We start from the raw sequence: 144,179 nt of genomic DNA, 5'->3' as shown, positions 1-144,179 counted from the left end.
CCTTGCCTGTGTTATAAATCCAAGAGACAAAGCAAATTAAAAATGCACGGTGGCTTGGCACCTAAGGTTCAGGAAATTGTGGCTCTACAAAGCAATAGATGACATTGTAGAAAGGTGGCTTGCTTTACACAAATTATTTGTACCCCTACAACTTTTCACATTTTCTAATGTTACAGCCATAACATAAAGTTGTTGTGAATTTAAATGCAGAGTTAGGTCAAAATGTAGGGGGACACAATGATGTGGAAGAGAGCGCTCTTGTCAGACAAAATCAAAGTTTAACTTTCTGGTCTACATGTTAAACAAAAGACACTGCACATCACCCTGAGCACACACCCCTCAATGAGCCATGGTGGTGGGAGCATCATGCTATGGGGAAATGTTTCTTCCACAGGGACAGTAACGCTGTTCAGAGTTGATGAGAAGATGGATAGAGCTAAATACAGGACAATCCTGGAAAAAAAAAAAACATGCTAGAGGCTGCAACAGAATTAAGACTAAGGTGAGAGTTCACCTTCCATCAGGAATAAAGAGATTAATTGTTAAATTAAAGCATATTAATATGTTCCAATAGTTCAGACAAAATCTGTGGCAAAACCTGAATATCAAATCTGACTACGTTTCAGCTTTTTTACAAACAAGTAATTGCAAAGATTTTAGTCTTTGAGTTTGCAAAGCCGAAAGAGACCCCAAAAGACTTGCAGCTATAACTGCAGTTAAAGTAGAAGCCTGAAAACAAATGCACACCACACTTTTAAGATTTTTTGTTGCAAAACAAAACAAAACCCATGTCTTCCTTTCCTTCCACTTAGACATGTGTACTCTATTGTGTTTGTCTATTACATAAAATTTCAATAAAATGTCTTTAGTTGTAACAAAATATGGAAAAGTTGAAGTAATGTGAATATTTTTGCAATGCAAACAATTCTTTGCAGTTGATTTAAGAAAAACTCTACATGAGGTGCAAATGCCAGATATGATGGTACATACATCCGGGTATGCTCCCAAGAAGTGAAGAAATGAAAAAAAAACAAATGTATGATCAAAAGCTGATTAAACATTCCATTAAATAAATGAATGTTGTTGCCTTTACTGTACAATGAGGTTCATGTATCACATCCAGCTGTCCAGCTGACCGTGGGCTCCTTCATTTGTCATCGCTGTGTGGTTTTTGTAGTGCCAGCAAGGCTGTGTTCATCCATGTCAGCGCACAATCGCTTTCATACCTGCTTTTTATGACCTAAAAATCAATTTCACTGGTTTTGCTGATTATTCTCAGTTGATGCATTTCCAGGCAATGTCCTTTAGATCTGCTTCCTTATAAAAGTTTAACTTAATCTATATCTCAGAAGAATCATGTTTGCCCTTGCTTTATTGCTTTATATAAGCTTGATATACTTTATGAATATCTAAGCATTTACTATAGGGGAAAAAGAAATGCCGGAGCACAACTTGTGGTCTGCGCATGACGTCTTTAGAAGTACAGAACACAGCATGCTGAGCTTAAAAAAATTAATGAGATAAAATTCAATATACTAAGTTTCACAATTCACCATGAGCTTGCATGATGTAACCTAAACCCCACTATCTTCACAATGCACAGCAGCTTTGATGCTGGACTAATTAGGTAAAGCTGTTCAATATCTAGAGCAGTAGAAATTAACGCAAGGTTCGCTTTAGTCTTTTGTTTTCATAAATTAAATATTTATCACAAATGTTTTCCTGGTTTTTATCTCGTTTTGGAAGAAAGCTTTGCTCCAGGCTTTTTCAGCATTGTTCCTTTAATTTTAATTGGGTTTTTGTTTCAGAAAGTTGCATAATATTCTGGATTTACAAATAAGGTGCCTAAAATAATGTTGGTTTAAAGTGTAAATACATAGTATTCAGCAAATACAAAAAATTAAGCATTTATTGCATTTCATAACCACAAATTTAGGTGATTTTAGTAAGAGGATGAGTTTATGAAGAACGCAATCTAACTTGAATCTGTAATTTCGGGAAGAAATTACTTTCTTTCTTTAAATAAAATTGCCTTTATTCAATTGACGGAGAACTAAAACCAAATTTTCCCAAATAAAGCGTTCTGCACAAACACAAAAAGATTTCAACAGCAGTAATGGAGAGGCACAGTGGGAGAGATTCACTCAAGTGGTTTATTTAATTGTATTCAAGTGTCAGTAATAATTTCTATTTCACCTGAATGTTTTAGGATTTTGCCTCATTGACAAATAAGTTAAACACCTTAAAATATTTATCTGGATTGGATGTAAAAATAATAATTTAGCAGAAACTGGTCAGTATAGCTACCTGAGGGCATATGTAGAGGCATCATGGGTAGACTTAGGTTTCAAGCATCAAATGGTCAGTCAAAGCAGTCAGATGCCTGGTAGACTCAAGAAGTAAGTACCTCGCTGACCTGGTGTTAATAATTAGTTGCGGAAGTGGGAAGTGAGTTTTGTTTTCTGTCAGTTTTCTGTGTGGACATTTTGGACTTTGTTTTTGGTTTTGTTTACTGTTAGCTAGAGGTTTCTTGTTTATTGTTTTGTATTCATGGTTCAATGTTTTCTGTTTCTCCTACAGTTCTGGTTTTCTTCTGCCTCCCAGTGTGTTCTCCTCTCGTCATTAGTTTTCCTCTTTTAGTTGATTATTACTTGGTTTTAGTTCCCTTTATTCTCCAGTCCTTAGTTTTGTTCCTCCAGTTCATCTTTATTCTCCAGTCCCTCCTTTTAGAGGTTAGCTTAGTTATTGTTTACTTTTATTCTAGTCCTCCTTTTCCTCCGCTTCATTGTCAGTTTGTTCTATCAGTGTTGGTTTAGGTTTGTTTACTTTTATAGTCAGGGTTTCTTTATGGTTTCTATTTTGCTAAGTTCTTAGGTTGTTGTGTTACCCCCCAGTTTCTCAGTTTACTTTAGTTCATGGTTATTCTAGTTTCTTATGCTTTATTTGATTATTTATCTTGTTTATTTGTTTGCTTGGTCTGTGTGTCCCTTTATTTGTTAGTTAGTTCCTTCACCATGTGTTAGTCTTGTTATTAGGTTCACTTGCTCCCTCTGCCTCCCTACCTCCTTGTCTCGCCTGTTCTCAGTTCCTTTGATTACCTGCCTTTGTTCTCCCTCAGTACATTAGTTGGTTTTGTTTCATTGTTCCTTGCTGGTTCCTTCATTCACATCCCTATGCACTACCCTCGTCTTTGTCTTGAGTACCTGCAGTGTTTTTGTTACGTTTTTGAAGTCTGAATATAGCGCTGGATCTATTCACTATGCTTCTGCCAAGCTCTTGTCTGCACTTCGGTCCACCCCGAAACCACACCGTGACATTTTCGAAATGTTGGCCAAGTCTCTTTCTTAATGATAAATCGTGAACATTGGCTTTATCTAAGGCAAGCAAGGCCTACCATGCTTTAGATGTTGTTCTGGGTTCCTTTATGCGTCTTCAGACACTCTTGAAGTAATTTTGGTAAGCCAAATACTCATAGGAAGGTTCACTACTGTTTGGATAGTTTAGTTTCCAGAAATCACATCTTGATTTGAAAAGGCTTTCATTTAATCTGGGTATCTTTATCTGACATTGAAATGTGTTTGACCTGAAACCTTTCAGTGTGACACAATTGAAGGAATAGTCAAGAGGACAAATACTCTTTCATGGCTTTGTACATAGTGTTGAGGTCTTCCTAGAGCATGATTGGTCTCTCAAGTCATTCATGTGTGAGACTGGTTGGGGTGGCATCTCCTGCCTAGTGTTAGTCTGCCAGATCATGACACCTTTGTACCTTCTTGCTACAAGAGAGTAGAACAGTATGACTGTGAATCTTCTCAGTGTGATATTTTATCGATATTGAGCAGTTGGTTTCATATTCAACACATTATTATAGTTTTATCTGAAAGTTTATTTCTGCATACATATATCATGGATAAGGAAAGGATTTATTACTAAAACTAATTTCAACCAGTGAAACAAAATCATGGCAGCACTTTTGCAGTCTACTTGTGTTAATTCATTCTGTGCAGCTCAAATTTAAACTTGTTCAACAGAAATCCAATGCATACTAATTATGTGCAATTAGAACAATCTTCTAAAGCCATGTTCTTGATCTATAGCCTCTTCCATTCATTTGAAAGGGTTCTAGCGCACCCCTTAACTCATTAGTGTGTGGGAACATCCTTTGGTATACGGTACATGATGTACTTAATTTGGTTGCACGGCCCTTCAGTTCTGGAAGTCTCAAAGGGAAAAGCAATCCACATATCATAATTTCAAAAGAAGAATGTTTATTCATACTACTGTTGAATTTGAAGGCGTGTCTTTGGAACACCCTCTTTTCTTTTGTTCTATTATGGAGGACATACATAATGTATAAGGCCAGCTACAGCTAATTAACTGTTATGATAGGCTTTTATAGAATGCATGAATAAAATCAATAATAATGCTCAATATTTACTCACATATTCTTCTCATGAATCCTATTAGGTGTTTTTCTTTTGAGTGTGTGTCTCAGTGGGAACTTTTAATTTGCGGTACCAGTGCTGGAAAAAACAAACAATCTCGCTCTCTGGTTGCATTTAGGTTATTCCCTGCCCAGTTTTACTTTCTACAAGTTGTGGAAGATGGAAGATAGCAGGAATTTTTGCAAAATTACAAGGGACTGTAAGTAATGTTGGTGTCAGCATAATGCCAAGACATTCTAAACCCATCCCTAAAGATATTAACCCAGACACACCCCTCTGTCAAACAAAATAAAAATACTGCTTCATCAGCTTGTTCTTTTTACTATCTGTTGCTGGTGTGATTACAAGACAGGTCCTTATTGTATTTCCTGATCTTATCCCCTGCCCTCTTTCATTTCCGTCTGGTGTCTTTCATTTAAACTCCACGATGCAGCACCTATGTTTGCCAAGCCTCATCAAAGCCCACTGCTAAATATGCCACAGCCTCCGAGGTCCTCACTCCCCGCCAGCCCCCAACTTTCCTTTCCTATCTCCTTTTTCTCACTTAAAGCTCAAGAGCAAGCTTGTTCTCTGTGGAAATACAGGCTCTGCCAAAGAATTCATTGAGCTTTCTGTACAATTGATCCCTCAGTGGCAAGCTGAGGTTTAGAATGGGGTGAAAGGGAAAGCAGTGGGAAGTATGGAAGGGTCAGAATAACAAGAAGGGAGGGGTATATAGGAACATTCAGGTGAACGTGAAGGCAACTGTGGAGACTTATTGAAAAATAAATTACATTAAAGTCTCAAATGAATAAGATCCTGTTTGAATTTACTTGTTCCTTCTTATATCTGCCAATTATGAAGTATTTAAAATGGACAACTGGAAAAATACAGGTCAGACAAAAATTCAGTGGGATGAAACAATGACTATTATTATTTTTTGAATATTTAAACAGCTATTATTCTTTAAAATTAACTCTTACATTTATGCAAAATTGCTCATTGCTTTACACACTGACATTTTACATTGCCACGAACAAGTACTTGCCCCCTTAGACCAACCTGACCCTGTGTCAACCAACAATTTTCCCACCCTTGCCTCAACAGCTGACATCAAGCCTTTATAAAAGCTGACAATCCATTTTTCCCTGTGGAAAAAATTTTGATTATTCTTCTTGGTAGAGTTGCCCTAATTCAGCCACATCAGAGAGTTCTCAAGCATGAATGGCCCACTTAATGTCATGCCACAACATTTGAAATAGATTTAAGTCCAGACTTTGACAAGGCCACACCTATAACCTTTATTTCAATTTGGTTTTTCCTTCTGAGTCATTCAGAGACAGAATGTCTGGTGTAGTTCAGATTATTGTCCTGTTACAATTCCCAAATGCTTTTGAGCCTAAGGCCATGAAATGATAGTCGGACATTCTCATCCTCAGGAATACATGTTTCCATCAATTAAAGTAAGCATTTCATTTCTATTTAAATGACCGCTTTGTTTTCACAGCAGGTCTGGTACTAACCGTCCTCGGTTTGGGTCATTAAATTAAAGCAAAAGAAATGTTACAGTTAATTTATGATCTAACAAGGAGGGCATTTATATCCTTACATAGGGCCAGGTTGGTTTGAACAGTGTTTTTCTCTCAATGAATTATTATTAGAAAATGCATTGTATCTATAGGTTAACTTGGCTTGAAATTAACATTTGTTTGATCTGAAACATTGAAATGTGACAAAAGAGCAAAAAAGACACAGCATTGTGTATTGTTCATGGTTTCCTAATGCGGTTTATATTTTTTTCAACTGTTGTATACCAGGAAAATGCATATATTTTTTTAATTATGTGACCAGTATCTCCAGTGAAGTAAAAAAAGTGAAAGAAGGAAGTGAACAGTAAAATGCAAACCCATGTGCAAAAGTTCAACAAAATACTTGTAATTTGCAAATAATATGAGCCTCTGGGTTGTGCCCTCTGATATTAGAATAGAATAGAATAGAATAGAATAGAAATATCATTTTGTCCCACAGTGGGGAAATTCATGTGTATCAGCAGCAAAGTAAAGGCAAATGGAAGCAAATAAGCAACCTAAGAAAAATACTGTACAGTTATTACAAATGGCATACTCAGATTACATGAACTGTGCAACTGAGTATGTCCTTCTGTCTCCCACCAACTGCACTGGTTCCAGGTTGTGTCCTAGGACAGAGATGGCCTTCATGATGAGCTTATCTAACTGCTTCCTCTCAGATGTAGATAAACTGCTGCTCCAACAAACCACACCATAGAAGATGGCTGATGCCACCACAAGTCAGAAAAAGTCTTCAGGAGTGCCCCTGCACTCCAAAAGATCTGTGTCACACTTAAGGCTGCCCCAGGACTACGCCCACCATTTGCCTTTTGACTGCATGAATAAGCTCCAGCTCCCCCACAACAGTTAATTAGGATTCATCAACTTTAAAGCTGATGCCCTAACATGCATTTTTGTAAAGAATGGCTCTACCTGGGACTTGAACAACTTCCAATCTTTTTATTTAGTTGTGAACCTTCCAAAACATAAAATTATTTATCTAACAGGCCATCTAGTAGATCAGTTATATAAACCAGCATTTGTTTCTGCTGCACCATTTCAAGTTTCAAGTTTTTGTCAGATGTTGTCTTGGATGGCATGAACCCTTAGCCATACAACTTCATTGTACAGGTCCTTCTCAAAATATTAGCATATTGTGTTAAAGTTCATTATTTTCCATAATGTCATGATGAAAATTTAACATTCATATATTTTAGATTCATTGCACACTAACTGAAATATTTCAGGTCTTTTATTGTCTTAATACGGATGATTTTGGCATACAGCTCATGAAAACCCAAAATTCCTATCTCACAAAATTAGCATATCATTAAAAGGGTCTCTAAACGAGCTATGAACCTAATCATCTGAATCAACGAGTTAACTCTAAACACCTGCAAAAGATTCCTGAGGCCTTTAAAACTCCCAGCCTGGTTCATCACTCAAAACCTCAATCATGGGTAAGACTGCCGACCTGACTGCTGTCCAGAAGGCCACTATTGACACCCTCAAGCAAGAGGGTAAGACATAGAAAGAAATTTCTGAACGAATAGGCTGTTCCCAGAGTGCTGTATCAAGGCACCTCAGTGGGAAGTCTGTGGGAAGGAAAAAGTGTGGCAGAAAACGCTGCACAACGAGAAGAGGTGACCGGACCCTGAGGAAGATTGTGGAGAAGGGCCGATTCCAGACCTTGGGGGACCTGCGGAAGCAGTGGACTGAGTCTGGAGTAGAAACATCCAGAGCCACCGTGCACAGGCGTGTGCAGGAAATGGGCTACAGGTGCCGCATTCCCCAGGTCAAGCCACTTTTGAACCAGAAACAGCGGCAGAAGCGCCTGACCTGGGCTACAGAGAAGCAGCACTGGACTGTTGCTCAGTGGTCCAAAGTACTTTTTTCGGATGAGAGCAAATTCTGCATGTCATTCGGAAATCAAGGTGCCAGAGTCTGGAGGAAGACTGGGGAGAAGGAAATGCCAAAATGCCAGAAGTCCAGTGTCAAGTACCCACAGTCAGTGATGGTCTGGGGTGCCGTGTCAGCTGCTGGTGTTGGTCCACTGTGTTTTATCAAGGGCAGGGTCAATGTAGCTAGCTATCAGGAGATTTTGGAGCACTTCATGCTTCCATCTGCTGAAAAGCTTTATGGAGATGAAGATTTCATTTTTCAGCACGACCTGGCACCTGCTCACAGTGCCAAAACCACTGGTAAATGGTTTACTGACCATGGTATCACTGTGCTCAATTGGCCTGCCAACTCTCCTGACCTGAACCCCATAGAGAATCTGTGGGATATTGTGAAGAGAACGTTGAGAGACTCAAGACCCAACACTCTGGATGAGCTAAATGCCGCTATCGAAGCATCCTGGGCCTCCATAAGACCTCAGCAGTGCCACAGGCTGATTGCCTCCATGCCACGCCGCATTGAAGCAGTCATTTCTGCCAAAGGATTCCCGACCAAGTATTGAGTGCATAACTGTACATGATTATTTGAAGGTTGACGTTTTTTGCATTAAAAACACTTTTTTTTTATTGGTCGGATGAAATATGCTAATTTTGTGAGATAGGAATTTTGGGTTTTCATGAGCTGTATGCCAAAATCATCCGTATTAAGACAATAAAAGACCTGAAATATTTCAGTTAGTGTGCAATGAATCTAAAATTTATTAATGTTAAATTTTCATCATGACATTATGGAAAATAATGAACTTTAACACAATATGCTAATATTTTGAGAAGGACCTGTAATTTAAAATCACCAAGTATTTCTATGCCTGGTTCACAACTTGTTTCTGTCTTGCATACACAATACGCACTTTGTGATCCATACATATCTAATACTTTGCTCTGCAGTGACACTCTGGATATTAAAGTGTTCACCACCTTGGTCAAGGAGATTTCAACTTGGAGAGGTAGGGGATTAACCTGCCGAGCTTGCTGTTGGAGGACGACTCCTCTTCCTGTTGAGCTATGGCCTCTCCAGTGATATTAATAAACACATTTTACTCCTTTTCCTGTTTTACTGACTTCTATGTTTCCTGCAGGATATGAACTATGACCTCCAGCTACACATACTGCATATATAACCCCAAGCACTTCTGCTTCAGTCTTAATTTTGGTTTGTACTTTGAACAGAAAGTAGAAATGTATGTTTGCTATGTGTGAAATAAAATCTGTGAAGTTTTTGTTTACAAGTTTTAGAAGAAATGTACAGGCAAGAACAATTTCTCCAATACTAGCAGCTGGAATGAGCTGAAGCTCACCTCATTCTTAGAGATAAAGTGAGGTCATTTTGGTGGAGCTTGGAGAAGAGCCACTGCTCCTCTGCATTAAAGGTAGTCAGTTAATGTGATTTAGGTATCTCATCAGGATACCTTCCTTTAGATATTTTCTGAGCAGATAACCTTAAAGCAGATTCAGAGCTTGCCAAAGCAATTTTGTTTTCTATTTGGGAATCCCTGAGGATGCCCTGGAATGAGCTTGAGAGTCACAAAAGAGGGCAATATGTTTCTCACCTGGACCTATAAACTAGGTGACCCAATCTCTGATGAGCAGAAGACAATTGATGAGTGGATTAAGCAGCACTTTACCAGGCCTTCCATAGTGGCTTGGTTAGTATCTATTGCTGCATGCTGTTTGCACATTTAGACTCTTCTCCCCTTGGGAAATGTGCATTAATGGGTGAGAGACATTGTTACAGCGCCTTTATGCATAAATGGAGCATGCTCTCTTTGCATCTTGATGATATTAAACCTTAAATTGTCCTAAAGCCATAAAATTAGTTACCAAGAATATTTATCATATTCACATGAATTCTGTATCCCTCTCTTTTGAAATAAGTATGACTAAAGACTGCAAGTATCTCATTCCTGATGGTGCACCCACAAAATGAATCCTGCAGTTTCCTAATCATGAGTATTTGATCGACAGTAACTGCTGAATTTGCATCCTACCTATCATCTGCACACCCACATACACATACACACCCAGCATTATTATAGTGTTCAACAGATCTAACCAGTAATTGAAATCATCGTATCAGGTGGCTCTGACAGGATATTTGATGGCGTTTCAATAGAATTGCAGCATAATGGCCTCCACAAAGATTTAATCATTAGAGACCTCGCTTTTTGTGGGGCACTGGTGATAATCCACCTGCTCTATTTTGGAGCAGAAGAAAAATTTAAAATTCAGTCTGAATCCACACACCCTGCTTTTATTGAAAAGGTCCGCAGCAACATCAAAGGGTGTGAAGAGGTGCTTGTACTTTAATGACACACAACAAAGTCAGTTCTATTAATGTGCATCAGTTAATGATGATAGTTGATGAGCAGGTTATGCAAATATGGAGCTTTCAATAAACCAAATGCCTTGAGGATAAAATGAAACCTGTGGTTTGTTTTATTTCTGTTTTATGAAATAAAAGACAGTTCTTGATCATTTACTGACATTAATGCCTGTGCGGGAGTACGTTTTTAAAGCAAAAACATAAAAATAGGTTGATTTATCTGCACTGACTAATACAAATTCAATTTTTCATTGACCATAACATATATTTACTTTAAAAGTACTGTGTCTTTGTTTCAAACTTCCACAGGGACTTTTCTGTCTTATGTTTACATGTTGTCTCTTGCTTTTCTGTGGGTACTCCTGTCTTTGACACAGAACAAACGTATGCAGTCAGTCAGTCATTTTCTACCGCTTATTCCATAGTGGGTCACGGGGAAGCTGGTGCCTATCTCCAGCAGTCTATGGGTGAGAGGCAGGGTACACCCTGGACAGGTCGCCAGTCCATCGCAGGGCAACACACAAACAACCATGCACCTAATGGCAATTTAGACCTAACAGGCATGTCTTTGGACTGTGGGAGGAAGCCAGAGTACCCAGTGAGAACCCACGCATGCACAGGGAGAACATACAAACTCCATGCAGAAAGACCCCAGGCTGGGAATTGAACCCAGGACCTTCTTGCTGCAAGGCAACAGTGCTACCAACTGCACCACTGTGCAGCCCCAAATGTATGCATGTTTGGCTAATTAGTGATTTTAAAAAAACAATCTAGTGAGTGCATTATTATTTGTCTTGTATCTTTGCATCTTGCATCCCTTTTTTTGAGATACAGTATGAGAAAAAGATAAACAGATTGACATATCTGCGAGCTGATTATGATGGCACTTGGTCTCATTAACATATATGAGCTATGTAAGAGAAAGAATGAGTGGTTCTTTTGATAAAACTTGTTTTTGGGAAATCTTACCCCCTTTTAGTGATATATCAATCAGATGTAACATTATAACCACCTGCTTATTAGTGTGCTGGTCCCCCTTTGTTTCCAAAACAACCCTGAGTGGGATTCATTGATTCCACTAGAAACCGGAAAGGTGAGCTGTGGTATCCAGCTTTGTTTGTCCAGCACACCCACAGATGCTCAACTGCATTGACATATGGAAAATCTAGAGGCCAAGTCAACACTTCCAGCTTGTAATTGTGTTCTTCAAACATTCCTGAGCCATTTGACCTGTGAGGGGGCATGTTATCCTGCTTATAGAGGCCTAAGCTATCAAGGAATACTGTTTTCATGAAAATGTGTTCATTGGTATGTTTCTAGTTGTGTTTACCTATGGATGACTTCCTGTTGTTAATACAAAGACGAGTGAGTGGTGGTGTTTAAAAGTATAAATAACAAGCGATAAGTGGTTTCATGCCTTTTGGGGGGATTTTCAGTGGTAATAAATATTCCCATAGTCAGAAGTTAAATATTGGTTATTTATAACAAATAGTTGGGTAGGTAAAGTCCAGGCCATGCTACTTGATCGTCATTTAATTTTTCTATTCTGACTTAAAATAAAATAAATAAATCTGTGTATTTATGTTCTCCTTTCCAACCAGAAATGTATTAACAGCAATATCTTAATTTGACATGAACAAGATTAAATCTCAAACAAAAGCCATCCTGAGCTCTGCTAAACCAGTGCGGAGTTAAAGGTATTTCCAAAGCAATAGTAGTGTGTATTTTCTTTTTATATTGTTTAGCTTTTAATTCCCAGATATCAACTTACTTATTCAGCCTACATTTGACGTTTCATTGAAAAGCTAAGAAAAAAATACTCAAAATCAATCTGAAGACCAATGCAGAGTTTTGTTGAGAAGCTTGGTTGATGCTGTATGTCACAGAAGGGTTAAATAAAAAATTTAAAAATTGACTGGTATTGGTGTAGCTTCACCACCCCATCTCCAGTCTCCTAACATAATCCTCTTTTGACTAGTGCAACTGAACTTTTTCATCTTTTCCGGCATTTTCACAAAAACCAAACATATTATTGAAGTTAGAGGTGGCAACATAAAAGATTTCTCCCAACAAGATGTGGATTTCGAAGCTTTGCTTACACAGCTTCAGGAAGAGCTAAGACTAGTGGCTAAATGCTCATTTTCAAAGGAACTGACGCAGGAGGGGAGACGGTGAATAAACCCAGAATAAGGCCATGTTTTTCAGCATGAAAACCTTTCCCTTTTTTTATTTTTTCCCTAAACTGTCATATTGTCAGCTCAGCATGCTTTCTGAGCATTTTAAGCATAGCAAACTCTGGTAGGTTTTACTAGCTGCAAGCAATCCATAAGGGGCTTAAACACTTTTTTTTAAAGAACGTTTTATCATTATAATGATCATTACTTTTGCCTGTGTGGTGCTCTCAAGCTGGGCCTTTTCACCCGCTGGGCTGATGAGTACAGAGGAGCCTGTTTCAGTCTCAGCCTACCTCATTCTCTCAGCTCTTTGAAGTGCTTCACCCAGAACTCTGGCAGGCTGCAGGAGACAGATCTCAGGCATGCTGAAAGGGGAAGAGCCATAGAAATGATGCTCTGTGTTCACTCACATAATTTTAGCTCTAGAAGGTGTGGACAGTGACATAAATATCCCTGCTTTTAACAGTTCGAACTTCCTGTACTGTTTTGGACAAAAACTTCTGTATTTTATAAGAAAGATAAACACAAAATGGTGCATAATTGTGGAGTGGAATAAAAATGTTTAATGGTTTTCAGTATGTTTGAGAAATAAAAATCTGAAAAGGGTGACATTCTTTCGTAATCTGTAGCTTTTACTTTGATACCTCCAATCAAGATCCAGTGCTACTAATTAAACATTTCACCAAAACATGGCCATGTACCTAAACTAACAGACTGGTCAAGATGAGCATTAATCAGAGTAGCATCCAAGAAGGCTGTGGTAACTCAGAAGGAGCAGCTGAGATCCACAGCTTCGATGGAATAATCTGACTGTTAGTTGTGCACTCCTCAAATCTAGTCTTCGTGTAAGAGTGGCAAGAAGTTCAGATTCCAATTTGCCATGAAGGGGATACAGCAAATATGTGGAAGAACCTGCTCTGGTCAGATAAAACCATAGAAGGTTTATGGACTACGTGCAAAAATCAATACCTCACACGACTCCCAACACATCAGTCCTACATTGGAACATGGTGGTGCGATGCTTGTCTTCAGCAGGGATAGGGACTATGGTCAGAGTTAATCAGAAGATGGATGGAGCAAAATGTATGGTAATCCTTCCTGGAAGAAGACCTGTTAGACACTGCAACTGACTTGAAAAAGGGGTGGAGGTTCACCTTCCAGCAGAATCAAAATCAAGACTGATTCACCATCTTTTTTTTTCCACTGTCTTCTACTTTGCAATTTAGCTTTGTTCACTGCAGTGATAGCTCTACAATCATTACACAGATCACCATTTCCTGCATTGCTCAGCCTCAAATGCTCCGGAAATTCTCAAATCATTTGAAAATGTACTTTCACGGCGCTGCAAACCATATGCCTCGAGCCACAATCTATCCGAGCGATGATTTCATTACATTACAGAGCGTTGCATATAGGGGCGTCACATCTGCTTCAACACACACACACACACTGAATCATTGCGCAGCGATACACCCTCAACCTCCATTCTTTCCACAGCTTTTGTCCCGATAGTAATATCTCCAAGGATGAGAGGAGATGCAGTTCGCATTGTGACGTAGACACCAAGGCGAACAGGCCGCTATTGGGGCAAAAACAATAACCAAGTGTAATAGAACTGCAGGTAGAAGTTTACAACGGCGTATACGTTACATGCATTAAGTGCACTTTCTCTCTGCAACTACAACCACAGGTGATGAATCTGCTGTTTCCTTACACTTTTAAATGGCTGACATCCTGCTGATGTAGGCAGCTATTTGCTCCGGTGCTTAAACTGCAGCAAATGGGATCACCTACAGTTAATTGTAATCTTTTGTTCTGTCAAAAGGGATCAATGTTGTCAGCAACATTTATAAGCCTCACTTAACAATTAATTATTTTACATCAGATCATAAAATAACCTGTTAATTTACCTAATCACAACTTTACCTGCTGGGGTGGGGGCAGTTTAATAGATCTTCTGACATGTAAAAGTAGCAAAGTCAAGGACAGAGCAAATAACACTTTGCTGCTGCAGACATTTTTGGACAAAGCACCTACGGGGCATTTTATTGAGATTAAAAGAAAAAGCTTAAAAGCATGAATTGGAGGGGGGGGGATGACCACTGTGTTGGCTGTTAACTGTGACTATTTAAAGCTGTCAGCTACCAGCTCTGCCTGTAGGCCACCAGCTCTGGTCGCTATGTTGCCGGAGAAGAACTTATCTAACAGGACTCTCTTTGTGATTAACTTATTTGTATGCATGGAGTCTCAGTGACTATGCTCTTGGCAATCTGGATTTTGTACACCCAAGGTTTGTAACTACAAATCCTGTAACATCTACACCCTACAGGGAACGTTCTCTCCTGGACTTATCTGTGAATATTGTTGTCTTTGTCTGTTTTGACTATTTTCAATGTTTATGGGTTTTGAATATTTGGTGTTTTGCTAAAAAATCTCCACATTCCCTATCCTAGGGGTTCCAAACCCATAATACAATATCTTGTTGCCATCCTTCTGTGACAAAGGTTACGCAGAAATGCAAAGTTGCTATGGTCTTACTGCTTTCCCGTATCCAGCCAAATCCTGGTCCTGTCACAGAATGTAATACACCTGCTGACTTGTGGTCTGCATATATTAAACATAAATGTCTGTAGCTTGCTCCCAATAATGGAGATTGTGCAGATCTGGGCTGATTCCAGGGGTACTGATATTATAGCTGTTTTTGAGACTCCGAGTCTGTGGCCCACTGACCTTTGCTCCATGTCCCCTGCATGCCCCTTCCTTCATAATTTTCAATTTTATTTTAGCTGGAAACTCATTTGTCTTTTTAATTATGTTAATTTTGCCTGGGACTAACGTTTTGATAGTTGTAAACAATTTATTGACAAACATGCGTTGTTTCATCAGCTGAAAGTTAAGGGTTGAGTTAGTTTCTGGTTTACCAATGTATTAGCATGTTGTTTAATTAGGAGAAACCAATTGTGGGCAATCGAAAGGAAACCTGCCTCTGAAGTTGATTGATCACATTTTTGTTATTTATGAAACAAGTGTAGTGCTGCCATAAAGAAAGCAAAACAGGATTGTTATTTGTCTTAAACTACAACATTTTTAAATAACCCAAATAAATTTGAGCAAACTGTTAAGATTCTCTCTCAGAGTCTCATTGTTCAGATTTTCCCTGCTTATTATCAATAACTCCACTGTGGCATCAGATAAGTCGGAGATGTGTAATTTTTTTAAACATATATTTCATCACCTCTGGGTTCTTATTTGATGTTGTCTCTGATGGTCAACCTCTCACTTCCTCTATGATTTACTCCCTCAACAGAAACATCATCTCATTTTTACATGAATCTGTCAGTGAAGTTTCTAAGACAGTGAAGGGTTTTATTCCTAATAAATCCATAGGACCAGATAACCGTTCTCTTTACTTTTTACAGTTAGCAGTAGATATTATAGCTGAATCAGTCTCATATATTGTAAATATCTCTTTGCAAACTAACATTCTAGTTATGCGGAATGCTGCTTTTGTTCTCCCACTAATAAAAGATGGTGATCCCAGTGTGTTAATAATGATTTTCCCATTTTTAAAAATAGTATTTTGGCCAAGGTTTTTGAAAATCTGGTCAATGATCAGTTTAAGGAATATTTGTGTGCAGCCAACATATTGTCATGTCATCAGTCTGGTTTCAGGAAATAGCACAGCACAGTTACAGCCACCATAAACGTTTTAAATGACATTGTTGAAGCCTTGGATGCTGATGACTACTGTGCTGCCCTTTTTATCAAGGAATTTGACACTGTTGATCATATTATCTTTGTCACAAGCTGCCAGATACTAATTTATCAGAAAACACTGTATGTTTCTTTTCTAATTATCTGTCAAATTATAGACAATGTGTGCAACAAAGTGGTCTGTCATCAGAACACTTAAATATCATAAAAGGTATTCCACAGGGTTCCATTTTAGGTCCAACTGTTTTTAGTTTCTGTAAATGTTGTTTGTTATGGCTGTTGACCTGCAATGCAGTGGTGCAGTCTTCCATCATGCAGATTCAAGTGTGGCGGCACATCAACGGGATTGGCTGTTCCGACCATTGGACTGGCCTTGAGATGCTGGACCAATCATGTCTGCTGATCGATCACCTAATCCTTCAAGAAGCTCCAAGGGCGACTCATTCAGTGGGGCAGTTTTAAATTATGCACATTGGGCCTCCTGGTTTCTTGTGCTGTGTGAACCTGGTCTTCAGTGATTTGGCTGTTAGCTGTCTGTAGCTTGTGGAGGGTTTATTGGAAGATAGTTTTCTTTTAAGCCTGGTGTTCACTTAAACTTCATAGTGCTTCTCCCTGAATGTCCATAGCAAGTTTAGACCAGCCCAGAGAAGGTCCTCCTCTGTTGAAACGTTCACTGTTTCTGTCTTGACTAACACTTGTGACGTTGCTTCTTTATGTTCCGAACCCTGTAAATAAATACTAATTATATGTTAACCGTTTCTTCCATGCCAACAGCGGGCACAGTGTCAGTGAAAATGTTACTGTTGCTGGTACACATTTTTATGATGATGACACTATGGTTACTGCCATGCAAAAACTGTTACTGTCACCAACTCTCCCTTTCGATAAATATAATGACATCTACACCAATAGAGTTTGTTAAAACCTACAAGTACCTTGGAGAAACATTTTCTTACTCTGCACAATTGACTTGGAACACTTAGGATCTGAAACTTTCCACATTGATTCCTCTTGGAAAATTTAAATAAAAAATAGTCTTCTTATGAAACTCATATTTTCTGGTCATGTTTTACTCTTTTGTTTATGTAATTTGAGTTTACTGTTTGAAATACTTGCAATGTTAGTGTGTTTGTACTTTTTTTGTTGTTTGTTTTTGTCTTTTGTAAATAAGATCTTGGATCTCAATGAGACAACATGTGTAAATAAATGGTAAATAAATAATAAAAAGATCTGTGAGCGTGATGTAGGCTGTCAAGCCAGCTATGACTTATGGTGATCTAGAAGTAATAATAATAAAAAAGTAATAATAACCCTGGAAGTTTCTCACATTTTTGTTACTTCAATGTTCTTTTAGTAATTACTTTCAGAAATACTTGTTCCTAATTGTGAAAAGGAAAGAAAATGTATTTATGATTTTCAAAATGTTTTGCAAATATCTCAAAACTGTAGCATTCATTTGTTTTCGTCCCCTTTACTCAAATACCCCTAAATACAATTCAGTATAACCAGGTGCCATCAGAACTCATCTAATGAGCAATTGTTAAAAGTAGGGAAAGGCAATTTAGACCTAAAAGCTATATATTACAATAATTTATGGAATTTATTGTGATAATAATCAGTGTGATATTTATTGTGCTTTTGCCAATACATGACCGATATGTCACTGCATACTGTCAGTAACAAGCTCAAATACTGCTGTAGGACAAAAATGCATCCTTTATCAAACAGTTGCATTAAGTAATGCTACTGCTCTGCTATACAGGAAACAATAATTGCATTAAATAATATTTTCAAATATTTTTATGTTAAAAGATTTTACCAACCATGATGTCAGTTTTGGGGATTTGTGGAAATCCTCAGGTTATTGTTGTCAAGGTAAATTAGAATTCTTATGACAATAACGTTTTTCATGCCTGGTTGAATGACAGAAATAAGAAGTCTATTTTGCAGTTAGCCACAAGCCATGCAGGGTTCAATGTATAACTTCAGGTCAGATGGGATCAAAATGTACGGTTTTGGCCTAGTATAAATTTGTGGCATGTGTGGCTCATCATCCCCATGGTGAAACATGGTGGTGGCAGCATCATGATGTTGAAGGCTGAAGAAAGCTCTAAACAGTTGTAGAGGTTTGCCGTCTAATAGTACAATTACCATAAACATACAGCTAGAGTTACAATGGAAGGTTTAGTTCAAAGCACATTCATGTGTTAAAATATCAAAATCCAGACCATCTGGATTATTGGGGATTAAAAGAAATTGAAAAATATAATTCATTGTCCTTTTACTTTACAGTTTTGAACTATAAAACCCAAATAACAACCATTAAAGTTTGTGGTTGTACCTTGGAACTGTGTGGGCCTGTGTTGAGTTTAAATACCTTTAGTGATCTTGTTTTCCAGAAATATTCTACATGAAAGACCCAGTGTGTGTATGTGTGTGCATTCAGTGACAGAGCAAATCTAATCATAGCTTCTGGCAATTATTAAAACTTACCAGTCAACTACTGAGCTGTCAGCGCTGATTTCCTCACAGCTTTGAGGAAATGAACTAGAAGACCTCGTGTCTACTACCCATGTCCATCTTGCTTTGAGCCGCGATTCGTCCTCAAAATTATACTCAGAGCAAATAACCATCCACTGTGCTCTTTTTTACTCCAAACACACTGTGACTCACACTGCTGAAGCTCTAGCTTTAATCCTTCCTGTCAGAAATTCCGAGGTGTTGTGGACACGTCATTAATAGGCAGACAAACACATGAGGATATAAATTTTGTTTTTGTGGGTTCATTACTATTCAGGGTGTTATCGGAGTATTTATGCCCAGCCCCTGGTGCACAGTTGACCCATAAAATTACTAAGCCAAATGGATGTTTGACTCAAACATTACCCTTCGGATGTTTATGCTGCAGTCCAAAATGCACTAAGCCTCAAATCAACCCCAGGTTATTGCCGGAGATTTCCAAAAAACCTTAACTGCTCTCACAGGCTGTTGCGTCAGCATGTCTGATTGGGGACTGAGATATAAAGGTTTAATGCAGAATGATCTGGTTAAAAGGCTGGCTGGTAAAAGGATCCGTGCATTTGGATAAATCCACACCTTGGGCAATGTCTTATGTCGGAGATGGAAAGAGGTAGGTGGGGGACACAAAAAGAAGCTCTACAAGCTGTTGCACATGGGGGACAAGGGGAAAATGAATCCCAGGCATCTTGTTTGTATTGTGTTGCATAGCCATTGTTTGTGAATGTCAGGCTGAGGCTTTCCAGCTCCCAGCATGCTGGAGGGGGCTGCAGCTCAGTAAAGCAACAGATACACTTGTGTACATTGTAGTGCCTGCACACACATGCAGCTTCAGCTCCATTAAAGTTTTCACGGGGAAGAGGAGATTTACCCTAAACTCTATTCCAGTGTCTACATCTCTCTCTGCTGGTTGTTTGCAGGAACTGCAACAAAAACCTGACAAAGTTTATCCTGTATTATGTTTACATGCAGTTGATGCCATCTTACAAATAGTATTCTAATTAATCATTTAACAATTTGACATTCAGTGCATTTGAAAGTATCTTAGCGTTGAGCCTGTGCTAATATAGAAGATATTAAATATTGTATTATAATTAACGACCTCTCATACGATAAACCATTTGTTTAACTCACATCCTATGTTTTATCACTAAAACACTCATACAATTCGTTATGTTATGTGCTTCTGTACAGTTCTGTTACTTATTCAAGCTTTTTGGGAATATTCTTTTTTTTCAGTGCATCTTGTAATCTAAATTGAATTACTTGAGAAAAATTGAACATGTTTTATTTAAACAATAGGCTCAGACATACTCTTGCTCATATCTCCGTCCAAGGCTTTAAAGGGAAAGTTCAGAGTTTTATGTGTGATGTTCTGTGAAGTTGCATAGATTCATCATACACAGAGTGATGTTCCAAGCATTTTGTTCTGTTAATTTTGAATAATATTGTTGATAGCTAATGAAAACCCTAAAGTAAATTCTCAGAAAATTAGAATATATAAAATCAACAAAAAAGATTTTTAAATGAGACATGGCATGTAATTTCCTAAGCAATCCATGACTGCTGACTTGACAGTAGTCCAGCAAACAGTCACTGACACCCTCCACAAGGATGTTGAGTATCAAAAGGTAATTACTGAAGACTTTGGGTGTTTGCAAAGTGCTATATGCAAGTATTTTAATGGAAAGTTGAGTGGAAGGAAAAAATGTTGATGGAAAAAGTGCATCATAAACAGGGATAATTCATGCTATCACTAAGTTGGACTGGGCAGCAAACTCTCCTGGCCTAAGCCCCATAGAGAATATATGGCAGAGGTCTCAAACTCCAGCGAGTGTCCTGCATCTTTTAGATGTGGCTCTGTTTTAGCACACCTAAATCAATAGCAGGACTTGTACGGAATTCCATGCTAAAAAAAAAATTAAGCCATTTAAAGGTTACAAGGCATCTGCACTAAAAGACTGGAGTTTTCAAATCTGAGAGGTTTGGTCTGAATGAAAATGAGAGACGCCAGAACAATGCAGAAGACCTAAGGCTGGTATTAAAGCAACATCCTTAACACCTTACCAGAGTTACAAGCTGTTCTCATGCATGCCACACTGCACTGAGGCAGTCACTCATGCAGAAGCACCTATAATCAAATATTGAGTAAACATACTGCACAGTACCTGATCATACTTTTAAATAGACCTACATTTCTGTGTTAAAAATATTGTCTTTGTTGTTGGTTTGATGCAACATTCAATTTCTTTTTAGATCAAAACAACTCTGTGAACATCCTGGAGCACCCAGGCCATAGTTCAAACCTTAATCTGACTTAACATCTCTGGAGAGATCTGAAAATGGCTGTGCACAGACGTCTCCCATTCAAGCTTGAGATGTACTGCAGAGAAGAATGGGTAAAACTGCCTAAAGATAGATGTGCAAAGCTTGCGGCATCATATTCTAAAAGACTTGAGTCTGTAAGTGCTGCCAAATTGTGGATCAACAACGTATTAAGCAAAGGCTGTGAATACCTATGTAAATGTGATTTCTTTGTTTTATATTTTTAATAAATTTGCAGCAATCTCAAACAAACTTCTTTCACATTGTCATAGTGGAGTATTGAGTGTAGGATTTTGAGAAAATAGATTAATTTGATACCATTTGTAATAAGGCTGTAACGTAACTAAATGTGGACAAAGTGCAGCTCTGTGAATACTTTTGGAATGTACTGTATAGGGAACAGTTTTGGACTGTTTTACTCAAAGAAGATTTCAAGACCAAAGAGTCTTTGTATTTTTGCAAAGAAATACATTAAAAGGCGTCATTGAAAACAAGATTATATAACTGCTCTAAGATGCATTTATCAATATTTTTGTCATCATTTTATTTATTACCAAAATCCACATGAAAGGAGATTTATTGAACAGAGCTTCAGACAAAGGCTGAGAAAGACAGCACAGAGTGAAGCATCAACAACTAAAAAACAAGCTTCTCAAAATACAGAGAGCACTGAATCTTCCACTTATCCCTGTCATCTTTCATCTACTTCACGCCCACCCTGGTTCAATACATGCTGGGCCTATAGAGGGATGTAATTGAATGGTACCTGTACCTTTTATCACTAACAGCATCCAAGGAAGACTGAGACTCTATCAAGTCCCATACCCATAAACACTCTCTTAAGGTCTAAAGAGATCAATCAAATGAGGGCATGACAGTTGAGGCTTCTAGCTATATCTTTCATATTCTCTGCAGTGGTAAATAAGCTTTTTTATGTAAAAAAGAATAAATTGCAAAACAAATGAAGGGTGTTTATTTTTTCCACCATTTTCTCTATCATTTTAAGACAAGTTTACAGAGAAATTTTAAAATAGATTTCTCTGTTGAATACTGATTACTCCCTAAATGCTTTGGCTTTCATGTCACAATGCAAACATTAGTTGCATAATTTAATGTTTGTGTACATTATAAAAGTCTTAAATCATTCAGGTAATGTTTTTTGTTATTAAATGGTGCAAACTAAGCGACCTCACTGCTATTCAGTTTACCATCTCAAATAGCAGTTAAGGACATTTTAGTTCAGTCAATTATAGAGAAGGTCTCTGCAAGGAGACACATCTCAATATCACATCAATAAATTCTTAAATAAGACACCTTTATTTTGCACAGGATTTAATAGCTGGATTTGTTTTTTTTCTCCTTGCTTAAAATTAATAAATCGCTCAGTAATTTATCTTGGCGGTGACCATCACTAATTTAACAGGAATTAGAAAAGCCAGATGAATATGTAAAAACATCTCTAAAATTTTGGATCTTTTTTTATTTAAACACCTTGAAAGCAGCCCTGCGATGGACTGGCGACCTGTCTAGGGTGTACCCCGCCTCCCGCCCATAGACTGCTGGAGATAGGCACCAGCTTCCCCGTGACCCACTATGGAATAAGCGGTATAGAAAATGACTGACAGACTGACTGACTGGCCTTGGAAGCAAAATGACATTGGTGTTCACAAAAAAAGAAGAGAATGGAAACAATCTCTGTGTGAACATCTACTATCAATTGGAAGCACAGTAGATTCTTCATATAATGGAAAACCTAAAATAAAGGCAGTGCTCATTTTCATTGCACATTTTATTTTATATTAAGCAATTAGTAGTGAATGCAGCTGTAGTAATGAAATCACCTTAGAGTTCAGAGGGTTTTCCAAGTTTTTATAAGAAAAAAAAAGTATAGCAGATGTTCACAAGTCGAATCAAACCTCAAGTCTTTATGGGGTAAGTCCAAGTCAAATATCAGAAATATATAACAAATAAATATAAATCAGGTCGGAGGGGCCACACCTTGTAAAAATAATCTTGGGGTAGAAAAAGACTCAATCTTATAACCACTGTTATTCAGCCTCTACATTCATGATCCTCCTTTCCCGTTTCTGTCATGCCATGCCTTTAATTTATTTGTTTTCATGTTTCCACATCATTCTTGTCTCTTTGCGCCAATCAGCCTTATTCAGCCCAACTGTGCCATGCCTCACCTGTGTGGTGCCCTCCATAAGCTCCTCCAAGCCTCTGCCTCTCTGCCAGATTGCCGACTGCCCTGTGCCAGGAGAAATCCAGTGGCCGTTCAGTGCTCTCGTCTCCCTTTTGATCGACCTAGTTTAATGCCCTCATATATGCCCATGGCCAATCTCTACCACCTCTCTGATATCTGGATACCATCCCAGCTTCGATTTCTGACAACCAACTCTTGCCTGAACACTTTCTTAGCATCTGCCTCCTTGTGCATGACCATTCATTGCTCATTTCCTCTGGAGTATTCAAGTCACCAACCTGTTTTTTTTTTCCCCCTTGGAGTTACTAGTGGTGATCTGTGTCCATAACCTAAAACCAGTTCAGAGATCAATGAACCTATTTTTTCATAGCTCCTGTGTTGTGGCTGAATTTCTGGGTCTTCAGTGTAAATCATTAAAGTACCAAGCAGTTTTTTTTTTTTTTTTTTTTTTTTACCAAAGGCAACATGTGAAAAGTATGCTGATGGTGCTGTTCTGTATGTGTATGCTAAAAAAATAAAAACCAAGCTGCACAACAACAGACAGGGCATAAGACTGTCTTACAACTTAATTCACTAAGATAAGATAGAAGGTTTAAATGTGAAAAAAAGGAAAAAAGGAAGCATACCATTACCATCATATCGTTATGAAATATGAAGTGTTAAACATATTTACTGTTAAACATATTGATTGTATTCTACTATATAACATTTTACATGCCATCTATACCTACATAGCTCACTTTCATGCCCTGATTACATGAGAAAAATGTCATGTCATGTCATGCCCAGACCTCATATTACATTTTTTGTGCAAGTGCTTTGCCCAGTTTTACCTTTTTCAAAATTCTTTTTCATGATGTTTAGAAAGCCTATAATGTCTTCAAACCTGTCCACAACCTCTTTTTGGAGATCATACAGTGCTTCAGTCACCCTGGGATTCTCAGCATTGTCCTTTACCAGTAACCTCTCTGCTAAATGTAAGGTTAACTCAAATTATATTTCATCTTTGCTTAATCCATCTAAGGCGCTTATCCTCCATTCTTCTCTTGTTCATAACATAACTCGAGGTGCTGCAGAAAATCTTTTTTTTTTTTTTACTGTGAAACCGGTTCACATGTGTTTTGTGGACCTGGAGAAGGCATTCGACTGTGTCCCTCGTGATGCCCTGTGGGGGGTGCTCCAGGAGTATGGAATCGGGGGCCCTTTATTAGGGGCCATCCGGTCCCTGTACGAGCGGAGCAGGAGTTTGGTCCGCATTGCTGGCACTAAGTCGGACCTGTTCCCAGTGCATGTTGGACTCCGACAGGGCTGCCCTTTGTCACCGGTCCTGTTCATAACTTTTATGGACAGGATTTCTAGACGCAGCCAAGGGCCGGAGGGGGTCTGGTTTGGGGACCAGTGGATTTCGTCTCTTCTTTTTGCAGATGACGTGGTCCTGCTGGCCCCCTCTAGCCAAGACCTACAGCATGCGCTGTGGCGGTTCGCAGCCGAGTGTGAAGCGGCTGGGATGAGGATCAGCTCCTCCAAGTCCGAGGCCATGGTACTCGACCGGAAAAGGGTGGCTTGTCCTCTTCAGGTTGGAGGGGAGTTCCTGCCTCAAGTGGAGGAGTTTAAGTATCTCGGGGTCTTGTTCACGAGTGAGGGAAGAATGGAGCGGGAGATCGACAGACGGATCGATGCGGCTGCCACAGTAATGGGGGCGGTGTGCCGGTCCATTGTGGTGAAGAGAGAGCTGAGCCGAAAAGCAAAGCTCTCAATTTACTGGTCGGTCTATGTTCCTACCCTCACCTATGGCCATAAACTTTGGGTCATGACCGAAAGAACGAGATCCCGGATACAAGCGGCTGAAATGAGCTTCCTCCGTAGGGTGGCCTGGCACTCCCTTAGAGATAGGGTGAGGAGCTCGGCCATCCGGGAGGGGCTCAGAGTAGAGCCGCTGCTCCTCCACATCGAGAGGAGCCAGTTGAGGTGGCTTGGGCATCTATACCGGATGCCTCCTGGACGCCTTCCTCGGAAGGTGTTCCAGGCACGTCCCACCGGGAGGAGGCCCAGGGGACGGCCCAGGACACGCTGGAGGGACTATGTCTCTCGGCTGGCCTGGGAACGCCTTGGGCTCCCCCTGGAGGAACTGGAGGAGGTGTCTGGAGAGAGGGACGTCTGGGCGTCTCTGCTGAGTCTGCTGCCCCCGTGACCCGGTCCCGGATAAGCGGAAGACGACGAGTACGAGTACTGTGAAACGTTTGCAATAATATCTTTCTAAACCTTACCTGTGGCCAAAGTCCTGCATCCAGGAATTTGGGTCACCAAAACACAACCTTCAACTTGACACATTAGCTATTTGAAGGAAAACTAAACCTTTTTATATTAAATTGTAAATGCTCAGAGAGTCGTTTACTGCAGGGAAGGCACCGACTCCCTAAGACCTCTCAAGGCAACCTGACTTCGAAAATTCTGAATTATCCCTTTAACTTGTCTCTCCTCCTGAGATGTCAAAAAGAAAAAGTAAAATACAATCTACATTTGTTTTGGGGGACTGCTTTGCCTGTTTTAGCCATGCTCAGGGTTGTATTTTCTTTGCTTTTAATGTATGATAATGTTATACCAGCTGCTGGCTTTGTATAGGTGTTGCATAGGCATGATTATTGATTGAAATACAATGGTTGTTTTTCCTAAAAAAGAAGAAAAAAAATTTCTATTTGCCAGAAATATCCTCAGTAGTGTAGCTTGCTCCTAAATGTCATCAGAATTTGCCCCAAATTGTTCCTGCTGTAGGCTTGTCAGCTGCTACCAAATGGAATTGAGCTATGTCACAGATGATGGATCTGAAGGGCATATTTGTTTGCTGGTAATGTGTGTACGCACAGCCTATGTGTTTGTGTAATAAACAGCTCTGACACAGTAGAATTACTTCTTTGTGAGTCAGGAAGATGAGAGAGACAACATATCCCCATGGATCTGCGAACGCCCGCACACAAACATAACCAGCATGCGCGAGAGGATGCAGACACACATCGGACAAAAAAATAAAAATAAAAAAAAACAAAATCCAACCCCCGATCAGACCGGATATTAACATGATTCAAGGAGTCACCTGGGTGTGTCATTTCTAAGTGTCTGCAGTGGGACTCGCCTCAGGTAATCCATAAGCAATTATTCTGTGGAGGCAACATACAGGCCTGTCATATCCGTTCCCTTGTCCACGAGCGCATTCAGGCAAGAGCAAACAATGCCCTGAGTATGCATACAGTCACACACACACAACCCTGCACACATTTATACATTAATATACAAATGTGCATGTTTCTCTCCCCCCCCCCCCCCCCCAACTATCTCCTTCACAAACACACTGAATATCACACATTATCTCTTCGCTGTTTGTCTTGATCGCACAAACTGCCCACCTTATCTCTCTTCTTACATGTTGGCAGTCTACTTTTTCTTGGAAGCCCTCCCACGGATATTAGTTTCAGTCTAAAAGGGATCTTTGCAACACCTTTGTAAAAACAAACAACAGCTCCCCCTGCAAATGACGCTTTTTACTTTGATACAGGAATATCAATGTGGTAGAATAAATATTTGTTTTTCAATAAGTAAAATGCTTTTAATTCAATTTTTTTTTTCCTTCTGCACATTCTAAAAAATGCTTTTGAAAAGTTCATACAATGTCCTCTTTCAATAATTGGCACCCCAAGTAAGGATGTGTAAAACCATGAAAATGATGGTAAGAGAAGAGTACATCTCTAAAGGTCACTGTTAGCATCTTGGTGTTATTCAGTCTTAATAACAATCGTTAAATGCTACATACATGCCCCAGGTTGTTTGAAAGCCACGCCAGGATGTACCTTTTTTCTGTCCTAGCATAACAATTGTAAACATGGATTTTTCTAAACAATATCGGCAACATTGTCAGATGAGAGTAAAATTGAGCATTTTAGCAATAAAACATCAGTTGACCCTGGATTTATGCAGAAGTAAATATTCTTGGGTGCAATGAGGACACAGGTTAGAATTCAGATACTTCAAACTTCTGAGGGAATTTCCTGAATTCTGATTGGTTTTCAGCAGACCTAGCTGTTTGCTGTCAGTCAGAGCCACCTGGTGTTAATCAGCCTGAGTCCAGCTGGGAAGAAGCTCTAGTTCACCTGTCTCTACTGTAAGTGAGAGTTTCTTGTTGCATTTAGCTACACTCAACTGGAAAATTTACATATTTTCAAACTGGGTCAGTTTCTATGAATGTTTGTATCAATGAAACTGTCATGCAGAACAGAAAGTAGTGTGCTAACAGACCTGTTGCTTATAGAGAACTGCTTGTTTATTGCAGCTTCTGGTACAGCTGGAAAGAGTTCCCCATCCAGAATGGCTCCAGAGGGAGGCTGCACACACCAACTCAAAAGGAAGAAGAGTATTCAAGGTAAGGTCACATTTGTTTGCTTTGTAGTTTGTGTTATTATGGACCTCCTGATTTTAAAGGCCAGCATTACATTGTTTAGGTGTTTTCTATGGAACAGAGATGGGTCTGCAGGATGATGATATGATTGAAAACTTTGTGATACACAAAGCTGAAGCCGATGTTGAATTATGTTTGCTGACTGGTTTTGAGTGGCATTAGCTCTGTTGCCTTGTATTCATTTGCATACAATTTCAGTAAAGTCCAGCAGTAATATTTAGGTTTATTTAGAGACAGAGTGAACGTAAATCTGTAAATGTTGATTCGGCTCAATAGATTGGTTTTGTTAGAACAATCTTCACATTTTTGCGTTATCTCATTGGTAAAATAGATTTCAAAATATATGAAAAAGGATTTTGATTATAAAATGTTCTAACTAAAACAAGGATATTACAGTACATTTGGGGCCTGATCTTCAAAGATCCCAAATAGCGGGTGCTAATTTGTGTGTACTATAAATAAATTGCACGTGCAATAAGTGTGCGATTTTCAAAGATTGTGCGTGCAATGGATAACAGGTGCAAAGCAGGTACAGACCGCCGTATTTTAATGAGTAAATTGCGTGTGCTACTGGCTGGAACAAGAGGAAAAGCAAACAGATCATCTGCTGTGTTGCTAGAAATATGCAGGATTTGTTACACTGCATTATTATAAATTATCCAGTTGCTGATTTTTTTCCTTCTGTTCCTTTCGGCCCTTGCTTTTCTGGACTGTTACAGTTAGTTAACTTTTGTTGTGCTACTCACAGCGGGTTTGTCATCTGCCCTAACGACATCATTTCTCTTATCTTGCTAGACATAACTCGCAACAAATTGGCCGATCAATATTAACAATATAAAAGATGAATATGTCAATTTGTCTCCCTTGATCTTTTAATTCTTTTCGGAGACTCACTGGGTACTGTTGTTTTTTTGAGAGTATATGTTTGAAGAGTTTGGAGTTTATCATAAACAGCCACAATATTTAAGCCTGAAGGTAATATTGGCAACATAAAAATAGATTGTTGTAGGAGTTGGCAATCTGTATGTTATAGCTTTGCTAATTTGAAAACATAGCGTCACATAACTGTCCTGCAAAGAAGTTAATTCAAACATTTATGTACATAAAAATAATTTCTAAAGATTTTACTAAATTTATTTTGTTTTGCCAATATTTTAACAATATACGTGTTTGATTGACATGTTTAAATTGTTTTTTGGTGACACAAAATATTTTTTTTAGTGCATAAACAAACCCTCCCCTGGCATATGTTCCCATTTAAACAACAAAATCAAACTGATCCAGGTCCAATTGTCCTGCAATGACATAATGTTACTCTTAATAATGCTGCCTTAAAATGGTGATTTTTTTTCACCTGCTAAGAAGTGATTTTAGCATCCAGTTTGCAATCTGCCTTATAATGTCTTTAGTTCTTTCCTATTAATTATATTTTCAACCTCAAAGCACAGTGGGTCTTTTGCATTATGTGCGATTACAGGTTGTGCGTGCTTCATCAGTTATGTTTTCCCGTGATCAAGTTTGTGCGTGTTCAGCAGATGATCACTGACAGCGATGTTATGCTGGAATGATGTTGAATGAAGTGTTGCAAGGAGTTTTACCATAGAAGTAACTTGGTTTTTCTTTTGGATTGGCTCCAAATCAGAGCTTAGATAATCCTACGTAGAATCCATTATTCTCATCTATTTTTAATATTTTTATTTTTGACAACCCAAATCTGTTTGCACATGTACAGAAGATTCTCTCTCTCTGTAATCTGTCATTCTATCTATGCCTCCGTCCGGCCAAAGTGACGGCAGACATTTTTGCATCCCAGTTAGCACCAGCATTTCAAACGTGCTAAATCTACACGCAAAAATTGTACCCGCAAACAGTTTCAGGCTTTGAAAGTCGCATTGCGAGTGGTAGGTGATGACATTTGCATATCCTCCTCCCATGAATTTGCACGTTTGAGTCATCATCATATGTTTTGCATATTCATAAAGGCAGACACTCTATAAAAGCTTGCGCCTGCAGTTCTGCTGATTTTGCACAAGCAATCCGATTACCACCTCGTTTGTAGATCAGCTTTGCTGACGCAAAGAGGTTTGTGTGCGGTTTTGTACACGCAAACATTTTGAAGATCAGGCCAATGGATTTAAAAGTTGGGGTTTTAATTAGTTTTATTAGGCAAAATCACGACACTTAGTATTTCTCTCCACATCATATTTTAATATATTAATTTATATGTGCTACCAAGCTGGTGTAAATCGAAAAATTATTGAGGGAGGTACATTTATTTTTCATGAGGGTTATACATTAGAATAGATCAAACTACAGGTCCTTCTCAAAATATTAGCATATTGTGATAAAGTTCATTATTTTCCATAATGTCATGATGAAAATTTAACATTCATATATTTTAGATTCATTGCACACTAACTGAAATATTTCAGGTCTTTTATTGTCTTAATATGGATGATTGTGGCATACAGCTCATGAAAACCCAAAATTCCTATCTCACAAAATTAGCATATCATTAAAAGGGTCTCTAAATGAGCGATGAACCTAATCATCTGAATCAACGAGTTGACTCTAAACACCTGCAAAAGATTCCTGAGGCCTTTAAAACTCCCAGCCTGGTTCATCACTCAAAACCCCAATCATGGGTAAGACTGCCGACCTGACTGCTGTCCAGAAGGCCACTATTGACACCCTCAAGCAAGAGGGTAAGACACAGAAATACATTTCTGAATGAATAGGCTGTTCCCAGAGTGCTGTATCAAGGCACCTCAGTGGGAAGGAAAACGTGTGGCAGAAAACGCTGCACAACGAGAAGAGGTGACCGGACCCTGAGGAAGATTGTGGAGAAGGGCCGATTCCAGACCTTGGGGGACCTGCGGAAGCAGTGGACTGAGTCTGGAGTAGAAACATCCAGAGCCACCGTGCACAGGCGTGTGCAGGAAATGGGCTACAGGTGCCGCATTGCCCAGGTCAAGCCACTTTTGAACCAGAAACAGCGGCAGAAGCGCCTGACCTGGGCTACAGAGAAGCAGCACTGGTCTGTTGCTCAGTGGTCCAAAGTACTTTTTTCGGATGAGAGCAAATTCTGCATGTCATTCGGAAATCAAGGTGCCAGAGTCTGGAGGAAGACTGGGGAGAAGGAAATGCCAAAATGCCAGAAGTCCAGTGTCAAGTACCCACAGTCAGTGATGGTCTGGGGTGCCGTGTCAGCTGCTGGTGTTGGTCCACTGTGTTTTATCAAGGGCAGGGTCAATGCAGCTAGCTATCAGGAGATTTTGGAGCACTTCATGCTTCCATCTGCTGAAAAGCTTTATGGAGATGAAGATTTCATTTTTCAGCACGACCTGGCACCTGCTCACAGTGCCAAAACCACTGGTAAATGGTTTATTGACCATGGTATCACTGTGCTCAATTGGCCTGCCAACTCTCCTGACCTGAACCCCGTAGAGAAGCTGTGGGATATTGTGAAGAAAACGATGAGAGACTCAAGACCCAACACTCTGGATGAGCTAAAGGCCGCTATCGAAGCATCCTGGGCCTCCATAAGACCTCAGCAGTGCCACAAGCTGATTGCCTCCATGCCACGCCGCATTGAAGTAGTCATTTCTGCCAAAGGATTCCCGACCAAGTATTGAGTGCATAACTGTACATGATTATTTGAAGGTTGACGTTTTTTGTATTAAAAACACTTTTCTTTTATTGGTCGGATGAAATATGCTAATTTTGTGAGATAGGAATTTTGGGTTTTCATGAGCTGTATGCCAAAATCATCTGTATTAAGGCAATAAAAGACCTGAAATATTTCAGTTAGTGTGCAATGAATCTAAAATATATGAATGTTAAATATTCATCATTACATTATGGAAAATAATGAACTTTATCACAATATGCTAATATTTTGAGAAGGACCTGTAGTCATTAAGGTTTTTGTTTTAGTTGTTGTAACAATGTATAGTATTTCTTCCCTTTTGTGCTTTCAGTGGAATTTTAAATGATGAAATGCCTTGATATGCATCAGACTACACATCCTAATAGTAATTAGGAAATGTGGTTAAAAATGCAGCTTGAGAAAATATTTTTTCTGTGCAAAAGGCAATTGTCAAAGATCAAATATTTATCATTCATATCCGTGCTAAATGATGTGCAGTGAGATTTATAAGTGAATCTTTGGTCAATTTTGGTCTATGGCTTCTTAACCTGTATAACCTAAAATGGCAGATTTAAATAAATAAAAAATAAAAAAAATAGTAAATACTTATAGAAAGCTGTGACTGAGCTCAAGATTTCTGAGGATTGCTGTTGTATGCCTGGACTGTGTGTGAACAATTACTGACTGTTTGCACAGAACATTTCATATGGGTACCACAGCTCATCTGCTGTTTATATTAGCACACAGAAGTGAGGGCTTCCTGGATAGAACAGATTTATGCAGAGTAATCAGTGGATATTAAGTCAGCTTCGTCGTCCAAGGCATGTCATTACAGTATTATGACAAAAATGTTGAACAGTGAGGTGCTGAGTGGCTCAGTTGGTGGTGTAGGTGCACCATGTACAAAGGCTATAGTCCTCAATGCAGTTGTCCAGGGTTCAATTCCAGGTCTTGGGCCATTTGCTGAATGTCTTCCCCTTCTCTCTACATCCTCTTTCCTGTCAAATTTCTATTCAATAAAGGCCACTAGAGCAAAAATGTCTTTATGCATTTTAACAGGGAAACACGCTGCTCCAAATCAAGTTGTCTCCAAACTGAGGTTTTTGAATAGCGGGACCTTTCAGCAGGAGAACTGGAAAGCCCACTATTGGACATGGACCACTGTGGAGCACTGCATCCAGTTATGAAAGTAGTGATTGGTCTGTCTTAGAAAAGCTGAGGAATATTAGAGAAAATGTGTGGAATTACTTTGGCTAAATACATTTTTTAGTTTCCAGTTGTGATCATGAATATATTATTTAATATTTTATCAAATAATATTTCGGTCTGTTAAGGGTTGTCCTGTGAATACCAGCCAATAAGGCAGTGGTATTAGGACAAAATCAAAAGGGATGAGCCAAGCTCTGACATTATTGAACAGCAAAACTGCAGACACATGGAATGAATTCACACAATTTCTTAAAATACAAGAATTTATTAACAAAAATAAGTCAACTCAAAGTCAAACATATTTCAATCAACAAACTCTTTACTATGCTAAAACAATCCAACTAAACTACCAAGCAGAATTAAAGAATAGGGAAGACTAATGTGATATGTACAATATAAACAAGTTGATTAAAAATGGTTGAAAACCATGACTGAAAGAGTGATGCAACATTACCATGCAATGTTTATGTTTGAGAACCAAGGATTATCTTGAAGAATCTGGAAATTAAATTAAGTTAGTCTTGGAACCAACTTGGGCAATAATCAACATACCTTTTAGACAACCATTCACAATGCAAGATCAGATAAAATATTATTTTAATAAAATAATGTTTTAAAGAATAGTGTGCTGAATAAAACCCACCTTCTGGATGACCAATTCTCAACGATGTCTCATTAGCTGCCTTTATTTATTAAAATAATATTTAAAGAAATATTATTTAGGAAATAGTAAAATATTTAATGAAATATTTTGAAAAAGAACCGAATCTCTCTGGAGAAATGGGGCTTAATGGTGTTTACTTAGTTATCAAGTTTATCAAAACAATGTTTAGGGAAATATTGTACTGGATTGAAAACTAGCAACCTTTTTGGGTAAATGATCTTAATAGGCAAGCACGTGTTCTTAGCTGTTAGCAGTTGAGCTAACAAAAGAAGCTGATAGCTTATCATCCGAATCAAACACATACCTTTAAAATACCGTTAATAAAAGGGTTAAAATGCATAGGCGCGGATGGCGTGTTATGATCAATCTTCAGTGTTTAAAATCACCCTTCAAGTAAAGCGTGTCTTAACTTTAAAAACACACAAACACATAACACAAAACTGAACACGTGCTGAGCACTAAGATAGCTGAGTTCAAGACAAACAAAACCAAACCTCATAAAATGAAAAATGTTTAGATTATTTGATTCTAAACTACTTCTACCACTCTGCCCAAACCTAACCTCATATGTGAACCGTGCTGAGGAAAAGTTGTCCGGGCGATGACGAAGTTTGAAGAGAGCTCTGTGAACAAAAGGCAAAGCTTAGTTTACTAGTTATTCTACTTTCCAACACTCGCTTATGGCCATGTACTGTTGGTAATGAAAAAAAGAATGATTAGCTTCAGCTAATCTCCGTAGCTGTTGGGTGGGGCGGCTCGCTCTGTCCGCTGACCAAACTGCACAGTTACTACCGTAACGACGGTGATGCATCCCGTTGTCCTTCCTTTGGGAAACTGCTTCACTCGGCTTGCTGGGAACTCTCTGGAAACAGTTTGCTTCTGTAGATCTCAGAGAGTAAGTCAAGCAACAATTGTACCTTAATTACCCCTTTTCATGAATGAATACCAGATACACAAACAGCAATTTATTCGTACTTGGTGCATATGACCGCGTGATCTTATGACACTCTTGGATCCAGATTGAAGAGTTATGTCTGTTTGCCTGCAAAGAGACATTAGCGTGCTGTGTCCCTCCTGTCCTGGTCATCACCGGTGTGGAAGAGATCGATTCATTGGAAAGGCGGGGGTTTTATACAAACAGTGACATCACTGGAAGTCCGCTGTAACCCCCCCTCCTAAGTTGTGCTGGAAGTCGGTTAATGCGATTTATTTTGAAAATTCCAGAAAAGTTCGTACCGGACTTTCATGTTGTAATCCATGGCTGTGGGTTCCAACACAGTAGCTGGGTAGACAAAGCATATAATCTAGGGTTTGTTCTGAAGCCCTAACAGAAAGACATGGTTCTGAAGGCTCTTTGAGACAAAACCTTATCAATGTCCAGAATGTCTGTTATTTATTTTTATTGTAAGTATGTAATTACTATAGACTATCTCACAACATTTAGGGACTGTATTTGTTGGAGGAGCTACCTTTTCGGGTTTGTTTGATTGCCTTTTAGCGTGCCAATAATCTTGTCACTTTAAAATCTCAAATTTCTCTTTTTACCGTCTTTCGTTATTTCATGTCAAAGTCTGTGGGCAAAACCACTGAAACTATTAATAGAGGCATGCTCTTAAATTTACCACAGTTTCCACTTGTCACATCTGATACGTCTAATACTCGAATGGACCAGTAATCATACATTTTTATAAATCCATTGAGGAACGTGTCCTATGATCGTTTTACGTCAAATGAGGGCTAATTAATTTCGCACTTTTGGTTTGTTTTATTGAAATTAAAACTTATTTTTGGAGGGCACTGCAAGTCACAAGAAGACTGCTTTTTTATTTTTTTCCAGCGTGGGTCCAAACTAAATCTTAGAAAATCTGGGATGCATTGTTGTCTTTGAAATCCACAAATTGGGTGTGGCCATGGCGCAGGGGTAAATTGTACGACCCATATTCTGAGGGGTATTTTCTCGATGCATCCCGCCGCAGTTTCGACTCCTGGCCCAGACAAACTTTGCTGAATGTCTTCTCCTTCTCTCCACTGTCAGCTTACGGTTGAAAAAAATAGAAAGATAAAGGCCACTATGGCTGCAAAAAGATTATACATTGAAGCAAAAACTGTTTAATATACAAATCATCCAATGAACAGGTGCTAACAATAACACAGAGCATTGATTTTTTTACCTTTTTTTTTTTGTTTCTATTCCTTGTTAAAAATGAAATGATGTGCTGTTATTTTGCTTGGAAGAAAAATATTTCACCACTGCCAATGGCATTATTAAGCTTTAAAATGACTGAAAATCAAGCAAGACAGCACTTGTCTTAAACCTCCATGTCAATAAACCTTACCTTTCTGAGCACTCAGGAGCTGGATTTCACACATTGCCAAGGCAACAACACCTACCACTGACCTTTCTGGTCGTCACACCTTCATATTCCAGCTGTATAAAGTGTGGAAGTAGATGTTTTCATCTATACATTTAATCACACACTTTATAACAGAGAAGAATAACCCGCGTGCATGCAAGAAATGCTTCCCATAAACAATTATCTAAAAAAAAAAAAAAATTTGAAATCCATGTTTTACAAGACAGATCTTAAGCATTTATATATTGGCGTATTGTAAAAACATTCATCTTATCTTCCCAAATTTTTTTTAAGTAGTTAACTCAGATAAGCAATATCAGTTTGCTAAAACTAAACTGCATCATTGAAAATTAATAGAACTTCATATTTACAGAGTTTATTGAAATGTATGATGACTGGGATTTATATATTGGTTACCAGGAGAATTATACCAGACGTATGCATTAATGCTTATTAGGTAATTTCGGGAAAGAAAACAATCCTGTGAGAAAAAAGATATCCTGCTAACCATAACCATGACAAAAACAAAGACAACAGTTTTAACAGTATGATCAAAGAAAAATAAGAAAGCAATGGCGAAAATGTAAACAACTACGTACTGCAGACCATGTCCATCCATTTTTTACTATTGTACCCATCTCCTGATGGCTCGTTCCAGTAGGATAATGCCATGTCATAAAGTTCAAATCCTCTCAAAGTGCTTTCTTGTACATGGTAATGAGTTCATTGTAGTCTAATAGCTAACAGAAAAATGTTGCTGTAGTGGAATAAAGAATGTCCATCATGAATGTGCAACTAACAAATCTGCAACAACTGTTGAGTACTATTAAAAACAATAAGAACCAATATCTGAGGTGTGTTTCTGACACTTTGTTGAATCAATTAAATCAATGCCACAAAGAATATGGGTAGTTCTGAAGGCAAAAGGAATACTAACTCACTACTAGCAAAGTGAACCTAAGAAAGCAGCCAATGAGTGTACTTTAATGTTTTAAAGTTTAGCCTTTTTATCTGTGAACATCAGCTTTTTTTAGATCATGTTAAAATTGGGTTCTTCCCTCACTCCTAAACCTCTTCTAATGCCTGGTTCACACAGCAGGATTTTTATGTCGGGTTTTGACTTCCCCTTCCAACATGCCCTGATCATCACAATGGCTCTTAAGATAATCTTATAAGATATTCCTGCTGTGTGTGGTGTGTTAAGAGTGATCTAGTCTGCTTGGTAGGACGTCAGGACCGCTCTGACCTCAAATTGGGGATATTCAACATGTTGTCTTGATTGTCCGATATCCTACCGTGTGGGATGTTCTCCAAGGAGAAATGAGCATGCAGCCTGTTGAATGTAAAGTGCAGCTAATCAGAAAGCGGGGTGATGGAAACACGGAAGGGAATTACTCTGAGCTCACATTTGATCTCAAGAGAGTTTGCGAGATTTCCTGTCTGACATCTGAATGTTTGTGAGTGAAATCTGTTTGTGTAAAGTGTGTTGTGCTTGCCGTGTGGCTGTACGCCACACATTGTAGGACCAAACCTGTTATACCTACGATTTTGTTATCGTCACCTGTGGAGTCTCTCACGTTTGGAAAATCAGCCGACAATTTTAAAATCCTGCTGTGTGAACTAGGCATAATTGGAATTAGGTTTAAGTTGGAGTCAGACACACTTCTGATGGTTTTACTTTGCTTAATGAGAAGCAGAAGTTCCAGACTTGTAAAATATTGCACCGATGACTGTAATTGCATCAGCTTCAACAGCCACGTTTTTGTTCAGTTGCTTGTAGTCGAATCAATGGAATAACAATTTAAGAAAGTACTACGATCTAATATTAAATATTTAAGCAACACAATAATTCCGGAATTGATTATATACAATTCATATGGTTTCAGGCCATGATCCTTATTTGGAAAAGAGTGGATAGCACTCTTGGCTTTGGAATAAGTCATTGCCCCATGGGTAGGTAATGATTTAAATATCTTAAACCTCATGACTGGGTCAGCATCTGTGTTGATTGAAGACATCCATTGTGTTGAAGCCAAAAGGCAAAGCTTAGTTTACTAGTTATTCTACTTTCCAACACTCGCTTATGGCCATGTACTGTTGGTAATGAAAAAAAGAATGATTGCTGAGTATGATTGGATGAAGCTTAAAGATTCTTACCATTGGATGGTAATGACTTGTGGCTGGAAGCCTGCTAAGGAATGTGTTCAAGACATCGTTCACTTGGACCATGCCTTTTGAGTCACATTCAGGACTTGCTTTAGGCAGACCCCACAACCCCCACCAGCACTGCCACACCCACCCCTGTCCCCAGCAGGTATACAAGAAGAGGTGGTCCTGGGATCGGAACTCTGCATATGCTGCTTGTCCCACAGAACATCAGACAACATATACTCAAGTGTGTTCAGGGAAAAGAACAAAAAAAAAAAAAAAATGTTATCCCCTGACAACCTCCAATCCAACTTGCCAGTACTTTGTGAACAAGTCTAACTTTTGTTTGTCAGAAAGGAAATTAACATTTCTCTCAGTATGGGCTCTAACACCTTCCTGACACCCAGCCAGTATAACTTTATTTCATACCTTTATCTTTTTTGTTGATTGGTTGATCTTGCTCTCTTCTCTCCCCTTATACATTCTCTTCTAATTAGCTAAGAGCACAAAAGCCCTTCCCAATTTGCAGTGCAATTAATTATTGTCTCTTAATTAGCAAGGCGGTAAAGGCCTGTCCATCTAACTTTGTTTCAGCCTGGCTGATGATGTTATGATTGAGAACTGCAAACTAATTGGTTTCTTGACTGTCTGGATAAAATTGCGAGCCTATAGAAGACGGATGGAGTGAGAGATAGGGAGGGAAGTAATGATAAAAAATATCCAGAAAAGAACAAATTCTGAAAAGAGAGATTGCTTGTGGCAACAGAGGATAGCTGTAAAAGATTAAAGCAGAGAAATAGAAAAAAACGAAATAATACAAAACATGGGCATTTAGTCTAAAATGGTTAGGTCTTATGTCAGTCAAAAAAAAAAAAAATCAGCAATTTTGCCCCTTGCCTTACTTGCCCCTTGATTAGTATTAAACACATCAGTATAAAAACCATGGAAACTATTCCAAAAAAAAAAAGCACAAGTGAAAAGTTTTGGCAAGAAAGATTGGAATTTCATTTGAAAAGCAGCGGCTGGCAAGGGGACTCTGGATAAGCTGCTGAGCTGGGTGTCATATTCATTAATGCCCCTCATATCTGCTGTCCTTTCAGTCGGAGATGGTTTTTGAAAAGAGACCAAAACTTCTAGGTGTGAGTTTCAGATATATTTTCAGAAAAAGAAAGTTGCAGTAGAATAATCCATCCATTTATTATCCCTGCCTAATCTCACATGACAACTCTGCAAGAAAATGGCTGCACCCTATATAGGTTGGGGTAAAGACATAACTGTCATAATAAAGTAAGAAGAAAAATGTCAGACAAAATTTTCTAATCAGAATAAAGGGAAGTGATGATGCGGTGAAGTTGCCTGTTTTTGTCAAGTTTAAAATGGGCTTTCTAAATAGATGTGGACCTTCTGAGGTTTTCTTGAGGTCATCTGTCCATCAGTTTATTATTCAAATCAATTAAAGAAATGGTCTAAGGAAACCAATCAGATTGCATTAAGCTACTGACTTGCAGCATTCACTGCTCCTGGATGAGCTTGAGCATTGTGTCGATGACTTTGCAGCAACCCCTCACACTGAGCATGCATGCAGCTAGAAGGACAACTCCTTAACAGGAAGAAACCTCCAGCAGAGCCTGGCTCGGTGTGAACAGCCATCTGCAACTATGTCCTGGGGGTTTTAGAAGAGAGAGCATATACACAAAACACTCAGAAGAACTCATACAGGAGTACTTTTTAAGTAAAAAAAAAAAGTACAGTTAATGGCTGTAGTAACTCCTTTAGTGGCCTCATCCAGGACAGAAACACAGCTGAAGAGATAAGCTTTGAGTCAGTTTTCAAGTCCACAGAATGAAAAGGAGCTATCTCTAGGAGAGAGATGGGGTTAAACACTGAAAGACAAGGCTAAGTGTATCATCAATAGGGGAAGAACAACAGTAACTCAGCATATGCTACCAACCCCATATTGACATATTGCAATTCACATCCCTGACTGCTTGGTGGCGAGTTAGCATATTAATTAGCTGTCCAAAGTTACTTCAAAAAGCGACGGTGGTGTTGATAAGAGGGACTGATTTAGTGAAAGAACAAACTGCAGGGGCTCAAAGCAGGTCCATACTGACCAGGAGGAAGTTTTGAGACTGTGTTCAGGCCACAGCAGGGGATCTGTTCATATTTTAAGTGTATATTTTAATTGTTTAATTTCATTGTTTATATATAGTTACTGGGACCACAGTCAGTGTTTTTTGTCACTGCGGAGAAAAAGTTGCATGCTTATATCTGGTTGATGGGGATCCTCTGTTTATGTTGTTTGGACAGAATATTGATTTTATATGAACAAAAATACATACTATTGAATGAATAAAAATGTAAAACAAAATAAATTGAAGGATAAAAATAAATTGACGGGGGTTTTGCGGCCCTGTTGGTCAAAAGTCTAGCACAACCTCTGCTAGATAATAGACTGCTATTATCCAAAAGGGAAATATACGTTGAGGAGCAAAATCACTTTTCCTTTGAAAATCCAGAATCTCTGCTGGAGCTAGGACTAACTCTTGAAGAAGAAACGGATGCTACAACTGGGCAGCAATTGAATGCTAACGAGAAGACATGAATTCATGCAGTTATCCTCATTTTGGATAAGCATTTCATCTGAATATCCTGTCTTAAGTAAGGCAAGCTTTCTGCTTCTCACAACTACATACAGATGTGAAGTAGTATTTTTGGTTATTGCAAAAACAAAGACAAAATACTGAAATATACAGAATGCTGACCTAAATACTGACCTAAGCCAGTCTAACTATAAGCTTTATCAAAAAGTCCTTATTATATCTGTATGAGGGTGTTAATCAAAGGGAACACTTCCTTAAGTAATTTGGTTGGGACTGAGTCAAACATACAAGTTAATGGATTAAAAGAAGCTTAGGAAGCTGAACTGAATCAAAACAGTCCAAAAAAAGAGGGAACTGAAGAACAGGTGCCCCCATTCCTGCCTTACTTACTGAGGACTGAGTAATCATGTTTGGGAGATGCCAAGGAATATTTTTTAATTGAATCAATTTAAGTTATAAAAAAATCCTTTGAATTCGTCACAAGTTGACAAAATTGACAGATTAAGAGCTATGACTGTGTATGTTTTCAGCTGCATTAAAAAGAAATCTCCAATTGTTGTTTCTCTCAATTTCCTAAAGCAGTATGGGACACTATACAGGGGTTAGACAATGTAACTGGAACACCTGTCATTTTAGTGTGGGAGGTTTCATGACTAAATTGGACCAGCCTGGTAGCCAGTCTTCATTGATTGCACATTGCACCAGTAAGAGCAGAGTGTGAAGGTTCAATTAGCAGGGTAAGAGCACAGTTTTGCTCAAAATATTGAAATGCACACAACATTATGGGTGACATACCAGAGTTCAAAAGAGGACAAATTGTTGGTGCACGTCTTGCTGGCGCATCTGTGACCAAGACAGCAAGTCTTTGTGATGTATCAAGAGCCACAGTATCAAGGGTAATGTCAGCATACCACCAAGAAGGACGAACCACATCCAACCGGATTAACTGTGGACGCAAGAGGAAGCTGTCTGAAAGGGATGTTCGGGTGCTAACCCGGATTTTATCCGAAAAACATAAAACCACGGCTGCCCAAATCACGGCAGAATTAAATGTGCACCTCATCTCTCCTGTTTCCACCAGAACTGTCCGTCGGGAGCTCCACAGGGTCAATATACACGGCCGGGCTGCTATAGCCAAACCTTTGGTCACTCATGCCAATGCCAAACATCAGTTTCAATGGTGCAAGGAGTGTTAATCTTGGGCTGTGGACAATGTGAAACATGTATTGTTCTCTGATGAGTCCACCTTTACTGTTTTCCCCACATCCGGGAGAGTTACGATGTGGAGAAACCCCAAAGAAGCGTACCACCCAGACTGTTGCATGCCCAGAGTGAAGCATGGAGGTGGATCAGTGATGGTTTGGGCTGCCATATCATGGCATTCCCTTGGCCCAATACTTGTGCTAGATGGGCGCGTCACTGCCAAGGACTACCGAACCATTCTTGAGGACCATGTGCATCCAATGGTTCAAACATTGTATCCTGAAGGAGGTGCCATGTATCAGGATGACAATGCACTAATACACACAGCAAGACTGGTGAAAGATTGGTTTGATGAACATGAAAGTGAAGTTGAACATCTCCCATGACCTGCACAGTCACCAGATCTAAATATTATTGAGCCACTTTGAGGTGTTTTGGAGGAGAAGTCAGGAAATGTTTTCCCCCACCAGTATCATGTAGTGACCTGACCACTATCCTGCAAGAAGAATGGCTTAAAATCCCTCTGACCACTGTGCAGGACTTATATATGTCATTCCCAAGACGAAGTGACGCTATATTGGCCGCAAAAGGAGGCCCTACACCATACTAATAAATCATTGTGGTCTAAAACCAGGTGTTTCAGTTTCATTGTCCAACCCCTGTAGATTACGAGCAAAGTTAAAAAATTAAAGCAAATTTTTTTAAAATTGCACTTTCTCAACTAATATGTTGTTCAACAAAACCCTTTGGCAGTAATGTTTAGGATTGCAAACACATTTTACTGCAATCATTAAATAATAATGATTGCAAAAAGAGGCACAGAGCGAGACCCAGGAAACCGAGCCCCCCCAACCCGACTTCACCATGTTGTCTTTAGAGTATTAAAATTTAACTGAGGGCCAGGGCCAAATATAGCAGAGGGGGTGCACTGCATGGTGCTCCCACAATGCCCATTGTCCCAAACCCCAGCACCCTACTGCTGCATGGTGTTGCATCTAAGGGAGTAGTAGGAGGGCACTAAGGCACCTTCATTAATCCCTCCTTGGTGGCCAGTTGGGGAGGTGGCATATGTCCTCTTGTCCTGCCAGCGTCCACACCAGCCCAGTGCTGACCGAGTCCATGGACCCCCCAGAGATCCCCAAAAACACTACGTGGAGCCCCCACAGAGCATCTCTGCTCAGCCAGGCCCCATTTTCCCTAAGGCCTTGTCAGTCCTAAAATTATTAGCCTTTAGCCCTAAATCCAGTGACTATTCTTCTGACATTATAGGTATTTAACCAATATTATGGTGTTTTTACTTCCTTTTTAAAGTTATATTAATTCGTACATATAATCAATCCCAGTACAAGAGGAGATTATTTCAAGTTTTTTACCTTTTATTTAATGAGGGAGGCCCCATTAAGAACAATTTCTAATTTACAATGGTGGCCTTGCCAAAGTCAGTGTCTTTTGAGGGAAAGGCAGGTAGGAGACACAATTTAAATAACGAGCTAAATTGTATCAATGCTACAGCAGCCAAGATATTAACATTTGTCCATAAAATTGTATTCGTTAAAGTTTAGCAATCCATTGTCAAACAAAGAACCATATGACAGATGACATTCTCATATAGGGGAATTTAAAATCAACACTTAACCTAACATGGATGTTCAAGGTGGGAAGAAAACCAATTCAATTCAAAAATATGTTGTTATTCCCAAAGGGAAATTAAATAAAATAAAACACCTCGAGGACACAAACTCGATTTAGAAAGGAACCAGATGCAAATCAAGAAAACAGTTTTCGTTGCAAAAATCACTCGCCAGTTAACATTAATTTTCTTGGTGTGGGGCTACACTGTAAGTTTTCATGAGCAGATTATTGTATTCCCATCTCAGTTTGTCTTTAATTTCATGTTCCTTAGACCTTTTTTAAGCAATTGTGAAATGTTTTGTACTCGTAAAATTTGCTATTTACACCGGACGTCCAGTACTAATGCAGACCTTCAGCCATAAAAACTAAAAACCTTAATTAACATATTTTAATGCATATTAGTGCTGAACAGGTGTCGCCCTATCTGCTGCAGTATGTTTTGATCTTGAGTGTCAGGCCAAACCATACATTTTCCTGCTGTTATTACACCCAGTTTTACCATTAAAAATGACCCCACAGCAATGTTAAGTGAGTGAGTTGAGGTAGCATTTGATGCATCAGTGTCTGTATCAATTTTCAGTTTAGAAAGTCAGAGAAATGTTGCAACATTTTCGTTTATTTGTATAAATGGGAATAATCTTGTTCAATTTTTTTATTGGATTTAAAACTATTACCTCTATCAAGGAACTTTTGTGACAGTTTTGTTCTTAATGGTAAGTATTTGGGGCTTCACGGTGGCATAGTTGGTACCCCTGTTGTCTTACAGCAAAAGGTCCTGGATTGGTATATCAGCCTGGGGTCTTTCTGCATGAAGGTTGCATGTCCTCCTCATGCATGCGTGTGTTCTCGTCAGGCAGTCCGGCTTCCTCCCACAGTCCAAAAATATGACTGGTAGGCTGTATAAAGGACTTGTGATCTGTCCAGGGTGTACCCTGCTCCTCACCCAATGACCTCTGGGGAAAGGCACTATAGGATAAAAAGTTGCATTTTTATGTATTATAACCAAAAATCATAAATGCTCATAAATGGAACTTGCCATTAAAAGCCTGACTGGTTAATTGCTAGGAGCAAAATATACAAATCAAACCTTACATTTTAACCATTGGTGAGTTTAACCACTGTTTATATCTCCACTGTGGGACTCTACAGTCAGTTGAAGCAGGCAGCAATTGACCTATTATTCTTAAAGTTGGTGTGTAAGAAATATGAAAAAATGGCTTGCAAAAGGATTCAAGTGAGTTTGACAAAGATCAAATGGTGATGGACTACTGGGTCAGAGCATCTTCAAATTTTCTGATATTGTGGGATTTGTTCTTTCTATACCATCTATAAAACATGGTTCAAGTGTTGGGATTATGATTATTGATTAATTAATATTTATCAATAATTATAATTAAAAATCATAATTTGAGAAACTTATTTTCTTAACCAAAAATCCTCATTTATGAATCGAAACCAGAGATGTCTTCTGGTGTTGTTAACTGTGGCTCAATGCCTTTGATAATTACAACCGTTAAATACTCAGTAATAATTGATAACTATTACCAGAGATGTCACTGTTTAATCCACCGTTTCTGCCGAAACGTGTGGAACTTTTAACCTTATTTGGACTGACAAATCACTCTTGCACAAAATAAACACAAAACGTCTTTTCTTTATCTACATGGAAATGTATTACCCCAATCAGCCTGATACAATTAACTCTTTGATCCAATAATCCTCACCTACTCAAACATGCAAAGTTCTACACAAAAGGGTAAAATATCTAACTAAACAAAATAAAGCAAAACAGCAGTGGGTGTGTATGGAATCAACCAGCAGTTATGGCAAAAGTGATAAAATGACAAGGGAATATGGTGTTGAACGAAGCTTTGGGAGCGCAGCCCGCCAGAAAGTTTTTGCTCAGTGAGATGCACAGTCATAAACCTTCCCCCCCAGCAAGGTTGTAAACCCAGAGGACAAAGGATAATAAAACTTTTGGCGGCAAGCCAGTAAGCAGTAAAGTTGAAGACAAAGAAAATGGTTGATTTTCACCATAAGGTTATTATAGCAGTCCAGTTTCACACCACACCTGCGCGCAGGTGTTCGTACAGTAAAAGCACAATCTTGCGAGACTCAGCGGCCTCAGAAAACAACAGTAATCACGCTTCAAAAGAACAATGGCATGCACATACAATTCAGAACACATTAGACTCTAGGGGCGATTCTACACCGCACTAAATCTCCTCTACCCTGCCCACGCTATTCCTAATAAAGAAATAAAAATAAAAGGTGGATTTTACTTGTTGAAGTCTTCCTTCTGGGGCAGCGAGTGAGAGGAAAAAAGGGGTAGAAGAGCACCTGCGCGTCTGCACTTAAACTCCAAGAAAGTGGTCAATCTCCATCCTTTGGCCTCCTTGGCAAAAAGGAAAAATTTGATCTGACCATCAGCAGTCGACTAGTACAAAACAAGGAGGGAAAGTTGCGTCTCCTTGAAACTCCATGGTTTTTGGTTACGTGTTAAACTCACGTCTTTGATCGGCAAAGTGAAATTTCTGGCCTTCTCATTCCAGAAACCTCTTACATAAATTTTTTGTTGGCCAACGAAGGAGAATAAATGAAGAATCCACGTGGGACCTCTTCTTCTCCAGAGAGAGATGCTTCAGATGTTGGTCCCGTATCCAACGTGAAAGCAAAGCTTTAAAGGAGGCCACCTTCATTTGTGCTTTCCCGTGACGTCAGACTTGGGACGCCCCGTCATGTCAGCCGCGGTGGCCGCGGGCTATCCTGGGATACAAAATGGCCGATGAAGCCAAACGGGCTGGTAAGGTCCAGCAACGTGCAAATGGTCCAATATTCAGCAAACAAGTGGTCCAACACAAGTAAGGAACAGTGGTAAACCTGTGACAGGGTCATGGGCCACCAACATTCACTGATGCTGGTCCTAATAAAAGGTACTCATATAAAAAAGTGCATCACAGTTTGTTGCATGTGGGTGCTGCAGACCAGTCAGGGTTTACATGCTGACCAACGGTCTACCACCGAAAGCTCAAGTATGCACAAGAGCATCAGAACTGGACCACAAATAGAAGTAAATGGTCGAGTTTGTGCGTATTGCTTACAAGGATAACATGACACCAGATGTATGTGATGCTTTTGGCAATGTTCTTTTGGGAAACATTGGGTTCTGCCATCTACTGTTTGTGCATGTTACCTTGACACATGGCTGTTGCCTTTTTTTTTAGCAGAAAAATGTATCCTGCCAAAAACCAAATGGTTCAGAAATGGTTTAATGAACACAAAGAGTTTAAAGTGTTAACTTAGTCTCATAATATTCAGGGCTTAAGGAAATCCAGTCTCTTTGGGATGTGCTGGAGAACCTAGTCCGATCCAGGAGGCCACTAGTTGTTAACGTCTTGGGTAGATGCCACAACACACCTTAAGGGGTCTAAACAAGTTTTGTCAGCATAAGGGAGGAATGACACACTATCAAGCAGGTGGTCACAATGATATGATTGATCAGTGTATAAGCACTGTTCATTGACCTATGGTCAGATTGACCTGTAAAGATTTATTTTAACATAAATAGCTTTTATCAGACTTAAGCTTTGTACTTCACCTGCCCCTTGTCAGATACCCTCCAAAATATTGGAAATAAACCCCTTAGTGGGATTTTATCCTTTCATCTGCTTGATGTGGTCAGCTGCTGCAAGTTCGGTGTGTTTTGCTTTGAGTTTCAAACCTCCCTGCTACATTGAGTGGGGTACATATTTGTAGCTTATGCCTTAGAATGTGCACATATGAGTTTTGTTAAGGCAGTCATGGAAAGTTTGGAAAATCTGTGATGGGAGGGGAAAAGAAGACAATTTGTTTTTGTTTTTTTTACCATAGGCATCTCTGCAAGTGACATATTTAAATGTAAATGAGTTATTATAATTGATGGACTGCAACACACGCATGGATCCATATTCAGGCACATCACATAATGTTAAAATGGTGTGCATTCAAAGCCTAACCACCTATCATATCCAGGCCATGGTAAAGAGAAAATAAACATTCTGATGTCATTTATTGTGAATGATTGAGAACCATTCCTCTCATGTGTATACTATGCTGAATCCTAATAGTGGCATCTGCTGGTCATTCAGAGGAGGGACTTGTCTTTTCTCAAATACTGCACAGCAACACACTCCCAGCAGTAAATAGGGATTACTTATTTATTTATTTTTTATTTATTTAAACAAGCAGCTTGATTTTCAATTAAAACATTTTTACAAATAACCTGAAAAGCTTGTCTTAGTAGGTCTCCAGTAGGGCATTACTCTTTATTTCCAGATGATTGATTGAAGATATCACTTTATAACCTAACCCTACATTAAACTTCTCTGATGCCAACACATAATAGCTTTACTTTTGCTTAGAATAAATCACACACAATTAGTGAGTATCAGAGTAAGGGGGACTGAATACAAATTCAAGCCACAGTAAATTATCATTTAAGTTCCACTTCACAATTACGTGATACTTTATCACATAAAATTATAATAAAAATACGTTTCATTGTGTGGTTGTAACATGACAAATGTGAAAAGGGGTAGGAATTGTTTTGTAGCACAAAGGAACACAGACTTAGAATTAGTGACACATATAAAAAACATGCAAAAGTCTCCAGAGTTTGTATTCTAGGGTCTCTGTTGTTAATGTGGCCTTTCTGCTTCAAAAAATAAGAGTCTCTAGGGACTGGACAGCTTCCAGACTGCCTGGACTAGTGTGATGATAGAGGCACAAAACAGCAACACAGTCAACCAGCTCTTGCTTAATTTTTGCACAAAAGTAGGACAGTGCTTGCCTAAAGGAGGGTGAAGTTGTCCTTCTGAAGGACAGTCAACGGTTTACATTCCCATGACAAGAAACTGAGTCACTTTATCTGTGTCTTGTTAAACTAAACCGAAGGTGCCCTTTGGGAGCCATGGCTGTTTAAGTAGCTGAACGCTTACACTTGCTGTGAATGAACACGAGCCAAGGTTGTGCAAAGGAACAACACAAGCTCAGCAAATCCTTCTCATTGAAAAAGGTTGATTAAACAGTATGTCCTCAACGTCTGTGGGACGTTTCAGTCAAGCAGCAAAATCCCACGATGCATTTAGTTGGTGTATGGATTGTTTTAAAACGTCATACCAAAGTATTCTAAGATACAAGCAGGTCAAGCAGAATAACACTGTTGAGTAGAAAGAAAAAGTTTGAATTTAGATATTAAACCTATTAATTTGCATCAAAGTCAAAGATGAAACATAATGCCCCGCAAGGGTGGCTTGCAGGGTAACAACAGTAATATATATACATTTCTCCTGTGTCATGTTTGGCATTGTTTCCCCCTAAAGCAGTTTGATTCTTGGTTTTGTTTTTTAGTTTTTTAAAGGTCAGAGTCACAAGACAATTCATCTTGCAAAGTCCAAGCTTTTTATTTGGAAAAGTATACAGAACTTGGTACCAGTTGGCATACAGTACTGGCAGGGGTCTAGTATACTAATAGTCATCATTGGTAACACCTGGTTGCTTGCTGGTCACATGAAATCCTTTGTTAAAAAAAAGCTTCAACCAATCACCTGCTAACTACTCATCTAAATTCTCTACAAACTTCCAAGTAATTTTAACAGAATGTTTACACCTGACAGGTCTTAATACACACTGAAAAGTGTTCAAAAGCAATTGCAAGAAGATGCTCATGCTTTGTTAAAATGATTTACATGTGAAGAATATTTACAGGTGTCACATTTTCTTCCTTGCAGTTGAATTTGTATTCTAAAATGTTCAAATATTTTAAAATTTTCTAATTTACAGGTGTACCTGCTGCTTATTCAGGGGCTGGTTGCTGCTATCATGTTGTATGATGGTTTTAAAAAATTGTTTCAAAATTGCTTTCTTTTGTGAAAATGCCAGAGTTTACTCAGGCTGTAAAAAACATAGAGTAACTGATCATTGCCCCATCCCCTTATTGTGCACTGACTGTCAGTGGACTGAAAGACTATTAATAATCTTTCATTTACTTGCAAATAAACATAATTTGGATATTTGGAAATAATTCCAGTCGCATAAAACCCAGAGAGTCCTAGCATAGAAGTTAAAGGAGCACCAGTCAAGGTAACGATGTTTTCAAACAGTGAGCAAACTACCAGAGGCATGCCTATGTACAACGGCCAACTGCAGACTCTACCTGAACAGATGGCCTCACTAACCAGGTAATATCGGCTTGTTTTACTTGTGTAACTATAGAAGGAGCAGGCCAAAAGGTATGACATTTTTTGCAGTCTGTGCTTGAATACTACTGTGAAATTTTGTGGGTGTTTATTTTATATTTTTTGCCCAAGTCTATTTACTGAAGGTCATCACATAATGGGAATCTTACGCCAGTCCATGCTTATAAGCAATATTTTATTTGAAAGTGTTTTCAAAAAGCATCAACTAAAGTCCAATCAGTCCTTGCTGAGACAATGCATTCTGCAAGATCACAGCTCTGAGCCGTGTGAATAACACACACAGCCTTAGTTAACACTAGGGCATATCTGTTAGGGGATGAACCCCTGGCGTCTGAAAACAAACACTCCTTAAAAACTAGGAAGAGATCTTGATTGTATGCAGGAAGTTCATATGATAAACTTCCTCTTGTGCAGGAAATTCCCAAACTAGGATGAACTCTGTATTTTAAAGGTCCACAAATGTAGACTAGAAGATTCTGAGATCACTAGATGAAATGTCCTGTGGATAAATGAGTACTTAATGCTTATTGGTGCAGCCGTTGTTTAAGTGTCCAGCAGCAGTTAAATGTATGTTGATGTAAAAATGTGAATTGGAAGATTTATTTTCATCAAATCAAACTGTCAAGACTCTAAACATCTAAAGTTTAGGACAGCCTATGTTCCCACAAAATGTGATTTTTATATATGCACATGAAGACTGAGTTTTCTCTTGAAAATAAGACCCCCCTGTCTCAATGGGTCTCACCTGTATAAATAAAGGTAACTAATCTAATCCAGAAATACTTTCCATTTCAGTGAAGTTTTACACTTCCATCAGCAGCTCACTGTTTTGATCAGGTGAGCTGCTGCAGGAAAGGGAGGGGCTTAGTGTCTGTGGTATTGCAACTTCAAGAGAAAAAAGTCATATTAAGTCTATTTAGATACAAATGAGCATCTTTGAACAATGACATTTTTTCTAATATCCATTATATCTAAATATTATTTTGACAATCGTAATAGATGAGCCGAGTGATAAAGGAATGGGTAGATGTGTAGATCGATGGGTAGATGGACATACTAATATATACGGATGAACAATTAGTGGATTGATGCACTGGATTAATGGATGGATGGAAAGACTAATGGATAAATGGTCCAGACTGATAAGTCATTCTTCCAGACCTAACCAGATTGTGCAGGAACCTTTCAACAAAATACTTTTTTTTCATGATTTTGTTAGTTCCAGACCTTCTCAAATACACAAAGGAAACAACAAAGCTTAAAGTGAGAACGTAAAATGTTTATTTCCTGTTCTTTGTTATCCCAGAAAACCATGTGACACTTACTCAAATATCGATTTCCACAAGTGTTCAAAGACTGAATATAGAACAGCGTTTTTAAAAAGGTCAACGGACACTTTAAATGAAGCACTATACTTGCAATAGATACTGGGAAACAATGTAGTCAATGTATTACCAAGGACATTTAACAAAAACCTCAGTTATTCTTAATTTAGTTAATGGTGAATTGTATTCATTAACAAACCTGATCTTATTGAGAAATGCAATACATTGTTTTACATTTTAAATTGTGTGGTGGACTCATTATATTTTAGGCATTATTAATTGAGTTCCTCTGATTAAACATTTGGCTGCTCTCTGGAAACCTTTCCAAACTGAATACAATCTGATTTTGTTTTATACAGGAATTATAATAAAGAAAAATAGACATAAGATTTTCATCCTCTGAATGAAATTGAAAAGAACAAGGACCCAAGTGCAACACCGACATGTCGAAAATGGCACAAATTTGTTACAAAACATTGACACCAAAATGTGCATCTTAATCTTCATATTTAAGATTATCCTGGGGATACAACATTAAGACAACTCGCTTATTATACATCACATAAACTCAGGATCACAAAACAAAATGAACACATTAGGTCAGGCAAAAGACATCTTCCCCGTATGAATGCATGTAAATTGCACAAACATTTCTTAGCATTTTAGGCTATAAAACCATGAATAAAGTGTAAACAATGTGCAAAAAAGGTCTATATTGGGAATCCAGTAATATTAATATTTCATCTCTTGTCACTTTTTAAAAATATTTCTGTATTTAGTATCATAGAATAAAGTTTATTTGAACAGACAGCCATGGCAACTTTGGTTCCTTGTTGTTAAACGAACAGGAGAAAGATAGATATATATATACATGTTCTGCATTTTACAGCAACAAAGATGGATTAAGATGTAAATATAATTGTATATGTTTGTGTACTTTCCGGAAGTTTCAAAGTGCTATTTTTGATGAGATGATGTACAGAAAAAAATAAACTTAAATTGTGGCTTATTTTCCTTTTTGCAATAATTTATAAATCTCTTTCAAAACACAGGTAATATCTAATCAAACCGCTGCGCATCGAATTCAATAAAACAGATGAATATTAGTAGTATATTGAATCTTGTTCTAGGGAAGCTTGAGACTATCACCCCCATATAGTGCCTTGCTAAAGTTTTTACATCCCTTGAACTTTTCCTTGTTTACAAGCACAATCTTCATTGTATTTCATTTGGATTTTACATGACAGACCTTCACGAAGTAGTGCATGATGGTGCTGTGAAATATAAAAGATACATGGTTTGCAAATGTTTTATACAAATGTGAATCTGAACAGTGCGGCATGCATCTGTATCTGAAGATATCAACAATGACAATGGTGAATTGCAGAGTACTGCTGACTCTTTTGAATCTAATGAGTTCTTAGTGCTCATTTTCTCCATCGTTTTATAAATTGGTAGTGTTTGCGCATGTTGGGTTGTTGAGTTTCAAAGAGCATATTGCCAACTAGTGGTGTGGCGGGGAAATTACACAATTTTCACATCTCTACTGTTGCTGTGTGAACAGAGACTATAATTAAAACATCATGTAGATATGTTAACAGAAATGAAAAAAAATCTGTTTTCATGTAAGCAAGGTCTAAATCCAATGTTTAAAAAATAGGTGTTTGTCAACAACCTCAGAGATTTGTTAGAAAACCTCGAACAACTTACTTTTGCACTCCACAAGAGCCATTGTGGGAAGATGGTTGGAGCTAAATTCAGGGCAATCCTTAAAGAGACCATTTGGGAACAACTTTATTTGATCTTTCATTTTTAGTTTATTTGCCAAATTAAATGTATTAAATGTGACAGAATGTAAAGAAGATCAAGGAGTGAAAATACCTTTGCAAGGCACTGCTGCTGCACTGGGTAACTGTGAACAATTGCTGGCTAGTTTAAGTGGCAAACTAAAATGCTAATATACCTATACTCTGTGATGGTCTGGATAAAAGAGAGCCAAACGGGCTGAGAAAAAAATGTCAAATGCAGACATGTCTAGCTGTTTTTTTCATTTTGTTGTTTTTGTTTTTTTTAAAGCACACGCAATAGCTGGGGTCAGAAGAGAGTTTATATGTTACTGTTTCGCCTCTGCCTCTGGGTGCATCATCGTAAATGAACAGAATTTTATGTAGCTTACTGTACCAGAAGAGGATGACTCACTCCTTGGCTCTCAGAATAGTTTCAATAAATGTTGCCCTGTGCAGCTTCAAGGTGGGGAATTTTTGCGAGTTTTATTTTTTTGTTTTGTAGGCTTCAGTTGTTTGATTCTAGTCCCTCTAAATGGTCAGGGATGGGGAGACCAGTGAGTATTGTCAGACACTTATTCCATACATTAAACACAGGACACACAGGCTGAACAAAAGAGACGTGAAAGGTGTGCAGGTGCTGGGAGCCAACGGCGTCATAGAATGCCACGTATCCGGCATCATAATCCAGCAGGACCCCTACCCGTCGCAGGTGGGGTGAGGGTTCGATGGCCAGCTCCTTGCTGTTGTGACGAACCACCCAAGAGTTGTTGCAACGGCAAAGTACCCAAGAGGCTGAGTTCTTGCCAATCCACTCATGCTTGGGGGCTGACTTGTAGGCAATGCCTATAGCGTACCTGTTTAGCAGAAAGAAGTTTAAATGTCACAAAAACCTTTTGTTTAAGCACTCTAGAAATGAATGGTTCTTACCATGTACTCCCTCCAATAAGAGCCTCCCAGTAGTGACGCCCACTGTCGATGTAGACATTTCCCACCACACCGTAGCTGCTCTGGCTTGAGAACCGATCCTGGCCGTGGCCTTTCTTGGACGTGGTTTCATCTCGCTCCACTGTGAGGTTATCGTGGGAAACCTTGAGCTTCTTGTGAGCAGATTTCGGATCCAGTTTGAATGGCTGGCCTGGTAATGAGAGATCATTTTACAATTTATTTTAAGAATCGAACTTTATTTTTACATACAGAAAATGTTTTATTTCAGTCCTTATTTTCTTACTGTTGGTTTTCAGAGTCCCTGGTTCACTGCTTCTGCTTCCCGCTTGATTAATGGCTTTCACAACAAAGATGTACTTGGTGCCGCTCTGCAAACCATGCACTGTGTAGTGGTTTTGCTTGATGTTGGGAACAATCATCCAACTTTCTAATGAGTTGCATAGACCTGGTGGAAGAGGGAAAGCAGTTATGTAAAAACAAGAAATCTTCTTAAAACTTACTAGTAAAAGCATACTTTTAGCCCACAAAACACTTTCTTTCAAAACATCAAGGAGAAGATCAATGTTCCGCTATGTAACAACACAGTACACTAAATTGAATAGGATGTGCAAGGCCTTGGATTTAGGAGCAGGTAAGAGGGTGAGAAAAGGCACTGGAGGAAACAATTCACACCTCGTTGGCTTCATACCAGTGCAATACTTCCTGCTGAGTGGATTTCACTGTGGGTTTATTTAATGGTACCTTTGCTTTACCGAAATGCCTCCAAGGCCAAAGTATGTTTGTGTGAATGTACATTTCCTCTCCATCATATTATTTTTGTTTACCTGTGTAAGTATTATGATTATTGTTTAATTAATATTTATCAAAAACTAAAAATCATATTTCAGAAAATAATTTCTTAACCAAAACTCATTACTTATGAATAGAAATCAGAGATGTCCTCTGGTGTGGTGATTATGGGCTCAACGCCATTAATAATTACAATTAGTAAATAATAATAATTGATAATTATAAACCAAAACCACACTAAATGTCACAGTTCAACTGCTTCACCAAAGGTGGGGGAACTTTGACCTTATTTTGAAAGATAAATTGCTCTTGCTCAAAATAAACACAAATGCTTTCTCTTTATCTACGTGAACATTTATTAAATAAACAGCCCTGATATTCTGATTCAATAATATTCACCTAATCAACCAAATTCTACACAAAAAGGGGTAAAATACCTAGCCAAACAAAGATAAAACAACATTGTCTATGAAAGTCAAAAGTTGGAGGTCAGTGAAACACAAAGGGTTGTAAAACATTTAGGCGCAACCAGTGGATCTAGCTGCCGTTTCAGGGCTTCTGAGAACCTCTAGCAGTCCAACTTTTAAGTTTACCTGAGTCTGCGCTCAGGTGTTCAAAATACAGTGAGACACACACAGCTTCAAAGCATGGCGGCTTTCAGAATCCAACAGCAATCAAAGCTTCAATAAGACACTGCATGAACATACAACTTAGAACACATTGAACTACAATAAGTTGCAATTCTAAATAACCCTTAAATTATACTCTATTCTGCACAAGCTATTTCTAATAGAAATAAAACAAGAATGGGATTACTTGGTGTCATCTTCTCTGGAGCAGGGGAGAGGGGGGGAGATTTGCTATGCGTCCCTAACAAACTCAAAAAATGGTCAGCTTCTCTTCCTTTGGCAAAAGGGGAAAAATATGATGGACCGTCAGCAGTCGACTGGAGCAAAAACAAAGAGGAAAACTTTGTCTCCTTTGAAAACCTCCGTGGGTTTTCTTGAGTTGTTTGTCAGATCCACGTCTTCAATCGATAAGGTAAAACTTGATGGTCATCTTATCCCAGTTAACTTTTAGCTCGCTGAGCTTCTCATGAGATTGGCCAGTGAGGAGAATGAAAGAAAACCCACGTGAGTTTCTTGTCCAGAATGATGCGCACCTCTGTTGCGTGGTAACAATGTCTCTGTTTCCAGCGGGGAAAAAAGCAATGGTGGAGCTTCTCGTGTTCTTATATATATTTTTTTAGGGGTTGCTCAATATTTGTGTTTAAGCACCATGTGAGCTGTCTTGTCATATGCTAGGCAGTTTATTAAATGTAGCATGCAAGTAATGGCTTTAAGATTAAACCTGAATTGTGTGCAAAACGACTTGTGTGTCAGCATTCCTGTGTTAAAAGGCCATAACTGATTTGGCCCTTAAGAAAAAGCTTAACTGGTTGACAAGCTTGGGTACAGGGTTTTCTTTCCATGATTTAAGGGAAAAAGCATTGCTATTCCCAGGCTAAACTGAACACTAAACTGAAAATAAACTAAGTTTTAGTGAACTCACATATGAACACTTAAACACAAACACGGCAAACTTAGAAGCTGTTGTCAGTGACAAGACGTTTATTTATATTTAGGTACATGTGCATGCAGTTCGAAGTGATAATCTTCAAGAAAAACCTAATTTGTTCATCAACTGCAGATTGCGGCTATCTCGAATGTGGGCAAATACAACAGTCATCCTAAAATTGTAAAATGGTAACCTAGTGGCAAATAGTTGATATTGAACCAGCCTAAAACAACAGCTTGTAAAAGTGTGAAAGCACAATGTTACTTTATAATGAACATGTTAATGACGAAATAATAAATCTGACTTGGCATGTTACTAAATGTATGTACTTCTAAGCATTTCAGAATAAAAGAAAAACAACAAAACACTACTTACTGATCTCCAAAATCAGATGTAGTTCTTAACCTTGTGCTGAACAATAATCTACAAGAATTAAATGTTCTTTTGTTGTATTATTGCAATAATGATACAAGACTTCAACTTCCGGCAGTGTGATTTATCTCAGTGGCTACACGGAGAATAATTTGCCACTTGACTCCAATTTTGACAGCAACACCTCTGTCATGAATGTGATAAGAGAGAGCATAAAACATCACAGCATCTTATTGAAGAAAAAGAGACAGGGATGTGACAGCTAGAGGGAAATTAAGTGTCACATTAGTGTCATAAGTGTCGCATCTTAATTCTTTAAGCGTTGAAATAATGAGTTGTAATGGACAAAGGGATAACCTTATGAAGGAATACTTTATTAGATAAATGTCAAGCATATAAAAAAGGAAATGAAATGGAAAATGCAGATGAAGAAAGGTAGACTTTTTCTGAGTAGTGTTTGAATCTTTGAAGAACACTTCAAAAATGGAGTTACTGAAAGAGAGTGAGCGGTTTGATTGAAAGGCAGCAGGGGAGCTTGTCTTTAGGTGTCATGACCCCATTTTCCTCCATGTAGTTGCTGCTTACTCAGCCGTGCTTAAGGTTTCCAAGGTCTAGTTTGTATCTGACTCGTGTTTGTAAGAATATATTACAGCTAATTGCTCCACAAGACATTCTATGTCTTAAGTGTGTGACTGATATTGGATTTCTTTTTTTTTTCTTAGGTGCCATCTTTCCAATAATGTCTGTCCTTATGGTTTCACATACGCTTGCACATATATTGTATAAAAAAAAACGTAACCTCTTCAGGAAATGGCATCCTTTTCTGACTGCTCGTTTGTTGTTTACCAATATTTTGAGAATATGCCAACATTTAATCAGTTTTAACAGTTTTAAAGAATCAATGTCACCAACATTAGTATTTCCCCCCAAGCTCTACTGTTCTGCTGCTTCCTAAACACAAATCAGAGATCTAAAAACAAATTTTTAGATTTCTAAACTAAAGTAATAGATTTTGTTAAAGCTCCAGTCCTGCCATGTCTATGAAATATATAAGCTAATAATGTCTCCATGTTGCTTATATAGATTGTGCATTAGGATGGGGGGTGCAAAAAGCTGCTTTTTATGGACTGGGTGTTACTTTTTGCTTTTATGTCAGCATCTTTTTTTTTTTTTTTTCCAATTCATGACCATCTGAACATCTGGGAATGAAAGATCTTACTCGAGGCATTTTGTTTCTATCTAGCAGTCACCTGTACCCACTTATACCTAAGTATGCGAATTTGCATATTAAATCCCTACATTTTTCATCTATTGCAATTGCTATATTCAAATTAACAATCTCTATTTAAGTTGAGAATCTGATTGACAGCAAAAAGGCAAATATTTTCTTCTTGTATAATTGTAAGTCCAGCAAAAAGGTGTTGATATATTTCAGATACAATATATAGATTATAGTATGATATAGCACCAACGCCCACATGCACTTACTGACAATGTTGGACTGTCCAGTGAAGATGGCATACTGGAGCTCATAAGACACAACCGTGAATTCATCATCAGACGTCCAGTGGACACTGATGGTGTCATAGGAAGCCGTGCACAACTCTTCCCTTATGCACGGAGCGTTTGGAGCTGTAGAGAACCAAAAACAGAAACATTATCTTTGACCCTCTGACGCTGTAAATTACATTAGGGAAATTCCAAGCTGGTGATTCACCAATTTATTAGTAGTTCCAATAAAATTCAACCTCATAAACCTTCCTTATGTGCACAGGAATCTAATTCAAGACTTCAATGTTTTTTTTTAAAGTCATTTAGATATGCAAGAGTTACAGGCTGAACAATAATGGCAATGGAAATACCCGACTCGCATTAACGCTGCAGGAAGAGAACATGGCACAACCTCATTTAAAACACAAAATCTGAGTCACAGCATAATCTGCTGAACTGCTAGCTCTGTTTCACTGATGTATTGATTCATGGGAAAACAAATGTGTTATGACTATTAAGCTGTAAATGGCTTCTTTTGTGTTAAGCTTCTTGCAGGAGAACAGATTGAAGTAGAAAAACAAAGATACAAAGGCCCAGCTTGAAATTATTGTAAAGCCACTTCTTATCTCTTTTTGTGCCTGTCACTTGCTCCCACTCCCAAGCTTTCTGTCATGAGTGGCTGCACATAGTGGAGTGATTCAGGCTGATTCACTGAGTGAAATACCCTCCAGCGAAGCCCTGATGCATTGCAAAGAATAAATATGAGCCAACCATTTTTACAGGCCTTCAAAACCACAACAAATGGCCATCATTATTATTTCTTCTTCCCTGGTGTGCTGATCATTTAACAGTGACATTTTGATAGGTTCAAGCAAATGGATGAGGGGAAGTTAATGTCCTGGGATCTAGCTTCTAATGCAATGCTTAAAGACAGACTTGAAATAAATTAAACGAAGAAAAAATAAATTGAATTACAACAGAAACCTAATTAGTTTTAAAGTTTAGGTTTCGCAAGAAGGGTTAATAAAATCAAAAAACTACTATTAAATTGCCCTTTAGTGTTTGAATACACTACTTGATGTAAAGAAAGAAAATGTCTCTAACCTGTGAGGTAATCCAGACTTTCCAGTAACTTCTTCTCTCTAGTGAAGTCCAGAGCAAACGTGTCAAAGGTGTCTGTCAGGTGGATCTCAGGAATCAGGACCTGGGTTGATGCTGTTGCCATGGAAACCCTGGATTATTATAAAGAGAAATAGGAAAGGTCTTCACAGCTTTATTTAATTTTTGTATCCGGCTATAAACACTCATTGGTCGCAATTTCAGGCATATAAACATGAACATCAGATGCTGAGTACTAAGTGAACTACAGTACCTAAATTTAACAGTAATGAATGAATCTTCCACACAAGTCCAGTTTGTTGAAATTGTATTTTTAGGATTGAATTCATAGCTGAATTCGTTGTAGCTGTGTTCAAACTCGTTGAGAGTAGATTTGAAATCACCAAGTCTGGGTCCTGTAAAGTAATCGGAACCCCGTCTGCCCTGGCAAGGTTGGCGGTAAGGCAAAATGTCCAGCCGACTGTTGAAAATGACTGAAAGATCGAAGAAACAGGATGTATTGACACTGCTTCTCAATAGACAAGGACTCTGCCTTGGAAATGGTGTGGGAATCCAAGCCAGTTTGAACATTCATCAAAGAGCATTTGAGGACAACTCTCAGCTGAGGATTATAGGTTTGTAAAACGGGACGGCGTGTCCTAATAAATAAATCTTTGGATCAGATTCTGACTGAAATGCAGCTTTGTGCAAAGAGCTAAAGGGTGGTTTCTTCTGATATCATTCACCTGTGTTTCTCCTGCCGGAAACCTACACTTCCCACACAGATGTGCTGTTCTGTGCCAAATCAGTTACCAGAGCGTAAAATACAACTATGCTCAATGCAAAAAAATATACTGCCTTTCAACATCTGTTTAGTAACTGAACTAGATACTTAGTGGGCTGCTCATGTAGGCTGCCTGACCTCTCATTGATACTCTTGGCCGTCTGCAGGAAGCGAGCGTGGTCGGTTTCCTTCAGTGTCTGATCGGCCTGTGTTATGAGGGCCGAGGACCTCTCGATGCACTGCTTGCAGTTGGAAATCTGCTGGGCCAGCTTCCGAATCCTTTGAGCCTGAAAACATTGAAAAGGATAATTTTCATTAAATAGACTTAAAATGGATGAAAAACATAAAGAGTGCTTGAAAAATGACTTTGGCAAGATGAAGAGTTTTCTGACTTAGTGGAGACAAGATCTTAATCAGACCAAATGATGGGAAATGATCCATAAATTTGGGCTTTGTATCATTACATGGAGATAAATATTGACATTTGCACAAAAGGTCAAAACTAGGAAGTCTGTTTCTTGATGTTTTCTTATTTAAATCAATATCAAGGAGGTAGAAGGTTTGAGAATCTAAAGCTCGGGTAAATTTATGTTGACTTACTAGACATGCTTTAACCTTCTTGCCTCTTGCTGGTTGGGAATATGTAATTAAAGCTGAAGTCATTTGCCCACTGTCAGTATTGTGGAGAAACAGTGACGCTGCAGTCTTGTTGATTCTCTAAAACGGGTCTGGAAAGGCTCGTGTAAACACACCAAATCTCAATTGTACACACATCTGTTAAATGTTGGGTTTTGTCATGTAAAAGAAAGTGAACATTATATGATTTCCATAGTTTTTTCCCATATACACTACCGGTCAACAATTTTTGAAACACTTTGTCATTTAATGGTTTTCTTTAGGTTTATGACAATTTATATTGCACGTTGATTCTCATTGAAGGCATCAAAACTGTCAATTTATGGAATTATGTAGCAAACAAAAAATTGTGAAAGAACTTTAAATACATTTCTTATTTTTGATTCTTTAAAGTAGCTGCCCTTTGCTGTAATGACTGAAATATTAACCTTCGGCCGTCTCTCAGTGAACCTCTGGGAAGTTCTTTCAAGAGATTTTGGAAAACCATTTCAGGTGACCTCCTCATGAAGCTCATGAAGAGAATGCCTGTGAGCAAAGCAGTAATCAAAGCCAAGGGTGGCTATTTTGAAGAATCTAAAATATAAAAATGTTTAGAGTTAATTTACACCTTTTGTTTACCGTATAGTCCCATGTGTGTTCATTTACAGGTTTGTTGGCTTTGGTGAGAATTTACAATGTAAATAGTCATGAAAATAAAGAGACTCATTAAGTGAGAAAGTGCATCTAAAACTTTTGACTGGTGGTGTATGTGACATTTATCATGCCAAATTCATCTGAAAAAACAAAGGCCATCACCATCTCGCATCTTGACTATGTTTGCCTACTCTGCTTTGCAAAAGTTCCCGTAATCTCTGATTGTGAAGATATCTGTTGTCCACGGCCTTTGTCAAGTAACCAAACATATTTTCTATCCTATTTACTTAATAGCTCTGGCAAGGCAATTCCCAGAATTGAAGCTTCCTCCCAGAAACCAATTCTTTTATCGGTTGGGATGTATAATTGGTTTCAAAGTGATGCTAAGATATAAAGTCTTCCTCTTCATCAGATTTCTACCAGAGAAATTGATCGGTACTAGGTAGTGCTATTTCATTCGTCACAACAAAGCCCCAACACCATCTGAAGAAAAGTAACCCCAGTGCATAATACTGCCACTATGTTTCACTGTAAATATTGCATTCTTTCAGTGATGGGTCATACGAAGAATTTGGTTTCATCCTTTATTGCACATCCATTGTTTGGAGTTTTTAGCTGGGGAAATGGCATTTTAGAAAATAGAACAGTAGTTTTATGTTTTAAGGCTAAATCCCTTAACTTGTTGTTTTTTAATCATGTTTTTAGGTATATTAGTGATTTTTGATGCATGCAAATCTGGGATTTCAACTCATCTTGTATGTCACTCAGTTTCATTCCCTCAGCTTTTTAAGAGGCCGATTTAGGTCACTGGTTAGATTGAGGTCAAATGGCATTTAATCAGCAGCCTGGCTTGTAACAAACTACACACATAACAGAAATCCTATCCCAGGAAAGATTGCATTGTAGTCATGACCTCTGGATCCAGTTTATGAACAAAATGCCTAGTTTTTATGGAGTGCTAATTGTCAAACAACCACGTAAGATGCACTCAAAGTCCAACAACATCTGGCTTGAAAATACAAGCAAGGATTTCTCCATATGCTGTGGCCAGTCTGCCATCTCATTTCTATTGAGAAGGGTTTGCATCCCAGGCATCTGCATGGTTGATAATCTGCTGGCAGTTCAAGGATCATATTAACATACTGCGATTTAAAAACGTGTTTTCCCTGTAATGATTTTATTTCTTTTTTTGTATTTTTGTCATACATAAATGTTTCAGATGATCAAATAATTTTTTTTTATGTTGGAAAAAGATAACCTGAGTTCATACAAAAAGCAGTTTTCAAATAATTATTTCATTCCTTATCCAAATCAAACTGGCCCTCTGGGGAGAAAGTTATTGCCTCCCTTGTTAAATTATGAATTAACTGTGATTAACCTAGTTTTTTTTTAGAAGACTGAACTCAACTTGACAGGTCGAACCCAGGTTTGATAATTACCTGCAGATATAAATAGAACTTCTCTGACATCTGAAAGCTCCGACAGAGCAACACATTGTCAAAGAATTTGAAAAAAAAATCAAAAGACAAAGTCACTGTCATTATCTATTAACCTGGGCAAAAGAAGGCATGTCTGAGACCTTGAGATGCCAGCAAACCAAAGTAAGAGCCATAACACCAAACTGGAGAAAACATGCAGCTTCTCAGGAGAAGCCAGTCAACAAAAATTACTCCAAGAGCACATCGACGATTCAACCAGGAGGTCACAGAAGAACCCAGAACAACATCTAAAGCTCTACAGGCCTCATTTACCTCAGTTAGGGTCAGTGTTCAGGACCGGTGAACATAAAGCCTCATCTCATATTTGTCAAAAAAAGAATCTTGATGATACAGAAGACTTTGGGTGAGATATTCTGTGGGCTCATCAGACAAAAGTAAAACTTTTTAGAAAGTGTGTCATGTTACATCTGACCTAAAACACAGCATTTCAGAAACAGGCCATAATACTGACAGTCAAACGTCATGTTGATGGCTACTTTGCTTCCAGACCTGGATGACTTTCCATAATTGATGGAATCTTGAATTTCGCTCTCCACTAGAAAGTCCTGCATAAGAATGTCCAGCCATTAATACAGAACCAGCCCAATCCCACTTTAGTTATGGAGCAGGATCCAAAGCGCAGTAGCAAAAAGGGGAAGCTTAAAATGCTTAAACTGCTCCTAATTAAAACATGTTTAAAATAAAACACTATAATCAACCATTTAAACATATTCTTAAAAATAAAAGAGTACAACAATCAAAACAAAATTTATGCAGAAGTGCACGTTCTCTTTATCTTCTTTTAAGTCTGTAAATACAGTTTTCAAACAATTTTTGGATATTTATAGGTCTTTAAGGATGCTTGGCTACCATTTGCTATTGCTGACTTGATGAAAAAACATTTGTTGGCTCTCTGTAATTAACTCTGTTCAACTCTCATGGCACATTCTATATGAAATAAAAATACTTAATAGGTATTGGATTTAAATGTGTTACCCTTCAGTCCAGGCAGCAGGTAATGCATGGCAGTATAGATTACTGTATCTGAGTTGGTGCATATTTAATTTTAATATAATACAGCCTGCAAGAGAGGATTTACTTTCTTTCCAGAATGCAGTATATTTTAGTATGATCTGCAAACAATACAAATTTTAGCAGTTTGGAAACTTGACAGATATCCTTAACATACTGTTAGGGTGAATTAAACTCTAAATATCTTTTTTTTTTTTTTTTTTTTTACATTGGTACTTGTACATACAATTGTTTTCTTTTTTTTTTGTATTCTTTACAATATCAGTTTTTTTTTTTCATTTACATAAAATTAGCTTTTTTTTTTTTTTTTTTTTTACATTGGTACTTGTACATACAATTGTTTTCTTTTTTTTTTGTATTCTTTACAATATCAGTTTTTTTTTTTTCATTTACATAAAATTAGCTTTTTTTTTTTTTTAAGATTATAATAAAAAAACTGTTTGAGGATATATTTACTTGCTATCTGCTGTCACACGCTAACCCCGTGTATTTTTTCACCTCACCTTCCCCTCTTTAATCTTGCTGCCAATGATCTGCCGCCTCTGCTGAATGATGTCAATCAGGACGTCGCACTCCTCCAAGAGCTTCCCCTCCTGGCGGGACGCATTCACCTGAAAATCAATTCACAGATAGCATCAGACTGACAAGGAGACTGATTGATGATGAGCTGCAAGTCTTTAAAATTGGTAGGCCTCATTGCCATCACCCTAATCCTTAGCTTCGTGCACAGATTCTTTATCAGATTCACCAAGACGTTATTACTACTTCAGGTAAACATCTTTCTCATAAATACACAGTCTGCTTTTAACAGGTGTAATGATTTTCATCAATTCATCATATCATCATTCAAAGCAATCCTGACTTGAGTTTCCTCAGAAGAAACCCAGCATTTAGTTCAGTTCTCTCAAGCATTTGATTCACTTTGCAAGTAGCTTCACACACTGAGCAGGCTATGAAACCTGTTCAAGCCCAATTATAAAACTGCAGGTTCTGGCATAATGCACAATTTCTTATTGTGGTAATTTCCAAGTGGTCCTTTGAGCACTACAAATGTTTTCGCTGCAACCAAGTAATAGCATTGGGAGTAATAAAAGGTAGGTCTGTTGTGTTACCAAACGATTATTAATGTGCAGTTATTCATACAGACTTACCATCTCTGATAGAAGTTTTTAACAATTACATCATGGGAAGTCATTTTTATTTCCTCTACTGGGCCAGACATGTTTTAAAGGGCTTTGACTGTAACCTCAAAGTCCCTTCCTTACTGCATTTACGTAATTGTTTTCCAGGACTATGTTGCCAAAAGAAACAATTTGCCACCTGTAATATATCTGTGTTAAAGTGAAACATGCTGAGCTGAATACCATGGTTCTCTTGCACTGCGATGCCTCATCAGCTGCTTTTACAGCCCTGCTAATTGGTTTATTTGACACCAATGTGAAGCTGTGCACTTTGTGAAATACTTGCACCCATGTCAACTCTGTGGGACTTTGAACTCAATCTTGGAACTCTGTGTTAACATAATACAAAGATGCACATATGCTATGTATAAATACAGTGTATTGGGCAAAGACTGCAGACATTAAAGTATGAGTGTGAATTAGGGTCTGATTCTTGCTATCTCATTTGTTCAGAACAGACAATCTTGAACATTCCACAGTCCATTAAGACAACATGCTTTAAAACTCAAAGCAGGACATTTTGCAAGTCAAAATATCCCAAAGCTCCAGTTGTGAGTAAACTCATCATGTCATATACAGATGTGAAGCAAACATTAATGATTAATTTAAATATGGACTGTATTAAATCATCCAATCCTGGAACATGTGGAACTACTCTTTTAAAAGAAAAGGAGCCACCATTACTTTACTGTTGCATATGAATGCAACTCTAGAAAGAGCATAATTGTGAAATCAAAAGAAAAAATAACTGGGTTTTCAAATTTTTTTTCTAACAGATTAAGCATTTAAAAAAATGCTCTGTGCAGTTTCAATCAACCCCTCGAAGTCAAATCTTTATTAAACATGGCATTCATATGTAGGGCCTTGGGTGTGAGTGCACTCAATAGCACTAAGAGGGAGGGTATTTTATTACCCTAACCTCTGGTGCCTGCGCTCACCTCTAAGGGTTAAGTTGCATGTAGACATTTAGGGTCCTGGGTGGGGTGGGGGGCATGGCAGACCCTCTTCCCCACCCCACTTTTTCTTTGCACACTACAACAACATGCATCAACACCACATTTGAGCAGGCAGAGGTAGGCTTGGGGTCATTTCCCACCCTCGTTTGCTGTTTGCTGTCTGGGGTCGAAGGCTGTTTCCCTCTCACAGACTGATGGGATGGGGCTGCTGAAGGTGGCCGAATGGTTGGGTGGGCTTGGCGGTGTCCTTCTCTGCTGACTGCTGTGTTAGGGGGAGGGATCAGGGTGGCGGGCTAGGGGGTGGCATGGGGGACTGCAGCGTGTGGGGTGAGGGGGTTGTGTCCTCTTCTTGGATGTAGTGTCACCGGCATCTGGATCGGCTGAGCGGTGATGGTAGAGCTGAGCTGGATAATGTTTCTATCTGGGCTATCGTTTCAGTGGCAGTAATGTGGTGTGTCTGTATGGTTGCGGGGGAGGGGTGGGGGACGCCGTCCTCGAGTGCTTGCCGCTGGCCGGGGATCTCTTGTCGGGTGAGTTTGTCCCGACTTGGTGTGGGGTCGGGGGCTCCGTTGTGAGCTCGGTGCTCGACTGTGTCTGCCCTGTTGTGCCCGTGGGCGAGGGCTGGGACGGCATTGCGTGGGGCCCTTGCCTTGCTGTCGTGGCGCACTGTTTGGTGGGGCGCGGCAGGGGTGCTTGGAGCGGGGCTGTTTGTGGAGCTTGTGGGCCAGGGTTGCTCAGGTTCAGGCACGAGCCCGGGCTAGCCCAGACCAGGACCAGGTGCTGGGGCGGTCTGCCTGTCTCCACCCCCAGAGGGAAGGGGACCACCTCCTGGGTCCGGGGCTGGTTGTCCCTATGGGGTATCGGCACCTGGACCTGGGAGTATAGAGTATGTAAGCGGAGTGTGAGTGTACGACGGCCATTGTTTGTTTGTCGTTGTTTGTCTTTACGTTGGGTGCGTGGCTGTGAGTGCTTTTATGTGTACGCATGAGGGTGGGATTGTGTGATTGTGTGTGCCTGTTTTTTGTGTCAGGTTGGGTCTTGGGCTGCTCCCACTCCTGGATCAGTTTAGGCCCCCATCAAATACGGGGCCTAATCCCTCCCCGCCACAATACCTTCCGGTGGTTGGTATCTCTGCCCGCCGGTGTACTTGTGGTTCTCGGTATCCGGGGCTGGGTGCTTTGGTGTGTGCTGGCTCACTCCTGGTGGCTGCCTGCCGGGGCCTGGACCCCTTGGCTCGGTCGGGCCTCTGCTTGGGGAGTGATATGTCTCGGGTTTCTGGGTCCGTGGCTGGATCTGCTCGGGTGTAGACGGCTGTCGGCGGGGCCTGTGGGCTCGTCGCTGCAGCTCCCTGGGGCTTCTGCACTGTGGCTGCTGGGTGGTTCCCCTGGGATTCTCCCCTGCTTCTCTCTGGGGGGGTTACGGTAGTCCCCGTGGTGGTTCTCCTGGGGATCCTGTACTCAGGGGGTCCTTTGGATGTCTGTGGCTTGGATCTCCTCTGTATCTGTCCCAGGTCCAGGGGGGCAGGTCTGTGTCTCCTCACCCTCACTATTGCATATTTCTATGGAAAAATCTTGTATGCACATGCGCGCTCACATTCAGACCCACAGGTGTTTAGATTCAGGTGTTAACAGATGCACAAATGTTCTATATTGAGCCGCATTTACCACTGAATCATCTTGCATTCACAAGTACCGTGCACCTTTTGGTAAAAAAGCTGGTAATACGAACATTTCTGCAGGTGAAGAAGAAAGTAGTGGGTTATCTTGTATTCTCTTCATTCTTCTTTCTTTCCTCCATTATATTATCCTTCTCTCCCCTTTTCCTTTTTGCCCCCCTTTCTCTCTTTCGTGCTTCTTTTTTTTTTGTTCTATTTCTGTCTCCGTGTCCGTAACAATTGAAATAATCCCAAAGCAGTTTCTAATAAAGTTTCTTTTTATGAATATCAAGCATTGGTTGTAATGCTCCACTTGTGAAAGTAAATCTGTTGGGCTATTTCCTGGCACTCAGACAACAATTCGGAATGCTTCTCTGCCAGGTAGAACACGTTACAAAAAAAAAAAAACTTTTATTAAACCAACTTTGGAAAAAAGCAGCTGCAACGTGTTTGGGTCGCATCTCCACCAGCTTTCTAATAGACTGAAATCTTTGCCTGCAAAACAGCTCAAGCTTACTGACTTACTGACTGGTCCATGCTAATTCATGAACATGCTGCCATCTAAACCATTGCATTGTATCTCTTGCTGTATGTTTTCTGTAAGGAACCTTCATCACAGTCTGAATTCCTTTTCTTAGCCTCTTACTGATTTTTTTTTTTGTGGTTTTTTTTGTTTTTTTTCCAGGTTTGCCCTGCATTTAGCTCATTCCATCTTAACAACTGTTACCAGCTTCTTTGTCCCTGCTGTAGAAAGCATTCCCACAGCATGATGCTGCCACCAATATGATTGGAATTATGTTCATGGTAATGTGTAGTTTTCTTCCTCATGCAGATCGTTTCTTGGAGACCAATAAGTAAACTTTTGCTTTCGTCTGACCGGAGCACCTTCTTCCATATGTTTGCTGTATCCTCAACATGTCGCATGGCTTCTTCAAAGATGACTTTGTATAACTTTCTTCTGCCATTCTTACATAAAGGCAAGATTTGTGGGATGCATGACAAAATGTTTGTCCTGTTGACAATTTATCCTATTTGATTTGTGGATCTCTGGAGCTCCTTCAGAGTATTCATGGGCTTCGTGGCTGCTTCTCTTATTGCTCTCTTTGCTCAGGATGTCATTTTAGATGGACAGACATGTGTTAGTAGGTTTGTGCCACTTCTCCACAACTTTAGTCTTGTCTGGTCTAATCATGTCTTGTGTTAATTGAGGACCTAGATGCAGGCAGAATCCTGACAAGTCCAAAAACACACAAACTGGAACACTGAGGTGACAACAGGTGGCACCAAACCATAAGAGAATTAGCAGGAGAATCCAGCAGAGAGAACATGTATACTGAAAAGAGTCATTAGTCAAAGAAGCAACAGGTGAGTCTAACTAATTACATGGAGCTGCAGCTGTGAACTGTGGCACTACGGGAGAATGACTAGAAATGACAGACTATGCAAACACTACAAAGAAAAAAGAAGAAAATAACTGAACAAAATGAGCACAAAAAATCACAGGAATGAAGAATCATTAAACGGAACACGAGTATACATAAGGAATCAAATAAAATGCTAAATAAACCCCAAAATAACAGTATTCAAAACTAAACTGACAAAATAGCGTGAAAGTCCCACAGCTGTGACAGTTCTTTGGTTCTCATGATGCTTTTTTGAACTAATATTCTCTAAGAAACCTTTAAAACCATCACAGAACAGTTACTTTTATACTGAATTTTAATTATACATATTATAAAATAATTTGACATTTGTGGTTGTAACGAGAGAAAATTTGGGTAACATTAAAGCAGCATGAAACATTTTGAAAGTGCTGTATTGTTGTAGTGCATTTTTGCATATTGGTTTATACAGAATGACAGGAAACAATAAGGTTTTTATGGGGTTTTTGAATCCCGCCATGAGCACCAACTAGCTGCAGCTGGATAAGTAATCCATGCAAGTAAAACATCAAGTTGAATGTCTTTCCGTTTGCTAAAATGGACACATCATTATTACTGCTTTGCATCGAGTTAGTGTTGTGAAATTCCATCTGCCTCTTCAGATTCAGATTTCTGGTTTGTACTCCCTCAGGATTATCACGTCTCTTGATGTTTACCCATCTGTGATGCAGTCCTGATAGGATTTTCATCAGTACAGCAGCTAAAGCTTCACTAATAAAACATAAATACTGCTGATTAATAACATCCAACTTCTCACAAATAAAAAGTCATATTTTTAACTGTGAATATTAACTGAGTTATTATAGAAAAACATGGTGACTAAATGTATTTAATGTGTTCTTTGCATTGAACCCTTTATTTACAGTATTTTAAAAGGAAAAAAAAAACTAAAATGACCCTTCTGAGTCTATGCATATTCATTAACCAGTATTACGTTAATTCAGTGCATTCTCCCAGACCAACCCTAAACTCTGTCCCCGTTTTTTTTTTACATGCATTAAGTGCCTGAGAGCGTGGGTTGGGTTCTTACACGGCCAAGCTAAAAACAAGATGCCAGTTGAAAAGGCACACACATCTAATGTGCTGCAGGAATACAAAACTGTGGCTGCAGCTGAGCTGGTGAGTCAGAGGAACAAGATGTGAGTTGGCAATCTTTTTCAAAACATGTCTTTGCTGTAGTTTTGGGATAATCTGATTTGAAATATTCAGGAAGCTCATTAGTAGCACTTGAGCAAGTCTCCTCTTGATCTTCAGAACTTTGTAAAATTTATTATTTTAATGTCTGACATATTTTCCTTTTCACATTTATCTATCAAACCCTATCACTGGACATTATGCCATCTATTTATTTATTTTTTTCAGTTTAAGATTAATGTGTAGTAAATGAATAAAGATTTAAATATTAATAATGGTTAATAAATAAGTTAAAACTTGTACTTTCTTCAAACTCAACCCATAAAGGATTTATAGCTGTAGGTGCAAATACATTTTTTTTTCCTAGCAAAAACATGATGGAATGGATAATGGAGCACATGCAAACTATACTACTCTGTTGGTAAGATTTGCTGCATGTATGCAGTTAGGAGGGGATTTTTATTCCAGTTGAATCAAAGTTGTCCTTTTGTGATCATTGAAAAGAAAGCATGAACAACATTTCTTTTTCTATTCTTAAGGTTTTACATTCCCCTTCATCTTGCATAATTTGGCCCCTTAACTTGCATTCAGAACAAGCACAACTGTAATTCAGTCTTGAGAAAATATAGCAAACTGCTTAATCATTTACTTTCCTTTACTTTGCAATGGTCTTGGCAGGCTGCAAAGCTGTTCTCAGAATTTTCTGCAACCCTGTGGCATTGCTTTATTTAAAGCATCTTAGTGGTGGGATGTAATGCAAATGGGCAGGCTTGGCACAGAATTGCCTTCAAAGGAGGCCGATTGCATGCAAACATCCACACAAATGTTAACCTAGTTTATAAATATAGTAAACCAAACCAAATGACAGTAATGATGGAAAATGAGAAAATCTGCTTAAGTATTGTTTTTAAAAATGGTGTGCACGATAATTTAAATCTGATTATTGTACGGTTTGTTTTTATTCAATTCCCATGAGAAATTTAGATAAATGCAGATGATCACTGTGCAATGAATTTAAATATAAGATTTAAACTAGGAAAATTAAAGGAATATCAAGGTACAAACATGTATGTTTGCATTAGAATTTGTGAACTATTAAAAAACAAAAGTGACTATTACTGGCTACGGTTATGTTTGACTCAAAAGAAAATAATCACACTGCAGTAACCAGTTATTTTTTTAGTCCATAAGGTGTTTTTTTCCACTGTATATTGCCCTTACTTTGCATTTCTTACATCAGATATTGAGCTTGGGCTTTAACAAGATGTGACACAATCTCTAAGGAAAAAATGAATCAACTCTTCAGTTGGTAAACTCTGCTTCTAAACATTTTTTATTATAGGAAACATAACCAAACACATATAGTTTCTTTCACACAGTATACTGCCACTTTTAAGTGCCCAACATTTTAGGTCAGTGGTGGCCCCCGCAGGGCCTTTGAGACTCACCTCAACATGTTGACAAGTCTGGATCAGCTTCCCCATAAGCGACTCTAGCTCATTGTTCCTCTTGATTAAGTTGCTCAAGTTGGAGTCGAGTGCTTGCTGTTAAAAACAAGTGAGAGATGCCAAAATGAATATAAATGCAAGAAGATAGAAATGCAACAAAGCTTGAGCCGATGCGACAAATGCCTTGCATGAGAAAACAACTATTAAAAAAAGCATCATTTTAAAAAACAAATAAAAATGAGAAGCAAATTGTGCAGTTCACATCTCCATTAACATGATCAATCTCAGGATCTGCAAAATTTTAGAGGTGGTGTACCTCTGAACGTGAATAGTACCCCTCATCCCTGCACTGTCTCCGCATCCTGTTAAAGCCTCAGACAGCAGATCCTACTTCTAGCAGTGGATGTGACTGGGACAGTCACTTCACTGAGCACCAAGCCATGCGCAAATCCAGCCAAGCGATAAATCAGGGCTTCAAAAAGCTTTGCCTATGAGAGCGCACAGCAGTGCTCCCAGCAAACGAAGCGGCAAACAGGTGACAGCGCGTCAGTGCCGCCCCTTGACGCTCCTCCCTTCACTTATTCCCCTCTCTGGCCTCATTTTACCCATCTTTCTATATTTTTTTTTCATGGCTGCTTTTCATTTACTGCCATGTTTTGCATAATCATCAAATCATATGCAATAAAGCTGTTCGGATGTGTTGTTACGACTTTTCTTCTTCCAAAACTTGAGATGTTCTTCACGGTTTCAAAGCTGTCAATGTAGCAAAAGTAAACATTACTGATCTATAAATTTGTAAAACCCAGTTCATTTTTCAGTATGCCCTTAACCACATTTTAAATATCAACTGTTTTTGGTGTCTTAAATGCTCTTACCCATCCTTTTTTTGTAAGTGTAATGTAGTGCCACAAGGGGCTTAATGGATGACCTTAATACGCAGATGGCACACAAAAGTGACATAAGGGTCTGTTCTAACAGGAATATGACCCTGTTATCCTCAGAGTAAAAGAGGGGGGAAAAGAGGAATTACAACAATAAGCCATCCTGTGTGTCATGGCATATATCAACATTGTGCACCGAAGCTCAGGGTAGCCAGCTTGTATTATTTGTTAGAGCTGAACTGCCTGCCTGCCCCCATCAGTTTGATCACTTGTCAATCATCCCGCGGCGTAATCCATACAGTCTCTTTTTTTATCAGCCCTATCCTCTTTCTCTGCCACTAGTCGGAGCCATTTTTGAAAAAACAAACAAAAAAAAAAAACGGTTGTACAGTTAATCTCTGCTTAGTTAAATGAGTTTCCAAAGTGCAGTGAGCCAGTGGACTTGGATTATTGTGATGGGAAGATGCAAGGATGCAAAATTGCTCCACAGAAGTAAACTACCAAGATCAGTTTCATTCCTTTTCATTCATCATTTCATCATTTAATGTTATATTTTTGTATTTCAGGTCTTGTGAACATTCTAAAAATTTAGAAAAGGGGCTATGTAAGTGTTTTATGTCTCAGGACATAATAAATAATTTAGGCATTACCAGGTTTCCTACATCCATTTTTTATTAAATTTTTTATAATTTTCAGAGAGCACCAGCCTGTTTGCCTTAATGGCTTACATCTTCGGTAAATCTGATACAATATATGTAGTGTTTTATTCATTAATTTGAGAGCTTGTTGGACACGACCACTGCACAGTAACTTACGTTTCAAAAGCACAGCATGGCAAGAAAGCAAAATTGTTTTGAGGGAAACTTAGCATAATGAAGTGGGTGTTTCTGTGATTGAAAATCAAGATCGCCTCAAGATGAACCTTGAACAGAGAAGAAAACTAATTAAGCTGGTAAACTGTATACAATGCAACATCTCAAGATAAAGACATATTCATCAAAAAATAACAGAAAACCACAAAGACTTGAAATATCTTGTGGATTTTTAATACAGTTTGAAATGGTACTAAATCTGTACCTTTTTAAAGCTGGTAAAGTAATTGTAAAAATGGTTACTTATCGATGTCCAAGTAGTTACTCATAAGCCAATTATTTATAGCACAGATGAGAAGCTATTTTTTCATGAATGTAACTACTAGGACTTGGATAGAAATTAGCACTACTTTGGTTAATGCAATGCTTGCTATATTGTTGGCCATAAGTCAACACATTATCTGGATTCTCTTTTTTATAAAAGTGGTGATCAGTAGGTGGTTATGGTTATGACCCCACTTTTGTCTTCAGAACTGCCTTAACTCTTCGTTGCAAAGGTTCGTTGAGGTGTTGGAAACATTCTTCAGATGTTGGTCCTACAGTTGTAGCATATTTGTTGGCTGTACATCCATAATGTGAATATCTTGTTCAATCTTTCGATTTCGATTGAAATCTATTGACTGTGGAGGCCATAGGGGTACAGTCTGTTGGAGAGTATTTTAGTTTTGTATCATGATGGTACATTGTCCTGCTGGATGTAGGGATCAGAGGTTTGGTCATTAAGTGATGGACATGGTCAGCAACAATAACCTGGTAGGCTGTGGAGATTAAATAATGTTCAGCTGGTCAACGTGGCCCAATGTATGCTAAGATAATATACCCCTACAGTATTATGCCACCACCACCACCACCATATGAAGCCTGGATGAATACATGCTTTCATGTTTATGCCATATTCTGACCCAAACATCTGAACTTAAATAGAGATTCATCAGACAAGACAATGTTTTTCCAATCTTTGTTGTTCAATTTTGGTGAGCCTGTGAGAACTGTATCCTCAGTCAGTCATGCTTAATTGAGAGGAGACCTGCCTATTGTAGTATTGGGCTGCTTCAAGGATTATTGTGTTGTGTGCTCAGAGGTGGTATTCCACATACTTGGGTTTCAATGAGTATTTATTAAAGATGCTGTTGTCCTTCTATCATCTGGTACCAGAGTTCCCTCTGTCCTCAAACATGATCAAGAGCATTTTAGTCCACTCAAATAGCTGATCACTGAATAGTTTCTCTTTTTCAGACCATTCTCTGCATACCAAGAGATGGTTGTATGTTGAAATCCCAGATCAGCAGTTCCTGAAATACTTGAGCGCATTTGGCACCAACAGCCACACCATATTCAAAGCCACTTAAATCCCCTTGCTTTCAACATTCTGATGCTTGGTTTGAACTTCAGCAAGTTGTTCACTGTTTCTAGATACCTAAATCTATTGAGCTGCTGCCCTATGCAAACAAGCAGTTGTACAGCTGTACCTAATGAAGTGGCTGCTGAATGTAAATTCATAACCCGAATGGTTCCGACAAAGGTGAAGGAAACACTGGGATAACAGGAGAATTGGCAGACTCTGCAGTTTTCTGCATGTCTGTGGCACTGTACAATGTCTTCCAAACATATCAGAACTGTTATTCAGATTGAAGACTTCATAAGTCCTTTATCCACCAGCAGCAAGCAGCCATGGTACAACAAAAGAGACACAAATCAACAGTGTAAAATCTCCGTCATTTAGAACATTGCAATCCTGAGTGAGAGAGTGGAATGATACTGGACTTTTTTTGTTTCTTGAAGAGGTTTCACCTTAAATCAGAAGTTATTATATTCTTTAGAGAACTTAAGGAAATTTCATAGAACAAAAGGCACATGAAGATATGCTGCTTTACATACAAATACTGCAGCACTGGCTGTCTAAACTTTTGATAAGGTAGCAGGCTCAGTGTGGTCTCCCACAAAACCAGACTCCCACAGAGGTTTTGGATATATCGAAATATTCAGTGGCATAGTGGAACTTGGAGACACCATATACATACAGAACACAGGCAGCAGTGCAAGAGTTTTTACACAAAGGTTGCACCACTCATAGATGGTGTACAGAGAGCTAACATTTTATTCCCAGATAGCCAGGTGGTCATTTTGCACAGATTAAGAAAAAGTCAGCCGTAGCAGAAAAAAACATTATTCTTTTGCAGAAATGCACCAAATGTTTTAGACCCTTTATCCCTGTACACACACACTATACAAAACGGGGGCTTATAAGCAACATGATTAAAGAAGGGTTTATTTTATCCTCTACTTCAAACCCCTAAAACACATTTTAGATACGCCCACATACATAGAAAAAAGAGAGGTTGACAGCAGCTTAAAGAAGCATTTCAGTCAAGCACTTTTACACAACACAAAACACAAAGCAGCTAGTATAAAGAAAGTGAAGCATTAGCAAAAAATGGCTACAAACTACAAACGGCTAAAAAGGCAAAGTGTTGGTGTTCTGTTTGCCCCTTTCAACATTTTCCACATTGTCATAAATTAGAATCAAATAAAGTATTGCAAACTAAAAGCACCATCTGACATAATATGAAGCCGATGAGCACAAACGAGGCATTTAACACCTTCCGAAAAGCTTTTTTTTCACCATGGATTACACCCAGTAGGACTGAGGGTGACAATAAGAAGTAAACTTTTCACCCTTTCTAAAGGGACACATTTTACAGCTGGTCCAGTCTGAAATTCTGTGAGCATTTATCAAGCAAAGCATTTCTAATAGACCAATAACCAGGATTTCTGTTAAAGGATAGATAAAACATTTGTATGTAAAAAACCCTAATTGATTATTTTATGTTTAACTGCATTTAAGAATGCCAAATATTGCTCCAAATTTAACAGATAAAGGGGGTTTATAAGAAACACACAGAATCTTTCATTTGATACCAAGGCTGACACACACAAACAGAAGCTTCTATCTTTCATCCTCAAGGTTTTTACTCTTAGGACCCCAAGCTATGGGTTTTAAAAGCTATTTCCAGCAGCCTCCTCCATCAATTTCCTGTGACGGAGGTAATTTTATCTCTGAAAAAAAGGATGGGTGTTCCCACAATAACCTCCATGGCTCTTATCAGACACACACAACTAGCACTACTGGAAAAAAGGAAACCATTCCAATCATCTGATATTTTTTTTCCCCCTTTTTTGTGAAGAGAAGTAGTATCTCGTATTTGGTAGATTAGGGCAAATGGTGATATGAATGAAATGTCCCGGGAAAATATAGTGAAAAAATCTGTTTAAACTTGTCAAACTCTGAAATTGGGGTGGGGGAAACGAGACTGCTTTAATATTGAGTATTTAAGCTTTAACCATTATAAGTATCAGAATGTATTACTTTGTTTTACAATTACAAATTTTGTATTCATAAATTTAAAAATCAAATCCACTACAAATCGTTGCATAATTTCGAAGAGTAAAAATGTTTTATCAACTTGACAAAATTGACAATAAAACTTATTTTCTAGTGTAAATCTACTGCTTTCTCATTTTGCCATTGCCCTTAATTAAAAGTCACAATGGACAGTGGTTAATATCAGGGCTGTTACAAGATCTTGTGGCATGAGATCTTTACATTTTTTAATGAGTCACAATATTAAACTCTACAGGAAGTATCTCATGAATAGTCTTGGGCTTATAAGTATCAAAGTATGCCAAGGTTGTAAAAAGTTCAGGAAAGCGGCAGCGTGACCAAGGATTCCTCCTGCTTTTTGGAGCATATATTAATACAGTGCTGTCCCTATCCCACCTGTTGCTGGGTGAAGGAAGACAGTTGCACTTTATCCTTGCTTACAAGAAACCAGACATGATGTGATTAGAGGGGTTAAGTTACAAGCAGCATAATTGTTCAGCAACCGGCTTCAAGCTGCCTACCAGAGCAGACATTTGGATTTATCGTCTGTGATGCTCTATAAGAATTGTTATAGAAAATTGTTTGATCGGTGAAACTTTTAACTGTATTTTTGAAAACACACCTTATAAATCCAACATGTACAGTCTCATCCTATAAACTCTGAGTTGAAATAGCTCATTGTTCAGGATATCAAACCCTGCGCACTCTTGCTTTGAAGGGACTGACATCTAACTTCTTTAGTACCCAATATCAAACATTTTACTGTAACAAAGTTTAAAACTGTACTATCTCAAAATAAATAAAATAAAATGTAGGAACCTACCCCTACATTCTTAGCTGTATCCTGGGATTTTGGGTCCAGATTGTTTGTAGATGGGTGCGCATGGAATATGATCACGGTTGTGCAGTTATAGAAGCATTCATTCCAGCTGCATTTTACCCTCTGTGTGCATTGTACAGTGACCCATTTTATTGCAGCTGGACAAGTATGTCAACCACTAAGTTCTGTGAAATAAAAATATATCCTTCATTAAGCAACTTCATTAACATTTAGGAAACAGATGTAGCATTCAAATGGTTTGCTTTTTCACTCCACCAATCAAATAAGTTACATATTCAAAAAGACATGTAAACGGTACACAGTATTCAGCTTTTAATAAAACAGACAATTACCCTGTACAAGTGCTGAGCATAACCCTGTCTTCCTCTTTTCTGTTCAATTGAAGAAGAACTCAAAAGAGAAAAGAAATGATAATTAGATGCACTGTTTCTCTGTTTATTATTTATATATTTGCACTCACTGGATACTTCATTAGGTAACCCTGTTCAATTTCTTGTTAACTCGAATAGTGGATCAGCCAATCGCATGGCTGTTAAGCAGTTAATTTGAGCATCTAGACATGATATAAATTACTTGTTAAGTTTAGTTTAGTATCAGAATAAGGAAGAAAGATGAATAAAAGTATTTAAATTTATATCTGGAAAAGGAGAAAATATCCACCAAGCAGCAGTTGTCTGGAAGTGAATCTCTTGTTGATGTCTGAGGCAAATGGGTTCACTGGTTTAAGATGATAGAAAATCAACAGTAGCTAAAACAACCACTGGTTAGAATCAATGAAAGCAGAATACCATCTGTGAATGCAGCACTGTGAAAGTTAAGAGCTAGATCAGCAGAAGACCATTCTGGAAGCCACTGCTGTCAGCATACAACGGGAAACTGAAACTAAAGCTGCAATTCACACCGGGTCATCAAAATTGGACAATAACACATTGGAAAAACACTGCCTGGTTCAATGAGTCTTTATTTTAGATGCAACATTAAGATGATAGAGTCAGGGTTTTGTGTAAAATACAAGTATAGATCCATCCTAGAAACGTAAAAGTGAAGTCATTTACTCCAGTGGTTTTTATTCTTAATTTTTTGTTTTTTGTTTTATTGTGAGCCGCTTTCAGTCCAACCATGCAACGTTGAGAAGTGATTGAACAGAAGATTTGCATCATGCATGTGCAGCCAACAAATCTACAGTAACTGCAAAAAATCGTTAAAGAATGTTTGACACCATGTTGAATCAATGCCCCCAAGACCAAGGGGGTCCAAACTGGGACTAGCTGATTTTAGGTACTAGTGTACCTAAGAAAAGTGGCCTGTACGTGTATATGTATTTGGTGTATATAGTCAATAAAGCTGAAGCCAAACTTAAAACTACATTATCATAAGAGCAAAACTAGTATTAATATACTGTATATGTTGACCTTTTTTGCCAATTTGCAATAACCTCCTTTATTATTCTATTTTCATTAAAACATTAAAGTTGTTTTTGCATCATTTTTGGGGTGATGTATAGTTTTTTTTTTTTTTGTCCATTTGAAGAAAAAAAATCATCTGTAATTACATAGTCCGAAATCCTCATCAAAGGTCATGTTTCGACTGACATGGCCTGTGCTGTTGGATATCACACTGAAAAGCATTTGTGTAACCATTTTCCAAAAAGAATAAAAAACAGAAAATGAGATAAGCACAAAAAGAGCTCCGGCTTACTAAAGCATTTGCTAAAATTAAAGATGAGTATTTTAGGCCTCATGTAGTTTGTGGTGTTGGGCGCTACCTCAGAGAAGGGGTAATACATAATTTTTAGTTAACTGGTGGAAACAGTCAAGCTGGTGTTATTAAAAAAATACTGCAAAAGCAATAGACATTGTAACATTTGCTTCTGAAATATGTCTTCTTCAGAGCCATGATACTTTGAATGCATAATGCACACAAACTACCTCTACGGCCATTAGAAGTATGATGCACAAGTCATTGCCCATCCTGCACCCAGCAGGCAAGTGGTGGTTGTTAACCTGCAACCTCGCCGAAGTCACCATGCCTCCTCACTGACACCCCCCATATGCACTACGTGTGGATGCCTCTGAATACCCTTATGCCTTTTGGCACAGTGCAGTCATTATGCTAATTGCTTAATAATTCAGGAGAGATCATAAATCAGCGTGAAATGATAAAATCTCACTTGATAATTGAGTTAGATACCTGAGTGAGGATATTAGGAAATTTCATACTTCAGAAGAGGATAAAATTAAAGTTTAAAATTCATTATATTTGTAAGATGATAAAGGAGATTGGAGGGGTGGTATTCTTATCTATAATTACACTGAGCAAAATCTCCTTGAAAGCAGCAGAAAGTCTTAAACAGACCTTATAAGCTAACAGGTACGTACCTTTAGTTTTTCATAGCGGTCGCTCAGGGCTGCCACGTGGTGATCCCTGTGCCTTCCAACCAGTTTACACAATGAGCAGATGAGCTGATCATCAGTGACACAGTACATGTTCACTTTCTCCTCCTCATGCTCCAGGCACTGGAGCCCTCTGAGGTGGGAATCAGGCATTGGCTCAATGAGCCGGTGACCGGTGAATGGCTTCTTGTTTGGATGAGTTGCCCTGAGGCACTCCTCGCAGTAAGACACTTCACATGTCACACATGTCTTAACAGCATCCTGGGGTGGGTCCTGCTCACAAAACTGGCATTGGACTGGTTCCGGGGGAGTTTCCGGGCTGGACATGGCGGCACTGACGGGAACCAGAGCCAGCCGGTTGCTCCCTTCCTCACTGGGAGAGTTGAGCCCACTGTGGGGGCCGGCCAACGGCAGCGGTAGAGGTAGCCCTGCTGATGATGAGGCCTGCTGAACTCTGTCGATTATGTTCTGCAAGGTTACGTTTCTCTTGAGTCCTTCTAATCCACGCTCTGGACTCAGGGAAATTACATACCTACAAGTGGGGCACTGAAAAGCACCAATGCTCTGGACAGACTCGTTAGTGGTGCAATGGGAGACGAGAATACGGTGGGCACAGCCAAAGCACAGGCTGTGGGCACAGGGGAGCAGCAGTGGGTCTTCAAAGAGCTCCAGGCAGATTGGGCAGGTCAGCTCTGACTCCAGAGTGTCCATTCTGCTCAGAAGAGGCCAGGCGGGACCGGTTGCAGCGTCAGCAAAATCCAGAAGAGCTGCTCAGATGTCTGGAGGCCAGAGAAGGAGAGACAGGAGCAGGAGAATAGAAAGAGAAAAGAGGGGAAAACAGCAGAGGGATTTGAGATTAAATGGTGTGAAACGGCTTATTTTCCACAGCTTTCTTGGGAGGTCTTATATCTCAATGAAGCTGACAACTGCTAAATGATTGCAGTGTTGAAAGCTGCTTTTCTTTTTAGCTCTGTAAAAAAAGTTAACTGTAGATTCTGCCAAACCCACCAGCAAACATCAAATGTAGCAACAGATCAATTAAAAAGGCATGATCGAAGTTCTTCCTTGCCGGAGATTGTGTAATGTCAGTAAGAAGGTCAGGTTAGCCCTGACCAAACCGAAATTACCAAGATTGCCATCTGGCAACGGACTAAAATTATTACGTACCCATATTTGAGCTTCGAGGAGTTTGTTAGAAGGTGCTTAAAACTGTACTATAACAAATCTCAAAGCCAATCTAAACTACTAAGTTTAACTGATTTGCAAATGCCGCTGTGAGCATAAACTGCTGCTTTTGCTTATTGGCATTCAGTGTTAGTTTATAATTCACTGCAAAGTGTGACTGTATAATGGTACTCGAGATGTAATTTTAAATCTTGGAGTACGATTTATATTTGGATCTATTTTAGTAAAACTGCAAAGGCTTTCCTTATTAACATTAACATGTCAGTGGGAAGGATGTTTTTCATATGAGGTGCAGCTGCTGCTGCTGCAGCAGCAGCCTGTTAGTAATTAGCAAATGTGTCAACTTATTCCTCCAGCAGAGGAGCTGGCTCATTTTTTCAGTCTGAGTGCTGTTGCTGTCAGGCTGTTTTCTTAGCCTTGGAGTTTCAGTTCATGTTTGTGCTGATATTGCACACCCAATGACCATGGTTTCCACTGAAATGTAAAGGCAGAGCTTTGCTAGCTACGATAATAAATCATGTCAAGATGAAATATCTCAAATATCTTTATTCATATACAGATTAAAATGGAAATATCTCTATATTTCTAATAAAATTATGCCTGATGATGTAAAGTAAAGCTTTAAAACTGCACAGTTTAATCTGTCCAGGGAATTCTCTATTAATGATTAAAGTGAGGATCTCAAGCTTCAGTCCCCAAGGGTCATTGTCCTACAACCTTTAGATGCGTCCCTGGTCCAAACCACCTCAATCAATTTCCTGAATTGCCTTCTTGGCGTCCCATCAAGTTCTAAAGAGTCCCACTAATGGCCTTGATAATTGTCTCAGGTGTGTTTAAGCATCTAAAAGCTGTAGGTTACGAGGACTAGAGTTGGAGACCCCTGGATTAAAGATTAAGATGATAGGATTTCTGCTTTAACACATAAGATCATAAACCATTCACACCTGCAGACTTTAAAATGTCATATTCTACAAAGCTATTAAAGTATTTTTACTTTAGTAGTGGCTGTATAAGGTTACTGCTTAAGTGCAATGAGAATGAACAGCCAATATTTTGGAAGGTTGCTAACTTGGGTTGGTTATTGGTCTGCTAGCCTCAGCTAATTTTGAGGCTGCCAACTGTGGCAAATCTTTGGTCTACTAGTCTGGATTAGGTTTTGAGCAGCTTGCTTGGGCCAGTTGTTGAAATGACAAAATGTGAAGTAATAGAAACTAAGGATAGTAACACTTTTGACATGTCTGACTGTTGTTTGGAGGTCTTAATCTTTTTTTTTCAAAATGTGATACAAACCAGTTGCATGCATCTGTTTTTAAATTGTGCAGCTGATATATTTGTCATATAAACATACAGCACACAATTTTGTCTTGAACACAAGAAGTGAAATGATTTTACCCCTCAGTCTTCGTTAACATACCCTCTGGTGAGATCTAGCGCCATCTGGTAAAATAGCTTTTTAAAAGCTCTTTCTATGGAGTATGGTACTGCAGGAGTTATAGCCTCATTGGCTGAACAGACTAAAGTGTTCCATACACACTCACAATCCTTCGTTTTGATGTTGTGCATTTTTAGAATTTTATTTCTCAATGTTTTCTCTGAGGCTTTTGTTTTTGGTTTGCGTGAGTTGTTTGTCTTGTTTTGTGTGCTGTACAGTTTTGGCTCAGGTATGATGGACTTTTCCTGGTTTTGTTTATTTTAATTTTATTTTTAATAATTCTGTGCTCCCTCTTCCCAATGCTGAAGCAGTCAGTCTTTTCCCTGTAAGATCTAGGCATACTGACATTTCAAAGGTAACAGAAATACAAAGTAAGCATGTTCAGAGTAACATTAAGTTGTTCCTAATTGGAGACCTTGGAAGTGTTTCAATGCTACAACAATTCCTCTATTTTATGTATATAAAATGGATTTGGCTTTCTGAAGAACTTGCACAGCACTGGTTTGTAATCTACTTTGCTGATCGTTTCTAAACACTGTGGATTTCAGCACAAATGTATCCATGGTCAAATTGCATTGAATAGCTACAGTAAACACTGATAACACCAAACCCAAAGTGCCAATGTTATGCACAATTTGTGCTGCTACCAGCAGTGTACAGAACAACAATGCTTGCATTGTTGCAGAAATAGACTGTCCACCGGCAATTTTCAAACCGTCAGTTTCATGACCCTTGCTTTTATTCAGCAGAAGTCAAATTTCCACAAGGCACAACAGAGGTGACAAAGTAAGTATACTTTTGTAATATAATGTATGCAGTTTTGATGCAGGAAATGTGTCCAGTCTTATCTTTCACCAGGAAGGATTTTCAGCAGATGTGACTGTTGGCTGAGATGAAAGCATCAGACAATAGGATGCTAAGAGCTCAGAGTATCTTTCTCATTCTCATGCATGGTTTCCTCTGATTTAAAAGAAGGGGGAAAGTGCTGCAGATAAACTGCCCCCCCACTTGAGATTTCTGCAGTGCTGTCAGTTTCCAGGCCCTGTGATATTTGAAGGCGGATAATAGTTTTGTGTTGATGAAGAGGAGAACGGAAATGGATTAAAAGACGTTTCTGCAAAAAAATATATGTTAGACTTAAGGTACCATGAAAAAAGTATTTTCCCCTAACAGATTTCTGTGTTTCTTTTATTGTTGCACTTAAATGTTTAGGACCACCAAAATAACCTAAGAAAATAAATGAAGCAGTTTGCTTCATTTATTTGGAGGGTTAAGCCTTGTTTTTTGGTTCAGTTTCCTTGGCCACATGCAGCCTTATTTTCTGTCTGACCTGTAAAATCAAGGAATGAATTTGTCTGACAACATGCGACGGACTAAAATATCTCAGAAAGCAACACACTATACAAAGATGCTAAAAAATTCAAGAATAGAAAAGAATTCACTGACATCTGTCAGTCTAGAAAGAGAGAGCCATATCCAAGTCTTTGGGACTAAACCGTGAGCGCAGGTAACTGGAGAAACCAGGAAATGATGGTAAATCTCCCGATGAGTGGCTGACGTGGGAAAATCACTCCAATAGTGTCAACGGCTCATCCAGGTCATCACAAAATATCCTAGAACAACATCTAAAGCACTGCAGACCTGACTTGAGGACAGTGTTTATGATTCAACGATAAAAACGAGACTTGACAAAGTGGCATTCACATCTGACATAAAGTCAGCACAGCATTTCAGAAAAAGAACATTGTCAACTATGGTGGTTTTCTGCTTCAGGACCTAGACGACTAACCATCATGAATGGAACCATGAATTCTGCTCTCTAGCCAAAAATCCTGATGGAGAATTTCCAACCATCAGTTAGTGATCTTATGCTCAACCTCACTTAGTTTATGCAGCAGGACAATGATTCAAAACATACCTGCAGGGGACTCTTCTGTACATGTAAAAAAAAAACAAAAAAAAAACAAATGTAATATTCTGCAAAGAAGAGTGGGCCAAAATACCTTCATTGCAATAAAATGCTCATTGCCATTTGTCACAAACGCTTGATGGCAGTAGTTTATCCAAGGGTGGCACAGACAGTTAAGTTGAAGTGGCAATTACTTTTTCACAATGGGATCAGTTGGTTCGGTTTTTGTTTCCCCCAAGAAATAAAATCAATATGTGAGAAAAACTCTTTGTATTTATTTGGTTTAGTTTGAAAGTTGCATTTATGTCAAAACACCAAAAACAGAAGACATGTTCCCAGAAATTAATGGAGTCAAACGTTTCTTTCTTAATTTGTAAATAATGAAACATACAAAATAACTAAACACTGTATTAAAAATTAACAGATTGGTAACAAATTGCAATTGTCATTCAGTTGATCACAACTTGAAGTAACGTTACATGGCCTCTTGAAGCATGAGTGCTGTCCAGAAATGGACAAAATACAAAACAAATAGGGCAGCAGAAAAGAAGAAAACATTGCATAGAAATATCTCTGAACATTTTGAACCAGTCACTTTGTGCGCACAGCTGTCAGTCGAGTAATAAAAAGCAAAAGGCATTATGGAACCTCAGAAAAAAGCATTAAGGCTTAAAAAATCTTCCAAAGCCAGGAAATATATAAATTGATGGAGCTGTGTAGTGACTGCTTGACAGTGAAGGATCCTGAAGGCATTGACAGAAGAGGATGCATTGACTGCTTTCAGATGAAGACATATAAACCAATTTGTTTGTAGTAATGCAGCCACAGACAGACAAATTTAAACCAGCAGCTAAGAGAGGGTGAAATGCCTCTAAACATACTATAGGTGACACTGTTGAACCATTGAGTGAGGTGACTGAGTACAAAGCAAAAGAAGGGAGACGGGAGGAAAAAAGGAGAGAGTGAGAAAGAGAGAAAGAAAGAGAAATGTCAGTACCAATAGTCTTCAGTGGGGGGCAATACAGAACTGATGAAGTAGAGGAACAATGCTTTGGTGTTATTTTTTCTCCTCTCGACAGGAGCTTCCACAAGTGATCAGAAATGATCTTTGTAACCAATCTATTGCTAATAACATGGTGTTTTGTAAACCTATTTATACTTAAACAATTTTACGCAGCATGCATGCTTTAACATGCACAATGTAAATAATATATAAAATATGCACTGCTTTCTTCTTATCCTCCTGCCATACTTAATTTCATGAGAATTGTTTTGACTTGACCCTGACTACAACAGTTTAGAGTGGAGCTTAATCCAAAACAGCTTTCTCACCACAACATCTTTTCCAAAGCATACCACCGCATTTCTTTTTATTTTTGTTGTTTGTTTTATGTAGATGTCACCAAATGGTGATGGACTTTCGGAGAACACCACCCCCATACACCCCCCTCACCATCCTCAACAACACTGTATCGGCCGTAGACCACTTCAGGCTCTTAGGAACCACCATCTCGGAGGACCTGAGATGGTCTTCACACATAGACACTGTTTGAAAGAAGGCCCAACAGAGACTGTACTTCCTGGGGAAACTCAAGAAGTTCAACCTTCCACAGGAGCTGCTGGTTATCTTCTACACTGCCATCATTCAGTCTGTCCTGTCTTCATCCATCTCAGTGTGGTTTGGCTCATCCACAAAACAGGACAGGTCCAGACTGCAACAAATAATCAGGAATGCAGAGAGAATAATCAGGGCTGACCGTCCCTCCATCCAGGACTTATACAGGTCTAGGGTCAGGAAAAGAGCTGCTAAAATCTCTGCAGACCCCACACACCCTGCACATAAACTGTTCAGAGTTTTACCTTCAGGCCGCCACTACAGAGCACTGTTCACTAAAACCAGCCGCTACAGAGACAGTTTCTTCCCCCAGGCTGTTTCTCTGTTGGACATTCAATAGAGTAAAAAACAACAGCATACAGATGTTGCAAATGCACCTTTTTTATTAGATATGTGTATATTGTCAATCTGTATATTCTGTAATGCAAAAACAAAACCAAAGAGCAAAGTGTACCGGAGTCAAATTCCTAGTTTGTATGTACGAACTTGGCAACAAAGCTGATTCTGATGTTGGGTAGGGCACATTACTATCCCACCTGATGAGGTAGCTGCTGAAAGGGTCCAGAGGGAGGGCACGAGAGCCCAACGTAGCCCCTGCAGCCCACAGCTGACACTAACCCGGCCACCTGACGGGAGTCACTTGAGCCACCATTTGATTAGGTTTAAATCTATAAATGAAGTTGGCAGCTTGCTGCTAAAAAAAACATACAAAGAAAATGTTCTTGGGCGTGGCGCTGGACCCATGTATGGAGGCCTTAGTCCTCAACGCAAGCTGTCACAGGATCAAATCCCTCCCCCGGTGATATTTTCTGCACACCCTTCCCCCACTCTCTCCACCATTTCCTATCTGCTTACTGTTGAAAAATAATAAAATAAAGGCCACTGGTGCCGCAAAAAACATAAAAAGACAATTAGTAAATAAATCTTCTGCTGACATTAAACTTCTTCCTTAAATAAGTCATATTATTTCCTTGGTTTCCAAAATCTAAATGTAGCTTCAAAACTGAATTATAAAAGGTTTCGTGGGGAACACTTAAATAGACACTGTTTTCAAATTTGTCATGAAACTACCACAAGCTCATGTTATTCAGCTTGGGGAAGTTTATGCTTTTGCTCTTCAACAGTTCCCAACATTACCATTGTAAATTTTTCTTGACGCATAAAATTCCAAAAAGTTTAAACAATAAAATCGACCAAAGATTTATTGTTGAATTTTATTTGTATAACCTACACAACTTGTGAATTTAGTGTTATTTGAACCAAGGCTTTTAAAAAACGTAATTGGTTGTGAAACCCTTCACTTGACAACCTTATGTTTAATACATGAAAGGACCATGGGTTCATTTATAAAGTGCAAATTTGCAACAAATTATATCTGTTGGTACTTCACAAGACAAATCAGTCCAATTCATGTCCAACTCTATACAGTTCCATGCAGTCCACATCTAATTTAAATTAGTACATTCCAGTGTAATTTAAATCCAGTTGCATCACTTGACTGATCACCGTCTACATATAAGTTAAAGGTCATATGCAAATTTTAACTTCAGCAAAAAGTTTGAAACTAATACTCTTTTGATACGTTTTTCCTAAACTCCTCTTAACATTTTGCAATGGCTGAATTTCCATTGACCTTTTCTTTAGAGACAACAGTAATAACTTGGTATGCTTAATTGATAGTGATGCTTCATGTTCCACTGGGTTGTAATTAAGAAAACTTTTTCTATTAGTTTCCAACTCTCTACCTTTCTCTTTACAGGAATGCAAAAAGCACAATTACTACTTTTTTTATTTTGGTTTCTGGCAAATGGCCAAGGTCCCATTTTCCTATGTTTGGTGTTATTTGAATTTTATCTTCTGTATAATATCTGACCATAAATGCCAACACAACCTTTTGCAATTGCACATTTCTCATTGTTCTGCTTTTTATTTGGTATAAAGTGGAAAGTCCTTTTATTTATTATTTTGCATTTAATACACAAGTTACCTAAAAAAGCAAATGTTCATTAGAACAACAGAATTACAGGACATTTAAGGAATTAATTGCTTTCAACTTTTGATCTGTCCTCCAATTTATATCTTAGCTGTCTCCCTCCGCAAGTCTGGGCCCTACTTCTTTAATCTTTCATTAACTTTGGTTCCAGGAAGGTAGTAGCTTTCCCTCCCGCTCATAGTTTAGGCTCAAATAAAATTTTAATAGGTATCCTTTCTGTCCATGTCGACAAAAGCACAATGTGGACAAAAACGGAGGCGAGATTTTAGTCTGTGTTTGAAAGATGGCATGGTTTTACAGTGTACATAATAAAAAAGGCTCTTTTTATATTGCTGATTTAATATGAATATGAATATAGATATAGTTGCATGTTTAATTACTATTTACTACAGTGGGAAATAAGGGTTTTCCAGAAAACTTAAACTACAGTATAGCCTGGCAAACTGAGAAAAAACCTAATTGTGCCAGTAATTACAATACATATCTTGAAGCTATATAACCTTGGTTTTAAATACAATAAAATAAAAAATGTGTGCAGGGATCCATTTTGTGATTTGATGCAAGCAGCTGTGGCAGTCCACGATGTAGATGCAAGAAGTAGGTCATTCCCATTGACCTGGCTCACATAATCGGCGTACACTGTGTGTCACTTCATGATCTCAGTGTTCCAATTCTCTCTCTATCTCGCTCAACTCAGAGAAGGCGGAAAAATACAGCAAAGCACATGGCAAAATGATAGAAGCAAGCAGGAGAGGTCACAGGCATTTAATTCAGAGAGTAAACATATCTGCCTGTCAGCGTTCATAATGTCATATCTCAGGACCAAAACAAACTTTGTCCGGTGAAAACTGTTGGGACAGATTTGACTGGAGACGAATGCAAGTACTTCTTTGAAAAAATTACTAAGATTTGTAAAGTTTTTAGTGTTTGCTTGTAAAATTAGGTGTATCACTTGCCCATAATGTAACCTTCTTCCAGAATGAAGGGATGCTGAGAAAACTTGCACTAAATTGTTCTTTATTTGTTTTCTCCCTAAATACCAAATAATTCAGATCCTAATATTCATGGTTGAGTCAGATCTACTCTCGTCTCTTTCAACCTTTCACCCACTCAACACCTTGTTTACATCAATCTCTCAAAGAATTCAATAGATCCCACAACTGTTTACTGGATTTGTGGAGGAAATCGGAGAGGAAAAATAACATAATCTGCTTCCATAGCAGCAGTGGGTGGCTAATGCCAGATTAACCCTTGACCTTGCTTCATGGTTGAGAACCAGTTGGCTTTACAAGAGAACGCACAATCCGGACCCGAGCTACAAAAAATGTGCCCTATTAATTGATTTCTACAGGAAAGGATTTCATCTAAGACTCCACTATGCACTTCTAATCATGTGAAAAGCCTGATGCTAATTTTTTTTTCTAAAGCAAATATTGCACTGGTGTTGTGGTACAGTTTAGAGAAACTTAGCTTTATATAGTCTGCAGACTTACTTTCACATGTTGTGCCATAGGTCCAATTAGGACACAGGATGAGGAAACCTAGTTGGGCGATTAACATGCCCAGAGCAAAAGCTAACGAGGTCCAAACTCCAATTTTAGATGAGGGATCAAAAGCTTTCAGCTTTAGATGTCAAACTCTGCAGAGAATTGGATGTCTGAGTGTCTCATCTCTTCCACCTTCTTTCCCTCTCCATCTTGGCCTCCCTTTCCATTCCCTAGGTTGTATGATGCTTCATATTCCAGGTTTTAAACAGTTATCTACACTAAAAATAACCAACTCTACAAAAACAACTGTGTTATGGAAACCTTGCCACATTTTTATCTCTATTCGCTTCCTGTGACCAATCCAGCTCTTTCATGGTCTGAAGTGGGCAGTCACACTTTAACAGAATTGGTTGGTCATAGTCTGGGAAGCAGAGGCTATTAGTGATGATAATAGAGGGAGACATTTGTGATTGTTTGTGCGTGGCAAGGTCTGTCTGGGATCTCACTTGTGTGACCCAGATTGGCCTCAGTGGTGCAACAAAACAATTCAATGCGATGTTTGTGGGTCAGGAGATTATAGGAGACATAAAACAAGTCTGGTGTTGACAGTGTGTTTCATCAGGGCAACTTCAATGCCATTAAGCAAACAGACTCATGAGACCATAAGGTAAAAATGTTGGGATTGCACATTTTCTTCATATGAAATCATATGCTTTAAGAAAGAAAATGGAAAAGGTATCACAACATATTTTATAAAATCTTTAAATTGGCTCATTTTACTAGTACAAGCTAGAAAAGCCTCACTAAATAAAATCCTGCACCCCTTTTACACTTTTAACTTGTCCTATACCCATCGCATATCTTAACATCACTTAGTTGCACAGAGGATTATTTAACTCCTACTGCAAATTAGGTTAATAGTTTAAAATATACAAATTAGCAGGTGCAAAACACAAATCTAACAAGAATTTAAATACCTCAACACAATTTTATATTACAAGTGGTCTCTCCAAATTAAACAGCGAATTTCTAATACTATTGCAATCACAAGGTTAAAAAAAGGTCCAAAAAAGTTTCATTTGGCAAAGTTTAAAAAGGAATCTTAGTCCACTTCCCATGGTCAAAGGCCTCCACTTCACAAATATTTTTGAGTTTGCGAGCTGCAACCACATTGATAAAATTCCACCAATAATTTTCATTAATTAGTCAGGTGACAATAGTGTCCACTCTAGTATCTTTCAGAATTATTTATGTAACAAAGCCTTGTTGGACTTTGTTGATGCTTGGGATCAGCATCCAGTTTAAAGGTCTAATGATATCTCACCACCATCCTCCTCACAGACTGCAATAGATTCACTCCCAGGAGTTCCTGATATTTCATTGAGTCCATTTTGTCGTCCACATGTTGCAGGTTTTCAGTCCCAGAAGACTCAAAAGCAGCAAAGCAGCCCAGAGCATCACTAAGCCTCCGCCATGACTATTTTTTTTTTTTTTTTGTGGCACTAGTGGCCTTTATTTTTCAAATTCTTTTGACAGTAAGCTGACAACAAAAGTGGTGGAGAGAGGGAGGAAGACATGCAGCGAAGGTCGCCTGGGCCGGGAGTCAAACCTGAGACAGCTGCCTCAAGGACTGAAGCCTCTGAATATCGGTTCCATGTTTTACCCCTGTGCCACCGCCGTGCTCCCACAGTGTTATTTCCAGCATATGCTTCATTTCTTCTCCAGAGATGCTGCTCATTGCTCCACCAAACAGAATCCCAGAACCTTTTCAGTTTATTTATATTTTTGTAAGCAAATTGGAGCTGACTTTTCTTTTTTTGGGTCAGTAGTGGTGCACTCCTGAGTTCAGGCATTGACCCCTTGCCTTCAGCATTTAAGTTGTGCCTTACTATAGAAACTGAAACCCTAGTAGCTGGTGCCCCTACGTCTTACTGGAGGTCATTTGATGTCAGTCGAGGTATTTTGACCACCTGTCTTCTCAGCAGACTGACTACCATTGATAGTTTCATCTATGTGCCATCAGGTGGTGCGCCCACTATTCCTTTCACTTTAAAGCTCTGAGATATTCTTTTAATTATGTCTCTGTGATATCTATGTATCCTTCTCTTGATCTCTTCTCTGAACTTTAAGGACAATTCTCTTGACTGAGCCATATGTCTAACATGCAATGAAATGTAATTGTCAACATTACAGGTATTTAAGGTGTTATGTCTCAAGTACTCTAGTATAACTGATGATTTCTTGGATCGGCTATGCCTGAGACCATAACTGATTTGCAAATGTGTGCTCCTAAAGAAGTCTACCCAGAGGGTTGAATAATTTTGAGACTGAAGTTAAAACTAGGATTTCGGGTTTAATTTGGATAAAATCCATGGGATATTAATTTTACTTATCTATTTAAATTGTTTTGGTGTAATGTGTTCACTGCAAAAGCCTCAACATTTTTTAATTAGCCAATGAACCAAGTTTTCAGTGGGGGTTGAATAATTTTAAGTGCAGCTGTATGTTGGTAATATAGTATCAGTTAGTGAAAATATGTATTTAGAGGTTTCCTTTGCTTAACTTTCTAGCTGTTTCTGCATAACACAACCCAGCTTTAGTATTTGGTTTCTCTCCTATTTGTATTTAATGTAAGATAAGTTGCAGTAAGAAAATATGAAAAAAAAAAAAAACAGAAACCTCACTACTCTCTTAGAGTTTGCTAAAGTTTCCCTCCATCACCAAAATTATTCAATAATACTTTGATGAAAGTGATAATGTGGCACTTATTCCCTGAAAGCTATATCTGCTGCTTTCACTGGCTAATAAAATGTTTTGAAAGAGCTGGGTGTAGCATGTGTGGTGTGTATATGCCTGAGCAGAGCACTGGAGGGGGAAGAGGCCACAGCATGCTGCGGCTCCATGGCTCGTGCATGCAGCACGCAACACTTTCACATTTGATGTAAACTACTTGGGGCAGGCAAGAGTGAAGCAATACTATCTTTGTAACCAAGTGAACTTTGTGTGGCATTACAGCTTGTGCTCCTAATTCAAGTGTAGTTTGCTACTGCTTGGATGTGATTAACCTTGGTGGGGTTCTGTTAGGTTTTTGGCCATCAGCCTCTGATCTACACTAGTGGAATATTTATGACTGGCTGTTGGCTGCAATGACACTAAATTTGGCTATTTCGCTGTCTGAGTCTGGACTGCTTTAGATATTTTCTATGCTAAGCACAGTCTGAGATTTATGAAACTTTTATTAAATTTGTGAAAACACAAACAGAAGTATTAGCTTTTTGTTTGTTTTTTGGGGCATTTGGAGCACTTCCGAAAAGCAATAAAATATGTACTTGTCAAACCTGGGGTGTGATACTCTACTCTACAAAGATTGCATATCATTTAAAACGGTATTTAAATTTGCCAAACCTTTGTCAAGAAAACAGGAATTCTTAATTTACAAAAATATTGGTAAAAATGTCACTGTCTCTCATTCTTGTTAACCCAATACTTTGTGTAATATTGTCTTGAGAGCTAAAGGCATCATTATACCCCTAGACAAAGACACTATTTAATGCTAACTTCAAAATGTGCTTAAAACAAATAGCTGCTCTGCAGAAGGACACCCAGCATGCTGTATTTTGCTTTGAATGCTTTTGTGAAATGGAACAGTTAAATATCAATGCCATTCTGACATAATGTCACTATCTGCAGTGTTTCTTGCAGTGTTGTATCACTTCTACCTCAGACTTTTTTCAGGCAGCACAAAATATTATATGACTTGTGGTACTATGCTTGAAGTACAATGTCTTCCTCCTTTTGAAAATTTTATTAGTGGCCAAATGCACTTAAAGTTGCATAATTAACACCAACTGGTTGTTGTATGTATGTTAAACTAGGAAACGAAAAACATCACAAGAAGACACTCTTCAGTTGTTTTCTTAAGTAGTGTACTCTAAATTAGTTACCAGGCCTTGGTCCACCCTAAAAGTCAACACTGTCGATACAACAGGCCACAGCTACTTTATTACTTCAACATAAGTGTTTTAAATACATATTGCTTAGAGCCCACAGGATAACCTTAAAGTCTAGGTTTGTCAATGCCATGCTCAGCCTCACTCTTTTGAGTAGAACCAGGTTTAATTGATCAGTTTTCAGTTCCTCTTCCATCTATTGCCTTTACTGCAGAAAAGCATCGCTCCAACTTGTCAGAAAAATAGTTCAAGTTGCACGTAAGAGAATAAAAGATATGGCTTGAGCAAACTATCAAAAGTTAGAGTTGGGTGTGCCAGCATCAGACCAGCCCAACCAGACTAGTGTGCATGAACAGTCACTTGTGTCCACCTTGTTTTTCTTTTATTTTGTAGTACATCAGAATTTTTGCAAGTTTGCAGTTGGGGCATTATCTTATTTTAAAGCTTCAAGTGATTCACAGATGAAAATAACTGCTTGGACAATTCAGTCCTTTACTTGCAGCTGCAAGGAAATATAGTTGCAAATAATGATGGCAGGTATTTAAAAAGAGCTTCGTTTATGTAAATTGAAACAGTTTGGTCATAATTTTGTTCTACCTTTCATGTTTATATATTGAAAGTTACTTATGTTGGTGCTGCAAATGTCTACAACCTTACTGCTCAGACTAGAACCTTTTGTCTTTTTCACACTGAATAATAAATATTACTTCTTTGTAGATAGCAAAACGATGAACACTTAAAAAAAGATACTTGATCTACGACTTCAAACGTGTCTCCATTATAATATTGATTATATTCATTGATCTTTACTCCATTGACTGCTATTGTTAATACCACTGACACATTACAGGATTTCAAGGCAGAAACACTACCTTAGGTAAACAACTCTCAAGAGTCGCCTTCCGATACATTTAACACTGCAGAATACACAATTTGATCACCACAGAAGCCAGGCTGCCACAGCTTATTTTGGCCTAAAATTCTGTGGCATGACCACCTTAGCACTTAGACAATATTTATAACACATGTGCGCCACTGCTACAAAATTTGCTGTTGTAGTTTGACCATTTTTACTTCTTGGGCATTAAAGAATTTTGTTGTAGTTTCATTTTAAATGATATTTTTTCAAACAGTTTTTCATGCCAATTTTGTAGGCTTTCTTGATCTCAATTTCAAAACCAGATCTTCCATTATATACAGTGCCCTTCAAAACTGAGTAAAGATGTTTAAAAATCCTTAAAGGCAATTCGTTTTTTGTTGCACTCACACAAAAAAGAAAAACACTTGAACTTTTAATCTCAGCACATTTATAAACTTAAGATATGTTCAAGAAATATTTTTTTTTTTAGTAAATTGCTGCAACCCTTCACAATTCCTAAAAAAATAATTTGTCTAAAACTTTTTTCAAATTTCTACTTCCCTGTTAAATCATAATTTCCTGTGTTCCTTGGGTATGGATATGATGTGAAACACAGAGGCACATTTCTTTTGACTACTTTTCAAAATGGGAAACATGAGAAAAAATGCCAATCTAGTAATTCAGGTATGTGTTGAAAAAAATATTTTGCAGAGTTTTTGAACATTTTTGAAATTACTACTGCAACTTATTGTGGAGACTTCTTCCAGTTTTGGAAAAAAAGCTGAAGGACTTACTGATCTCCTCCGCAGAAATGCTGAATGAACCAATTGCACCCATTGTCACACTTCTGGAAGTTACCACGACAACATTACATTCATTCTATTTGGTCAGTGATTTAAAAACAACGCACAAGTGGATAAATGAAGTGAGCTGGGATGGAAAGAGACATTGCCTAAAGAAATATTATTTGAGAGTGTTTTCTTCTCATTTCAAGGATGTTTAGATAGTGATTAGCGGTTCCCCCGTCAAGTGCCTGAACCAGGCGTCTTCTGTGACTTTGAAGATTAAATTAACCAGTTACAGATTGATAAGCATTTCATTAGTTATACTGGTGAGATAAAAGGATATTTTTGGTAGAAATGCTGTCAGCAATAGGCTGTTTTTCCTCACCATCAAAGCAATAATGATCAAAGTAACAGCCCTGATTCTAAATAAGATCAAGAGTCTAACTTAACCTTTTGCTACGTTCATATAAACTGCATGAGGAGGCCCCACAAGGAATGAAAAAAGTTAAAAAGGCTGTGTTTGCTATAATTGTCTTCAAAGTTCCCACGGTCTGCATACAGGTGGGGTGGGGAAAGACGAATCTGAGTGCCGTTCTCCTCCTTTTGAAGGCCGCCCAGGCTGACGATGTCTTAACGAGACATGTCAGTGGAAACAGGAAAAGAAACAGGAACAACACAGTTGTTTCTATATCGGTCCACAATATAACAACCTCAAACCAAACTTCACACATAGCCTTTTTTTGGATTTGGTATTTGTTTATCAAAGCTAATCTAACTTTTGCCTCCTCAAAAGCAAAATTTATTTGCCTCTCAGATTCATTGCAGGTGAGAATGATGAGTTTTAGCACCAAGCCTGTGTTTGCCAGCTGTGACAACACAGAAGACACGCGTCCAGCGAGGCGTACCAAACACGCCTTGGCACACAGCGTCCGAGTTTCTTTGAGGCCAATATAATGCACAATGAAGTGGGCTGTACTCTACATGAATGAGGGATAAGTAATCATACATACGCATTATTACATATTCATATACGCACGGTCCAGATAAACGGACACTCTTGGTCTAAACTTGCATTTAAATTAGGTTACAAAAAGCAAAGCTTGGACAGCTTAAAAACAATAACTAATTTGCTAAACCAGAGCTTAAGTACAAACGTAAGCAATACTTAAGCCATTTCCTTCTGCAAATGTGTGTTCTGAGTTTTGGTACAAAACAGAATTAAACTCCTAAATATCAAAAGTATTATAGGATATTAAATAATCGGGGGTTGAATTAAATTGTCAAGAACTTAACGGACTGCAGAGCCAAATCGAGCAGGAATAAATGACTCACACTCCCCCTGATAAAAGCAGACTTTGTGTTGTACATATGTTCAGCAACTGTTTCTGCAGAAGTTTCTCCTAGTCTGCAGAGCTCAGTGGTTCAGTTCTAAAGCCACTGGTCTGTTATTATCATTCTTGTAAAGCTGCCACTTCTCCTCAGTTCCACTGAGAATACAGTCTGAGCTGTAGCTGAGATGGTGGGTCATAGCATGCGGGAATCCCCCCCAGGGACTCACCAACTTAGTAAAAAATCACAAACTACCCATAGTGACAAACCCCCACAACCTCTTCATGCAATGTGCATCTTCTGCTCTTACCTTCCACATGATTAAAATCCCATCATCCACAAACAAAGTAAAAAAGATGGGAAGATAGAGAGCTGGAGAGGGAGACTGGCAGCTCTCTTTTGCTCCGTCTCTCTCTCTTACTCTCTCTCCTCTGTGGGATGCAGGAAGGTTGACGGCGGAGGCTAAAACGGCAGCGAGGAGCAATCCCAGGAGCCAGTGAGGATGTGAGTACGTCTCTGTGGCTGTGTCATCACCTCTCATGACATGTTTCCTCCTCTGCCTGTGTAAGCTTTTCCATCAAGGACCCAGCAGAAAGCGAGAGAGAGACGGGACAAACTAGTGCACCGCCCCCTCACTCTTTCCTCTCCTCCCCCCTGCCCCACAGTCTGCTCATTCCTTGCTCCCTGTTTCACTGTATTTCAATGTGCCAGTGAGCTGCCCTGCCTTAAATAGGCCAATCACTGGTTGCTGAGAGGTGGAGTCTGAGCTGGCAATGTGTTTGCGACATGATGTACTGCACAGATTGATGTTAAATGACCCCATCTGCTGATTTTTATCAATATGTCTGCTTGCATGCAAACTCGTGTGGCTCTGCAGACTTAGCACATGTAGGCACTCTTGAAAATAAGGTACAGGTCAATCACATTTGTGTGACTTTGAACAAAGGGCCAATGGATATATAGGATGTCAGAGATGTTAACTTTCACAAACATCTAAAACATTTTACTCCAAGGTTTAGTTTGCCAAATTAGAACAAAGCAAACCCAAACCCCTCTAAATTCTAACCTAAACATAGGACTGGTCAATATTAAGAAAACAGAAAATTCCATTCTAAAATTTTAGATTGAGTACATGACTATATTGATTGCAATTAGCCCACTGTCTTCCTAAACAGTCTTTTTTGTGTCATCACAATGTCATGACATACTACTTTATATTTCATAAATATAATATTCCTTGAACTGTTGCACTAGAAACTTTAAAATTGCAGTCATCAGAGACCCGTGTAATCATTGCTCCCAGGATCAGAGCTAAACAAGGGGACGCAGTTTTTAGTTTCTATGCTTCTCAGGTCTGGAACACTAAAATGTGCAGAAACATCAGGACAGATAACATCATTGTTTACTGATCTTTACAATAAAGGTCAACAATTACTTCTTATGTCATAGCTGTGTAAACATTTACTGGGTTTTCTTGTCATTTAATCCTTGGACTTTAATTGGGTTAGTGTGTTTTTAATTTTTCTTATCCTCTCTTAAACAGCAACTTGAATTACCTTGTGGTGTTAAGGCTTGCGAAATAGGACCCCAGAATGCAGATGAGCAGGCAGCGTGATGGTAAGTGAAAAAAGATTTAATCAACTAAAATTCACTCACAGATGAGGCAGGAACAAAATAGAAACAATAAACGGGCAGGCAAGACAGGCAAAAGCAGACATGGGCAGAGTGGCAAGATAGGCTTGCCATGAAACACATGAGCATGATCCAGAAGACAAGACATGGTTTGAAAATGTTTCCGCGCTGAATAACTGAACAAGAGTGTATATATGGAGAGTAAACCAGGTGGAGCAAGGAGACAGATTAGCTTGGAGCAGGTGAACCGGATAAAGATAATTAACAGACAGAACACAACATGACAGGGGCAAAACAGAACTTCAAGGATGCAAACAAACAGAAATCTAACTAGAAAAACATGAAACCAAAGCATAACCAGAAGCTCAATCCAAATACACAACCAAGCAAAACATGAATACAAAAACTAAAGCATGACCAGGAAAACAAACAGAAGAACGATTCAAAACCTTAACTGTGAATAAAACCAATAAAAACACCCACAAATAATAACGTGTATGAATTGCACCGTACAAAAGACATTCCTTCCTAATATTGGTGTATTTCCTGTCATCTGCCATAATAAACAAGATGATAGCAACTTTTGTCTAAGTCAAGGTAACAAATTCTATTGGTTAGTGTTGAGAAAACAGGGAGATTTAACCCAAGCCACTTCCTTTGACAAAGGATGTATGAAGAATGGACAACTTACTAAGTGCTGTAATTGCTGCAAAAGAATAATTGTGAGCAAGACAGACTCCTGTCATCTGCAGAAATACTCGGATGATTCTGCAGTCGTGGGGTGGATCAGAGATGGACAAGAAGCTGAGTACAGGAAGGTGGTGGACCACTTTGTGGCATGGTGTGGAAACAATCATCTCATTTTGAACGTGACTAAAACAAAGGAGATGATTGTAGATTTTAAGAGAAACAGGAATAAGTCAAAAACTATTTCTATCATGGGAGAAGAAGTGGAGGTGGTGGAGGAGTATAAATACCTCGGTGTTCACCTGGACAACAGACTAGAGTGGAGATGCAAATGTGAAGCCATCTACAAGAAGGGACAGAGCAGACTGTACTTCTTGAGGAAGCTTAGATCCTTTGGTGTTTGCAGCAAGATGCTGCATATCTTCTATAAGTCTGTTGTGGAGAGTTTGATCTCTTCTGCCATCATCTGCTGGGGAAGCAGCATCAGAGCCAGGGTCTTAAAAAAGCTCAACAAGCTGATAAAAAAGGCTGGCTCTGTTCTGGGGACTCCTCTGGAACCTCTGGAGATCATTGTAGAAAGACGGATTCTTCATAAAATGAAGAACATTATGGAGAACCCTGAGCATCCTCTTCATGAGACTGTTGTACAACAACAGAGTGTCTTCAGTCAGAGGCTTCTTCAGATCTGCTGTAAGACGGAGCGCTACAGGAGATCCTTCCTGCTCACAGCCATCAGCATCTACAACGTCTCTTTGAGGAAACCTTCATAATGAGCTACAACAACATTTAATTTCCCTTTGGGATTAATAAAGTATTTTTGAATTGAATTGAATTGAATTGAGTGGAATTTTTCTCCATGTTTGTGCAAGTGTTTTGATAAAAATTGTAGCACCACTTCAGCTCAACAATTAAGGAAGAAACAGGGCAAACTAATGTCATAATACCAATCTGAGGCTTAAATGTTTTCTTCTTTCTTGCTTATTTATGTTCTGACGATTTTCTTTCTAAATTGTTAATTCTTTCAGGCAATGACATTAAATATTTAAACTGGAAAACTTTTAATTTGTTTTGCCACAATCCAATTTTGCATTCATGAATACCACATTTTTGTTTTCAGACTTCCAGATTTTCAGACGCACTGTACCCAGTTAAAGTTGGAGTTACAATGAAGCTAAACCTAAATATAGTGATACTTTATTTTGCAATAAATCTGTTCAGCAGCACTCAAATGAACACACAGATGAAGTTAGTGCTCTGCATTACTAGCAAAAGGGGGGTGGCACTTTCTATTTCCTGCACATACAAATTAAAGGGCATATGTTATTTACAAAGCATTTCCTTTTCAGCTCTGTTTTGACTTGTACGTCAAGAGTTATGTTCAGTTCCATGTCTGAAATTCAGGAAATCTGAATGAAAGAACAAAAGTGACCACAAGGCAGTCTACAACCCAGGGTAAAGTGACTATGCCACACATTTATCACCAAACTGGGGCTCCAATGCATAACACAATTACCAATCAAGACAAAAGTAGCAATGGCAGAGTTGATATTTATATGGTGATATATCCAGTAGGAAGGGTAGTTTAAGAGAAATGTCTGATTGCAGGAACTTGCAGACCTTACAAACTGGAACCACATAAAGGGATTTTAAAGCTCTGTGTTTAGGCCAGTCTGTGTGAAATGCACCACAGTAGCTTATGGCTGCTTGTGGCCAAAACTGTAATAAAAAAAAAAAAAACATTCTGGCAGAATTTAGGTAGGTGACATTATCTTTTCTCCAGTTCTGACCACCATTATTATTCTGATGTGCACAGTCATCATCAGCACACATATTTCTCCAAATAACTGTTTCATCAGAATAATCTTTACATTGGCGAACCATGCAGTGAATGTGCAAATATGTAATAATCCACTGGTGTTTGAATTTTTGAGGGGGTTTTTTTTAATTTCTTTTTTCATCATTTTCCTGTTTATGTTCACTATGTGTTGCTCTATTAGGTTCATTCCTTTGTATTTAGTTTCTTAGTTTATTCTTCTTTTCTGCTCTTTGTTCATTTGGAATTATTACTGTTACATCTCTGTTTGATTATTACCTTTGGTTTGATAGTTACTTTGTGTCTTTATTCAGCTCTACTTTTGTCTCCCTCCCTCAGCTTCCCTGCTTTCATTCTGCCTCAGCTGCTTCACATTTCCGATAATTAGCTCATCTGGTTGCTTTGTCATCTTCAAGCCCTGCCTCAGTAATTAAGCTCCTGACTTCTCATTGTTCAATGTCAGATTCGTCTGTTAAACTGCCTCATTCTTCATTGCCTCAGTTTCTCTGCCAGTTACTCTGTTTGTCCTGTTCGCCCTGTCCTTTACCTGTAAGCTCTCTTTTGCTTATTATTAAAGAACTCTGTTTACCAGTCTTGTACTTGGGTCGTTCACAACCTAACAAGAATGAAAAAAATATAAATTTTTCTAAGAATCATTGTGTTTTACACGTGGGTTGTTTAACTACAGTACACTAAAGTGGTGAATATATTTAGAATGGCTAAACATAGAGTATCACTTGGAGAGAATTGATTTCACAGAATCTGAGGACATCAGCAGATATTTTGTAATGACAAAGGATGCCTGTGTATAAAAAACAAAAAACAAAAAAAAAAACATGGTGGTTACCTTGTGGCCTGGCTTACTCACTGCAAAGCTATCTGTGGCTTTAGTATGAGCTGTGATGTATTTACATTTCTCAAACTTGTAGTTCACCTTAAATCTAACTTTTCAAGTATTTCAAACTCACTGGAGAAAAGGTGTCTTCAAGGGAGTGACTGCTTTTAATTAGTAATGAGGATGAGTTTTTCCTGCCTACCTTTGTTTACTTTAACAGAAATCACCAATGTTTCTCCAAAAATAATCTTGCAGCAAAAGTGCTTACTAAACCCTTTTGGTCGTCAGTAAACAGTCCCATACCCATTCAACATGTTCCTGTAAAAAATGCCTTTTTTAAATCAAGGAAACACATTTATCTATTTACATGCATAAAGAGTAGGCCTTAACATAGGACTGATGCAGATGCTGTATCATCCATGTATGTAAGGACGTCCTGCCTTCGGTCAGCCTGATGTTTAATGTTCTTATCTGCTTTGTAAAACAATGAAAAGGCAAATTGTGTTAATTGTGTTTTAAATATATATAGGCTAGTTTGGCTTCTAAATATGATAATATATCAGATTTAATGGTTACATTCACTGCAATACCATTAAAAACGTAGATTACAACCAGCTGCAGTAAGGTTTATGTTTGTGAGGCCCAAAGCAAAGTTAGGTTATGGTTTTATGCACCAAGAGGGACAGTATTATGGGACTGGTATTTATCTTGAGCAAATGACTAAATTTAGAGATGACATTACATAATAAACAACTGAAGTGAAAACAAATCGAGAATTAAAATGAAACATAGGTTTGTCAAATAAAGCTGTCTTCGGATTTGAGATGAATAGAAGCCATAAAGAAATCACTCCCACATCAGTGAAAAATCCTCAGTAAAACAAATCACCCACTAGATTTCCCATTGTTTCCCTGATGTCATTTCGGCTCTCCCTTCACCTTAAAACCTCAGCTGTTTTGGCTGCTACTCATAAAATCTCCCTCACTTTTTTATGTGCCCTACAAGAAAAGCTGCTTAAAATAATCTCAAAGATTCAAGTCAGTCCCACACAAGGCAAACTGCACACTGTAGCTGCTATTTTTGGTTGAATATCCCTAACATTCATCAGCTATATGATTAGATGCCACACATCTCTTCATTCAGGCCATTGCACATAACATAAAGTAAAATGAATAAAACAAACTGCTCAAAGCTTTATTTTGAAGTTTGCAGCTCAAGTGATGTAAAGGCATTTGAGGCGATCACCGGCTGCTGAATAATGAATAATCTTTGGGATTTGGCCCTGGGAAAATCAATCCTGTGGACAGAAGTATGGAACATGGTTTTACTTAGCAAAGGTTAGTGGGTCTCAATCCACTGTTTTCAGTACAGTAAATTCATTGTACCAGAAGTTTTCTACTGTCACAAAATTGATCAGTTTGAATCTAGTAATTCAGGAATCCAGTAAAAAAAAAAAAAACTAAAGCCATCCCTAAAACGTGAACATTTTAAAGAGATTCTTTGGAAATTTATGGTCATCCAGCATTTGCTGGGTTCAAAATGCAAGTTAAAGCTGCTTTGTTAATATTTAGATATTCACCATTCTAGCGTGCATTGTAAGAATCCGGGCTATGTGTGTGTCTTGTGATTGGAGTGGTATCAGTTGAGGTGAGGCTGTTGCTAAGGAATGTTCTTTTGGAAAGGGACGCAAACAGTTTCCATCTCGTGTCAGTTCTCAGTAATATTCCACTCCATTCCACTCTCCGAACCTGTCATCCAATACACCAATGAAATGTTGCAAGACATCAGTAAGACAATAACATATAATGATAAGACTCATAAATGAATAAAATAAATTTAATTTATTTAAGCCTCCTTTTTGTAGGCTACATTCATTTGAAATAAAATGGTGGAGTTTGCTAACTATTATTTATAGCTAGCAATATATACTAGTTAGGTCACCCTCACATTAGATTAGGTTTTCTTGATTGCTTTCATGCAGCAGTCAACTCAAACTCTAGTTTTTCAAAACAGTTACCACACAGGCCTAATATCCTCCCAATATCCTCTCTTGCAATGCACCGCGGGAAAAATCTTCTTGCACACATTCTTCTGCACATATTTCTACAGCAGCACTCATTGCATTCAGCAAGGGCATCGGCTCATAGGGATGGTGATCATAAATCTTCCATCTCCAAGCACTGAAGAACTCCTCCATGGGAGTCCAAAATGAGGAATATGCTGGGAGGAACTGCATTATCATAAAAGGGTGTACTGCAAACCACTCGTTGACAAGGCAAGAGCGTTGGAATGTAACATTATCCCAGATAATGACGGAAAGTGGGAAACCAGGCTTTAACAGCCCTCTGTCCTCTGGGATCAGCCTCTCATGACCTGCATTCAGCAATATTATGAGGTGTTGTATGGGCCAATAGTGGGGATATGGCTTAGGACACCATCATTGGAGATGGCAACACACATAGTTATGTTGGCAGCACTCTGTCCTGGAACTGGGACATTGGCCCTGTACCCAATGGTTCCTTCCACGTCTCTTCGCTTTATAGAGATTGAAACCGACTTTATCAACATAAATGATGTGCCCCCTCCATTAGTCTATACGTGAAAAAGGCTAAATTACAATTAGTGACTCCAGTTGACTCTAACTGCATGATATGGCATGGGATTACAGCATAGCAACGTTTCCTTACCTCCTCACATTCACAATATTAGTGTTTCTTTGAAATGGAGCTCTGAAAAACTAGTTTATGGCCATATGGTTGCTTTGTAGGATGTGGTCACTTATCGTTAGCCTCACATTGTTGATGTTTCTAAATGTGCCCTGATCTGCGATCATTGCAGCCCTGATTTCACGCAGCCTTATTGGTTATTGCCACAACCATATTCACAACGGCTGCCCTCCTGCTCAGCACTAAATATTTTCCCTCTACCTCCACAGAATGCAGCCTTTGGATAATTTAAAGATTACATGCAATGGGAATGAGAAAACAAGTACTTAAAGTATATGACTGAAGATATTGCTGTATATACTGTACAGCAACATTACTTGTTCTCCAGTTAAACATTTCTGACCATGGATGAAACTTGAACCCTTCCAACTACACCTTCACCTTGCACATGGACTCCTCTTCCTCAGACTCTTCTACCTCTCACTCTCATCTACCTTAATCCTCTTCCATCCATGGTGGTAAAGAACAACCCAGACGTGGCACCTTTTAAGGCCTGCACACTGATTGCTAATTTAAGATTTGTGTGGGGAGGAGTGTCAAACAGGTGCTTCACTGATTCATACTGATTCTAAGTAGCTTCTAGTAGTTTGGAATAGGTGATTTGTTTGGTTACAATAGCTAAAACAATGGAGTGTGGACTGCTTAAATGACATCTTTGTTAACTGTTTTGCAAAAGGTTTGGGGAAAATGTGTCAATCCAATGAGAAAGGGTTAACACAATTGCAAAAGCTGTCTTCTGCTCTGCTGAGATAGTGATGATGAAAACTGAGTGGATCCCAGTTTCTTGAACCTGTTGAGCTCTAATTGGTTTTAGAGCAATTCCCACCTGAAATTACACACCTTAAATAAATCAAATGTAGCTCCACAGTTATAAGGCCTACATGCAAACCTTTGGTACCTGTGTAAAAGTAAGACAGGAAAGAATATTTTTCCAGTCGAACCACTATTTAACTGACACTATGTTTGATTTATTTGTGATTAAACAAAGAAAAAATAAACATTTTTGAGCCTTGTCAAATGTTTTTTCTAAATAAACATTGCAAAACACTGGAAATGCTTTGGAAATCATAGGAGAAGTTGCATTCATCCAAATCTTCACTATAAGTAGAGCAAATTTGGACTGAATAAGTTGAAGCATACAGGTCCTTCTCAAAAAATTAGCATATTGTGATAAAGTTAATTATTTTCTATAATGTAATGATGAAAATTTAATATTCATATATTTTAGATTCATTGCACATTAACTGAAATATTTCAGGTCTTTTATTATCTTAATACGGATGATTTTGGCATACAGCTCATGAAAACACAAAATTCCTATCTCACAAAATTAGCATATTTCATCCAACCAATAAAAGAAAAGTGTTTTTAATACAAAAAACGTCAACCTTCAAATAATCATGTACAGTTATGCACTCAATACTTGGTCGGGAATCCTTTTGCAGAAATGACTGCTTCAATGCGGCGTGGCATGGAGGCAATCAGCCTGTGGCACTGCTGAGGTCTTATGGAGGCCCAGGATGCTTCGATAGCGGCCTTTAGCTCATCCAGAGTGTTGGGTCTTGAGTCTCTCAATGTTCTCTTCACAATATCCCACAGATTCTCTATGGGGTTCAGGTCAGGAGAGTTGGCAGGCCAATTGAGCACAGTGATACCATGGTCAGTAAACCATTTACCAGTGGTTTTGGCACTGTGAGCAGGTGCCAGGTCGTGCTGAAAAATGAAATCTTCATCTCCATAAAGCTTTTCAGCAGATGGAAGCATGAAGTGCTCCAAAATCTCCTGATAGCTAGCTGCATTGACCCTGCCCTTGATAAAACACAGTGGACCAACACCAGCAGCTGACACGGCACCCCAGACCATCACTGACTGTGGGTACTTGACACTGGACTTCTGGCATTTTGGCATTTCCTTCTCCCCAGTCTTCCTCCAGACTCTGGCACCTTGATTTCCGAATGACATGCAGAATTTGCTTTCATCCGAAAAAAGTACTTTGGACCACTGAGCAACAGTCCAGTGCTGCTTCTCTGTAGCCCAGGTCTGGGGAATGCGGCACCTGTAGCCCATTTCCTGCACACGCCTGTGCACGGTGGCTCTGGATGTTTCTACTCCAGACTCAGTCCACTGCTTCCGCAGGTCCCCCAAGGTCTGGAATCGGTCCTTCTCCACAATCTTCCTCAGGGTCCGGTCACCTCTTCTCGTTGTGCAGCGTTTTCTGCCACACTTTTTCCTTCCCACAGACTTCCCACTGAGGTGCCTTGATACAGCACTCTGGGAACAGCCTATTCGTTCAGAAATTTCTTTCTGTGTCTTACCCTCTTGCTTGAGGGTGTCAATAGTGGCCTTCTGGACAGCAGTCAGGTCGGCAGTCTTACCCATGATTGGGGTTTTGAGTGATGAACCAGGCTGGGAGTTTTAAAGGCCTCAGGAATCTTTTGCAGATGTTTAGAGTTAACTCGTTGATTCAGATGATTAGGTTCATAGCTCGTTTAGAGACCCTTTTAATGATATGCTAATTTTGTGAGATAGGAATTTTGTGTTTTCATGAGCTGTATGCCAAAATCATCCGTATTAAGACAATAAAAGACCTGAAATATTTCAGTTAGTGTGCAATGAATGTAAAATATATGAATGTTAAATTTTCATCATAACATTATGGAAAATAATGAACTTTATCACAATATGCTAATTTTTTGAGAAGGACCTGTATATGTTCAACAAAAGCTTTAGAGGGCATGTGCCAGGAGGACATGGCAGTTAGGCAAACGGTGCCAAAACCTTCTCAAATGTGTTTTTCACCTCCATAAAAAGGAAATAAAAGGGAATCTGGTCACATTAAAGTGCTGATTTCTACTGTAGGAGTCCTTCTGCATATGACATAGCCTTTGGTTATGACATTTTCCCTGTGTATCATCAAAATGTACAGCTGCAAACATAACTGGAACGGAGTAGCGTGCAAGCTAGCAGACAGCAACCAGCAGACCGTAATGTGCAAGCAAATTACATCACCAGAGAAGGTGCTAGAAAGACAAGTTATACCTTGTTAGAAAGGTGAGTGTCTCATGTTTATGATATGAGACATGTGGGGAAGCTGCCAAGAGAGATGTGCTTTTTGTACCTTTTTTTTTTTGCAGAGTCAGCAATGTCTGAGGGACCTCAAATGTCATCACCTGTGTTGAAGTTGCTGTAAAACTAAAAGATATTTGTGCAAAACTCATTTGGGGAATTGTTTTGTGAAGATTAAAGAGAATGTAGTGTCGTAATATGGGGTAGGAACGCTGTCAAAAACAATGTGTATGGAAAGACGGAAATGTGTGCATATTAGTTAATAGTTGTGCATAAGTAAAATTCAAAAGAGGTATTGTATATTTTCTCTATAAGAAAACAAAATAAAATGTTACAGCTTCAAGAAATTACAAACACAAAGTTCAAGTTTACAGTTGTGGTTTATTCTTTATGAATACAATATGCTATAAGAGTTTGTGAATACGATTTATTTTCTATGAGAATACGAATTTACATCAGCGACTTGGCGTCACGTGATCTCGGGCTGGTTTGTGAAGCACAGTTAGTCGATTTGCGTTGCACATGCGCTGTCACACTCCTCACCGCCAGTAAACGTAGTGCCAGAATGGGAGATAATTCAGTATAAAAGGAATATTAGGAACAGAGGGGAGATAGGGGGGAATCAAGAGTATTATAAATAAAGCATTGTTCTTATTTTTATGAAATACTAAACAAAAACATAGAATATAGTGGGTAAAATTATACAATTATGTACAGTAGGTGGCGGTATGCACCTCTGAATTTGTTACGTTAGCGGTAAGATGACGGACCAAGAAACTACGGTACAAAAGTCAGGTAATATTAAAACGTTTATATATGTCTTATTGTCATTAATATATGCTCTTGGTCCGTCATCTTGGCGCTAGAGCTGCTGCTGCTACTGCTGCTTCTTCTTCTTCTGCTGGGGGTACGCAACAAATTCAGAGGTGCATACCGCCACCTACTGTACATAATTGTATAACTCTACCGAATCAATTAACCCTGTGCTCCACAAACCAGCCCGAGATCATGTGATGCCAAGTCGCTGATGTAAATTTGTATTCTCATAGAAAAGAAATCGTATTCACAAACTGTTATAGCATATTGTATTCATAAAGAATAAACCACAACTGTAAACTTGAACTTTGTGTTTGTAATTTCTTGAAGCTGTAACATTTTATTTTGTTTTCTTATAGAGAAAATATACAACACCTCTTTTGGATTTTACCTATGCACAAATATGGACTAATATGCACATATTTCCGTCTTTACATACACATTGTTTTTGACAGCGTTCTTACCCCATATTACAACACTACGTTCTCGATGACCTACAAAAGACCTTCAGGAAAACCTTAAGAGACATGAGCTCCGTGTTTTGGTTGTTTTTAGAGTGGTTGGTTTTTACATTGTGGTGTGGTCTAATACCAGTATGAAGATGGGCCTTTAAGATATGTTGTTCTTTGTCTCCTTTGGCAATGTTTGTTGTTAGAAGCTGGAAAGCACTTTTGTGCTGAGTCATATACAGGTCCTTCTCAAAATATTAGCATATTGTGATAAAGTTCATTATTTTCCATAAGGTAATGATGAAAATTTAACATTCGTATATTTTAGATTCATTGCACACTAACTGAAATATTTCAGGTCTTTTATTGCCTTAATACGGATGATTGTGGCATACAGCTCATGAAAACCCAAAATTCCTATCTCACAAAATTAGCATATTTCATCCGACCAATAAAAGAAAAGTGTTTTTAATACAAAAAACGTCAACCTTCAAATAATCACGTACAGTTATGCAATCAATACTTGGTCGGGAATCCTTTTGCAGAAATGACTGCTTCAATGCGGCGTGGCATGGAGGCAATCAGCCTGTGGCACTGCTGAGGTCTTATGGAGGCCCAGGATGCTTCGATAGCGGCTTTTAGCTCATCCAGAGTGTTGGGTCTTGAGTCTCTCAACGTTCTCTTCACAATATCCCACAGATTCTCTATGGGGTTCAGGTCAGGAGAGTTGGCAGGCCAATTGAGCACAGTGATACCATGGTCAGTAAACCATTTACCAGTGGTTTTGGCACTGTGAGCAGGTGCCAGGTTGTGCTGAAAAATGAAATCTTCATCTCCATAAAGCTTTTCAGCAGATGGAAGCATGAAGTGCTCCAAAATCTCCTGATAGCTAGCTGCATTGACCCTGCCCTTGATAAAACACAGTGGACCAACACCAGCAGCTGACACGGCACCCCAGACCATCACTGACTGTGGGTACTTGACACTGGACTTCTGGCATTTTGGCATTTCCTTCTCCCCAGTCTTCCTCCAGACTCTGGCACCTTGATTTCCGAATGACATGCAGAATTTGCTTTCATCCGAAAAAAGTACTTTGGACCACTGAGCAACAGTCCAGTGCTGCTTCTCTGTAGCCCAGGTCAGGCGCTTCTGCCGCTGTTTCTGGTTCAAAAGTGGCTTGACCTGGGGAATGCGGCACCTGTAGCCCATTTCCTGCACACGCCTGTGCACGGTGGCTCTGGATGTTTCTACTCCAGACTCAGTCCACTGCTTCCGCAGGTCCCCCAAGGTCTGGAATCGGCCCTTCTCCACAATCTTCCTCAGGGTCCGGTCACCTCTTCTCGTTGTGCAGCGTTTTCTGCCACACTTTTTCCTTCCCACAGACTTCCCACTGAGGTGCCTTGATACAGCACTCTGGGAACAGCCTATTCGTTCAGAAATTTCTTTCTGTGTCTTACCCTCTTGCTTGAGGGTGTCAATAGTGGCCTTCTGGACAGCAGTCAGGTCGGCAGTCTTACCCATGATTGGGGTTTTGAGTGATGAACCAGGCTGGGAGTTTTAAAGGCCTCAGGAATCTTTTGCAGGTGTTTAGAGTTAACTCGTTGATTCAGATGATTAGGTTCATAGCTCGTTTAGAGACCATTTTAAAGATATGCTAATTTTGTGAGATAGGAATTTTGGGTTTTCATGAGCTGTATGCCAAAATCATCTGTATTAAGACAATAAAAGACCTTAAATATTTCAGTTAGTGTGCAATGAATCTAAAATATATGAATGTTAAATTTTCATCATGACATTATGGAAAATAATGAACTTTATCACAATATGCTAATATTTTGAGAAGGACCTGTATAACTGTGACTTTCCCCACCTGTTGGAGTTAGAGATACGACATGATGAACTTCCTTTATTCTTTATGTACTTATTTGATTGGGCTTTGCTACTTGACCTGCTTACCATTATTTTTTGAATCACATTTATTTTTAAAAGCCACACCTTTTCTAAAAATCAGATGTGATCCATTTCAGACAGTGATGCATATTGACATTTTCCAATATAGTGAGGAGTGTTGTTCTCTTCAACTAAAGTCTAGTGCTTTGAAGGTCACAGACTGATTCTATTATGCAACTGCTACATCTCATAGATTGAGGTATAGGCCTAGCTTTGTCAGGTGTTCTGCAATTCTTCTCGTTGGAGGGTGTTCAAAAGCTCTCTACAGAATTGAAGGACAGTGACACAAGGACACTACATTCATTCAAAGATCTCAGGCCTCTTTGTCCTACTTTTTAAGACAACACAAATACCTTTTTTTTTGTTACTGAAATGTACACTTAGTGAGGCAACTTTATTAGGTGCATCTTTACTATTTCTTGTTAAAAAAGAGCAAATCAGCTAATCACATGGTGCAGGATTCCTACAGTCTTAAAAAGTGTATGTAATCTTTTTTAATTTACCAAGTCTAAAGAAAAAAGAAATTTTGGTGTGGGGAAAAAGTCTTGAATTTCAGAGAAATGAAGGGCTTATTACTTTGGTATTTAGATGATGACTTTTGTTTTTGCCACAACTCAATCTGAGTTTTGGTCCAACTTGTTCATCACTTTGGTTTTTGAGTTGGAAAAAGAAAATCTTGCTCATTTGAAAATGAAAAGGGAAAGTTTACTAATTTTCCTTTTCTATAATCTTGATTGTTTATCTTGATTGTTTTACTCTTGGCTTTTAAGCCAGACTGGTTGGATTTAGATGCCAATGCATCTCTCCATTCATTCCATCTATCCCTAAGTTTCTGTGCAAGGTTGCAGGCAGGGTGTACACCCTGGACAGGTCGCCAGTCCATCACAGGGCAACACAGAGACTCACACATAAGGGCAATGTAGAGAAACCAATTAACCTAACAGTCATAAAAGCCAGAGTATCATGGAAGCCTTGTATCAATTGTTCAGCCTAATGGTGGAGCACCTTTTAAACAACACTTCCTACTTGAATATTGTTGCTGACCATGTCTATTCCTTTTACAACCACAGTGTAGCCATCTTCTGATGGCTACTTTCAGCAGGGTAGTACAAGTCACGAAACAGACTCAAATCATTGAGTTTACTGTACTCCAATGGCTTTCACAGTCACCTACAAATGTCCAGCAACAAAATTATCCTATCATGCCCATATAAACATCAATCTCTGAGGAATATCTCTGACAAATTTATGAATCTGTTACAAACAATTAAGGCCGTTCTGTTGACGAAAGAGGGTCCAACCTGGTACTAGAATAGTAATAAATAAAGTCACCAGCGAGTGTGTGTTGAACATGGGAAACTTAGTTTCATCAGTATGCATGATCAGTATCAGTATGATCAGTATGTATATTGCATTATACTTTGGAAAGTTAGTCATTTTGAATGTGTGGTTTAAGGCTTACAATGCCAAAAACTCTATTCTCGATGACTCAATAAACCAAACAAACATTTATTTATATAGCACTTTAAAATGTCCAGACGGTGATCAAAGTGCTCTACAGTGAAAATAATGAAAGGAAGAATGATAAAGTATATTTATATATCCAGCATATATACCCCCCCCCCCCCCCCCCATCAGAAATGAGTGGAATGCTGCAGAATGTGCCTCCTCTCACAGGGTAAGACCATCATGGAGATTCAGGATGATAGGGTTACGACTTAAAACCTTTCCTGGGGGCATGTGCACAGTGGGGTAGCTTGAGATTTGAAGAATTTGCCTCGCACTCGTGCGGATACACCGCCAAGGCTTTAATGTCTTAAATGGCTCTCCGCCAGCTGTCCAGGTTGAATAAATCTAAATGGACATATGGAGGACATTGCATGGAATGGTATTTACCTACCTAACAAATTGGCTCCATCTTCATGTGGTATCTTTACAACTAAGAGATTCAACACATTTACAGATAAGTATCATGTATTGTAGTCATCAGACGGTTACAACTGTGGCGTAAAAATCTTGAAACCGTCACTCACACATACTAAAATATCCTATATCATTGTAGTCTCGGCCTGGACAACGCCTAACAGTTTCTTTCAAGCTGACCTCTAGCCTTCTTCAGCATGGGGTCACAGTCATGTCAGGAAGTGTCTGGTTTTAATCAGCACCGGGAATAACTACAGCTGATACATGAGTATGCTTAGTCCCTGAAGCTGAGAGTGAACTAAGGAGGGGGAAAAGGGTAGTTATGTTCCCTATTTTAGAGCATTTTTTCTGGTTTTGTTTTTGCAGAGGATTTAAGCTGTCAAGTAGCCTTTGGAGAATAAGCTGTTTATTCTGGGAGAAACAAATACCCTAAAAAGGTTTAAAGAAGGGAGCAGATGGAGGCAGATAAAAAAAATGGAGGGAGGATCACATGAGATAAACAAGTCTTAGGAGGTCTAATTAGGAGAACTTGCAAGAACCAAAAGGAATATTTCTTGTTACTGTTTCTTACTTTTTGAATAACCAGAGTTGAAACTTAGTTGGTTTGTCTGTGTGACTAACTGAAGCTGACATACAGCAGATGTAGAGAGAAATAGGGAAAGCAAAGTTTGAGATATATCAAAAAAAGAGGAAAATGGTCTTAGAAGATCATTGTGACTCACTAACACAAACCGAGGTCAGACAATCTATGGAAATATTTGGATTCGCTCATGCCTCTGTGTCCCTTATAAGAAGCGTTAGGCAACTAAAGGTCATAGTGAATCATAATGTTCTCTGAATAAACAGTTGCTGTGACTGTTTTTACCCTGTGGGCTGCTTTCTCTTCTAGGACAGGCATGATTATCATCCAAATGTAAAATTATAACTGCAACAGGGAAAAAAAAGGATCTGGAGTATAATGGCAACTTATGTTTTACATGGTGTAAACATTTAAACCCACTTTTTAATTCTGAGAGCTTAACATCTTTCTGGAGCTCAGATTCACTGCAGCCCATCCTAGCCAGTGAACGTGTCCTTGTACACCAAGACAAGCTTGTTTTTTAAAGCCCAAAGGCACAAATAGAAATTTGCAGACAAGGAATGGGCAGTCTACAATAAACATACTGAAACACAGACGCATTTGCACATATGCATGTATACATGTCAGGCAGCATTACCATTAGCCATTAGCATGCCAAACATATCCACAAACTGTTGTGAACAGAGTCACATCATCACCTCTTATTGTCAGCCTGAAGCGGCTTCATGTTGCATCAGATGACAACTATATAAACCTTAAAATATGGTCAATCATAAATATCACTCACCATATTTGGATAAGCAATGGTTTTCTAAAAAAAGGCATGGTCAAATATGCTTTCAGTGTTGGTTTATATGCTGTTATATATTTTCCAAAGCATCTTTTACATCTTGTCACATTGGAACCACAAACTTGAATGAATTTTGGTAGCATATTATGTGATTCACAAGCACAAAGTTGGGCATAATTGTAAAGTAAAAGGGAAATCTTATGCCCCTCAATAAAATCCAGTGCAACCAATTGTCTTTTGCATGTCACCTTATTAGTGAATAATGGAAGTAAAGCATAGATCCACAGTGTATGCAAGATAAGCTGTTAACAGAACAACTCTGTGGTGTACTCCACAAATACAGCAAGAGCTACAACCAGATTGTCAAAGGTGGTTGCACTAGGAATTGAAGTGCATGCTACACTTTAGAATTTTATATGTAATAAAACTGAAATATTCATCAATTTCCTTCCACTTTTATTTAACTATGCACTAGTTTTTTGTTGATCCATCACATAAAATCCCGATAAAATACACTAAAGCTTGATGTCAAGTCAAAAATTGAATAAAATTCAAAGGCTATGAAAACTTTTAAAAGCAAAGGTGTCATATTGGTTTTAACGGATTTGACCCACATGCAGAAAGCAATTCAGGAGACAAAGTTTTTCAGTAAAGTGTTTATTTACAGTGCAGTGGTGTGGGCAGGGAAACTGGAACCGGGAAACCAACTGTAAAATAAACAGGATGGTAAGCAGGAAATACTCAGGGTCAAAAACTACAAAATAATTATTTAGCCTTACTGGGTTGATGGAAAGATCCGCCAGGGGGTTAGAGGACAGAGAGACCTAGTTGTTTACCCGTGAGACAGATGAAGGAGGATAATGGAGTGCCAGGATGATTAGATGGTCCAGGGTTTTTTCAGAAGTGGGTGCAGTGGAAGAAGGAGGGTGGACGGGGTTCTTGAATGGAATCCAAGGAGTGAATAATTCAGGAGGCTGCCAACCGGTGAGGTCCAAGAGATTTGAGTCTTTGTTCATGGAGCAAGATAGCTTCTTTCCAGAAGTGGTAAATCCAGGCAGAGTTCCACACGAAAAAACAAGGTCAGGTTCTGGTAATCCTGCAGGGTGACAAATACAAATTACTAGAAGTCAAGGCAAGGAACAAGACAAGAAAATGTGGCTTGAGCTGTACCACTAAGGGACAACCCTCTGGCAGTGAGTTGCTGACAGCCTCCTCCTAATACAGGTCCTTCTCAAAATATTAGCATATTGTGATAAAGTTCATTATTTTCCATAATGTCATGATGAAAATGTAACATTCATATATTTTAGATTCATTGCACAGTAACTGAAATATTTCAGGTCTTTTATTGTCTTAATACGGATGATTTTGGCATACAGCTCATGAAAACCCAAAATTCCTATCTCACAAAATTAGCACATCATTAAAAGGGTCTCTAAACGAGCTATGAACCTAATCATCTGAATCAACGAGTTAACTCTAAACACCTGCAAAAGATTCCTGAGGCCTTTAAAACTCCCAGCCTGGTTCATCACTCAAAACCCCAATCATGGGTAAGACTGCCGACCTGACTGCTGTCCAGAAGGCCACTATTGACACCCTCAAGCAAGAGGGTAAGACACAGAAAGAAATTTCTGAACGAATAGGCTGTTCCCAGAGTGCTGTATCAAGGCACCTCAGTGGGAAGTCTGTGGGAAGGAAAAAGTGTGGCAGAAAACGCTGCACAACGAGAAGAGGAGACCGGACCCTGAGGAAGATTGTGGAGAAGGGCCGATTCCAGACCTTGGGGAACCTGCGGAAGCAGTGGACTGAGTCTGGAGTAGAAACATCCAGAGACACCGTGCACAGGCATGTGCAGGAAATGGGCTACAGGTGCCGCATTCCCCAGGTCAAGCCACTTTTGAACCAGAAACAGCGGCAGAAGCGCCTGACCTGGGCTACAGAGAAGCAGCACTGGACTGTTGCTCAATGGTCCAAAGTACTTTTTTCGGATGAAAGCAAATTCTGCATGTCATTCGGAAATCAAGGTACCAGAGTCTGGAGGAAGACTGGGGAGAAGGAAATGCCAAAACGCCAGAAGTTCAGTGTCAAGTACCCACAGTCAGTGATGGTCTGGGGTGCCGTGTCAGCTGCTGGTGTTGGTCCACTGTGTTTTATCAAGGGCAGGGTCAATGCAGCTAGCTATCAGGAGATTTTGGAGCACTTCATGCTTCCATCTGCTGAAAAGCTTTATGGAGATGAAGATTTCATTTTTCAGCACGACCTGGCACCTGCTCACAGTGCCAAAACCACTGGTAAATGGTTTACTGACCATGGTATCACTGTGCTCAATTGGCCTGCCAACTCTCCTGACCTGAACCCCATAGAGAATTTGTGGGATATTGTGAACAGAACGTTGAGAGACTCAAGACCCAACACTCTGGATGAGCTAAAGGCCGCTATCGAAGCATCCTGGGCCTCCATAAGACCTCAGCTGTGCCACAGGCTGATGGCCTCCATGCCACGCCGCATTGAAGCAGTCATTTCTGCAAAAGGATTCCCGACCAAGTATTGAGTGCATAACTGTACATGATTATTTGAAGGTTGACGTTTTTTGTATTAAAAACACTTTTCTTTTATTGGTCGGATGAAATATGCTAATTTTGTGAGATAGGAATTTTGGGTTTTCATGAGCTGTATGCCAAAATCATCCGTATTAAGACAATAAAAGACCTGAAATATTTCAGTTAGTGTGCAATGAATCTAAAATATATGAATGTTAAATTTTCATCATGACATTATGGAAAATAATGAACTTTATCACAATATGCTAATATTTTGAGAAGGACCTGTATACTCCTCAGTAGGTAATCAAGGAAATGATGAACACCTGTCACCTCTCCTCCAGGTTCCACGCCATCTAGGGGCTAAGCACAGTAACAGCACCAAACAAAGAGACAAAGCACAGATCCTGACAAAAGGCAGTATATATTTTGTAGTTATGTACTGCGCTGTTACAAAAAAAGTAGTCTAGCTAAAGCTTTTCAGCAGATTTCAACCGGGATTGTTGCACATCATCCCTGTTCCTTTCATCTAGTTGATCATCTAGGTGATCAAATTTCCATCTGCAGATTTAAAGACATGCCTTTGAGGGTAACTCATAAAGGTTTTAGTGCCAGAGTCACAATTGTAAAGAACCTTTCACATGATGCAGAAATGCTGGTCTCACTCTGACTCTTAGAAACAGAGATAAATTCTTAGTAAACAACGTTTTATTGACGTTTAATCTTTTAGGCATGAACAGGCAACTTATTTGAAGAAGAGGACATCCTGGATTTGTTGCCAGACCACCAAAGGGCCAACATACCCATGCACACACACTTACCTAAGGGTAATTTAGAGTCACCAACTAACCCTAATCTGTATGGTTTATGACTGTGGAAGGAATCCTGACCTTCAGAGAACCCTTACATGCACAGTGAAAACATGCCCCACACAGGCACCAGCCTAGATTTCAACGTGTTTGTCTATCAAAAACTGTAATTTGATTCAAAAACTGTATCAGTAATGTATGTTTTTAATTTCTGTTTCATAATTGATCTTCACCAGTATGAGTGCTGTTGTTTGTCTTGGCCTATACATTCTCAAAAGGGAGTAGGAGTGGTTTTGTGATAAAGGTGTTACAGGTTCACTGCCCAGGTTTGTCAGGGTGCACTCTTAAGGGCTATTATTGTGTTTTAACAAATACGGGGTCTTTTTACATAGTCTTTCAAATCTGAAACTTGACATATTGACAGGTGAAAACAAACTGAATTACTCTTTACTGAACAGTGATTCTTTATTGTTTTTTTCAAATTACAGTATGTTTTAAAGAATATTGCTGGGATAGGGTTCAGACCCCAAACCCACATATAACACCCTGAAATGTTAGCTTTATAAATGAGCAGCAGTGTTTCATATTGCAAGGATAGACGTGGAGGTTTTGGTCTCTTAATGGTAATGGTAAGGTATATTTAAACGAGCCTTTCCCTTGTTGCAGTGCAGGGTATTCCAAATGTGATATGCTGCAGAGAGACTGAGGCAGATTAGATTTAACTGTGACTGACTGGAAACCTTAATTACACTATCTAATAACTTGTGCATCTTAATAATCACCTTTTATTGAGTGTAAAATTATGTGGTTTTCAGCCTGTATATTGCCAACATCATACTCTAGGCAATGAAAAAAGGCTTCGAATAATGATATACCTTTATCAAGGTCAGGAAAGCCAGAAAAAAATGTGAGCCACATGTGATTTCCAACGTTTAAAAGTACACTTTTACTTAATACTCATATGGATCAGGGACATCCTGTACATTTTTAAAGACATAACTAAAGAATCTCCAACTCTATATTTCAACCTACAACACTGTGAAGGTTTGTCATAAAATCACACATTAAAAAAAATTACTCAATTCTTCCGTTTTTATCTTTGTCTCACTTAAATGTCTTAGATAAGACAAATTTTTATATAGACAAAGAACCAGAGTCAATTCAAGAAACAGTTTTCAATTGTTAATTTAACTTTATTAAGGGAAAAAGGTGGCCAAACATTGACTAGACCATTCTGAAATGTTCATTTAGTTTTGCCATTCATAGGAGGACCTAATGGTTTACTTCCAATTGTTGTAACCCAAGTGCACTTGAGTCTAAGGTCACAAACTGAGATGTAAATATTCTGGTTTAGGATTTTCTGGTGGAGAACAATTCATATTCCATTAAATACAGCCACGTGTCAAGGTCCTAAATCGGCAAAACAATCCCACACCAACACTAACATCACTATATTTGGCTAATTAGCATGATAATCTTTTCCTGAAATGCTTTGCTATTTTTAGGCCAGATCTAACAGAACAACTATCTGCCAGAAAGTTCTGCCTTCGTCTAAAGCTTGTCTACTGAATGTTTATATTTATTGGGGTTCATGAAAATAGTTTTTGGAAAATGAGAAACAGGCGTTTGTGTTTTCTTTAGTCAGCAGATGTTTTTACCTTTAAACTCTGCCATGGATGCCCTTTTTGCATGTCTCTTTCTCACTTTTATTTCATGAAAAGTGACCTTAACTGAGGGAAATGAAGCATGCAGAGCTTTAGATGTTGCTCTGAGTTGTTGAGAAGGAGTTGTCCTTTTGTATAAACGTTACGAAAATTCTAGTGAACCCTTTACTGGGGTTGACCAATCTTCCACGTTTTCTCCATTAGAGGATAACTATTCTTACTATGGTTCAGTAGAGTATTGAGGTTTTAGAAATTGATTTGCAACCATTTCCAAACCAGAGAATGTCACTGACTTTGTTTCTTGGCCCATTTTAAAATCTTTTAGCCTATTTTATGCTGCAGACAGGTTCTATTTTTTATTTTGTATTCTGTGGCACAAGTGGCCTTTATTTGGTAAGGTGACCAACAGGAAATCAGGTGGAGAGAGAGAGGGGAAGACATGCAGGTCAACAGGCTGGGACTCGAACCTCTGACAGCTGCATCAAGGACTGTAGCTTCTGTTCATGTAGCGTTACCCATGTGCTACCATCAGACAGGTTGTATTTAAGTCATTTCTTGATATTAGAGGTCTGGCAGAAATCAGGCCTGGGTGCAGCTGGTGAAGTGGAACAAATATTTGGGAAATCATGCTTAATTCATGATTTAACAACTGTTACTTTTTCACATAGGGCCAGGTTAGTTTGGATAGCCTGTTTCCCTTAAGAAAATCATCAACGGAGATGTTCTTTTTTATTTCCTTGAGTTATCTTTTTCTGATATTAAAATTTGTTTCATCATTTAAAACACTGTATTGTGACACATAGCAAAGAGTTATTCACAGCACGTTGTGTATCAAAAATGCATGTCTTTCTGAAAACAATTGGCGTTTGTGCTTTACCCATGATGTTAATACCTGTTCATCTCCTTTTAAACCCTAAGTAGTTAATAGTGATTAATTTCCAAAACTATTTTAAATTAATGCGATTCAGCCAATGTCTAAACACTGAGTTTGTGTTTCTTAATTATAGGAATATGCGACATGATCATATGTGATTACTGATCCTTAAAAGTGATATTGACTATTATGTGAAGGCTGCACACAAGATTTAGGAGTATGTTATGGGAATGTTTAACCATACTTCCAGGAGAGCATAGGAGAGGTCAGGCACTGATGTTGGACAAGATGGCCTTGCTCGCAGTCTCCACTATCACTCATTCCAATGCTGCTCCGTTTTGTTGAGGTCTAAACATTTTCCAGGCCAATTTCATTATTCCAAACTTGCTCATCCATGTCCTTATGGACTTTGCTTGTTGCCCTGGTGCAAGGTCATGGATTAACTCTAGGAGACGTTCCCAAGCTCTTCCTACATGATCAAAATTGTTCAAAATGGTATGCTGCACCACTGAGTTCCTTTGACTGTAACCAAGAGACTGAGCCCATTTCCTCAAAAACAGCACCACACCATAATCCCCTCTGCATCAAACATGTGATCAGGCAATTGCCATTCACCTGGCAACTGCTGAACCCAGACTCCTATCAGATTGGGAGACAGAGAAAGGCGATTTGTAACTCCAGAGCACACTTATCTTCTTCTATAGAGTCCAGTGTCGAGGAGTTTTACACAGCTGCATCAGACACTGGATTGCACCTTGTCATGAATATATCTGCTTGGCAAACTTAAACCCATTTCATAAAGCTTTGTACACAATGTTCTTAACTTTATCCAAAGACCACATGAAGTTTGGTGTTGTAGTTGTTGACTACACCTGGGGCCATTGAAGTGGTTGGATCTACTGAATTTAATGATATTGGGGGGTGTCTCAATGCTTCTGAAAACAGAGTATGTCTGGTTCATATAAGAAACTACTTGCTGAGAAAAAGCAGCTCTCTGGCTCTCGGAGTCAAACTTATCTTTATGCTGATATGCTATTTCCAGCACCCCTGCATAAATTTGTTATAATAACATTCTCATCCAGTGAAAGGTAACATTCATCTGCCATTTTGGAAAGGGCAAAATAGGGTGTAGTGATGCATAAAACTGTGTTTTCTTTTTAGCCAAGGTTAAAAGCTAGCCAAGCTTTGAAAATGTACTAAGGAGTTTAAGGAAAGTTGCTATATTATCTAGAGCCAACAATCATCAATGTGTTATGTTTTAAAGCTAGGGTCATCAGAACAATACTAAAACATTTTAAGACTTTTTTTTAACAGCCTGTGTGTTTAATATATTTCATTAAATCACTGGCCAGCTAGAAATAACCCTGGAATGCAGCTAGCTTGAGTCAGCATAAGAGCTAAAATACCACATATGTGCGTAAATATACATATAGATGGTTTCATACGTTTCAAAGTGAACATATTAGACCCAGCAACGCAACTGACAGACACCATTGGACTTTCATCAGACAGAAAATGCTAAGCAAATTACTTTAACTCACAAGCTGGATTGTACTTGCTGCAGCCCTCTGCAGTGCATGAAGAACTCTGCCTTATACAGATCACCGGGCTCATCCTCCTCACTGTGTTATACATGGTACTAGGCGGAAGGCTCAAATGGCGATAATTTAAAGAGACAGAACACTACAAGTACAAACAAGCACATCAAAACATTATATAAGCAGGGCTAACTTTAGTTATTCTTTGAAGCTACCTTTAATCAACAGCTTACCACAGCTGGGAGGTCCACTGGGGTGGCCAATGCCACGGACCCCTCTGGACCCCCGATGACGGTGCCACTGCTGAAAGAACTGAACAATTTCCTTGTCTGCCTTTTGTTTACTTTTTATCATTGTTGTTTGTTTACACATTTGTTTAGTTTGGTTTTTGGAAATGGATAATTATCATTAGCTACATGCCTGAACACATCAGAAAAGGAAATATTGTAAAAGTCATGATTTTTGCCCTTTTTAAATGAGATTTATATTATTGTGACTTTTCCAGAAGATGTGCCCCATGCTCGTGCAAATGATTTAGTGAACGCAAAATGAACCCAATCGAACTGAAATGCCGAACAAAATTTACATCCTAGTTTAGGCAAAAATATACTTTAGCCATTGTTTGAACAGTCCAAATCAGTATGTTTAAGCCAAATGTTTTTTTGTTTTGTTTATTTTTCATTACTTTCTTAGGATAAGATTTCCTACTGTGGAAAAAATTGACTTTTTTCTCAGGTGTGCTGAATGACAGCCTGAAGCATGAATAAGTTATAAGGGAAAGTCAAGCTCCTGGGTCCCAGCAGCTCTTGCCCCTGCTGTGTAGTGTGTGAATATGTGTGTGGTGGTTCATCTAATACCATGATTAATGTCCTTTGGGCTTCCTGTCGCAGAGAGAATTTTCTGATTTATGGGCGTGCCACCACCTGTGACCAGGAGGAAATGCATGCATGCTTACTCTTATATTGGTGATATCTTTTTTGGCTCAGTGGGACAACTTCAGCATTTAGGAAAATGAAAGAACGTGGGAATTGCAAATGGAAGTAAAATGTACTAAAAGTGAATGGCAGGAGTTGAGCACCGGAACTTTAATCAAAGCACATGCATTTTGTAAGAGGGTTTGCAGGTGACTTGACATGGTTTCAGAGCTGGTGATTAATAATAAATGGAATAAGTGATGGACTCAGTTGGATCATTATTGGAATAAAATATTAATATCTATCTGGCTCAGGTCTGATTTGTATAAATCTGAAAATGTCTTGTGAACAGCTTCTTCATGGCATATGAAACTGTGGGGATCAAGAGATAAACGTTCATTGTTCCTATAAAAGAGGATCTCAGACAACGTGATTTTTTCTTTCACATGTATTATATACTGTAAAATAATAAATAGTACATCTCAGATTGAAGCATTTTCTATTGTTCAAGTTCATAATTACTCAAATGTAACTATCCAAGAGAGTCAAACTGAACAATAGGTTAGAAATGGTTTATTTTACAGGCTTACAAAATAAAAGTAGTTTGCAATGAATTGGTTACAGGTTGACATGAAACAAAAACTGGCAAAGGCTTTAACTCACCGTCTGTCATAGTGTTACGTATGGCTCTGACCCGCATGCCGAATCATGCTCAAGGGAAACGGGTACAAGTTGGAAAAAGGTTTATTTAAGGATAATGGATCGGTATGGGGTACAGGAACAACTGTAAGGAAAAACGACAGGTAAGTGGCACGGTAAACGAAACCGGAACTTAAATATGAAATGTCTTTTACTAGGAGGGAGTAGGCAATCCGCCAGGAGGAGAGGGATTTGGACTGGAGAAGAAGTGAATATGGAGACAATGGTAAATCCGATGATTTCTTTACTTGGATTAGAGCTTGGAGTGCAGGCGAAGCGTCAGCGGAGTGGTGGAGGGAGGACAGGTTAGGTTGAAAGGTCTCTGGAGAATCCGGGTCCGGAAGCAGCCAGCCGGGGAAGTTCCAGAGTGTAGGTGTGTGTGGAAGATCCTTCCTGGGGAGATCCTAGGAGCGAGGCTAGTGCGAAACGAAGCCACCGGGGCCAGCCTGGGTAACCTCCAGGTAGTCGCCGGTTCAGTTCACTAAGAAGAACAAAGAACAAGTTAAAGGTTGTCGAAGGCAAAGTACACATAAACTTAATTAATACGAGGCTGGCTAAGTAGTTACCACAGAGGCTAATACTTGAGCGATGAGATGCTGGTTGCTTCCTGCTGAAGTACTCCAGGACTCAATCAGTGAGATGAAAAACACCTGTCTCCACCACTGCTGGGCACTAGCGCCTACTAGGAGTCAAAAAACACAGACAAAAACATACAACAGAAACTCCAGCCCCGACACCGTCAGCCATGAAAACAAAAGTTAACTTAAAAACATAAGTAAACAAAAGCAAAGTTGTGTGTAAGCAAGAAGAAATACGACAAAAGTACTCTTCTATGTGAAAAGTAAGTTTTTGGTCGGAAAGATGCTTTCAAATTTGGAGCGGAAAAATTGGATGGATTTCTGTAGTGTATGTATACTTTTTTTTTGTTTTTGTCATACCTTTGTGTGTGCATCAGATAGATTCCAAAGTGGAAAGTTGAAGACTCCACACCCTGTTGTATAAAATGCAGTGTAAGATGCATTAATAAATGCTTTATTTTCATTTTAAACCGCGTGTATCTTTAACTTGTGGGATTTATAGAACAGTTCAACTTCTTTTTGTGAGCATATTCTTTGGTGTATAAAAGGAACAGAGATACTTCTTTATTTTTGCTCTAAGACTCAGCTCTTGTGCTAATGACTATTAGTTTTCCAACTTGTAACTGAAACACAGCTAAGGTGGGTGCAATGTCATTCCAACATATACAGCCATTCCTATGATTTTTTTTTTTTTTCATCTGTCAAATGTCAGGTGTTTGCAGAAAAAGTTTATTACTGAGAAAAAAATGGGAAGATGTGAGATAGAAAAGATGACCTAAGGTTATAATCAAATCTTCAGCCCCTGCTTTAACAGTGCTCAGGGTTTTCGTCCTCTACATTTTGTTGTTAGTGTATATGATGTTGCCATGTACTGGCACACAAATGCTACTGTAGGAATATCTAGTTAGGTTGTGGTCCTTAACCATTAAAAATTAATTTGAAAGATGAATTGACTTTTCCAAGAATAGTGTTCGATTTCGTAAAAGTAAAAGCACAAGATTCATGTATATTTCTCAAAATTAGAATTTATTTAGAAACAACAGTAAAATGGGCATCTCAACTAAAGAGTGCAAGACGAACCAAGAAATACATTTTCAAAATGTACACACTAATGATCAATAAAGAAAAAGTAAAAAAAACAAATGCAATGGTTACCTGAAAGAGTTGGTAACTTTAAAACAACACAGGCTGTTGGATATCCTTTCTTTTAAATCATTTTTTTCCTGGAAACGGTTTGCTTGAGGTCCTCCTACCCCCGGTCTGTCTTGGTTTGATTGACAGATTCTACTCCTAAATCTGGTTTTGTTGTCCAATAGGTTACTCTAAGACTCTCAGGTGGTTGTCTACTTGTAATGCCTGGTGATTCCCATTGGATCAAGACAGAGCTGAATTCTTTGTATTAAAGTCAAAACTATCTCATGCCTAAGGCTGTATTCTCATTTGAACTCTCATATTAATACTCGTCGTATTCAGTTTCATTTGGGACCGGGTCCCGGGGGCAGCAGACTCAGTAGAGACTCCCTAAACTTCCTTCTCCCCAGCCACCTCCAGCATATCCTGGGCTGTCCCCTGTGCCCCCTCCCTGTGTCTGGACATGTCTGGAACAACACCTCTAGAGGGAAGCGTCATGAGGTATCCGATACACATGCCTGAACCACCTCAACTGACTCCTCTCGATGTGGAGAAGCAGCGGCTCTACTCTGAGCTCCTCCTTGAAGGCCTAGCTCCTTGCGTTATCTCTAAGGGAGTGCCGGGCCACAATGCGGTGGAAGCTCATTTCAGCTGCTTGTATCTGGGATCTCGTTCTTTCGTTCATGACCCAAAGTTCATGCCCATAGATGAGGGTAGTAACGTAGACTGGTAAATCGAGAGCTTCACTTTTCGACTTGGCTTTCTCCTCATCACAATGGACCGGCTCAGCGTCCTCATTATTACGGCAGCCACACTGATCCGTCTGTCAATCTCCCGCTCCATTTTCCCCTCACTCGTGAACAAGCCCCTCAAGATACTTAAACTCCTCCACTTGAGGCAGGAACTCCAACCTGAAGAGGGCAAGGCACCCTCTTCTGATCAAGAACCATGGCCTCGGACTTGGAGGAGCTGATCCTCATCCCAGCCGCTTCACACTCGGCTGCGAACTGCCCCAGTGTATGCTGTAGGTCTTGGCTAGACGGGTCCAGCAGGACCACGTCATCTGCAAAAAGAAGAGACAAAATCCACTGGTCCCCAAACCAAAGGGCCCCCGGCTCCGTACTCCTGGAGTGCCCCCCGCAGGGTACCCCGAGGGACACGGTCGAGTGACTTCTCCAGGTCCACAAAACACATGTGGACAAATGCCCATGAACCCCCGAGCACTCTGTAGAGGGTGTAGAACTGGTTCAGTGTTCCATTGCCAGGATGAAAACCAAACTGCTCCTCCTGAAGCCGAAGTTCGACTATTGGCTGGACTCTCCTCTCCAATACCCTGGCATAGGCCTTACCAGGGTGGCTGAGGGGTGTGATCCCCCTGTAGCTGGAACACACCCTACAGTCCCCCTTCTTGTGAAGGGGGACCACCACCTCGGTCTGCCAGTCCAGAGGCACTGTCCCCAACCGCCACGCAATGTTTAGGAGGCGTGTCAGTCATGACAGCCCCACAACATCCAGAGACTTGATGTACTAAGGGCAGACCTCATCCACCCCCGAAGCCTTGCCACCATGGAGCTTTTTAACCACCTCGGTGAATCAGCCTCGTTGATGAAAGAGTCCAACTCTGAATCCCCAGTCTCTGCTTCCAACAGGGAAGGTGTGATGGTAGGATTAAGGAGATCCTCGAAGTACTCCTTCTACTGCCCGATAATGTTCCCAGGCGAGGTCGGCAGCTCCCCACCGTCACTGTAAACTGTGTTGGCGAAGCACTGTGTCCCTCTCCACTCTGTCCAGAACACTGGACGGTTTGCCAGAATTGCTTTGAGGGCAACCAGAAGTCCTTCTTCATGGCCTCACCATACTCCTCCCAGGCTCAAGTCGAGTTTTTGCCTCTGCCACAGCCCGGGCCACGGCACATTTGGCCTCACGGTACCCATTTCAGGAGTCCCGAAAGCCAACCACAGCCAATAGGACTCCTTCTTCAGCTTGACCTTCCGAACCTAGTGTCCACAACCGTGTTTGGGGATCACCACCACGACAGGAACCACAGACCTTATGGCTAGGGGTGGCAGTGTTGACGATGGAGGCGGTGAATATAGTTCACTTGGACTCTATGTCTCCAACTTCCCCTGGAATCTGGACAACTAACTCCTGGATGTGGGAGTTGAATACATACCTGGAGCTTTACCGTACTGGGTGACATCACGTGCCTCATTCTAGTGGTCCTCGTGAAGGCATCTGAACCGCTCTTTGTCTGACCCGTCACCAAGAGTCTGTTTGTCATGGGAGACTCTACCAGAGGCAGACGAATACAATTGAACAGCATCCCTTTCATCATGCCCGTGCCAAACCAGTTCAAAAGCACCACAAAACCTAATAAAGTCAATCAATTTATATAAAATATGACGGTTCTTATCAACTTCTTCATTGTGCCTTCTTACCGCAACAAGGTGTCCATCATCCAGCTGCGCCGCTATGGTATTCTGTCTGAGCACATATAGCTTTACACAGATTTCCATATGAACTCTTGATTGTTCATGCTTCTAAATGCATTTGAAACGATGCTTCCAGTTGCTCTGTCCTGACTGTGTTCGTGTTAAATCACACTTTTAATGACTGTCTCCTGAACCAACTCATGCAAAATCTCTGGTTGTAGACTTTATTTTTTTCCTTGGTCTGCTGGTTGTTGATAATGTTGGGCTTGTTGGGTCCCAGCTCCCTAACCGGGATTTTCTCCTCCACTAACCTTCTTGCAAACGGGTTGACAAATAAGGATCTCACTGAATTCAGTGGAAGCTGCACCTCGTTCGTTAGGTTTGCCACCATCCCTCTGACTGTGCTGCACAAGTGTTGTTTTTTTTTTTTTTTACCTGAGAGGGGTGATATTTTCAGTGACCCAAGGCCATGAAATGCTGCAAAACTGATTGACCATATATATTTATTCATTTGCACTACCAACTGTATACGATTGGCTATTTGGCAGCACTGCTGGGGCACTCTGAACAGTGCCCCATGATAGAAACATACAAGTCGGTCTGTGGGAATTCACTGGTGAATGAATATCAGAAGGTGGGAAATGTAGTTTATATATATTTTGTATCACATAGAGGCACACTTTAGTAAGTAAAACTGATATGTATATAAGAGAATTAGTAAAAATATATTTTACATTTCACTCCTTTCTTATCAGGGAGGGTGGGTCCCCAGCGCACCCTATGGGCTGGCTGCCTCTTCTTATAACTACTTAAAGACTATTTTATAGCTTTCTGGGTTTTTAAATTAAGCAACTTTAATAAAACTGTTTTTCTGTCTTGCTTATTAGGAATCTGCCCCATGTGCTTTTTTTTTATTGCAGATCCTGTGGCGCCACATGTGGCAATAAGAGGTCTGACTGTACTCATGGTTCTTCCAGGAGATTTTGAAGTGACATGGAGAAAAGCAGTTACAGTAGGTCATTACATCTCAGGAAATGTTTTTGCTTGGGTTGTTGCTATGGATGCAGCGTGAAAAATATTTTCAAAGAAAGGTCAATTGAATTTCATCAAATCAAAGAAATTGTTTGTGTAGCGGTTTTCTTAGAGATAAAGCTTTCCTGTCTAAGATGAGCCATGAATTTTCAGTAGTTTATAGTCAACCTGTAAAGAAAAGTTATATTTACAGAATTCTGAGATGGTTCTTGTGCAGTATTTAGATTGTCAGGCCGTCAAACTAAGGAGCATCTTAGGAAATAAAGCTTTTTAAAGTCGCTGACATTTGCTTTTAACATGCTGGGGCCCTCTACGTGTCTCGCTTTTCTACTGTTCCACCAGGCAAAGCCAACACCTTATTTCTATTACGCTGCCATTGGTGCAGATAAATACTACCAGACACAAAGGAAGAGGACCAGTTCTCAAACTCTTGCACAAACAAATATTTTTAATCGAAAAACCTACAGCGTTTTGCAAGACTAATGGACAAAACACGACTAAGCCTGAGCATAACATCAAATACCAACCGTTCATCCTCAGACGCATTGTGTCAAAGCGATTTGTTCTTAGCAGAAAAGAGAAAAGGTAAGAAATTATATTGGAATGTCAAGATCTTTGCATGAAAGACATCTCACTTTATACAAATGAAATTAGAGATTAAAAAGCTTTCAAGAGACCAACACCTAATGGGCTGGTTGAACTGAGTTCATGATGGGCTGTGAAACAAAGGTTTGGTGGCTCATCAAATCATTAAAGTGGCATTATTTCTTGAAATCCCATGTTTAGCTCTCCCTTTGCATTCTGGAGAAGATGCACCACCAGAATGAGACCTAAATATGCTGCAGGAAAAAACTGGGGCATTGTTCATCCCAGTCTTCATATAATTTATAATTGCTACACCATACAAACTGTAATGATCATCAATATTAACCTTAAGTGTTGTTACATTAGCATACAGGCACTTCAGAAACATTGTACTTTTGATGTCACAGCTGTATTTAAAAAAATATGAACACTGCAACGGAGACAAAGTGTTGCCATAGAATCACAAATTGCAATTGCCTTAATAGAGCATATTATAAACGCACCATTTGTCTTGGAATCAATATTTCCTAATGAAAAAAGATCGCTTTAACAACATAAAACATTTTCCCAGTCTTAACATTTTCCAGATCTTTATTAAAGCCCCAAAGAGCAATTTGAGACAAGTTAGATTCATCGAACTTCCACATGAAACATTAGTGAAAGGACTTTTAAAGATGGATTTTCCACCATTACCAAGTGGTTACAGAAATCTCAAAAACCAACACATCATGCCTCAATCTGAGGAAATTCATTATTAGGTCAGAAATTGAGTCACTGACATCCATCACTCTGGAAATAGGTGTCAAGCTTATTTCTAAGGCTTTAGGACTCCAGCAGACCACAGTGAGAGCCCTTATCTACGAAAACAGTGGTGAATCTTTCTAGAGTGATTGGTCTACCAAAATTACTCCAAGAGGGCATTGATGACTAATTAACAACGTGAAGAACAAAACAAGTACAACATCTAAAGCACTGCTAACCTTACTTGTCTCAGTTAAGATCGGTTTTCATAGTAATTGACAATAAGAACAACCCTGGACAAAAATGCCATCTATGGGTAAGTTTCAAGGCTCATACCACTGCTGCCCAAAGAGATCACAAAGGCCTATCTCATATTTGCCAAAAGCATCTTTATGATCGATCATAAAGATTATGATCGCCAACTTTCCATTAAAATATTCCGTGGGCCAATGAGACAAAAGTGCAACTTTTGTAAGGTGTATATCTCAAAAGTCAAAAATGGTGGTGGCGGTGGTAGGACAGTGTGGGGCTGTTTGGGGACCTAGACAACTTATTCTCTGCCAAATACTGAAGGAGAATATCTGTCAGTTCATTACTTTTATACACACTTTAATGCGAACTATGGTCCAAAGCAATTCAGCAAGTCCACTTTTATTTGTCTCAAAATAAACAAAATTAAGATTTTGCAATGGCCAATTTAAATGCCAGACCTAAATCTAAAATGCTGTGATATGACCTAAAACTGGATGTTAATGCTCAAAATCCCCCATGTGGCAGAATTAAAAGAACTTTGCTTGAAGTGGGCCAAAGCAAAGTAAATGTTTAATGGGAATGGCTGCTACCAAGGGTGGCACGACCAGTGATTAGGTTAGGTGGGCAAATACTTTTAGTTGTTTTGGATAGCCCTAATTAACAATATTTTGGATTTACTAAGGTTATCTTTGTCTCATTTTAAAAGTTGTGTGACACAAAAGGAAAAACCGAGGAAATCTACAAGGGAAAATTTTGTTTTCACAACACTGCATGATATCAGATAGCACAGAGATGTATAGCAACTGTTTAGTATCAAATAGCACAGAGATGCATAGCAACTGTTTACTAATATAAAAAAGTTAATCTACCAACAAGAGAAATCACTTTCCCATAAGTACTACCTTAGTTTTCAGATTTTCAACCAGAACACATTGACCCATTCCAGCTTGTAAGCCATGTATTGAATCTTTGCCGCAGCTAACCAATAAGTTATTATTGGTTCACTGAGGTGAACCAATAATAACTGGCACACTGAGCTGCACAGGCACAGATTTTGAACAAGCCAAAGTCTGCCAGCAGTTGCTGCACTGGGAAGGATGGTGTCTGCATTATTTTCTGCAAGCTTGAAACCTGACCTTTTTTTTTTTTTTACCGTGTCCTGTCCAGCAGAGTAGCGCTCAGAATTGTTGTCTGAGTGCCAAGAAATTCCCATTAGATTTAGTTTCACAAGCGGAGCATCACAGCTAATGCTTTAAAGCTCTGCTTGATATTTATAAAAATAAACTTTGTTATAAACTTCTTTGGGAATATTTCAATTGTTACGGACACAGAGACTGAAATGAAAAGAAAAAAAGAAGCTTGAAAAAGAGAGAGATGGGGCAAAAGGGAAAATGGGGAGAAAAGGAGGAAAGAGTGGAGGAGAGAAAGAAGGATGAAGAGAATACAAGATTACACCCTGCTTGCTTATACACCTGCAGCTGTTTGTTATTTTTATTTTTTTTACAAAATAGTACACGGTACCTATGAATGTAAAATGTACTTAGTGAGAGGTGTAGCCCAATATAGAACATCTGTGTATCTGTCAACACCTGAAGCTTAACATTTGTGAGAATGAGTGGCATTGAGTTGCTGTCATGTGATTGGCTGACTCGGCTATTTGTGTTAACTAGCAATTGAACGGGTACACATAATAAAGTGCTGGGTGAGTGCATTTGTATTTTGTCCTTCATTGTATACCAGTGTTAATCTGAACTGTAAGCTCTGGATGGTAGCTCCACTTGTAGTAAGATTCCAGCACTTTAAACTCTTGTTAGACCCTTATAATGTTCTGAAGGGCTTGCACAAAAGGACAATATGTTGAGAGAAACAGATTCCCAGCACAGTTGAAGAAGAGCTTTGCAAAAGCTGTGTGGTTGGCAGAGATGAAACTGAACAGAGCACTTGACTAGTTCACAGCCCATCTTATCACCAAGTGTCTTTGGCTCTCAAAGGCTTGGTCATAGCTGGATTAACATTCAAGTCCCATGTTTGGTCACCCTAAGAACAAATCAGCCCATTCATGTTTCCCAGCACCCCCCAGGTTGATGAAAGGAGACCACTGCAAATAAAATGCTTCAACTTCTATTTGTGCTCCCTCCCTCTTCTCTCCAAATTCAGACCAGTGAATTTTCTCTCCATTCAAACTCGTTTTCTTCAGTTTTGGTATATGGCAAGGAAGTGGCCTAGAGCCAGTGTTCTGCTGCTGGGGAGCTGAAACATGAATGCCAAGATGGATGGGATTTTATAGCTGGAATGTTGGGGGTTGGCTGGGCATGAAAAAGATTTGACACACTGGCACTCCATGATGCCAAGGCCCTGGAGCTTGAAACCCTGCTGAGCAGCAAATATAACAGAGAGGGTGTTATAACTCAAAGTAATTTCAGCATATCAGAGGGTGAAGAAATCAAATGAAGAAAAATATTAAGCATTAAAAACAACAGACATGCAATAATGGTGTCTGAATTATACTTTAACTTACATTTTAGTTGAAAAGTGTAATTTCTAATAGAAGCAGAACCAAGTGTACAAAATATGAGCATTGTATAGTAGTGGAGTTTTGCTTGCTTTACATTAACTCACTATCTCAATTTTCCTGCAACACCTTCACTTGTCCCCTTACAAGTTAGTGTATGGTGCTGGTTTGTCTCATGTTATCAAGCCTTCTTCCAAATACTGTTTCACTTTGTTTTAGCTCAGCACCAGTAGCTCCAGGTTCTACTGTCACATCCTGCTTCATTCACTTAACACTTTCCCTCCTGCACATGTCAGCACTGATTAGAGTGAGGTGGAGGAAATCCACAATGTGGAAAATGTGAACTTGGAAGGTTATAAACCAACAAAATCTTTGTGACCATGATGGTTGCCTGGAATTGTTGGTGCAGATTTGGAGTGACCAATTTTTTTTTTGTTGTTCAAATCTTGTACCAAAATAGCAAGCATATTACCACAATATTTGAGTGTTCCAGAGCCAACCCAAGGGATAAGCAATGCAAGCCAATGAATTGAGGCCTAAAATAGAGGCCTGTATCAGTGCCAAAATTAAGTCTACTGTGCACCCAGCAGTGGCTAATTTCTTGTTACAGGAGGCTACTGTATATCCATTCCGAAGCCAGCTGCTGATCCGATTAATGATAGGCCAGTGCTGGTAACTGAACAGCTGGCACTGGCAAATGAGAGAGAGAGTACTCACTTGCATTAGATAGTGTAGATAGTTCCCACATGATGTCACACGTCCTACATCTGGGTGCTCTGCCGCCATCGTGATAGTACGAAAGCAGCTTTCACTTCGTTTGGCATGACCGTTGTGCATTGTTGGATTGAAGGGTGTAAAAAAAAAGGCGATAGAGCAGTAAAGAGAAGTTTTAATTACGTACCGAGAATCATAAGAAGTGAAGGTGAGCAAACTTTACAACTAAGCATCGAGCATCGATGAGTGTGACTGGCTAATATCCTGAGGAAACACAAGCGATCATATATGGCGTGGATTTGCTCTGATCACTATGAGCGTTAAGGACAATTTCAAACGCTTCGAACAAGAGCCAAACTGTGACGCTGTCAGTCAGCCGCTGTAAAATATGTACTTTGTAGGCAAACCTGCAAACTCAGTTATTGGAGCCGACCTATCATTAATCAGATCAGTAGCTGGCTTCGGAATAGGTATAGCCTCCTGCCACAAGGAAGTAGATACTGCTGGGTGCGCAATAGTATTAATTTTAGCACTGATACTGCATCATATATTTTCAGTTTACTCAGGCGTATGAGACTCATTCTGTTTAGTTGTCTGTTACTTCCCTCCTCTCTATGGTCATCTGTGGTAATTAGTCATTCTCCCTCAGTTCTCCAGCATTCCCTCTTCTACCAGCTGTGCCTTATTTCCTCCTTGCTTACCTCCTCAGCTCATTGGTCAATTTCTCCACTTACCTCAGTATTTATTATTTCTGGTTTTCATTGCTGGGTCAGGCAAGTATTGTCTTTTATTTATTTATAGCCTCTCTCTCTCGCTCTCCACTTCAGCCTGCACTTCTGGGAAAGATGTCATGAGGGTGTAATCAACCAATAAGAACAGAGCTATGTAACATTAGACTGTCACAAATAAATGAACTCTGTTAGTTTGGCGCTTTCTTTTATCTTATCTATATAACCATAATAATTTAATTCTAGTGAATTTATCGTAGCTTCACTAGAAGTTATTGGGACACCACCTACAGATGTGCGCAAGAACCAGTGTCTGGCAAGGACATTTTGAACGTACTTAGTGAAAAGCAGTTCTTGTAGGTGAAAGGTTAAATCTGAGGTTTATTAAAACTATTATTATATATAAGCAGTCAAAAACATGACTGTTGGGTAATTTGGTTGAAAAGTGCTAACGGTAAGGTTTCTGAGTGTGTGTGTGTGTGAATGTTTGTTTAAACATGTACAGGTCCTTCTCAAAATATTAGCATATTTTGATAAAGTTCATTATTTTCCATAATGTCATGATGAAAATTTAACATTCATATATTTTAGATTTATTGCACACTAACTGAAATATTTCAGGTCTTTTATTGTCTTAATACGGATGATTGTGGCATACAGCTCATGAAAACCCAAAATTCCTATCTCACAAAATTAGCATATTTCATCCGACCAATAACAGAAAAGTGTTTTTAATACAAAAAACGTCAACCTTCAAATAATCATGTACAGTTATGCACTCAATACTTGGTTGGGAATCCTTTTGCAGAAATGACTGCTTCAATGCTGAGGTCTTATGGAGGCCCAGGATACTTCGATAGCGGCCTTTAGCTCATCCAGAGTGTTGGGTCTTGAGTCTCTCAACGTTCTCTTCACAATATCCCACAGATTCTCTATGGGGTTCAGGTCAGGAGAGTTGGCAGGCCAATTGAGCACAGTGATACCATGGTCAGTAAACCATTTTCCAGTGGTTTTGGCACTGTGAGCAGGTGCCAGGTCGTGCTGAAAAATGAAATCTTCATCTCCATAAAGCTTTTCAGCAGATGGAAGCATGAAGTGCTCCAAAATCTCCTGATAGCTAGCTGCATTGACCCTGCCCTTGATAAAACACAGTGGACCAACACCAGCAGCTGACACGGCACCCCAGACCATCACTGACTGTGGGTACTTGACACTGGACTTCTGGCATTTTGGCATTTCCTTCTCCCCAGTCTTCCTCCAGACTCTGGCACCTTGATTTCCGAATGACATGCAGAATTTGCTTTCATCCGAAAAAAGTACTTTGGACCACTGAGCAACAGTCCAGTGCTGCTTCTCTGTAGCCCAGGTCAGGCGCTTCTGCTGCTGTTTCTGGTTCAAAAGTGGCTTGACCTGGGGAATGCGGCACCTGTAGCCCATTTCCTGCACACGCCTGTGCACGGTGGCTCTGGATGTTTCTACTCCAGACTCAGTCCACTGCTTCCGCAGGTCCCCCAAGGTCTGGAATCGGCCCTTCTCCACAATCTTCCTCAGGGTCCGGTCACCTCTTCTCGTTGTGCAGCGTTTTCTGCCACACTTTTTCCTTCCCACAGACTTCCCACTGAGGTGCCTTGATACAGCACTCTGGGAACAGCCTATTCGTTCAGAAATTTCTTTCTGTGTCTTACCCTCTTGCTTGAGGGTGTCAATAGTGGCCTTCTGGACAGCAGTCAGGTCGGCAGTCTTACCCATGATTGGGGTTTTGAGTGATGAACCAGGCTGGGAGTTTTAAAGGCCTCAGGAATCTTTTGTAGGTGTTTAGAGTTAACTCGTTGATTCAGATGATTAGGTTCATAGCTCGTTTAGAGACCCTTTTAATGATATGCTAATTTTGTGAGATAGGAATTTTGGGTTTTCATGAGCTGTATGCCAAAATTATCCGTATTAAGACAATAAAAGACCTGAAATATTTCAGTTAGTGTGCAATGAATCTAAAATATATGAATGTTAAATTTTCATCATGACAGTATGGAAAATAATGAACTTTATCACAATATGCTAATATTTTGAGAAGGACCTGTATGTCTGTGCTGTCCGTGATGTACTGCGCCTATTGAAGGAGATGGGCACCAGCGCACCCCACCACCCTGCTGCAAGGTTAAGCGTCTTCAGACAACTGATGGATGGATTGACTCATAGTAGTTGAAACGGCCCCAAATCACAATCTGTTTTGAGAAGTCTGATCTCTAAAAGTTGGGCCAACTTTATATTACCTATAGCATTTCAAAAAGCCAGTTTTGCTATTGAATCAAAAATAACAGTATACCAATCCCCTTTAGAATAAATAAAACATGAACTGTCAAGTAAAAAAATTAGTGAAGACAATTTTATGTTAAGCAACAGCACAGATACATTTAATTTATCTTGCAGTACAGATTTATTCTGCTCTGCTAGTCACAGAGAAGCGCAATATTTTCTGCACCAGCAACTAAATGCATTGCAGTTCATTATTCCATATTTAACTCTGTGTGCTTTTATGTGCTTGTGACAAATTAAGCAGACATAGATTTGCTGCAGCAGTGTCAACAGTTTGGAAATGTGTGCATACCGGTAAAATAAAACACAAATATAGTCTCCTAAACTTGAAACAACCTTACTGAAGTCTTTAGCAAAATTGTTCATAATTCATAACAGCATGTATACAGTGTTTGCATTATTCATTTGCCATGTCGTGTGCACTTTACTGCTTTGCAGTGAAGAATGAGTTAGTATTTAAAATGTCATCAAATTTTATGTAGACCTGAAGGAACTATTTATCATTTAGAGGCAGGATTTACTTTTTTAATGTTTTAGAAAGATGAGTGAATAAATTCTGTTTGTAAGCAGCTGTGAAAACTATTGATTAATCATCCCATCTTTCTTCTGTGGAAGGTCACAAGAATCTGCAGTCTAGTAACTAAAACAGCCATTTAACACTGATTCCAAAGGCTTGTTTATATAGCATAAAATTAGTTGTGTTGGACGTTTTGATTTTTATTGGAAGTCACACAAGTAATTATGAATTCTCATCACGACTCTGAAATTTTAAATGCTAACTTTTTAGTACAACCATATGTTTTATAAAAATATCCATCAATAAATAAAAAGGGTTAAATGAAACATTTAATGTTATATTTTAGTGCTTCAACCTCACAGAAGTTCTGTTCCCTAAACCTAACAAAGTTGTTGGGTAAGCTAAATTTACTTGAGCAACCGAGCAGCAAATGAAACCAGACGGAAATGGTAAATGATGATGTAACTAAACAACAGTAATAATCCTACTAGGTTTTTTAAAAATAACATTTATTATGGTTTAAATTTTTTTTTAATTTTCAGCACATGTTCTCCAAACAGGTTTATTTTAAATGCTTCTCTCTTCAGTTTCTTGGTTGGTGCTTTTTTAGACAAGAATAGCATACAGTTATTGTGAGCAGCAGGTAAGCTGGCAGAAGGAAGTCTGCTCAGTTTTTTATTCAACAGTTTTTGAGTGTTGAGTGCCACTCAACACTCTTAACATAAGGCTGTTTTAAAACTACATTTGGCAAACCAAGAGCAGCAGGTTTGTAAACCAGCGGCAGGCAGCTTGCTTGACTAATTAACCAGGTAATATTAGATTGTTACACTTAAGCTAATCAATAAAGAGGATAGCTAAAAGGTATGTTATTTCATGCAATAACTACGTTTACATGAAAAAAAAAACTAATTTAGAAGGTGCTTATACTGTACTTTCAGTTAAGTCTGTGTATCAAAGTTAACATAACAATAAGCCAAAGTTACACATACCATTACAATAACTAAAATTGTCAATAAAGCAACAATGAGGATAATGGTTGCTTTTTTGGTGTAAAATGAAGCAAATGTAAACATTTTAGATTTGTATATGTGTAGATACTGTGAAACAGTTTTTTCTATTCAAGGCTGTCATACAGTGAGAATCTTTTACACACCAATCCCTAAACCTAACTCATAACCATAACATAAATTGGAGCAAACAAATCTATTGACCGGCTCTTTAACACGAATGATGGGATTGGCGAAGAGTAAGATGAACAACAGGCTAATACTGAGGAGTGCAGCTGACAATACAAGTGGTGCTTATTTAATATACCAACATGGGAGTGCACAATCTTAGGAAAGCATCTGATCTGCGATTGTTAGTGAACATCACAATGACAATATGACTTGCGATAAAAAGTTAAACATTCTTTCCTGGGTGAAATGGTTACTCCATGCTGACTTCCTGAAGGTAAATAATTAGACAACAAATTAAAAAAAAAAAAGTCAGTTTTATCAACAAATATTTGATAGGAATGGATCCACAAGATCTGGCTCCTTAGAAGGATCTGTCTCTGCCTTGAATATGCCGTTTCTGACTACCCACCAAGTGAAAGAAAGAAGTTTGGTCTAGATGGAACAAATGGTTAACCTGCCATGTATTTTTGAATTTTATTTGACCTTATTAAATGCCAGAGCAGTGGTTGCTCTTCAGCACTGTCCTGACATAGCACTTACCAGCAAAAGTCTAAAGCTTGAGTCAACATCTGACAAAAACATCAGATAAATAGTTAGTTATATACTCTGAGTTTAGAGGTTATCAACAACAAAGAATAAAAGTGGAAGCCTGCTGTTCTGATTTTAAATTGGAGGCATTGGCTTCTAATGGACTGTGCTGTCCAAACAAGCAATTTACCTATTTTCATGTACAGAAAACTTATTTTTATCATATAACAATCTCTAATCAGCGTGCATTTGAACATCCAAAGTTAGTGAAGTTTAGTGAAGCATCAATTCAAGAAATGCATGATACAGCTCATCATACTTAAACAAAACGAACACTGATGCTCACACCTAAAGACTAAAGCCTCTCTGGAACAATGATAGCCACACGCATGCTTGAAATCAAATGCCAAGCTGAGACCACATGGAGCAATTAACCCCCTCAATTCCCCATCATCCATTTGAGACCAACTCCACCTCTCAGATGTATGACATCCCATTTTTATGTGCCGCAAAGGGGAGAAAAAAACTCTAAACCTACAGCCAATAGACAATTTTTTTTTTTCCTCTAGTGAATAAGGCAACAAAGGAGGCACTTACATTTAGAAGCCTCACATGGTCCTCCAGGAGATGAAAGAAGCGGACAGTCACTACACTCAGAAAACAATAGCAATGCTGAAGTAAGAGCAAGAGAGCTGGGGAAAGTGAGGGGGCGAGAAAGACGGCAATTTGGAGAGCGAGACGAAGCAGGTTTATCCATCCACAGACACAGCACACATGCAAGTCAAAGCACTATGGTACTTTTCCTACATCTTCCCTCCTCCTTCTGTTCAGCTTTGCCCCCACCACAACCAACCCGCGCCTTCAGGTTTAACTGGTCATGTGCAGCGGCTCAGGCAAGCATGAAACGGGCTGAATAAACCCAGACTCCCTGGGCTTTGTCCAGATGTTAAGAATGTCATACTTCCATTAGATAGTCCATAAGTTTTTAGACTCCTAAATTTCATTTATTTAATACCAAATGGATGAAAATTTTGTATCACGTCACCTGCATTCAGTGATGCAAACTGCCTCATTTCTGAGGCAGTTGTTAAAGTCCCCCTCCCCCCTTTTTAACTGCTTTTAACTTTCAGTGGTTGTCACTGAGGACAGCAGCAGAACAGAGCAGATAAAAGTCCCCAGATTCACTTTGAGAACTTAAGGTTGAAACTAAAAAACAACAAAGGAAAACAAATTTGATTCAGTAATGGCTCATTTTAGAAAAAGCTTGTGACATCAGAATGTGTTCTCAATTTAGAGCAAAGTATTTGATCATAACACCATTTCAGTGAGATGAAAAACGCCTGGAAAATATATTTTTGTTTTGCTCTTGATTTAGAGCTGAAACAGATGCTTGGCTTTTGTCTAAATAAGTCATAACTAATCTAGTGATTGGGTTAACTTCTATCAGCCTGAGTTGATTTTCAACCTAGTGCAGATATTTCAGTTAAAATCATCACAAATTGCATAGTTTCTCAGAACAGCAAGGTTCTGAATTTATTCTGTGAAATGGATGAAGAACCTGTCAGTTTGTGTGTATGTGACTTTACAATATTGACACTCAAAGAAGAAATTAAAAAACCCAGTATGTTAAAAATGGTTGTAATAATTTAAAATAATGTGATAGAGTAAAGCTGAAAAAGAATATCAATGAGTAAAAACTAATCATTTGCTATGTTTTCCAGATATGATGCATATCTGTGAAGATCGATCACAGGTGATGCACCTTGGAGGCACCCTGAGCAGAAATCCCTCAGACCAGATGTTCTTTGAACCTTTGCAGCATTCGGTTAACCTTACAATATTATTGGATACTGGCTTGCTAGCCCTGCGATGGACTGGCGACCTGTCCAGGGTGTAACCCGCCTCTCACCCGTAGACTGCTGGAAATACTCACCGGCCACTTTATTAGGTACACCTGTCCAACTTCTAGTCAACGCAAATGTCTAATTAGCCAATCATATGGCAGCAACTCAATGCATTTAGGCATGTAGACATGGTCAGGCTGGTCTGAGGATTTCAGAAACTGCTGATCTACTGGGATTGTCACACACTACCATCTCTGGGGTTTACAGAGAATGGTCCAAAAAAGAGAAAATGGTGAGCGACAGTTCTGTGGGCGGAAATGCCTTGTTGATGCCAGAGGTCAGAGGAGAATGGCCAGACTGGTTCGAGCTGATATAAAGACAACAGTAACTCAAATAACCACTCGTTACAACCAAGGCCTGCAGAAGAGCGTCTCTGAACGCACAACATGTCAAACCTTGAGGTGGATGGGCTACAGCAGCAGAAGACCACACCAGGTGTCACTCCTGTCAGCTAAGAACAGGAAGCTGAGGCTACAATTCGCACAGGGTCACCAAAATTGGACAATAGAAGATTGGAAAAACGTCGCCTGGTCTGATGAGTCTCGATTTCTGCTGCGACATTAGGATGGTAGGATCAGAATTTGGCATCAACAACATGAAAGCATGTTGATCAATCCTACCTTGTATCAACGGTTCAGGCTGGTGGTGTTGGTGTAATGATGTGGGGGATATTTTCTTGGCACACATTGGGCCCCTTAGTACCAATTGAGCATCGTGTCAACACCACAGCCTTCCTGAGTATTGTTGCTGACCATGTCCTTCCCTTTATGACCAGTGTACCCATCTTCTGATGGTTGCTTCCAGCAGAATAACGCGCCATGTCATAAAGCACGAATCATCTCAGGCTGGTTTCTTGAACATGACAATGAGTTCACTGTACTCAAATGGCCTCCACAATCACCAGATCTCAATCCAATAGAGCACCTTTGGGATGTGGTGGAACGGGAGATTCGCATCATGGATGTGCAGCCTACAAATCTGCAGCATCTGTGTGATGCAATCATTTCAATATGGACCAAACTCTCTGAGGAATGTTTCCAGTACCTTGCTGAATCTATGCCACAAAGGATTAATGCAGTTCTGAAGGCAAAAGGGGGTCCAACCCAGTACTAGCAAGGTGTACCTAATAAAGTGGTCGGTGAATGTAGGTACCAGCTCCCCTGTAATCCTAGCATGGAAGAAGCGGGAATAGAAAATGGATGGATGGATGGCTAGCATAAAGTACTGACATGTTCTGCTCAGTGACAAGGTTTGTAGGCCCATTTTTAAAGTTATTTGGTTATAGTTTAGGCATTTGCACCAAGTTTGTAACTGCAGAATATGAAACTAGAGTACAAGTGACAGTAGTACTTAAGTTGAACTAATGGTATATATTTTCTAGGACCTTGTAGACATACTGTAATTAATAAAAGGATGAATTTTGGGCTGTATCTTGGCCTAATATTAAAATGTGTTTGATTTGGAACATCTAAGGGTGTCAAATAAATAAAAACAGAAGGAAAATCCAACGTGCAATTATATTTTCATAACACTGAATGAATTAAATTCAACAAATTATACTGACATCATGTATGACGCCAATTAAAATATGAAAAGAAATAACAAATGTAACACGGCCGTAGCTCACATTCCAATATTCTTGCAGTCTGCTCTGAGCTGGTTATATTCTTATCACTTTCACTGACATCGTACACATTTTATTTTTGTGTTAATGTATCGACTTTACAAAACAATGCCCTGCTTGACTGTTGACACAACTGTAAATTGACTCAGTTGCACTTCTTGCCATGATATCATGATTGATTTTTTTTTTTTTAGACAGCAAATGCCTCTGCTTATTTCCTGGATGTCGGTGTCACTGTAAAAAAATAAAAAATAAAACTAAAATGAGTAGACATGTGGGCATGTTGACTTGATTGACAAGTGTCTCAGACTATCACACTCAGCTATTTTATTTTTACCCTGTTGAGCATTTGGAACATTTTAGTGGCCCCAGATGATGTGAAAGGATGATGTCTAGTGCAAGCATCAAAACATGTAAAACTCACAAATGTCAAAATATGAAATCTCTGCTTGCAGGGGAGAAACATTTTCTGGCATACTGTGCATTTTGTATAAGCTCTGAGGAAGCTAACAACCTCAAAACCTTTAATAATACAGTATATGATATAAAACTCAACACACATGTATAATAGTGTCTTTCAGACTGGCATATTTTTAAGCTACCACAAATGTGTGTCTAGAGATGGATTGAAGCCATATGGCTAAATGGTAGAGATTAACCCATTTGCCATTATGTTGCATGAGGACAGGAATTTTGCCCCCATTTTAACAGGGGATGGGGTTTTAATGACTGAAGGTGGTCAAAACAGCCCTTAACATCAACAGCTAGGTTAAGCCCCTACCAAAACACTTGTGTCCTTCTGATGAGGGCAGACATTCCTTTTCAACAGATTCAGTGATGGCAGTGATGACTGATTACACTGAATATTAAATATGCAGTTCTTGTTAGAGATGAGTGTTAAGTGCTTCATGAGGATTCCAGTGGATGTCTGGCCGATTTTCTCCCGTCGTTGTCTCATCATGCCTGTGGACATAATGTTGATGTGCTTGCTTGCCAGAAAAGTGGCCTTCGTTTTTATTTTTATTTTTTCCACCAAAACTCCATCTTTTCCATGTTGCTTTGATATTTTTTTGTATACTGTAAGCAATGAATGCAATTACAATGAGACAGATTTCCAAGCTGCTTTGTGTTTGTTATGTGTGTTTGAGTGGGTTGTGGCTGTCTTTATCGCTCCCCCAAGCTCTATAAAATTCAACGCTCAAGCATTTCACACTACCCTTTGCTATGTTTTTTAATGTTTTTGTCCTTTCTTTGATGCAGCCAAGATAATTTTAAGGGATTTGTGACGAGGGTGCTCGTCATTTAGCCCCTTTTCCAGTTTTGGGCTGTCCCCTTCTGCTGTGTATTAGTTGAAGACCTCTGAGGTACATCATACACAATGATGAATGAGATCAATATGTTCCAAACCGAGTCAATGTGAGAAGCTTATTTTAGTGTTGCGCACACATCCCAGGTGTGCTCTGCGCACAGTTTGAAAGTGAAACAAACAGGTCAAAGCTGCTTGAAATTTTGCATCAGCAGCTTTCCTCTCTGCTGCATCTCCACATTTAGGGGGTCAGCCTTATACCATCGGGATATCGCTGACATACATGCAAGGTCTGTTGACCCATTTAGCCCATCTTTACTACAAAAAAATAGAGGAAAGTACTTTTTTTTTGTGTCCAGAAGAGCTAGAGATGAATCATAGAGGTGACTGTTATGACATCATAGTATATTTCACTTTATCAGGTGAGCCAAACTGCCTGTTGGACCTTCATCAAAAAGTTGTTTATACACCACCAGCCTTCACAGCAAGGCGGCAGCATTTTCGATCAAACCGTGATCAAACAGTGTGAAAGTGTCAGATGGCAAACAGGTAGCAAATATTTCAGCACAGGTTTTTCTAACTATGTGTTCCACATTAGGTTCACCAAATGTGAAAACTTTTGTAAATTAACTACACTAAGATACTATTTTTAAAGTATCTTACAATAAAACTTTACTACAGTTTTAGATATATTGACATTCTTGGCATGGAAATTAACTGATAATCCTGTATGTTTAAAAGGAGAAGATAGTTCTAATGTCTTACCTGTAGTAAAATTATAGTTGGGTCCTGGGATAAAATTTCTGTGTTGGTATAAGTGGATTAGTGGACACAGCTGATCCTAAATTGGTGTTTGGGTTCTTGTCCAACTACTTATATGGTATTACATTAGTTTGGTTCAAATTTTATTTGCCAGAATGGGACCACGTTGCATTATGTGGCAATTATACATCTGAGCAAGGGCACCTGAGTGTCATAAAATAGGGGAGAAAATTTGGAAAAATGTGGCGCAGCCTACACCCAGAGTAGGAGGTTCCGTTATATTCAGTATTTATATGCTCCCCCTAATGTCCTACAATGTATTTGTTGATGACACGCAACTTCATGTGTCTGTGTTGCCACAAAGCAAGGGTCAAGATTTCTTCCAACCTAATGTAGAAAATATAGAAGTCATTGTTTTTTTTTTGTAAAAAATCAAATAAAGCTTTGAGATCAGCATTCAACTCTTGAGTCTAAAGACTGGAAGGTGTACAATAATCCTGGGTGTTGTTATGGACTCAGAAGTAAATTATCACTGCAGCTTTCCCATAAAGGTCCTATATCACTTTATCAGTTCATTTTTATCCCACCTTAGCTATTTACTTGTTGGAAATGAGCCGTGTATTGTTTTTTTTTTTTTTTTCTTATGTTATGCTTGGATTCTAACATTATTTTGTGTCATTTTTAAGTCCTTTTTTTAACCTCTGTTTTTCTTTCCTTTAAAGTTTTGCCATACATTTGTATATGCTTTAACATTTTTGCTCATTGACTCTATCTGCTCTCCCAAATTTATATCAGAAATGTTAAGTCAAAAACTAAGAAGTGATAAGGTGTCATATGCAGCAGTTATTCACAATGATACTGAAGTAAAGGGGACATATGCTTTTAATTCTTCCTTTTCACATTTAAATCATTCAGTTGTGGTCTATATAAAGTGGAACGGCAATATGCTTTGGTCTGAATTCCTTGTTAGTGTAGCTCTACAGGCTCCTTATTTACCCCTGTTCTAAGGTACATCTGAGAGCAAC

General features: G+C 38.9%; 1 protein-coding gene and 1 long non-coding RNA gene across 4 annotated transcripts; one reads left to right on the top strand and one right to left on the bottom strand.

Annotated features, from left to right (window-relative positions):
• Positions 1 to 27,293: 27,293 nt before the first annotated feature.
• LOC124861592 lies at positions 27,294 to 91,908 on the top strand. 2 transcript variants are annotated; one of them, XR_007036679.1, is made up of 3 exons: positions 27,294 to 27,428; positions 27,531 to 27,620; positions 90,498 to 91,908. It is a non-coding gene; the product is annotated as an uncharacterized LOC124861592 (long non-coding RNA). The 2 variants fall into 2 exon arrangements; XR_007036678.1 differs by having other exon boundaries at positions 27,309 to 27,362.
• On the bottom strand, positions 50,613 to 138,282 carry LOC124861591 (E3 ubiquitin-protein ligase Midline-1-like). Of its 2 annotated transcripts, none has more exons than XM_047355445.1 (10): positions 138,156 to 138,282; positions 79,451 to 80,244; positions 71,097 to 71,192; positions 63,785 to 63,892; positions 59,641 to 59,789; positions 58,725 to 58,852; positions 57,618 to 57,761; positions 53,695 to 53,856; positions 53,394 to 53,601; positions 50,613 to 53,320 (listed from the first exon to the last, which is right to left on the bottom strand). In XM_047355445.1, exons 2-10 carry the CDS (start codon positions 80,174 to 80,176, stop codon positions 52,972 to 52,974), a joined length of 2,070 nt encoding a protein of 689 aa, XP_047211401.1. In that variant the 5' UTR covers positions 80,177 to 80,244; positions 138,156 to 138,282; the 3' UTR covers positions 50,613 to 52,971. The 2 variants fall into 2 exon arrangements, with proteins under 2 accessions (XP_047211401.1, XP_047211402.1); XM_047355446.1 differs by lacking the exon at positions 138,156 to 138,282 and adding an exon at positions 96,320 to 96,458.
• Between the last annotated feature and the right edge of the window lie 5,897 nt (positions 138,283 to 144,179).

This window comes from Girardinichthys multiradiatus, chromosome 24 (genome assembly GCF_021462225.1).
Source record: "Girardinichthys multiradiatus isolate DD_20200921_A chromosome 24, DD_fGirMul_XY1, whole genome shotgun sequence".
Lineage (NCBI taxonomy): Eukaryota > Metazoa > Chordata > Actinopteri > Cyprinodontiformes > Goodeidae > Girardinichthys > Girardinichthys multiradiatus.
The sequence above is the reverse complement of the archived record's forward strand: the minus strand, read 5'-3'. Positions and strand labels throughout refer to the sequence as shown.

Excerpts from the sequence above, each read along its gene's own strand:
- LOC124861591 (XM_047355445.1), bottom strand. The coding sequence starts at position 80,176 with ATGGACACTCTGGAGTCAGAGCTGACCTGCCCAATCTGCCTGGAGCTC. Across the intron at positions 63,893-71,096 it reads AGACTTGTCAACATGTTGAG|GTGAATGCGTCCCGCCAGGA; the intron begins GTGAGTCTCAAA and ends ATTGATTTTCAG. Across the intron at positions 58,853-59,640 it reads GCCAAGAGTATCAATGAGAG|GGTTTCCATGGCAACAGCAT; the intron begins GTCAGGCAGCCT and ends ATAATAATCCAG.